This window comes from Notamacropus eugenii, chromosome 6, assembly GCF_028372415.1.
Source record: "Notamacropus eugenii isolate mMacEug1 chromosome 6, mMacEug1.pri_v2, whole genome shotgun sequence".
Classification (NCBI taxonomy): Eukaryota; Metazoa; Chordata; class Mammalia; order Diprotodontia; family Macropodidae; genus Notamacropus; species Notamacropus eugenii.
Genome location: NC_092877.1, coordinates 237,602,166 through 237,746,344, shown reverse-complemented (window position 1 = coordinate 237,746,344; position 144,179 = coordinate 237,602,166). Strand labels below are relative to the sequence as shown.

Below are 144,179 nucleotides of genomic sequence, written 5' to 3'. Positions count from 1 at the left end.
CTTGGTAAAAATAACCCCTTTATAAAAATCAAATGACTAATTCATATGACCAGAAATTAACAGCAAATGGGAGAAGCAGACTAGTGGGAACTCATCAGTGATCAGAAAAACCCTTCCTACCTCATCCCTGTGGGACAGCCCTAGACTCTGAGTAGACAAATAGTAGCCAAAGTCTGGGGTCTGACCTACTAGTACCAGTGGATTCTGAGAAGAATACCTCTAAAATATGTGTTTTACAAGCACATGCACACACACACACACACACACACACACACACACACACACACACAATTTAAAGAAAGCTGTGAACCAACTAAGAAAAAGCATCCCAAAGGATAAGCTGGAATGAGATCAAAAAAGAAATGAAAAATGATAAAACCTGCATATGCGTACACACACATGTACACATGTGTACACACACACAACGTGTTGCAGATTGCCTGTGCTTACAATGCACCTCTCCAGTGTCCTTTGCTTGAACCTCATTTTTAATTCTTCAGAGACTGTCTTGTTCTATGATGTACAACCATATGAATACACTGGAAGAACACTGGCATAAAAAAGATGGGCTTTCATTTCATGGAGAAGCTAGAGGTTATTAAAAGAATGTTTCAATTTCCTCAAAGCCAATTCAGCCCCCTCTTCTCTTATTTAATTTTGAGATGAACTCATCATCTATTTGTAGTATCTATACAACTTAGTGAGATGAACAACTCACAGAACTCATCCTTCAATATGTGATTATACATATATATATAATGTATAATGTATATATAATGTAATTATGTATAATTTATATATAACACATTAACATGTAAGTGTGTATATTATATTGCATATTAGCATATGTATTAATATTTTAGTATCTGTACTCTCCCTTTGCAGGATTTTGTACGAGTTATCTAGGCACTGAATGCATCACTATTAAAGCGAAAATATAGTACTGTGGAGAGGGCACTGTTTCACAAGATGTGTTCAGATCCTCTAGACTCAAACATAAGCTCCTCTGTTAAGTTTTAAAGCCCTCCAAAATCTCTCCCCAAGCTATCTTTCCAAACTCATTATATGTTACTCCCCTCTTGCATTTTGCAATTCAACCAAAATGGCATTCTCTGTTTCCTCACATAAGACATTTCATTTCCTACCTCCACACATTTGCTCTGATTGTCACCCATGCCTGGAATGCCCTCCCTTCTGACTTCTACATCATGAAATCACTCTTTTCTTTTAAGATGTACCTCAAGCACTGTCTTCTAAACTGTGATTGCACCAGTGTTTCCCTGCCTCCCCATAAGGCCCTTTAGCATCCTGGTCCATCACCAACTGTCTTGACCTTTGTGTTGCCACTGGATTTCAATGACTCTGGAGGAGGGAATGAGACTGATGACTGGGCAAATTTGTCTCATTTAAATCCAATTCCCAACACAAGTTCAGACCTTGAAGATGTCACTAGTCCCCTTCAAAACTGAAAGACAAATGCACAACTAACCAAGCACCACTTTCTTCCCACCCACAGTATGGGGAGACTTTACCCAAAAAAAGACATCGATGCCTTGGTATCTCATGGATCTATGTGAATAGCCCAGCTTCCCAGGTAGTGTCCTCCCTCCCCCCATCCAACTCTGCACACATCCTTGGGGAACATGTTGTAATCCTCAGACAAAACTTGCTCTAGTATCCGATTGACCCCATTTTCTCTGACACAGCTTTCTGGTGTAAGGACATAAGAAGTTCCAGCCAGAACTTGGTGGATTTCTGAAGCTTCATACAACCTTGCTCTGCACTGCTGAGCTGACTCATTTCTGTATGGAGCTGAGAGGGAAGCTAAGTGCCACCACATCCTTGCTGCATTAAGGCAAAGTAGCCCTCCTTGTGATATGGCACCTTGTGATATAAGCCCCTCATTTCTTTCCAACATCCAGCCTGAGCACAGAGGTGGCTGGCATTCAAGCCAGTTCTCAGACATAGGCGAAGCTTGATTCACCTGACTATATTAGGACCTTTACTCTCACATTACCTTAATTTAACTACTTTGTATTTATTTGCCTTATTTTTTTTTATTCTTCAGTATAAATATATGTCCTGGTTACCTACCTCCATCCATCCATGTACCTTCCTCCAGGCCCTTCTGAGCAGGGGCTCTTTTATTGATTGTTTTATTGATTATTATTGATATCCCCAGCACTTAGCAGAGTCCTTGACACATGCACATAGTCTACTCTTAATAAATACTTATTTATTGAGTGATGGATCCTGCCTCTGATGTTTACTACTTGTGTGGCTTGTGCAATTCATTCAAGTTTCTCCTACCTAGCTTTCCTCAACTGTAAAATGAAGGGGTAGATTAGATGGTTAAATTAAATGGCTTCTGAAGTACCATCCAGATCTTGGGTCCATGACCTCTGATCTACCCTTAGACCCTCCTCATTAGTCTCTATGACTTTAGTTTCCCCCTGCTCCAATCTATTCTGCAAGCAGCTGCAAATTATCATAAAAAAATCAGTCCTATTCTTTGAACCCTTAATCCTCCACATATCCTCAAAACATTTTAAAGCTCTTAATCATAATTCTCAAGAACACTGATTAATTTATTAACTTTCCTTCTTTCCCTATACTCAGTCTCTTTCCAGCCACATAAATTTGTCACTCCTTCCCCATCTTACTTTCAATTTCCCAGAAATTCTTTTCTCATTGCAAATGCTTACCTCTGTCTTCAAGAACAATTTTAAGATCCATTTTTGTCACAAAGCCTTCCTAGATTTGTCATAATTACGGCACTTTTTTTCTCGATCACTGTGATTACTCAAAAGTTTTATTTGCATCTCTTAGTAGGTTGAATACATTTATTTGTTTCTGCAACATACATATTGTGCTATACATACATAATGTGTTATACCTGATCCTTGATGCCTAGGCTATGAAAGCAAGTTATAAATAAAACCAATCAACCAAACAGATTGATTATTGAGCATATACAAAGAGCTGGCAAGAAACAAACAGTCCCTCTCTTCAATGACCTTACAATCTAGTTAGGGAGATAAGATACATACACGTTAAAAAAAAAAGTTAAGCAACAATATAGAATTGTAGGAATTATAACTGCCTCAGGACGTTTACAGAAATTCATGAAAAGTTCACTTGTGTTTTGGGGCAGTGAGAAAAGTTCCATAGAAGCTAGAACTTGAATGACAAGAAGAATCCAGATACGTGGAGGGGGAAACGCATGATATTCCAGATGTGTGTTCGTCCTTTGTTGCCGAAGAAGACCATGCCATCAAAGAAATAATGACATGATTTGAACTTGACTTTGTTTTGAGTGAGGGAGGGCTGTGCAGGTCACCAGCCTCACTTCTCCTCCAGAGCCATCTGAATCCAGTGACCTGATATTCATCAGGATGACTGGAGATGACCCAGGATGAGGGAATTGGGGTTAAGTGACTTGCCCAAGGTCACACAGCTAGTGAGTGTCAAGTGTCTGAGGTGAGATTTGAATTCAGGTCTTCCTGACTCCTGCAATGCTGCTCTATTCACTGCACCACCTAACCGCCCCTCTTCCAGATGACATTCCAGGAGAATGACATGAACAGATGTTAGTAAGGCAAGAAAGGGCAAGGCCTATTTTAGGGAAATAAAGACTCTGGCAAAAATGGAAGACATGTTGGAATAACATACTGGTGAAAAGATTTGAAAACCCATCAGAAATACAGAGGGAAAACAAATATATTTTTGGTCATCCTATTGGACGATTAATTGTTTGGGGATAACTATGTGGTTTTGACTTAATAAGCACAATGGACATAAAAATGCAATTTCCTTACTTTTGCAAATTTAATTCATGTTCTCATTATTTAAACATTCATTTTCATCTTTGCTTACCATAATTAATACTAATAGTAAGTTGCTACTGTCACAAATCTCAATCTACTAATGAGCTAAATTAAAGTTTCCCCTTTTATTTGAAGAATTATTCATAGAAAAGAGTAAGATCCTTTGAGCTTGGGAGAAAAATTATGATTTCTCCTCTCTGAGGTTCATTCTCTAGGAGTTATAAAGATGCACAAATAAACTGATTGTCTTGATGCCATTTTTAAAAGCTGGCTTTAATTCATTATCATTGGGGAGTTGCAAAAGAAAAATCTGGAGTGTTTAAAGGTCATTTAATTAGACTAAATGGATCACAATAATTAGGTTTTTTTTAAAAAAAATACTATATATTTACCACTAGAGTTTAGACATGTTTTATTAAATAGATATTCCTGTGAGATGTTAGTTCCTTCTCTATTTAGCCTTGATGGACTTCTGTGCACATCCTGAGGATATTGGGGAATTTCCTGTCCCACTAAAGGACTGTTTCAGTTTTCCTTGTTTCAGAAATGAAACAGGGTGGATCCCACTCTAAATGGCTATTTAAAGAATACTAACTGGTGAAATGATTAACAACAGGAAGCAATGTGCATGTAATTCATATAATCTGTGCCAGAGGAGATAGTTCAGAGTGAGAGGAGACAATATAAAGTCTAGTTGTTTCTTAGCTGTTAATGATTATAAAAGTCTGAGGTTTGGTGGAGAGAAAGTATATACTTACTTTTACTTATTTCTAAGTCACTTCTACTAGCTTCATGGCAACTACATTTTCATTTCAACTTTCAGTATTTCTATCAATCAATGAATAATGGTTTATTAGTCTATTATATACCAGGATTTGGGGATATAATTATAAAATATTGTACTTGCTTTCATATAGCTTATATGCTACTAAGGGATACACTATGTTCACCAATAAGTACATGCACAATAGATACAAATAAATATAAAGTACCTGGAAAAAGAAGTAAAGATTTGGGGAACCAGGAAAGGCCTCCTAGAGGAAGAGAAACTTGATCTGAGCCTTGAATAAAATTAGGGACTGCAAAAGATGAAGGTAAGGGGAGCTTTTCAAGAACAGGGAAGAGACAGTCCATGCAATGTTGTGGAGGTGGAAAATGGAACACTGTGTACAAGGAACAGCTGGTCGGCCAGTTTAACCAGAATAGATAGTATTTAGAGAGTTGGCCTCAGAGTCAGGAAGACCTGAGTCCATGCCCCAATTCTGACACATACTGGCTTTGGAATTTGAGTCTTGAGGAAGACACAGAATTATCCCCTGGAAAAACAAACTGAAGACTAACTGTGAGAAAATTTAAATGCTCAGTGAGGTAGTTTGATTTCTTTACTTCCTAGATGCAATAGGCAGCCACTGAAGCGTCTTTAGCAGGGGTTAATTCGCTAACTTTGACAGAATGATTATCATGTTGAATCAGTCCTGGTAAAGTTCTTGGAACACTATGAAAAGACCTCATTTACGTGACTTTCCCAGACCTGTGATTTCATTCATGTAGACTTTGTCCTCATGGAGGAACTTCTCAACAAGCGCTGTTTTCAGGGGTATTAAGATATGAAATAAGTAATTTGATCAAAGTCAGTACTAATAATAGCTATCATTTACATGACACTTATTAAGTGTTAGGCACTGTGCTAAGTACTTTACAATTATTAACTCATTTGATCCTTACAACCACCATGAGAGGTGGGTACTATAACTATCTCCATTTTACAGATGGAGAAAATGAGGCAAAATAACTTGCTCAGGGTCACACTGCTAGCAAGTGTCTAAGGCAAGATCTGAACTCAGGTCTTCCTGACTCCAAGCCCAGCATCCACTATACTACTTAGCTTCCAATATGTGTCAGCGGTAGGACTTGGGCCCAGGTCTTCCTGACTCTGACACCTACTCTAATATTATTCCATGCAGAGATGTGGACCTTTAAGAAGGGAAGAATTTCAATAGTCAGTCAATAAGCATTTATTAAGCACCTGCTATGTGCCAGGGACTGTGTCAAGTATTAGAGATACAAAAAGAGCAAAAGACAGTCCCTGCCCTCTCACAATCTAATGGGAGAAGCAATAAGCAAACAAATAAGTACAACTATAATATGTACAAGAAAAAATATCAAATAATTTGAAGAGTGAAGACACTAGAATTAATAGTTATTGGGAAAGGCTTCCTGTAGAAGATAAGATTTTAGGTGGGACTGGAAGGAAACCATGGAAGTTCAATACAGGAAGGCAATGCACAGAATTGAGAGATGGAACGTCTTTTTGGGGGAATAGTAAGGAGGCCAATATAGATATAAATAGTGAGTAAGACATTCCAGAAGAGGGAATAGCAGAAGCAAAGGTAAGGGTCGGGAAACCACTGGACTTGTTCAAGGCATGAATGGTGACTAATCCAGTTCCTTGGTGCATATCGTATGTGAGGAAAAATAGCGTGATATAAAAGTGGACAGGGAAGTAGGAATGAGCTCTTGAAAGACCTTGACTGCCAGATTGATGGGTTTGGTCTTGACTCAATAAATCCAAGGGAGTCGCTAAAGATTTTTATCTTCCGTGGAGTTATATGCATTAGGCCCAAGCATCAATCTGGAAAAAACATACAAGATGGATTATACCTGGGAAATAATAGAGGGAGCATGGCTTCTTGTGGGAGATGGAAAGAAAGAATTCTGGGAGAGTTTTGGTAACTTTCTTATATGTAGGAAAATAACACTGTTGTACTCTAATGTCCTAGAGCTACAAGAGATATTTTACTTTAAAATATTTGACAATTCCAAATATTTAATTACTGGCATTCAATTTTTTACATGAATTTTACTTCTTACATAAGTAGGCTAGATTTGATTTAAAAGAAAATCATTCAAACTACAATGTAATCATTACTCAGAAAGATTCAGTTTAATCTTTCTTCCCACAAAAAAGCATTATATTTTATTTAACTTGAATAAATACACATTCTTCAGAACTCAAGAAAGATTTCACTTTAATTTTTCATGGCTTATTTGGATTTTTCAGATTAAGTTTCTGTCTACAGTAGAAAACAGAAGACTGTTTGGTTACTTTATCAAAGTTAACTGAAAGAGGCAGATTTTTGTGACATAATTGAATAGGCATCCACTGCCATTCTAATCCTTGGTTAACATAGGGGAAATTCTGTCATTCTGCAGCAAACCATCATCTCCAGAAGTAGATACGTAAGGTTTGGTGTCATTTTTTTATTTGATAACTAAACATTTTAGATATTTGTCCTCAACAAACAAGATTTTTGAATAACAAAACATGCATTTTTTTTACTTGATAAAACAATTCACACTAATCAGGAAAACATATATCAAGATAGAATTTTAGTAAGGTCAACAAGAAAAACTTAAAACGTTATGCTACCCTATTACCTTCCCTTTCCTGTTTTGCATAGCCTGGAGAAGAAAGATGAGCTTTCCTGCTTTTAATTCCCAAACAATTTCTCAATTTAGAATGGAGTAGTTTAAGGAAACATTCTTCCTGTAGAATAAACAATTATTTTTATAAGCTTGATCTTTAGTCAACAAGCATTTCTTAAGTGCCTACCTATGTGACAAATATTAAATTTGCATGCCCCAATGCATAGTGGATGCAATACCAGGCCTGGAGGTAGGAAAACTCATCTTCATGGGTTCAAATTTGGCCTTAGACACTTACTAGCTGTGTGACCCTGGACAAGACACTTAACCTTGTTTGTCTCATTTCCTCATCAGTTAAATGAGCTAGAGAAGGAAATGACAAACCACTCCAGGATCTTTGCCAAGAAAACCCCATATTGGGATCAGGGAGAACTGGACATGACAGAAACAACCTTATAAGCAAGTATTTGTTTTTCAGATATTTCATCCTTAGGTTCAAAGTGTAAAGTGGTTCATATCATGTCTCAACTATAATAAGAAAATATTGGCAAGAAAAAACTGGAGATAGTACATTGCTTGTGTATTGTGGACTCTTATAGATTGTTTTCTTAAGAAGTTATTTTCATACACTGCCTCAAATACTGTAAATGAGAAGGGATAATACTTATTCCATGAGGATAATTTTGATCCATGAAGCTAATTTTAAATTAAAGCTATCAGTTGTTGGGAGGGGGGAGTTGTTGTTTTTACAATGGGCATGTTTTAAGTATCTATTTTTTTTAATCTATCCCTTCAGTCTGAATAAATGTACCGTGAAATGTGGTACATTCTTAGGTAAAATTTCTAATGAATTTTGAAAAAACAATCTTTTTAGGAGAGGTGGAAATGGGCCACTAAAATGAAAGAGCCAAACTTTTAATTAATTATAAATAAAAGAGCAAAATTTTGGTTTTTTCTCTTATATCTCATGGTCAGTCAGCAAATTGGAAAGTATGCTTTAAGTTTTAAAATATACTTCATAAACACAATATTTTGAGGGAAAATAGGGACCACTCTATTACAGATGTCAGACTGTATTGCAGATTCTTTTTATTTTCTTTTAAAATATGCATTCTTTCCTTATGCCACTCTACAGGTAGCTGTTTGTTGGGTAATGTCTGAGGAAAATGTTCAAATATACGCATTACTCTGAGAGAGAATAAAATATACCCTATCGAAGATCTACTGCCCCATCAATATCACTCCGTAACACTTTTATTTAGCATTAATATGTTTATAATGTTAATTTCTGTTCTACACAAACTTAGATTTGAAATGACGTCTTAACTTCCTTCCCCGTAGAATCCACATAAACAAACAAGAGTAGCTTAACCCACTTTCATTTTAAAGGATTCTTTCTCCATTAAAAAATTCATATATATTTTCCCCTGGCTCTTTCCTTTTCCTTATCACATTCTACTTCACAGAATATATATTTGTTAGCATATGATGTTCCCCATAGTAAACTATAAATTCCTTAATCCAAGAGACTGTGCCATTTTTCATCTCTGGTTCTCCTGGGCCGACAACAATGCCTTACACATAGTAAATATTTAATAAATGCTTATTGAATTGAAATAAATTCAATTTGAGGAGGCCTGGGAAAGTTCTTGCCTGCCAAAACATATCCCCTGTTTAGCCCTGACATCCTGCCTTAAATTCCCACCCACTTATTTCCCTTAAGGCACTGACAGTTTTGCTAAAAGCCAAATGTTACCTAAGAGAGAATGAAGCTCATGTTATTATCCACCATTAAAATCCTAGTTAGAATTAATTTATCTGATTAACCAGGTAGGACTCCTAGGGAAATCCTAAGGAAATGAGATATAAGACAGGGAGGGCTTTTTTTGGAGAGGCATTATAAAATCTGATTCTATTCTGAGAGCTCCTCCTATGGGGACATCTGAGATGAAGAAGACAGAGGATGCAACCGCAGGTTTTGGGGGTTTCTTTTTAAGTAACTAGTATTTACATAACATTTTAAGATTTGCAAAGCACTTTAAAACTATTATTTCTTTTTATTCTTATGACAACCTGGGAGACAGGTCTATTACTAAGTCCATTTTACAGATAAGGAAACTGAGACTAAGGGAGGTTTAACAACTTTCTCAGGGTCATACAGAGTTGGTTAAGTATCTGAGACTGAATTTTAATTCAGTTGTTCTGACTCCAAGTCCCTTTCTTATTCAAAAGTTATTGATATCATTTGAAAATATTCATATTCAATTTCAAGATGTGTTAGATACTGTCTGGAGCTTTTTACAGTTCTGAGATCAACCACCAAAAAAATCAGATCTGCCTCCATGTTATAAGACTTCTATTGATTCAGAGATGCATTAAGAAAAAAAAAAAAAAAACCTCCCTGACTGAAATGAAAGGTTTTATGCAGAGTGAAAACTCAGGACTCTGGTTCTGCCTGCTGCATAATTGGAACTTTTAACACTGTCACTAGTCTGGAGAGTATCTCTATATACTCACAAGTTGTTAAAATCAGATAATTGGAGGCAATTCTTAGAATACACCTAGAGCCTATTCCAAATAATAATCTCAAAAACTAGTCCAGTGTTCCTCCTTCTGTATTTTATCACTGAAACCTTGAAAGAGTCTCATGGAGTTCTGCTGGGCTGTGGGGAGTAGGGAGACATATCAATCAATTCTCTGGCTGCTTCTACTAATAAACCTCTGACGGTTCAGAAAATCAGGGGTAGGGGTAAGAGAATATCTTACTGCAAATTTAGGAAGGTTTGGGGGATCCCAAAGGACAGTAAAAGGAAAGGCAACTGTCTCCCTTATCTGCCATTTATATCAACAGAGAAAAAGCCCAAAGGACCCTCAGTCTGAGGCATGGCCCTTGTCACAAGCCTGATTTCTGGGAGGAAAGAGGGACTTATGATACAAATTCATGTACTGAGATCTTCCATTGCCATGGGAGATAGTTGATGTTTCCATAGAGAAAACTTATTGGGCTAGCAGAACACCTACCAGACAAAACAAAAGATAGGAACAGACAGAAAGAAGGCAAAACAAGCAAGCAAGCCTTATGGAGGGGAGATACTCACAAAAGGAAATGGGCATGGGCATCAGAGAAGATGGACAAAAAGAATTCTAGGGCCTTCAAAAACAGGGAAAGGAGGAGAGACTGTTTAGGGAAGTGGAAGGGAAACTGGAAATTTGAGGCCATGTGTGGCCCTCTAGGTCCTCAAGTGTGGCCCTTTGACTGAATCAAAACTTTACAAAACAAATCCCCTTTATGAAAGGATTTCTTCTGTAAAACTTGGACTCAGTTATAAGGCCATACCCAAGGACATAGAAAGCCACATGTGGCCTTGAGGTCTCAGGTTCCCTTCCCCTGGTTTAGGGCCCGTATTGGGTTGGGGGGGTGTCTTATTCCCGCAGTTAAGTTAATTTTAAAAAACTAGGACAATTAACTCTTTTGTCTCATGTAGTTTTATTTATAATGACTTGAAATAGGGTTCTGAAGAACCAGGCTTTGATAAAGCCTATAGGGATTCAAATGGAATTACCTGATCATGCCTTAAATCCAAATCACTCTGGTTCTCACTGATTAGCCAATAATAGGTCCTCATTTGGTCATTGTTTAGATTTTGATGGTTCAAAGTAACTGTAAATAGCAAGTAAAATGGATTTAAGTGAGGTAGGCTTGTGCAAAATCCTCAGCCTCACTCTCTTCTCCAAGGTCATCTGAGTCCAGTGGCAAGACATAGGTTAAGACAAATGGAGATGACCCTAGAAACAATTGGAGACTTAAAGCTTTGTAAGCTAAGATCTTTCCCAGTTCTCAGTTTGTTTGAGGCAACACTCGTTCAGTGATTTAAGACTAGGAAAGAAATGAGCAAAAGATGACCTAAGTTTGCCTACTCAAAAAAACAAAATCAAACTGGGAGAGGAAGACCTTCAGGGTTTCTGGCCAGAACATCTAAAAAGGATAACAAAATCCTCCTTACATACAGTTGGAGAGACTGTATTCCTTAAAGGGCCTCTAGTCATTCTTGTCACAAGCTCTCTCTGTTGCAGGTCAGATGTCCCATTTCTCACCTGGCTACACACTACTTTGGGACTTGTCTGATGGACTTCTCCAATATGCACACCCTATCTCCTCTTCTGGAACCTCTTCCCTATCCCCTTTTTCAGGTTCCTTTGTGCTGTCTCCCCTATTAAACAGATAATAAACTCTTTGAAAACAGGCACTGACTTTATTTTTCCATATTTTGTATCCCTAGCACTTAGCACAATGCCTGGCACATAGTAGGTGCTTAGTAAATGTTTACTGATCCATTGAACAGCCTCTTTTTCCTCTATAGTACCCCTATTCACTCCCTTTTTCTGGAATCTTCTATGGCTGAAACCTTGTATATCCTGAAGGGTGCTCAGCCTTGCTAATTAATAGTTCCCTACCTGTGACATCAGAGGAAGAGAAACCAATTTGTTGTGCCTAATCAATTATGACTTCATCCTTCCCTATGACATTTATTCCTGACTTGTTTCATTGTAGGCCTAGAAGCCATTCTGTCCTAGTATGGGCATAATAGTGGGCTTGTTTCCAGTACCCTTTTGAGGAAAATAAGATTCCCAGTTTTGTCCCACAAGGATGGGGAGGAGAAAAGGAAGAACTACAGATGAGAGCATTAAGGTTCAGGGGCAGCTCCTCCACATGGTCATCACCGAATACCCTCCTTCTGGAGCCACCACTCACATTGTGTATTTTTTCCTTGGTGCTCCTTCCCACCCAGCCTTCTTTCTTTTTTTTTTCCAACCCTAGATAACTCCTTAAGCCTCAAATCTTCTAGATATGGAGATGTTGTTGTGGTTGTTAATTTCATTCCTGAGTAAAGAGTTACCACCACCAATGCAAAATAGCACATTCTCTGAAGTTTATAGTCTTAGAGAGTTATTTAAGACTTCAGTGTCAAATAAGGATCCCTGCAGGCTACAGACTGACTGATTTTTAAAGGGTGATATTATATATTTTTATTTATTTTGTTAAATATTTTCCAATTACACCTTAATCTGGTTTGGTTGCACTAACACTGAGGTTAAGCAACTTACCCAAGGGAAGTGGAATACTTCTTTCTCCCCATTGCTACTTTCAGGTTCTCCCTCTACCATCATCACTCAGTAACCTCTCCTTCACTGAGACTCATTCAACCTATATTTATCACCCAATCAAGATTCTGGTGACTGCTGTCTATTGACCTCTAGGGCACTATCCTTCCTTCCTCAATGAGTTTGATTCCTAGTTTGTAGTCTTTCTTTCCTATTGAAATGCTACCCTCATACTAGAGGAATTCAAAATACATACTCAAACTACCTCGAACATTCTCAAACTCCCAGTTACTCAACTTTCTGATTTCCCATTGCCTACTCTTCCATTGCAGTGAAGCTATACACAGAGGTGGCCATATCTTTGATCTTACCATCATCCTCAAGTGTTCTACAACCATGTTCACAAACTCTGAAATTCCTTTATCTGATCATAATCAGTTGTCATTCCACCTCACCTTCTGCCTTGTAACTAAACCTTGTTCTTCATCTTTACCATCACCTCCAATCCCTGCACTTCTAAATTTTTTCTCAGGCCATCACTGGTTATGCTCACTTCCTTCCTTGATCTTGATCCTTTACTGAACCAGTTTAAATTGTGCTCTTCCCTTAAGTCCCTACCCCTTTACCTTAACTAAAATTTTGCCCTGCCAAATTCCAGCTTTTGATTACACTTCTCATCCACTGCCTCCTACTTACATGCAGCTGAACAAAACTCAAATTATGAAACCATGCTGACTTTGTGAACTACAAATTTATATTATATAATCTCAATAAGGCCCCCAAAGTGGAAAGGTAATCCTTTTACCAATCCCTAATCCACTGTCTCACATATCAGACCAGTTTTTTACAACCTTTTTATTCCTCCTTAAGACTCTCTCCTCTCATCCTTTCATCTGACAACCTTGCCTAATATTTCATTTTTGAATGAGATGATCCATGAATTGTCTTATCTCCTTCTCCCATCTTCCTCATCTCGTTTCACACAGATGCCCTCTGACATTATCTTCTCCATCATTGCTGTCTCATATGAAGAGATGGCCCTTCTTCTTGCCAAGACAAACCCCTCTATATGCACAAGTGATCACATTCCATCCTATGTTTTCCAGTAGATTGTCCCCTCTTGGTCACTACTTTCTCATTTATCTTCAACCTCTCCCTGTCTACTAGCTGCTTCTCTATTACCTACAACATATACATTTCCCCACATTCTCAAAAAAACATTCATTTGATACATCCATCCCTGTTAGCTACCATCACATATTTCTCCTCCCTTTCATTGCTAAACTACGCAATTTTTAAAAGCTGGATGTGAACCTGACAGGGGAGCACTTGGTAGACTGGTTCATTAGTTGGAAGACTTAAAAGATGCTTTTGCACACTTATGGGATGGTGACAATGCAGAAACACTCCAAAGATGGGCTTTATATGCTGAAACAAGGTCCCTAATTCCACCTGTTCAGAATTTGAAAAACGGGATAGAAATGCCAGACTATGAGATAGTCTGTCATTTATGACATGGTGTGATTTGTGATTATTCTCAGTTCCTTCACCATATCAGCACAGAATTAGATATTGAGTATCTTGTATAGTCCCTAAAGTATTTACTAAAAAACTTACTGAAGCCTGCTCTTGTGACCATTGCCTGATCAAGTTTGAATGACTACTGTCCTTCTGAGTAAGTTGATACTATTCAAGAAAAGGTCGTTAATGTGCTTCATATTTTGTATGGAAGTCTAGACATTCACTTGTTCAAATCTACCTCTAGCTTGAAAAGAGAAAAGACTCCTACTCCATCTAAAAAAACAAACAAACAAACAAAAAACGTATTAGCAATTTTCCTTAACTCTCCCATGTGACTTTTAAAAAGAATATTTTGTTTTCTTAGAAACTTTAAATTGGATTTTTTTTCAACAATCTAATTTCTAGTCTCCATCTATCAAGGGTATTGAATATCAAATATGCTGATTTTTAGAGTATCACCATATCTTTTTGTTTATCCTTTCTCTCCCTCCTTCATGTCCCTTCTCAACTCAATTTTGTTTCTTAGACCTGTAAGCCTAAAGTACAAGGGACCCTGTTTACAGGATTAAGAGCTGCAAAGTAGCTTAGATATGATATAATCCAACCCCCTCATTTTAAAGATGACAGTGAGCAGCTAGGGGATACAGTGTATTTGGGCCTGGAGTCAGAAAGACATCTTTCTTTTTTTCCAAATCCCAAAATCATTTATTTAGGGATCCTCAAAATGTACATAAACACACACAATACACAACTACATATGATCTTACAATACAACAAGTATACCTTCTATGTGGCATTAGAAAGATATCCCTCATTAAGGATTGTAAAGTGGGTGCTGTCAAATTTGGGTTGATGGTCTCTGAATTTTTAGCTGAAGCTACACGGGTGAAAGATTACACAGACTGGAGATCACTGGCTGAACAGCTTCATGAAACTGCTGTAGGGCTGAGTATTTATGGAACTTTAGGAGGCTGTGACAATTTACAATTGATCCTTTAAAAGATTGCAGGTTTTCCATTTGTTGAAATAGATCAAGCTGCCCTTGCAGAATCCTGATCAGATAATGTGGGGTTCTTGTTAAATGGGAAATGGGACTAGTGATAAGAGGGGTGTGATGGATAAATGCCTAAATGGAATTCCCCCATTGGTCAAATGAAATATTTGAATATCGTAAGCACTACATCAATAGAATGAATACGGCAAGTTTTGATTATTATCATGGACCCAATTAGGGTTACCTACTCAATACAATGAGACAGAGTTCTTCATATAACATGCAGTTATTGAGATCTATTAACCTAGACACTGGGACGGCTAGGTGGTGCAGTAGATAGAGTGAAAGACCTGGAATCAGGAAGACATCTGACCTCAGACATATACTAGTTGTGTAACCCTAGGCAAGTCACTTAATCCTGTTTGTCATCTGTAAAATGAGCTAGAGAAGGAAATGGCAAATCATTCCATTATCTTTATCAAGAAGATCCCAAATGGGATCATGGAAAGTCAGGTAAAATTGAAAAACCAGTCAACGAAAACAACAACCTATACACCAAGGATAAATGTCTCGAGAAAATATTGCCATTATGAGTTCAAAGAAGCCGCAGGAAAATTCAGATTCATAGTTAATGAGAGAAACAAATTCTTCAGCACAATTACATAACTCCTAATTTATAAATAAGATCTATACATGTTTTAGTATATCAAGCATACTCATTTGGAAGGAGAGTAGTTAGTTCCACAAGTCGTAAGTCTTCCACTGAAGGTTTTAAGTTCCTTTGAATTATATGATTCTTAATGGCTTAGGCCCTATTGGTATTTGTAGAGCCCAATACTGTGGATACAGTGGGAATATTTTTGGATGATACTGCAAAAATTCTAAATTGAATATGGTATCATAGGTGAAGGAAGAAAAACTCTTGACAATTATGATTGCCCTTTTTCCATTGATTTTCTGAAAGGCACAGCGTATGGTTTTTCATTTGAATCATTTTTATTGTAAATATAGATACATGCTTTGTCCTTCGGTGATCTTTTGGAGATTCTAGTACATTAAGAATAAGGGAAGTTGAGTGAATATTATATACACTTAGAAAATAAATTCAAGAATGTTTGGAAGATACAGGTTGGCAAGTACAAATGTAAAGAATAAAAATTCCAATCAACTTTTCACCCTTAATGCTTACTGACAATTAACAGGAGACATTTAAATATTTATGTAGTCATGAATGTTGGTTTTTTTCATAAAAACAAAAAAACAGACTTGGTATTTACTCAAGAAGTGAAGTCTTCATCTGGGATACAAAATTAGCACTGAAAGAGATGATAACATTAGCGTTTTTGTACTTGTCTACAGTTTAAGATTTTTCTAGAAATCTTTAGCAATAAAAAAAAAAATAGATGGATAGAAAGCCACCTTCACTTCCTTTCCTCTTACTCTCCTCTTAACTCTGTAGTAGGCTTCTGACCTCATCACTCAACTGAAACTACTCTCTCGAAAGATATCAATGGTTCTTTTTAATTGACAAATCCAATGCCTTTTTCTCAATCTTCAGTCTTTGAAACTTTGAAAAGACGGTTGATAATCCTCTTCTTCCTCTCCTTCTCCTCTTCTCTATAGCTTTTTGTTAAATTGCTTTCTCCTGATTCTCTACCTATCTGACTGCTTCTTCTCATTTTCCTTTCTTGATTCTTCTTCCAGGTCATGTCTGGTATTTGTGGATGTCCCCAAGGCTCTGTTTTGGGCCTTGTTCCCTTCTCCTATACCATTTCCCTTGGCATGCTCATCATTTCCTATGGTTTCAATTATCATTTCTATGGAGCTAATGTCCAGATCTACTTATCTAGCCCTAATCTGTCTCCTATTCTCTAGTATCTCCAACTCAGGGGAAGGGAAGGACATCCACATTTATGTAGCATCTACTTTACAGGGGTGGGGAACCGGAATCCAAACTTCTCAGAACAAATCCCCCAGATTCAGTCAAAGGGTTGCACTAGGTGGCCACATGGGGCCTCCAGGCCCTAGGTTCCCCAGTCCTAACCTATTATGTACCAGGCACAGTGTTAAGCACTTTATAAATATTAGCTCATTTGATCCTCACAATTTTCCCCATTTTATAGTTGAGGAAACTTAGGCAAACAGAGGTTAAGTGACTTGCTCAGGGTCACACAGCTACCAAGTATGTGAGGCCATATTTGAACTCAGGGTTTCCTTCTATTAGGACTAGCACTTTATTCACTATGCCATCTGGCTGACTATTACACACCTCATACTAAATTTCCTATAGACATCTTAAACTCACCATTTGCAAAACTGAACTCACCATCTTTCCTCATGCCGCCCTTCACTCTCCCCTCTTCCTGACCACCATCCTCCCACCCTTACAACCTCTACACCTCAGTCTCTCTCACTTTCCATAAAGAAATTGTTGCCAAATCCTACCAGTTATCTTCATAACACCTCTTACATATGCTTCCTTCTTTCCTGTGACACACCGTCATTTCTATAAGTCTTTACCACCTCAAGACTGACCTGTTGGAACAGTCAGCAGATTACTGGTCTCCCTAATTTATCTCTCCCCACTTCAGTCCACCCCCACTCAGTTATTAAACTGATCTTCCTAAAATGTAGAATTACTCATCTCCTTCCCCGATTTGATAAACTCCGATGGCTCATTATTATCTCTAGTATCAAATATAAAATCCTTTGTTTGGCTTTTAAAGCTGGTTCCTTCCTACCCATGAAATCTTTTTACAGTTTATCCACCCACTCACCCAGCCATGTACTCTGTAATCCAGTGACACTAGCCTTCTGCCTATTTCTTGAACAAAACATTCAGTCACTCAGACTCAGGAGGAGAAAGTGAGGATGGTGACCTTGCATAGCCCGCCCTCGCTCAAAACAAAGTTAAATGCAAGTCATGTCAGCTCTTCTCCTTTCTGTCTCCCTCTCCCCTTCCTTCTCCTCTCCAAAGGAAGGTAAATTGGGATGCTTGAGGATGCCCAGTGAACTTGGAGTTCTACTGGCTAGATTTCTTCTTTCCTTTCCCAAAACCTTAAACCTACTGCACTTGGAAGCCCATAGATTGGACCACAATAGGTGCCTGCCCAAGCTCCACTTAAGGTCTGTTTTCTGGACCATCCTGGTTTAAGAGAGATTATCAATAGTAACTGTTGCTCTTCCCCTCCCAGCTTGATTTAGTTACTTTTGCTCATTAAAGGAGCAATCCCCTGAGTATTTAAATAGGCCTATTCATTGAATGGGTATTACCTCTTCATAAGTGAGTACCTGAATTGGCTTTAGACTACAGGGGTCAAGGTCACCCATTGCATCCTGAGCCATTTCTAGTTATCCAGATAAATATCTGGTCACTGGATCCACATGGCTCAGGAGGAGAAAGTGAGGCTGGTGACCTTGCACAGCCCTCCCTCACTCAAAATAAAGTCAAGTGCAAGTCATGTCATCATTTCTCTGATGGCATGGTCTTCTTCTTTGAGAATGAAGGACAGACACAATCACCCATATCTGAGCATTTTCATTGGTTGTCCCTCATACCTTTGCCTCCTAGCTTCCATGGATTCCTTCAGGTCTCAACCAAATTTCCACCTTCCTCAAGAAGCCTTTGTTGTAATTGTTCAGTCATTTTTTTCAGTCGTGTCCAACTTGGTGACCCATTTAGGGTTTTCGTCTCAAAGATACTCAAGCAATTTGCCGTTTCCTCCTCAAGTTTATTTTACATATCAAAAAACTGAAGCAAATGGGGTTAGGTGACTTGCCTAGCGTCATACAACTAGTAAGTGTCTGAGATGAGATTTGAACTCAGGAAGATTCATCTTCCTGACTCCAAGTCTGTCACTCTATCCACTGTGTCCCCCAGCTTCTCTGAAAGGTCTTTCCTGATCCTCTTTAATGTCAGTGACTTCCTTTTGTTAATTATCCCCAATTTATTCTGTATATAGCTTGTTTTTACATAGTTGTTAACATGTTTCTCCCCATCAGACTGGGAGAGCTCCTTGAGATCAGGGACTGTTTTGTTTTGGGGGCATTTTTGTGTTGTTGTAGTTGTTTTGCCTTTCTTTGTATCTCTATCACTTAAGATAGTGCCTGGCATAAAGTGCTAAATAAATGCTTACCGAACAGAGGAAGCTATCTGACATAATTGGAGTCTTCATGTAGAAGACTATGCAAACAAGGAGAAAGGAGTGGACTTTGAACCTCTTTTTAATCAGAATTAATCAAAGGAGGGAAAAATACAGTACACAGATACATTCGACTCAACAGGTAAATAGGAGTAAACCAGAAAAAGAGAAAAGGAAGGTAGATTGATGGATTCGTCCTAAACAAAACAAACTCTAAGCAAAAGATTAGACCCAAAAGAAAAGCTTAAATGGGAAGAAAGAAAGGGGAAAAACCTGTGAATGGACTCTAGACAAGGGAAAAAGAAGAACTAGGGAGGAGAAGCAGAATGCATTCAAACCTAGAGCAATAGTGCCAAGTATACTTACTGCTTAGTTAGTTGGTGCAGTGAATAGAGAGTTGGATCTGGAATAAGGAAAACCTGAGTACAAAGCCAGCCTTCTATACCTACTAGCTGTGTGATTTTGGGCAAGTCATTTAACCTTTATTTGCTCAGTTTCCTCAACAGTAAAATGAGAATAGTGACTTTGAAGGGTTGTGGTTATCATCAAATGAGATAATATTTTCTAAAGCACTTACCACAATGCCTGATACAGAGTAGGCACTCCAGAAGTGCTTATTGCATTCCTTCCCTCTTATCCTCTGCTTTACAAAGGGGAAGATGAGAAATCAAGAAACTCTAATGAATGCAATGAACAAATATAGTTCCAGAGGGCTCGTAATTAAACTTGGTACCCATTTCCTGATAGAGAGGTGATGCATTCAAGATACAGAAAGAAACATACATTTTTACATAACCAATGTAAGAATTTGCTTTGCTTGATGATGTGTATTTTTATAAGGGTTTTATTTTTATTTTTTGTCCTTTTTTTTTTTTTTTTTTTTTTTTTTTTGCCAATGGAGAGAGTAGAGAAGGAAATAAGTGCATATTAACTGGAAAAAAAAAACTAAATTTAAAAAGAATAGATTTATTTGAAAGAGGAGTAAACAGGTAAATCAGTCTGCTAACAGCCTGGAAATCATTCTCCTGACAACCTCTGTTCCTTCCCTGGTACTAGAAATGATTGAACCAGGGATAAATCTGACATTTCCCCTTAGGGTTCCTTTTATAAGCATCTGCCTCCTGCTAGTAACATGGATTGATATCTGTGCTTTCTTGTCTTGATTTTTGTGAAATAAAACTAATTGCATTGGAACTCCTAGTGGTTTATCCTGTATGGTTGAAATTGTTACTTTTTATTGACTAATTCTGGACACAAAGAAAGATGAATTTATTCGTTTAGCCTCCATCTCTTAAGCACCCAGTGTATACAAAGCGCTCTACTAGGCACTACAAAAGATGCAAAAAATAACGTGGCTTCTGCTCTCATGAAATTAAGGCTCTTTTTTTCTTGATGTAAGCTAGATTCTCCATATCCAAATGAGTACATTCTTTCAGGGTAAATCCCCTTGGGGAGGCAATACACTTATTTTAACAATCTCACCATTGCCCAAATAGCTTTTAACTCTTTTGGAATGAGATAAGGCATGTAAAATGCGTTCTAAATTTTAAAGCACTGTATGTGTTATTGATGATGGTCTTAGTGTTACTATTAACAGTAATAGTATGGGATTCAGAGCCAATTTACCAGGAACATAAAACCAGTGCTTTAAAGATAACATTTCAGTTTTTGGAACAAAAAAAGTTATATTTTTCAGCTTAATCACCCATCTAATTTACTAGGCTTTACTCCAGATGACTTTTGGTTATTTCTAAAAATCAAATCCATCCTCAAAATATGCTAGTACCAAGAATATTCAAAATAGCCTCAGGCTCTAAAGGCAAAGTCCCAAGAAGTTTTGAGCATTAGGCACCAACATCATATTATGAGAATATCCTCTTAAAATGATTATGCTGAAGGAAGCAATACTCATTTGAATGCACAAGTTTTGGTGTATTTGCTAATTTTTTTTTAAATCTTGTTTTTTATAGCCATACTTCATGCAAGACTTAAACCAACAGCTATAATTCAATAATTTAATGAAGTGCCTACTATGTACAGACCATTGTATTAAATGCTAGGAGCCAAGGAAAGCAGAAATATAAAAACCAGTATAAATTGGCTAATATAACAGAAAAGGAAAATGACAAATGTTGAAGGGGATGTGGGAAAATTGGAACACTAAAGCACTGTTGGTGGAGTGTGAAGTGATTTAACCATTCAGGAAGGCAATTTGAAACTATACTCAAAGGGCTATAAAATTGTGCATACCCTTTGACCCAGTAATACCACCATTAGGTCTGTATCCCAAAGATATAAAAGAATAAGAAAAGAGACCTATATGTACAAAAATATTTGTGGCAATTCTTTTTTGTCTTGGTAAAGAATTGGAAATTGAGGGGATGACCATTAATTGAACAACTGAATGACTTGTAGTATGTGATCATGATGGATGGATAGCACTATTGTGCTATAAGAAATGACAAAAAAGATGGTTTCAGAAGACTTTATATGAACTGATGCAAAGTGAAATGAGCAGATCCAGGAGAACATTGTACACAGTAATAGCAATACTATATGATGATCTGCTGTGAATGACTTAGCTATTCCTAGCAATACAATGACCTAAAATAATTCCGAAGGACTTATGATAAAATGCTATCTCCCACCACAGAAAGAACTGGTAGAGTCTGAATGCTGATCTAAGCATACATTTTGAAACTTTCTTTATGTTTTTTGAGTTCTGTTCTTGTTTTTTGGTGTATGTTTTCTTTTGTAACATGGCTAAAGTAAAAATATGTGTTGCATGTGTTCACATCTAGAGAAAGAACTATGGAGCCCAAATCCAGATTGAAGCATCCAATTTTCACTTTTTCTTGTTTTTGTTTTTTTTGTTGTTGCTGTTTTTTCTTGGTTTTCCCCTTTTGTTCTGTTTCTTCTTTCACCACATGACCAATGTGAAAATTAGTTTAACATGATTGCATATGCATAACCCATATCAAATTGCTTGTTGTCTTTGGGAAGGAGGAGGGGAGAAAGGAAGGGATAAAAATTTGGAACTCAAAGTCTTATAAAAAATGAATGTTGAAAACTATCTTTCAATGTAATTGGAAAAAATACTATTTACAAAAGAAAAGAAAGATGAAAGATTCGGAGTGTAGAATGAGATAAATATGTTTTGGGATATGGCAAATATGGAGATATGCTTTGCTTGACTATACATGTTTGTAATAGATTTTGTCTTTCTTTGGTTCTCACTTGGGGAGGGACAACTAAGGTGGGAATGTGAGGAGGATTTTTACAGATAGAAAGAATAAGAAAACATAATTTTTAAAAATGAAATGTGTTTTGCATGACTACACATGTATAATCTATATCAAAATGCCTGCCTTCTCAAGAAGAGATGAGAGGAAGGAGGAAGGGAGAGAATTTGGAACTCAATTTTTGTTTAAAAAGTGAAAGGTAAAAACTGTTTTTACATGAATTTGGAATATGTACAAACATATATATATATACATATATAAAATAAGTTCCTGCACAAAATCATTACATATCAGAGAATATAAAGCATATGAAAAATATGTTTTGATAAGAACTGAGAAGGGAAAGATGGTTATTGACAGGGAAAATCCAGGAAGGTTTTATGGGAGAGGTGACATTTAACCTAGGCCTTTAAGGATAGCTATAACAGAGGTTGAGGAATGTATATCTAGAGTGTGAAAAAGATCTAGATGTAGTATGAGAAAAGCTCTAGAAAGAGCAAGGCATGGAACAGGAAGAGCGGATGAAAAGTAATCCAGTCTACCAAGAACATAGAACATATAGAGAGAAGTATAAAAGGAAGCTAGAAAGGTAGGCTTGTGCCCCATGCTGTCATGAAGAGCAGTGAATGATTGACTGTGAATGTTATTCTTTGGGCAAGATGAAGTGATTGAAGGACATTGAGCAAAAGAGTGATATTATCAGATCTGTGCAGGAAGAAAATTGATCTGTTAGCAGTGTGAAAGAAAAATTAGTCGTAAGAGTAAAAGTTTCTGTGGGGTTGGTTTGGATCTGTCGCTGTGACTGTTATGGGTTTTGTTTGTTTTGCCATATCTGGAATCTAAAATTATGCTAGAAATGTCAGCCTCATGCTGCATTAATCTATCATTCCTCTGCAATCTGTGGCATCTAACTACTTGTGACATCAGAAGAGAGAAACCATTCAAACACTCCTATAAGAGACCCTATTCCTCCCTGTAAAACCATTATCTCTCCCTGTTTAAAAAAAAAAAAATGTAAAGTCACATGATTGGTCATAGGCATCTCTTCAGTGAACCAGGAGGAGTGATGAGACTCTGGTGTAACCTGAGAATGCCAAGTCCTGAGAGAGTTCTCTCACAGGAGTAGCACCCCTCATCTTCCTCTTGTTATAGTCTAAAGAACATTCCTTCTGAATTCTGCCCACTCAGGGTCCAGTGACTCTCACCTACTCAGGCTACTAAGACCTAGCTATAGTTTTGTTTCTCTTGTGACTGAAATCCAGATGTATCCATTGTCCTGAACATCTCTTCCTTAGCCTCTGCAAAATAGCTGTATAAAGTCCTAACAGCCTCAAACCTTCCCCTGTGTGAATTAAAATTTTGCCAAGTCATATTTCATTCACTATTATTATTGCTGGCTTATCCACCTCTATTCAAAACCTTCCATATCTCAAATGTAGCTGCAATGAACCAGGATAGGATTGAAAAAGGCAAATGCTAGAGACTATTATCATAATTCAGGTAGGCTGGGGAGGGGGGAGGAAGGGTCACATTTGTTCTAGGGCAGCAGCAGTGGAAATGGAATAATCATAACTGAATTTCTATAGCACTTCAAGGTTCACAGCCCAGCAAGATAGGCAGTGCAAATATTATTAGTTCCACTTGACGCATGAAGTTAAGTGACTTGTTCATGACTACACAACTTGTATTCAGAAGCAAGATGTGAAACTAGATCTTCTAATTACAAGTTTATGGCTCTGCCTACCCGTCTATGCAAGGCTGCTTCTTGAAGAGGGATAAATAAGAATTAGCTATGAGAACTGCAGGAAGGATGACCTTTACACTTCAAGATTCAGAACTGAAGGACAGCTAATTCTAACATTCAGACACTATACACAATTTCTAACATAGGGATTTCCCCCTTCTTCCAATCAATCTCTACTAGTTTTCCTTCATCTTTGGCACTTTTCTTCTTAATGCAATTCTCATAATTACATCTCCCCAGATTTGAAAAATGGAGAATTGGGCACACTATCACTCTGGAATCACTTTCTAAGGCAGTGGATATTAAAGTAAGGGATATCTCTAAGAAAGAGAGAGTCTTTTCTATTCCACTCTTTCTTTCTTAGAGATAGACCTTCAGAAGCAGGAGCTCTCTGTAATGTTAATGTAAAGTTATTGGTGGGTGAGGGGAAGAGTTAAAGATCTTCCCTGCCCATTAATAGGCTTCAGTACCTTTTGCTAATTTCTACTGAGGCACTGGGTAAGAAGGTCATGTCCAAAATGTATAAATACCCTGAGGAAAGGCTTTACTTTGGGGCTTACTCATATGGAAGTGTTTGTTTGACCAAACAAGACTGGATGGCCGCTAAGGAGTGCTCCCCCTCTTTGAACACCCAGATGGTGGTGCTTCTCTCTCTCTGGTAACTATGTATGTATGTAATGGTCAGACAGTTGGATCTGTCTGTTGACCTGTGGTATATGTATTGCATATGGTCAGACAGTTGGAAGCCCTGTCTGTTGATCTTTACTTCTCTGTTTGCATTTTCTCTGAAGTTCAGGGTGCTGACTTTTTCCCCTGAACTAAGTGAATGATATGTGTTTTGATTAAAGTGGTTGTTGACCCCTCACAAGTTGCTTTCCCTTTTAGAAAAGCAGATCTAAGAACCTGTACAGCAGGCCCTCCTGTGTGTGTGTTGGGTTCCCTGCTGTTACACTCTCCCAGGTCCCTGTAGTGTCAAGCACAGCATCCTTTCTCTGTATCTGCTCTCCTGTCTCTACTAGGTATGGTGCAGAAAATGGAGCAGGAAGACTATGAAAACTTTTATACTAGAGGAAGAAGGGTAGCTGAGTGATGAAGCAGCCAATGAGGCAACCAATACGGAAGATAGCACAACCAACTTGGCAAGCTGAGATCCCTTGGAACCAAGAAGGAACATATATGTATATATTCATATATACATATATATGTGCATATATATACACACATGCACAAATATGCACATATATTATAAAATACTTACTTTACAATGACTAAAGAATAAATATTTTATATCATATAATAAGATTATATAGTAAAATTATAATATGTAATAATCATATATCATATTCAATATATAATACCATATGTAAGGCAGTTATCTCAATGGATAGCGTGTTGGTCCCAAAGTCAGGAAGACCTATTTTCAAATTTGGCCTCAGATGCTCACTAGCTATGAGTCCCTGGGCAAGTCACTTAACTTCTAATCCACTGGAGAAGGAAATGGCCAACCACCCTAGTGTCTTTGCCAAGAACACCCCATATGGGGTTCCAAAGAGTCAGACGTGACTGAATGACTGAATGACAATGGTAGTGCTGTGGATAGAGTAATCGTATATTATATGTAATAGATAATACCATACAAAATGGCAGGTGGCTCAGTGGATAGAAGATTGGGCTTAGAGTCAGGAAAGCCTGAGGTCAAATCCTTCCTCAGATACTTGTTGGGTGTATGACCTTGAGCAAGTCATTTAACTGCTGCCTGCCTCAGTTTCCTCATGTGTAAAATAGGAAATAACAATAGCACCTACCTCTCAGGGTTGGTTTGATGATGAAATGAATATAATAATTTTAAAGCACTTAGCACAGTGTCTGGAGGTATTATAATAATATATAATTTTTAACATCATGTTATATGATATTTTATACATATATACATATACATACATATAGATATAGCTTCAGTCTTCCAGAGGGTATTTTCCAAATTTTTCCAAGTGAAGCCACATAGGTAGTTGGAGCCATCTTTAAGGTCCCTAATTTTGAGCTTCATCCATCTTTTTAATATTTAAAAGCTTTTCCCCCTGTTTTGAAATCATAGAAATTTAGTTTCCTCAGGTTACTGGGAAGTAGAGATGAATTTATACTCACTGGCGCATAAGTGTGGAGATATGTTTTCCCATCCCTTTGCTAATTATTTCAATACTAGTTAAAAGTTTCACCATCGAAATGTGCCAGATCCTAAGGGAGCAGGAATGGGGAACTCGACAACAAAAGCACATTGATTTTGAACTGCATTAAATTCAGTAGTTTATGTGAGTCCAGAGTTGTCTGGAACACAGACTAAACACTTTGAAAAAACTAGAGGCCTCCTACATAATTCCTTGGTAACTTTTTCCTTAATCTGTGGCAGTCATGGCTGAGTATTTTCCTAAGTCGAGTAGAAAACATACCCTTCAGGATTCCTTTAAAGATATAATCTCCTTAAATTTCCTAATAAATAGTTATTTATTAGGCACCTACTATGAGCCAGGTATTGTGATACGAAGATAAAAAGATAACAGTCCCTGAAATCAGGTAGTTTACATTCTTTTGAGGAGAAAACATACATATGTACATATACATATATGTATGTGTGTCTGTATGTATAAATAAGTCATATACAAAGCAGATACAAGGTCATCTTGGAGAAGGCATTGGCTGCTAAGGAAACTGGGGGAGACCTCTTGCAAAAGGTGATATTTTATTTGAATTTTTAAGGAAACCAGAGATTCTAACAGGCAGAGGTAAGGTTAAAGAGCATTCCATAGATGAGAGATGACCAGAACAAAGAAAAGAAATGGAATACCTTCTGGGAAGAATTGAAGTTGGCCTTATCTTAGAATGGAATCATGTAAATAGCCTGGAAAGATTGGGACAATGTTACAAAGAGCTGTAAAAATGGAGGAATTTATATTTGATCCTAGAGGTAACAGGCAGCCCTTAGAGTTTATTAAATTGGCAGGGGGAGGGAGGGTGTCATGTAAAATCTGCACTTTAGGAAAATTACATTTAGCTATGGGTAAGTGTATTGTAGTACAAAAAGGTTGAGGCAGGAAGACCAATTAGGAGGTTCTTGTCTATTGTCTAAGCAATAGGTGATGAGGGCTTGAATCAAGGTGGTGGCTGTCTAGATAGAAAAAAGGAAGTATATGTGAGATGTGTAGAGATAGAGATGACTACATCCAACTGCTGGAAATTGATTGGATGTGTAGAAAGAGTGAGAATGAAGAGCTGAGAATATCATGAAGCTTGTAAACCTGGCTGACTGGAAGGATGGTACCTTTGACAGTAATAGGAAATTTCAGAAAAGGAATGGGTTTGGTGAAAAGTTGAAGAGTTCTGTTTTGTACATGTCAAGTTTGAAATTTCACTGGAACATTCATATATATGTTTGCATGTATATGCACACATGTATATAAATGTATACACATACATATATGTATTGTACATATGTATACATACTAAGGGAGTTGGTGATACAGGAATGCAGTTCAGGAGAGAAAGGAAGACTAGGTAACTAGATCTGGGCTTCTAATATAACTTTCCCAAATGGATTACTACTGGAATTATAAACACTAATTCCTTATTAGAGTTGAGGGAGTAAAAACAAAAGCTTAAGAGACTTGGCTGAAATTACAAAATCTAGAAATAAAATTAAGATCCCTTTTTATTTAAGTGCTTCTTTAACATATCAGACTTCATCCTTTACAACTAATTATGATGTTCTTCCACCATTTTGACTATCCTTCTCAAATATTAGCTTTTCAAAGTGATACATTTGGAATATGCTTTAACATTTCACATTCACTTTGATATGTGAGACTCTCATTAGTGCTAAAGTGGCATCTGGCAAATGCAAAGATGTTAAATAAAAAAGAAAAGATTTACATGAAAAATTGAGGGTCAAGAGAATTTAATACATGTGTTGTTCCTTAAAGAGTTCATCAAATCTGATAAGTGATGGAAAATTAGAATCCTAAAAATGATTTTATTTCTCTTAAACTGTTAATGAAATGACAATATCTTTGTAACAAAGGAGTTATCCCAAGAATGATCTCCACACTCAAAATAAAACATCAAAGTTGTTGGAAACTATCTAAAAAGAGCTGAAAAACAAGGGTTTTCTAAAGAGGATAATTAGTGGAACAGATTACTACTTTCTATTGAAAATCAATTCATAATTTGTTTAGTGATCCATCAGTTCATCCATCTACTACCCTAGACTGGTAATACACCTTTCCAATTCTCTATCTCTGTCTCTGTGTATCTCTGTGTCTCTCTCAGTGTCTATGTGTGTGTCTCCCCTCTCTCTCTCTCTCTCTCTCTCTCTCTCGATCTCTCTCTCTCTCTCTCTCTTCCTTTTACATTTTCCTTCACTGTCATTCAGATACAAATCAAAAGAAACTTTCTTGTTAAAAGTCTAAATTCAACTGTCATTCTATATCCTATCTGTGGAGTTACATTCCTATATTCACCTTGTACCTATCTGGTTCCTTAATAACCAATTCTTCATCTCCAAAAAGCATTTTCAGGAATTATGCATAACATTTCTGAGAATTAGTTTCCTGGAATTCCAACTGGGCCATTTTGCCAGTTTCTAAAGAATAATTCAGACCAACCATATACACAACAGTGTGCCTGGCTTTTAAGGGAGCTGATATTTATGAGCATTGTCTGATTCTCAGAAACCGCAGCCATACCAATCTCTGTAGAGTGAGCACAAAGAAGTTCTGAAATGATTTGCAGTAGCAATTGAAAATGTTAGGAAAACTTCTGAAAATTATGAGAAAGTAGTGAAATGGGGAAAAATTGACAGGGACTTTTGCCTAGGTTTCCAGTACTTAATAAATGTCAAGTGGAGTCAGCACAAAGTGATTATACAGAAAATAGGCTGAGGAAACCTGCAGACTCTAAAAATCTGAAATTCACAGTCTCCCTTGGTCTTAAGTCCCTATGTGAATTCAACTCCACTCTGAAAAGCTGGATGCTCTTCCTCCAGAGCTCAGCCACCACTTTCCCTCCAGAGTTTCTCCTTTCCATTTCGATTTCTCAGCCACAAGCTAATCAGTCTTAATTTCTCCCAGCTGTGATTTCTGCTCCCAGGGGTTGTTCCCTGCTGTTGCATGCATTGTGTGGGGACTAAGTACAGAATCATAAAATTTGCTAAACCACGATAAATGCAGGGGAGCTCTGTAGATTCTAATTCATTTTAGAATATTTTAAGCTCTGTAGATCTAAGATTAACCCAACTTTTTTAAAGCTTCCTAATTTAAAGCAGAGTTGATGATAAAATGAGATAATATTTGTAAAGCACTTAGTACAGTGCCTGGCACAAAGCAGGTGCTAAAGAAGTTATTATTTTCTTAAAAGTTGTACAAAGGGTGCTCTGAAGGACAACTACGGGTTCACAAAGATCTGAAATGCAGACATATAGCATCAATGTTTATAGTAGAAAAATAGCTACCAGTCACCTCTCCCCAAGTCATCTTCTATTTATTTTGTATGTACCCATACATGTACAATACCTAACTCTGCTAAGTTGTAAACTCCTTAAGACCAGTGACAATTTTATTTTCATTTTTGTATTACCAATCTTGTCTAGTGCCTGACACCTTACTGGCAGAATTCATAATGAATGATTGAATAGAAATAATTAATTTATTTACTGTAGTATTTGCTCATGTCTCACCAAGAACTGTGTGATTCTTTCCACTGAGTTTGATTTGTTTGGTTTCTCTTCTTTTTTTCTTTCATCTCCTTTTCTTTCATTTCTTCTTCCTCCTCCCCTCTTTTCTACAGCAATTGGGAACAGGCTGAGGAGGTGACAGGAACAATCTCTTATTTAACTGAAGTAATATAAGAATCAAACATTTTAGAACAGTAGATATAGGTCATTTAAAAAGTAAAAATTCATAAATTTGGCCATTCTGAAGGAAAGGCTCTCATTTTCTTACTATTTAATCACAGGGAAATAAAGAGAGAAATTTTGAGATTCTAGGAAACGCTGATTCAAATCTGTTTCTATTCTAGACAGTTCTAAATGCAAATTCATGGAAGAACAGTCTCTGTCAAAGTTTCCCATAGGCTAAAATATAATACTTTGCTATTATCTACTTTAGTATTGATGCAAACTCAACTTGCCAACCATAGCAGCATTAAGAGTCTTACAATTTCTTGGTTATTAATAATAAATCCTTCATTAACACCATGAATAGAAAGATAGAGAGAAAATAACAAATGTTCTTTGTAAAGAAATTAACTATAACTGAAGGTAATTAAAGAAATCAATATGAAGCTTTTTATTAAAACCACTGAGATTCAATTAATGAACTACAATTCATGGTTATTAGCTTCACTAATAAACTCTGCAACTGAACAAAAAGCTGATATAATGAAGACAAAGTAGCAGAGCTTGGGAACAGGTTGCTTTGGGCAGAAAAGGAGCAAGTTCAACATGTCTAAAAAAAGGAAGTTTGCACAATGGAAGTTCAATAAAATCTTGGAAATAATTGGGTTTTTTTTTTTCTCTTAACTCACATTTTCCTAAGAGCAGTAGAAAAGGATTGTTGTATCATAGACTCTTAGAGCTGAAAGAGACTCTAAAGGTCATCATCCTCTGTTTTACAATTGAGGAAGCTGACAACTGGAAACATAAAGTGACTTCCCAATGATCATACAACTAGTTTGCAGCAAAGCCTAGACTAGAACTCAGCTCTCTTAATATGGTCCAGCCAGCACTCTTGCAATCACATCAAGTGAGATAATTTTTGTAAATCACTTAGCACAGTGTCTAACACATTGTAGGTGTTTAATGGTTTTTTCTCCTTTCCTCTACACCATATACATTATGCTTACAAGAAAATGACAAATGCCAAAGAAAGAGTACTGGAAGGGGTTGAGGCACTAGAAGACTAAAATAATATATTTTGACCTGATAGAAAAGGACTCTAGAACTTGGATCATGCCTCAGAGCTATGGTCCTAATAGTTGGCATGTATATAACAACTTAATGTTTGCAAAGTGTTTCACACATATCACCTTATTTGATCTTTCAAACAACTCTGTGAATTAAGTGGTATTATTATTCCCATTCTACCAATGAGGTAGATGAGACACAGTGAGTTTGATTTGGCCAGGGACACACAGAACTACTAAGTGTCTTGGGTAGGATTCAAACTCTCAACTTTCTGACTGTCTAAGTCTAGTAATCTGTCTGCTATTCCAACTATCTGCCTTTAACTACAGTGATCAAGAAAATTGATGTATACCAAAAATCGGTAAGACTAATGATTTATGAAGCTAGCCCACTTGCAAACTAAGCAGATAACCAATGGGAAACCTTTCAAAGTTCCTTGTTCTTTCCAGTGGTGCTTGGGTTCCTGATCTTTAACTCTAATGCGTTCCATCTGCTCATTATATCCTGTATAAAGCTTGTCTGCTCATGCAAATATATTGTTTCTCCAATTAGACTGTGAGCTCCTTGAGAGTATGGGTTATTATTTTACTCTCTTCGTACCCAGAGTGTTTAGCACAGTGCCTGACACTTTGTAGGTCCTTAATAAATATGTATTGACTAATTGACTAACACTATGGGATTAGGATGGAAAATGAGATAAAGGACAGATCATTTTCTATTTCCAGTATTGCACTAAAAAATGTCGGGGAACTTCCCAAGTAGGCACAAATCACTTCCCACCACTGAGGGCCAGTAAAAAAATGTCTTTCTTATACCTTTAAAAATAGGTGATATAAGCTGTACCATGATTGTCCCGGTCCTGAGTTCATTATGTTCTTGGAACAGAAACCCTGTGCCTCTGATTTTGGATCTTCTAGATGAGTTGGAATAAGGTCCACAAAATAGGACCTAAATGGAAAATGCACCTAGATCTAGATTTATAGAAATTAATATCATGTTTCAGATCTAATAGAAGCAATGTAAGGACCTAATTAGGTGATTTGATTTTACCACCTGCTATGCCCAAGTTTTATGAAAATAATCCTTCAGGACCTACACCAACAGGTGCACATTAATAAAGTAGCCTGATCTACTCTGCTGATTCTTTGTCATGTATGCAGCTGGTAAGGCCAGTATTGTCATGACTGAAAACACTAAGGCTTTGCTAAGTGGTCTGTCCAACAGAGTTGACCTATAATTCTTAAAGTTTATGTATGATCTTTATATAAGATAGGATATAGAAAGTAGATGCATTTGACTGATGTGCTAGGATCCCCAAAATGTAAAGCATCTATGCAGTTTTTTCGTGGTTTTCTCGATTTTACCATTTTCCTTCATCCTTTCTTTCCTGGTCTACCTTTCAAAACTAAATTTAAAATGTAAAAATGTAAGAGTTTTCGATAAGCACTGTCACAGGAGAGACAAAACAATTTACAAGAAAATGCCTGATGAGCCCTAACCCACATTATCTATTGGTAACATTTCCATACTACTGCTATCAGTGATTCCTTTTCTCAGTTTGAGGGCTATACCTCAAACATTATTCCCTTCTCAGTACTTACACAGCTGTGATCTTAATTCAGGCCAGTTCAACCACCATATTTCTCACATTGTCCTCTTCTCACTATTCACATAACCACAATCTTAATTCAAGTTCTTATCACTTCCTATTTAAGATGATTGGAAGCCTCCTAACTGGTCTCCCTGTCCTGATAATTCTATATCCATTTATCTTTGACAGAATTGCCAAAATCACTTTCCTTAAGCAGAGGTCTGAACATGTCATTCTCCTATTTAATAACTCTACTGGCTCCCTACTGACTCTAGGATTAAAATGCAAACTCCTTTATTTGACATTTAAAGTCATTTCCAACCTGATCCCAATGTACATATCTGACCCCATTATACATTTCACTCCCTGCTGTGTTCTATAGTCTAATCAAATTGTCTTTTCTTTTCCTTATGTATTCATAAAATTTGTATTTTGAACTAGACATTCCCCATTCACGTATTACCTCCTCATGTCTATTTCACAGAATCCCTTACTTTCTTCAAATCCTAGTTCAAATGCTGCCTTCTACATGAAGGGATTTTTTGTTTGTTTTTGTTTTCTGATCCACTCTCATTTATTCTGCATATTCATATATGTATATGTATATATGTACATATATGTATATATATGTATATATGTTATCTCTCTCCTCACAGTGAGTCCTTGAAAGCAGAGGCCATTTCATTATTTTTTCCTTCTAGGTGCTGAATAATATCTCTTTGCTTGATTAACTGACCATTTCATCACTGTGTCTTTTTTTAAAAACTATAATCTTTCCCTTTTTTAAACTATATTATTTGGATAGCTAAGTTGACTGTACATTGAAACCACTCACTTCTGGTTGAGAGGGTGGGGGAAGCAGAATGACCCAGTTCCTAAACAGTTATTCCAGAGAAAAATAAAGCAAAATAATTAGGAAACAAAGAGGGAAACTACAGAACCTTCATGAAGCATAGGTCCACAAAAGAGGACACTTAGAAGCCTGAAGGGACTAAAGAGGGGGAACCCAAGCAGAGAAGCTGGAATGAGGCAAGGGCAGTCCTTGAAAGTCCTCCCATGTTTCAGAGTATATCTGCTAGGGATCCCTATAGCAGGCAAGTCAGGCACTAAGAGCACTGAACTTGTTGGAAATCAGAATTAGTCAGAAGTTTATACAACATGGAATCTGCAGGAAACTGTGGTTAGGAATAGACTGAGCACCTAGAAGCCAAGAACTCAAGCAGTGCCATGGGGGGAGATAGTTATCAGACAGTGGCATTTAAACTCAGGGAAAATTTTCTGTATGGAAAATAGTTGGTTATAGTCAGGAATCCGTTTTTAAAAATATTTTTGTTGGCACTCTACTGAAAGAAATTCACAGAATCAGTGGTGATCCAGTCTAACTTATACCCCTCAAAAGACAGCCCTCCACAACATGCCCTATAAGCAGCCACCTAGCTTCCACTTCAACCTCTCCAATAAGAGGGAATCCAGCACTTTCTTAAGCAGCTCATTCCACTTTTGGTTTAGCAATACCTGTTTTTCCTTATACTGAGACTAAATTTATTTCCTTTACTTCTACTATTGGTCTTGGTCCTATCCTCCCAAAATCAAAAATATTTTTTTAAAATCTCTTCATATATAAAGAAAATTATCACCTCTCTTTAAGTCTTCTTTACAAATCCTTCAAAAGAGGCTCAGATTTTCTTTAATTTCTTCAATACCATTTGAAGACATTAAGATCCTGAAGATATATTAGTTTATTCCCACACCCTCACCATCCCCACGCGAACATTACAATGTCAGTATTACATTATCATACAGTCCCTTCCACTTCAACAAACAAGTTTGTCTTTCTAGGTTTCTCATTATTCCTGTGTTTGCATTTCAAAGTTTCTACTCAGCTCTCATTTTTCATAAGAAATGTTTGGGAAAAAAATGAAAGATAAAAAAATAAAAGAAATATTTGAAAATTCTCTATTCCATGATTCATTTTGACAGATCATGCAACCAAAAAGATGGAAGACAAATCCCCCCAAATAAAGAAATCATCTACCAAGAGGTAAAGTCATCACATCTGTCTCCACAGGCAAAGACGCAAGTGCAATGAAATAACTAACGAATTAACAGCAGAGAAGGCTAATCTCTATTCCCCAACACTCACAGTACCATCTTCCCCACCAACTTCCGAGCTTTGAGCTTGTGATTTGGGAATCATCACACAATTTTACGTGCTGCCAATGCAGGAAACTCTGCACCTGTACTTACCCTCTCATTCTATGGAAACAAGCAACAGAATTCAACTCCTCTCACCCCTTCTCAGAAGGCAGTGGTATAGGAAATCATTTGAGTCATCAGTGCTTAGCCAGAGAAGTAAAAATAAAAGAAATTCAGTGGGGGAAGGGGACAAGGAAGAGAGAGGATATCTATCAATTCTGAAGAAAAAGTTAATGGTATCTAGTCAGTCCTACCCCCTCTGAAGTCACTTAGGGCAGGGACTGACAATACAACATTAACTCTTCAGCTTGGGAGAAGCCTGAGAGAGCTTTAAGGTCCAGCCCTCAGGGAATCTACCATCAAAGGGAAAAGAGTTAGAAAATGGGTGATAGGGGAATATAAAGAAAAAAGACTGAAAAAAGATCTCAGGAGAAATAAAATCTCAGTTAAAATCCCTTGAGCACAATCAGATAAATGAACAGGGAAGGTAGAAAAAGATGAGGTCCAATGAGGATACACATCTCTGAATAAATATTTTAAGACAAAAGGCAAACAAATCAACATGCAATGAAGAGGAACCTGTGGATTCCCAAGAGAGAATACTAGCACAGTAGAAGGTTCCCACAATGGTTTAAGAGAGAAAAAGAGTTGTGAAAGCAAAATTTACAGCACAGCAGAAATAACCGGCAGAACAGGAAAACTCAAATCCACAGAGGTTAAGTCTCTCCAGAGAAACAAAAGCGAAAACTAATGATTACGAATACAATTGCACAGAAGTGAAGAACAATCTGGAAGAATTGAAGCAAAAAGCAATTTCATTAAAAACAACATATGATCTCTATAGAAGCAAAATAGATTGATTTCAAAGACTGGATGCAAAGAGACAGCTTCAGGATCATGGGTTTCCCAGAAGAATATGACAAATCAAGAAACCTGAAATACCATCTGCCTAGAACTTCCAAACAAAGAAAACATTACACCAATCCCAAGAATATATCTACTGCTTCCAGGAAAAAAAAAATTTAAAAAGCTGGTCAAATTCAATAATTCAAAATGACAGACAACAAAATTTTTCAAGTGACCAGGAGAATGGTCCATCTTTTTTGAGTTTTACTGGGTAAGTTATTCTTAATTATAAACCTTGTCTTTTGCCTTTTGGAATACTGTATTCCAAGATTTGCTCTGGATTTTAATAAGAGCTGACACATTGTGTGTGATCCTTATCTGCATTGGTACTTAAATTGTCTCTTTCTGGATGCTTGAAGTATTTTTATATGTCATATAAATTCTGCATTTTGGGTATGATATTCCCATGACTTTTGCTTTCAGGGCTCAGTTTGAAAAGGTGATTGGTGGATTCTTTCTATCTTTATTTCACTTTCTGGTTCTAATAGATATAGATCATTTTCATTTAGAATTTCTTGAAATACAGTTTCCAGGAATTTTTTTAATCATGGTTTTCAGAGAGTCCAATGTCTTTTAAATTATCTCTCTCAAACAGATTAGGGTTTTTTAATATCAAATGTATTCCTTTCTTATAAAATATTTTGATTTTGTTCTAATATTTCTTGTTATCTCACGAAGTTAACTGGTTTCTGTTTGGTCAATTTTAGCTTTAGAGTAATGTTTTACTACTTTATTTCAGTAAAATTTATTACTTTTTCTTCTAAGCTATTTGCTTTCAAGTGTTTCCTCTAGAGATTTTATTTTGGTTTTTAGTTCTTATTTCATTTCTTTTAGGAATTCATGTAGTTATTGTGGAAAATATGTTTTGTTATCTTTTTTTCTTTTACATCGCTGCTTGTGGCTGTCATAAAACTATGTTTGCAATGATATTTTACACTGATGGTCTTTTCTTTTAGTTATTCAACATAACAACTTGGGTCCTTTGTGCTAAGGCTAGATTCTCCTTCATATCATGCTCCTGGGTGGGGTAATTCACCGTGCTTGGTTTCATCCTAAGTCACCTGGGTTTCTACATTTACAGTTTCATGAGTTTAGTGCCCCTCTACCTTTGTGATTTGGTTCACTGGATCATCAGAGATCTCTTTGATATCTGAAGGTCTCCTTAGTTCTCCCTCCCAGATTTATGTCAGCTGCAAATTTGATAAGCACTCCATCTGTGCCTTTATTCAAGTCATTGATGAAAATGTTAAATGACACAAAGCCTGACCCAGATTCCTGGTGCATTCCACTCAAGATCTGCTTCCAATATGACACTGATCAATTAACGACTGCTCTTTTGATCCTGGGCCATCTCCAAAGTGAGGCTGGTGACCTTGCACAGCCCTCCCACACTCAAAACAAAGTCAAGTGCAAGTCATGTCATCATTTCTCTAACATAATGGTCCTCTTCAAAATCTAAGGATGAGCACAACAGCCTGCTCTTTTATTCTGGTCATTTAGCCAGTTCTGAATCAATTGCATTCTCATCTAGTAAAAATCTCTCCATCTTTTGCACACAGTAAAAAAAAAAAAAACAATCATTAGAGATTTTTATTATATGTTTTGATAAAAATCTAAATAAATTCTATCCACAGTATTTTAATGCTCTACCAGTTTAGTAATCCTTCTGTAAAAGGAAATAAAAGTTGGTCTGATGCAACTTCTTGTTGATGAAGCCACGTAAGCTCTCTGTGAACAAAACATTGTTTCCTGGATATTGACTAAATTTCTAAATGCTCACTGATCAGTTCTCTGTCTTTTACCTCTTCACCTTCAACTATTCCTATAGCTCAGGCAGTCTAGTACTTGACTACCACCTTATCGTGGAGGTAAAGCACACTTAAATGAAGTTAGATTCTTCACGTTTGCCTATGACTAAAAAAATGGAAATGTTTTTCATTAATTTTGCTCCCAGGCAATGTTAAGTGGATTAAATGCTTTATTTCCAGGGGCTTCTATATTTTATTTTCTACTTTATGGACCAGTAAGTCCCATGATAATAGAATAATTTTGATAACAAAGGTACCTGTTATTATCATCAGTTGGAGTGTTGGGGACCACACATTCAAAGTAATAATTACTTTCATTCTGGAATGTTAAATTTTTATCTCCCTGCAAACTAATGTTCTCTTGGGTCCAGAAAATCACTCCCATAATTTTATCTGTTAAATTTAATTTGGTTAAACTTGGTAATATAAATCATACTAAAGAAGAGAATTAAAGAAATAACCTGAGAGAGTGAGATTAGACCCATTGTAGGGGAAGCATGGTATTGGTCTACGCTGCATTTTGATTTTAAAAATTGGCAAGACTATTTCAAGATCATAGTGGAAGAAGGATTAAAATAGAGACATTGAAGAGTCTCAGAGGACAGTCTTCAAAAAATAGGAATCTGAAGCTCAAGGAGGTTAAGTGATTTCCCAAAGGCACAAATCTAATAAATGTAGGAGCTGATATAGTGGAAATACTCAGATTCAGAAAATCAAGTCTCTAATCCTAGGACTAACTAATGATTTACCACTGGTAAATTATTTACCTTTATTGATCCTCAATTTTCTCATTTAGTAAAATGAGAACTTTAGATTAAATTATTTTTAAGGTTATCTTCCAAATCAAAGAAATTCATATATCTACAAGAATATTTTTCATAAATGGTTCCCATAATCAGTATCTACTTCATTTGTTACTGTTGCAGTCATTTCAGTCATGTCTAACTCTTTGTGACCCCAGTTGGGGTTTTCTTGGCAAAGATACTGGAGAAGCTTCCCATTTCCTTCTCCAGCTCATTTTGCAGAAGAGGAACTAAGGCAAAAAGGGTTCAGTGACTTGCCTAGGGTCACACAGTAAGTGTCTGAGGCTGGATTTGAACTCAGGAAGGTAAGTCTTCCTGACTCCAGGCCCAGCGCTGTGCCACTATCTGCTGCCTTTGAAGATGATGGTGATGGTGATGGTGATGATGATGATGATGATGATGATGATGATGATGATGATGATAAACTGCTGTCACTTAAATAGTACTTTAAAGTTTACAGTGTTTTAAAGGTCATCTCATTTGGTATTTACGACCACCCTGGGAGGCAGGTACTATTCCTATCTTCATTTTAGAGATGAGAAAACTGACATACAAAGCAGTTAAGTGACTTGCTAGAGTCACTACTTTGAGACAGGATTGGAACTCAGGTTTCTCTGACTCCAAGTCGAACACTCAATTTGCTCGGCCACCTAGCTACCTCCTATTAAGGCAAAAACAAAAACAAAAACAAAATTCTAAAATAGAAACAAAACATTCTAAATTTTAAAAATTGCATTATAAAACATATCTAAATAAAGCTTACTCTTCTTTAATTCATTTCAGTTCTTTGCCTGCAGGCCTGACAGTAGCTTTTGAAGGGAAGAGAACAGCCAACATGTCAGGCACTGGGCTAAGTGCGGAGAATACAAAGAAAGGGGGAAAAATAGTCCCTGCTCTCCAGGAGCTCACAGTATAATGGGAGTGACAACATGCAAACAGCTATATAGGTGGATATAGGGATGAATTGAGGGTAGGATGAAGGAGGACTGGGAAAATCTTGCAGAAAGTGGAATTTTAGCTGAGACTTCAAGAAAGCCAAGGAAGCCACCAGGCAGAGATGAAGAAGGAGAACATTTCAGGCATGTGGGAACCCTGTGAGTCAGGACACCATGTGTTCTGTATAAGGAACAGCAAACAGAACTAGTAAGTCTAATGTGTGTTCATTCTTTGTTGCCAAAGAAGACCATGCCATCAGAGAAATGATGACATGACTTGCACTTGACTCTGTTTTGAGTGAGGGAGGGCTGTGCAAGTCACCAGCCTCACTTCTCCTCCAGAGCCATCTGAATCCAGTGACCAGATATTCATCAGGACAACTGGAGACGACTCAGGATGAGGCACTGGGATTAATTGACTTGCCCAAAGTCACACAGCTAGTGAGTGTCAAGTACACATCTCCCAACTGCAACTTCATCTTTTCCCACCATAACATCTACTTAGATCATATCCCCAAATTATAGGTACTCATCTTCTCAGTCTATTGAATAGGCCCTATTCTCATCTGACAACCCTCCAGACTTTATTCTCATCCTGCTCTATCATCCTTCTTATATCCCTTTTGGTAATTTAGGATGTTTGTCTTCAAACATCCTTTTCTACTTTCAGAACTGTCAGTTTTACAGAACTGGTGTCAGAGATAAGTAAAGGTGTGAAAATAACTCACTGACAAATAATTAGGTTTTTTAATATATGAAACTTCTGTTTAGGTGCCATTAGAATATAAAAACAAATATCTGGAAATAGGCTTTTTACTTTAATAGTTTCCCCAGAAGATAAAGAGACTACCTGGCTGAAAGACTCCACTTCTCCATAACTGTTGTGTTAATAATTCAAGCCCAGATGCACCAAGGGAGGCAGAATGAGGAGCCAGAGGCAGACCTTCCTTCTCTGGTGTAAAACACAAGTCAAACTGCTTCTGCTTAGTCTTTTGAATTGCCACTTCCTGGGATGACTTGACTCCCGATTCTTGTCTGACCTTTAAAAAAAAACTTAGCCTTTGTCTTCTAGGTTTATGAGTACTTTCTTTTATTTTGGTCTAGGTCTTTGCTACATACAGTTCCTTGATCTTTTCTCTATGAAGTTTGTTGTTTTCCTTGCTTTCTTTCACTAGGGTCATCATTACCAGTTGGACATTTTTACTAACCAATTTGACTTTTGCTTTGCAGTACTTATAATTCCTTTGTCATTGTGCTTTAGAGACTTGACTCCAAAAATAAACTCATCTTTTTGCCCTCTTGACCAAAACAGAATTGTTTGTTGGATAAAAGCATTTGTTTTGAGTCAAAAAATCTGTGTTAGAATCCTGCCCCAGTTGCTGTATGTCATTTATAAAGTTACAACTTGTTTTGGTCTTGTTCCTTGTAAGACTAATCCTTTTGAACAGAATTACAATCTAGAAAGATGCTTGGGTCTTTTCCCTGTCTATACCACTGAAGTTGGGATTGATATGACCAGATAATACGGTGATCATTTTACTCATTTTTTTTTTGTAGTTCTACCATTCTACTTTGCTCATGGATCACTGTCTTCTTTGATGCATGCATGCCATGCTGGGCTATCTTATGCCAGTGTTCCCATGTCTAATAATTGATTCCAAAGTTCTTTAGAAAGACCTGAAGAGTGGTCTTCTATTGTTTCTTCTGACCTCCATGTGAGTCCTTGTCTTGTGTGAGTTCTTCATAAAGTAGTCTTTTAGGTGAATGAACATTTGGCATTCAAACAATGTGGCCAATTCATTGGAGTTGCACTCTCTGAAGCAGATTTTGAATGCTTGGCAGTTTAGTTCAAGAAAGGACCTCAGTGTCCATCCAATACCTTATCCTACCAGGTGATCTTCAGAATCTTCCTAAGACAATACAAATGGAAGTAATTCAGTTTCCTGGCATGGTGCTGGTATACTGTCCAGGTTTCACAGGCAAACAACAATGAAGTCATCACAATGGCTCTGTAGATCTTCAATTTGGTAAGAAATCAAATACCTTTTCTCTTCCACACTTTGTTTCAGAGTCTCCCAAACACTGAGCTAACTCTGGCAATGCATGCATCAACCTCATCATCTCTGTGCACATCCCTGGAAAGTATACTGGCAAGGTAAGTGAATTTATCCACAGTATTCAGTTCTCAATACTTATCACAGTGCCTTTCATGTCACAGACACTTAAAAAATGCTACTTGACTGACTCTGTATCCTTGAGCCCCATTTTCTTTATTTGTTAAATGAGTATAATAAGATTTGGGTCACCTATCTCAAATGATTATTGGGAAGAAAGCATTTTGTAATATTTAGAGTACTATATAAATGGGAGTTATTATATAAGTATTATTTATTATTGGTAACAGATCTAATTAGGTTATATAACTAAAAGTGCATGTAGAGGGGAAGTTGTCAAGAAGACAACAAATAAATAGAAAATGGAACATTTTCTAGAAACACTTCATTTGTTGATTTTTATCACCAATGGCAGAAAAACCAACACATCTGGACCCTAAATCTTCAGTGTTACAAGGAAGTAGAAATGGCACTTAAGAAAATCAAATTGTCAAGGGAGACTCCACAAAGCTAAGTACATACTGAGAGTATCTATGCTGAAAACAATGGATTTTTAAAGCATTAAAGAATCATTTTCCAGTTCTCTTGGGGAGGGAATGATACCTAAACAATAGAAGAAAATCACAAACTATATCAAAGTTCAGCAGAGCCCTCAAAAGGAGATCAATAATTACTAACTCTTGCCCTAAAGTCAACGTATCCTGTTTTCTTGAATCTCTATATTTTCCAATTTTTTGGTTAATATAAGCAAACTACTCCACTCTTCTTTTTATAAAACTTTAATTAAAATGATCAACACAAGTTTCAAGATAAAAATATGAGCTGAGAACTAGCAGAAGCATTTCATAAATGATTTCATTCTGTAGACTATATCCTTACAAAAACATTAAGATTTTCGAAAAAAATAAAAAATAAATAAAAAAGATTTTCCAGTAATATTAGATTCTTCTGTGTTTATTATTATTTGTTGATGACTATGAAAAAAATAATTTGACTCATCAAATGCTACCTTAAAGGCTCTACTTCAATAAGAAGTTCTTCATATACATTAAAATGGTAAAAGGTCCTTGAGTAAATTCAGCTACAGAGTTAACTATTCAGAGGCCTTCTGATTATCAACATTGTAAAGCATATAATAAGTAGCTAGATGGCTCAGTGGATAGAGTGCCGGGCCTGGAGTCAGAAGACCTGAGTTAAAACTGGTCTCAGACACATACTAACTCTGTGAACCTGGGCAAGTCACTTAACCTTTCTGTGTCTTAATCCACTGGAGAAGGAAATGACAAACCACTCTAATATCTTTGCTAAGAAAACCCCATGGATGATAGGATCTACGGGTCATGAAGAGTTGACATGATTGACCAATAGAATACCAACAATAGTATATAGTAAAGAGACATATGCTCACCAAAGACATTTGCTACTCTTCTGGAAAATTTCTTGTGCTGAGTTCCAATGAAAGAGGGACTCCCTATAGATGGTGAAAGCTTTCATACAGTTCAGATTATAGATGATATTTTACAGGGAGTCTTAGATGAAATCCAATGACTTATTAACCTAACAATCTACATAGGCATAAATGTCAATGGATTAAAAATACCTGTTGTTCAGACTGTGACATGATGTTGGCAAACAAGTTCACTGAGTTAGTAAACTGAAATGGCAATGGACAATAAATTGGGCCAAAAATGAATGGGAGAAAGACTGTGATCTGGGAAACTACAATGTGGTTTTAATAATCCCAAACTATTTCCTGAAAGAGAAAAAAATCATCTTTTTAACACAAAGGATCACCTTGTAATAGTACATACTTGCAAACTTTGGAATATCAGCGTCCAAAGAATCAAAATTGTAGGTGCTCCAATTCAGAAATAATAGAAGCTTTCCTTAATGCCATTTAAATAGATATGACACTTCTTCCACTAATCACAGCACAAAGCCTATGCCTTACTTAACACAATAAATATAGTTTGCCATATTATGATTACTTATGTACTTGTCTCATCCACCTACCACCATAGACTATAAGCTCCTTAAAGACCAAGATAATGTCTTTATAGCTTCCTCAGAGTTTAGTACAGGGATATACACACAGTAGGTGCTTAAATTTGTTTATATTATATCCCACCTACTTTTGCTTGCCCTCAAAGCAGCTAGTAAAATACTTTGTTCATAATAAGTATATGTATGTATGCATATATATTCATATCCATATATATATGTATATGTACATGTGTATATATACACACATAAAATGCATCTTAAATATGTATTTATATGCACATAAGTGTATGTGTATATTATATATACATATATATATATATAGACATGAATGTGTGTACATATTTTGGTTGTTGAGTCATTTCAGCTGTATCTGACTCTACATAACCTCATGTAGCACCAATGTGATATTCACAGTGCCTGTAGCCTTATAAATATACCAGCACAGTTCTGCATCACAAAATATAACACATGGATTATCTCCACATGGAAGACAGAACCAAAACATTTATTCAAATACCATAAAGCCAAATCTCAACACCAGAAAACCAAATCCCTCATAGCAACAAAGAAATCCATCATAGTAACCAAGAAGTCTATACACATTATCAGGTCTTCCCACAAACAGGCTCCCCTAAGCAAAATGCCCTTCTCTCACTCACAGGCAGTGAGTCATTCCCAGTTCTGACTAGTCTGACCAACTTCCTCTCAGTTCTCCTCCAGCTCCACCCCTTCCTGTTCCACCTTTTCAGGAAGCTCCTTCCACCAATGTCACTTAGGCTTCCATGTGATTTACACAGGTCACATGGGCCTATTAATGGACAGTAAAGATCTTCAAATTAAGCAAAAAAAAAAATACATTAGCAATATACCCCATTTGACATTTTCTTGGCAAAGATACCAGAGTGGTTTGCCATTTCTTTTTCTAACGCCTTTTACAGATGAGAGAACTAAGGTAAACAGGGTTAAGTGACTTGTCCAGGTTCACACAGCTCATAAGTCTCTGAGACTGAACATGAACTCAGGCCTTCCTGACTCCAGTGCAGTGCTCTATCTAATATACCACCTGGGTGTGTATGTATGTGTGTGTGTGTGTGTGTGTGTGTGTGACAAAGACGGAAAATCAGAGACAGAAAGACAGAGAGACAGAGAAAAAGAGATTTTGTTTTTCATTAGAGCTGAAAGGGATCTTAGAGATCATCTAGTATAATTTCAGCATTTGACAGGTGACACTTATTGAAATAAATCAACTTCCCCAAATTCACACACCTAATAAATTGACTTAGGTCTTTTCTGACTCCAGATTCAGTACATACTCTCTGCACTATACTACAACCATCCCAAGGAAAGTAGGTTATTATGAATGAGGAGGGGAAGACTCCTGAATATTTGATGTTAATGTCAAATCCTGGACAGACTACTGAAACTGACACCATGTGAAAAACACCATAGGTATCCCTCAGAGTTCTATCTTGGGCTCTCTTCTCTTCTCTCTCTTTAATACTTCACTTGGTGATCTCATCAGGTCCCAGGGATTAATTCCCATCTCTATACTGATGATTCTGAAATTTACCTCTCCTACCCTAAACTCTCCATTGACCTCCAATCTTGTATTGCCAACTGTTTTTTCAGACGTATCAAAATGGATGTCCAGTAGACATTTTCAACTCAGCATGTTCAAAACAGAACTCATTATCTTTCCTCCTACCTGCCTCCTACCTTCTCTATTACTGTAGAGGATAACACCATCCTCACAGTCCCTCAGGCTCAAAACCTAGAAATCAACTCAGATTCCTCACTATCTTTCACCCTGCCAAGGCCTGCCAATTTCACCTTCGCAGCATTTCTCAAATACACTTCCTTCTCTCCTCTGACACTGTCACCACTCTGGTACAGGTTCTCATCACTTCACACCTGATTATTGCAATAGCCTGCTGGTGGAGCTGCCTGATTCAAGTCTCTCCCCACTCCAATCCATTCTCCATTCAAGTGACTTTCCTAAAGCATAGGTCTGACTATGTCACCTTTCCTACTCATTAAACTTCAATGGTTCCCTGTTGTCTCCAGGAGCTAATTCAAAATACTCTGTTCAGCATTCAAAGCCTTTCATAACCTTATCTCCTCCTACCTTTCTATTCTTCTTATAGCTTATTCCTCAACACACACTCTTTGATCCAAAGACACTGTCCTCCTGGCTGTTCCATGAACAAGATACTCCATCTCTTGCCTGGAACACCCCCTCCTCTACTTCAACTACTGACTTCCCAGGTTTCCTTGAAGTTCCCAGGAAGCCTTCTCCAACACCTCTTTATCCCAGCATCTTCCCTCTGTTGATTATTTCCATTTATCCTGTATATGTATTGATTTACATATGTTTGTTTGCATGTTGTCTCTCCCATTAGATTGTAAACTTGAAGGCAGGGACTGCTACATGCATCTTTTTGTATCCCCAACACTTAGTACAATGCCAGGCACATAGTAAGTGCTTAATAAATATTGATGGATTAATGAACCAATATGTTTGTACCAATGGGCAAGAGGAAAAAGAGATAGGAAATAATGGGAGGATCAAAGATAAGGAAGTTAAGATATAGTCATGAGAATGTATTCACAGTCAAAATTTTATCCATTTACTGCTCTGCCAGTGGACTCATTACCAAGAAGTTTGTAAAAGAGCTATTCGACAAGATGAAGCTTAAATTGTGCTAAAAATGTAGGAGAAAAAAACTGAACCTACAGTTATTTTATAGAGTTTATTAGAGACATAATAAATCTATTTATTACATAGAGTTTATTAAGATGAGATCATGATTAACAGTGAATAAACAAAAATGGAATAGTAAAAAGAGAATTGGATTTGAAAAACATCTTCCCATTCCTCGTTCACCTACATGTTGGACTCCCCATTATAGAAAAGTCACATACTGGGAATATCTACTTTAGAAGGTTGTTGTGAGAAAAGGCAGCTTTTTTTGTAATACAGTATAAAGTGCAAAGTAAATATGTATTATTATCTTAATAATTTGGCCAGCTTCAATGTATTTCCCTTTATTAGATTATCCACTATAATAATTACACAAAGTTAAAAAAGGTTGCATAAAATATTTAAGAAAACAATGAACCATTTCAATTAGAGTATGGATCTTTCTTTATGAAGATCCAGTAGTCAGTAGAGTGACCAAAAAAGAAAAAAAAATGAAAGAATAGAAACTTCTCAATAATACTGAAAAGGATAATCTGTATGACAAAAAAAAGCCAATATCAGTAATTTGCATTATCATCATCAAGGAAATCAGGTTTCTTTTCCAAATGAAATATTTTTCAGGTTACAAAACATACCACAGAATGTAATGTAGGGGAAAGAAAAAACCCCTAGTCAATTCAAGAGGAAAAAAAGAACATTCCCTACATAAATCAGGTTAAATTGAGACTGTGTTCATATAATAAACCCTCACCTCTTGAAAATGAAAAAAATATTGGGCAAGAATTTTATGTCTTTAAAATACTTAGACTGTCACCCAAACAAGGTTAATTTAGCCACATGAAGATAGCCTGAACTTGTTCTGCCTGGGCCAGACTCCCAGAATTGATATTTGATTGACAAGAAATGCTTGAAAAAAAAAGAAGCTCTTTTGTTATTACTTGTTGAATTTATTTATAGATATATACATATACTCACACACATATAATGTATTTATATATTGCTACATAATTTTATATATTATTCTATTATATATATTTAATGTATATAACTGAATGTTTTCATTTTAGGGTTAAGCAATAATATATGTTATATATTTGTATATAAGTATGTGTGCATATATGTATATGTATGTATGTGTACATATTAATACATATGTATATACAAATACATACATATGTGTGTGCGTACATATATATATATAGAAACAGAGAGAGACAGAGACAGAGAGTGAGAGAGAGAATCTTAAAAAACTGTGTACAAGCTAAACCTGAGAGGAAGAGATGCTAGAACTCTGGGCCTAGGATCAGGAAGACCTGAGTTCCAATCTAGCCTCAGATACTTACTAGCAGTGTAACCCTGGACAAGTCACTTAACCCTGTGTACCTCAGTTTCCTCATCTGTAAAGTGAGCTGATGAAGGATATGGCAAACTACTACAATATCTTTGCCAAGAAAACCCCAAATGGGACCACGAAGAGTCAAACAAGACTGAAATGACTCAACAACAACAAATTGCAAATTCTTACACAAGCCCCTTGGGCTGTTTCAGTTTCCGTTTTTCTTACGGAAAAGTTTGTTAGATGATGATTTCTAAGTTCAAAATAAAGTCAATTTTTAAAAATATTGAAGTGATTTAGCACATTCATCTGGACTTGTTCCTTGTAAATCAATATCTGAATAAACACAAACATTTTTATTAAGTATTTCATTATTAAGTATTTTAGTATTAAGTATTTTAGTATTTGCTTCATAAACCTATCCACAGAGACAAAATATAGTTCTTTCAGGCTATAAATTCTGGCTGTAAAGAAAAGTCATCATTTCCTTGAAATTTTGTTATTGGTTTTTTTATGGTCTGAGATTCTTTTCCAATTGATTTTTGACTCCAAATTTTTCTATTAAAGCAAAAAACTATTTTAAATGTAAGGGGTTTTATTGTTTTTTGCTTTGGTCTGGAGCCTAGAAACCCCAAGCAGATGAACAGAGTGGTGTGGAATGTGACTTGCCAGAAGTATACATAAGATTTACTAGTACCTTTGAGACAATCATTACCATCAGGTTTTTCCCTTTTCCTCTGAAATGTTTTTGATAGGAATTATATTCTGATAGGAACTTTATTATAATTCTGTTGTGTAATCTCACAGGGGATGTACATGACCTTAGTTGGAGGATGAGGAAGTAGAGGAGGAAATAGTAGCCTAGCACTTAGATAGTGCTTTAAGGTTTACAAAAGCACTTTACATTTGTGTTTTGATCCTTACAACAACCCTACGTCTCATAGGGAAATTCTCTTAGGGAAAAAGCCAATTGTACTTCTCATCCCAGGGTTTTAGGGCCTACCAGGCCAAACTTGGTACATGCTAATGTGACTTGCTCATAGTCACCCAGCTAGTAGGTATCAGAGCCGAGACGGGGGTCCTATGCCTTCTGAACATCAAAGCCAGCCTCTATCTCCTACACCATATGAATCTTTCTTGTACTTACTCTAGGGGAAAAAATAATTGACTATGACAACAACTCAGAGCTTTAAAGTACTGTACGATGTTGTCTTTGAAAATAAATCTTGGCATTTATATACTGTTTCAAAGGTTAAAGAACACAGTGTAGAGTAGTGGCTAGAAACCCTGACTCAAAGCAAGAAATTTGTTTTGTTGTGGTTGGTCGATTCCAATTCTTCATGACCCCATTTGAGGTTTTCTTGGCAAAAATAGTAAAGTGGTTTGCCATTTCCTTCTTTCTACAGTTCATTTTACAGAAATGAAAACTGAGGCAAACAGAGTTAAGTGACTTACGTAGGGTCATACAGCTAGTAAGTGTCTGAGGCTAGATTTGAACTCAGAAAGATGAGTCTTCTTGACTTCAGACCTGGCACTCTATCCATTGTGCCATCTAATTGCAAAGCAAGAAAGACCTGCCATCAAGTTCTGCTTCTGATATATATTAAAGGTAAAAATACCTGGACAAAGGACTTAACCTTTCACTGCCCTGGGTAACTCTTTATCATTATTAGTTGCAGGAAAGGTGCCAATTTGGAAATGTGCAGAATATTTTAGAATATTTCCTCACTTGGACATTCCCTATACTAAAGAAATCTCACGTTTAAGCTCTTTGATAGCCAGTGTCTGTATAGTGCTTTAAGGTTTGCAAAGACTTTTACATGTTATCTCATTATCCCTAGACAACAATGGTTACAAAGACGTTTTCTAACAACGGACCTCGGAAATGAATAGTGAAAATGTTATTAGCGACATATTACAGATGATGAAACAGAGACTTAAAAAGGTAAATGGGCTTGCCCTGGATCACCGAGTTGATAAATAACAGAGTTGTGATTTGAACTTGCGTCTTCTGAATAAGACCACTGTATTTTCCATTACATCATGCATTGAATAGAAAAAGAAAAAAAAATCTTAAATCTAACAATACATAAAGCCTGGGATATATATGTATGATATTTTTTTTATGTTAACAGGTCCTCAGGACTAGTTAAGGGGCAGAAAAAAGGTCAGTAACTTTTGGGAGGGAATTTCCTATTAACAGTCAGGTTTCTCCAAATGAGGCCAGAGCTCTATCTTCCCTAGTGAGATTGTAGACTAGGATAAAAATACAAATCCCATTAAAATTTTTTTAAACCTAAACTTTCACAAATTATTAACCTACATGCCAAGAAAAAAAAAAACATAGTATCAAGGACATGATCATGAAATATAATTAATTCTTTCTCGTAGTGAAAAAAAGCTGTTATATCATTAAAAGTATATAATACTCATAAGCATAGTCTCCATAAATGTGAATAGGATTTGTCCATGTAAGTTTTCCAGAATGACAGACAAGACCAACTTTACATGTACATGTATGTGTATATGTGTATACATATGTATGTGTATATGCATATACGTATATATGTGTGTAGCTATACAGGTGGGTATGTGTATACATATATACATGTGTGTATATATATATATATACACACACACACACATATTAGAAATGATTCTTCATGGGAAGGGAAAAATCTAGCAATCTAAGAAAAATTCAAGCTCTAAAAAATATAACACAATAAAACACAGCACATTTTACACATGAGAAACAGAAAGCATCAACTATCAACTTTTTAACGCTAAATTTTGATTGGTGAAGTCTTTTTAATTCATTTTAGTGATATAATTAACTCTGGCACTGAAATAACCCATTTTCCTGCCACAAAATAAACACAATACTCCTTCAGATGCAATTCCTATTTCAAAAACCTAAAAGAAACAGGTGACTGAATGTAGAAGGGAAAATGGAATAAGGTAGATTTTTAGCATTCTAAGTCTATTATATGTTATATAGTGTCTTTTTGGGTCACATTTGCCCTTTGAAAGTTACACATTCACTGTTCATATGAAAGAGATAAAGGTGGAGCTCAAAGGAGGATGACAGACTACAAACTACTGAATCCAAAACAAATGTGGCCTCGGGTTTCATTAACAGATTCATAGTGTTCAGATCAAAGGACATATCTAAAGAACTGTGCATCTGGCTCTGGACACGATATTTCATAAGGCACATTAACAACCTAGAATAAATCCTGAGTAAGATAACAAGAACGGTAAAGATAATCAAAACTATGTCACAAGAGGATTGGTTTATCAATCAATCAATAAGCGTTAAGCACCTACTATGTGCTAGGCATAGAAGTAAAAAGAGCTGGAGATATTTAGCTAGAAGAGAGAAGACAGGAGGAGGAGAAGGAGGGTTGTTGCTTTATTTTATGGGTTATATGGAAGAAGCATTGGTCTTATTTTTTCCTTAGGTTACAACTCAGATGACTGAAGAGAAGTTATCAAGACACATTTTGGCTAATTATCAGGAAGAATCCTTCCTAACAATGACAGTATCCAAAACCTGAACAGGCTTTCTCAGAAATTAATGAGATTTCTGTCCCTAAAGGCTATCCCATGAAGGCCGCATGAATCCTTGTGAGGAATTTGTAAAAAAGATTAATACCTCAGGTTGGGTTTGGATTAGCTGAATCATAGCCTTCTGTCAAATCATCAATGTTCTAAAATTATGGTAATGCTCCTAAATATGCTAGATCAAACGGGAGAGTACATTCAGACAAGGTAGTGATCAAGGGATGTGGATTTTCATAGATTTATTATCTCAAAAAATCTATTAAGAAAATTCATTAATCATGACTTTGTGAAATAAACTTGATTGTGATATAAAAAATTTGATATAAAAATAATAAACAAAGCAGGAGCTTACATTTGCTGTACATTTCAGTGAATCTTTTGTGGTAGACTATATAGAATATAATTTTTGAAAGTCTGTTTTCTTTATCAAGGACATTCTTAATACCTATATAAATCACTGCCATAGATATTCGATGAAGATGAGAAAGTTGTTATGAGTTAATAGTTAGTGGTATCCTCTGAAACACCTTTTTTGAAAAGTAATAGCTTCATGATTTTTTTCTAATCTGAGCATCTTTCCCTTCTTGATATATTTTGGTATCTTTTATGAATCTTAAAAAGCAATTCCTCTATGCTTTCAAAATTGTGTCACCTGTTTCCTCGGTTTTATTCTTCCTGCCTTTGCTTCTTAATTGCATTTTCACTTTGGGAAATAGCATGCTCAGAATGCAATAGGAGAATCCAAATACAGACTGCCTTTTGATGCATAGAAAACATTTTGTTATAGAAATTGTTGATGTATCTGTTCAATTTTCATCAATTTATTACCTTTCTTCCTACTTCATTGTTGTATACTTTTGGAATGATCCACAGAATATGAACAGGTAGTTTTCAAAAAAAGAAAAGCAAACTATCAGCAAATAAGTGAAATAATGTTCCAATCACTAATAGGAAGATGAATTCCAATTAAAAAGAATATGGGAGGGGTGGAGGCAAGATGGCAGAGTGAAAGCAGGGACTCACCTGAGCTCTTCCACAGACTCCAGATATCTCTACAAAGTGAATCTGAACAAATTTTAGATTGGTAGTATCTACTAGGAGACAGAGTGTGGCAGATTTCTAGTTCAGGACAGTCCAGAAGTTGGATAGGAATAGGGGAGTACAGACAGTGCAGGCTGCACCACTGAATACTTGGCCATAGTGAAGTGGGTATAAGCTAGGCACACTGAATCAGAAGTGACAGTGCAGATTCCCAAACCTCTCAGCACGGAATGGGAGTCTAGAGGAACAGAGTGAGAGAGAAGTGCAAGGCACACTGTAGCAGTAGTAGCCACTCCTGGGGCTATCAGTCCATAGACTAAATGTTTGAAAGTCACCTGTTTGAACTTCCAGGAGCCAAGATGGCAGAGTAAACTGTAAGTGCTCTCGCCCTTCCCTTGATGACCTTGAAAAACCCAGAGAATAATGCTCCAGGGAAAATCCTAGAATATTGGAGCTAGCAGAAGGCATACAGCAGACTTTCAGCTTGAGAGGCCAGGGAGATCAACAGGAAGAGCACCTCTTTCTGTGACTGAAGGGGAGCAGTGTAGGATCAGAGGCATCACAGAAAGCCCCACTTCAGCAGACCAGCAGGAGATCTAGGGGTGGAGCTGGTAAATGCCAACACCAGGATCCCATGTGGGCCTTAGCACAGCCATGGGAATTAGGCAGACACCAGCTCAGAGGCGGAGTTCACCAGCTGCTGAATCTGTCCATGCTCTAGCACAGCTCTGAGAAGAGGAAACCTGCCACAGCCAGACCACCACACACACACACACACACATATACACACATACACTTCACACAGGGAGCTTCAGTGTAATACAGGGAAACTCAGAAAGGGCTTCACCTAGCCTTGGCCTTGGCATACACCAGTCAGTTCAGCACCAAGTAAGCTGCAACATTAAATAGCTTCTGGCTGAAAGAACCAGAAACACATAGCCAGTAACCAGGCCCCATCTCCCAGCAAAAGAAATGTGGGACAGAGACCCCTGTGCCCCAGAAGCAGAGATCTTTTTTAACAGCCAGGAAAAAGGCAAAGACCATGAGCAAGAAGCAAATCAGAAAAGCAAAGACTTAGAATCTTACTTCAAGAACAGGGAAGACCAAAATACAAATTCAGAAGATGACAGCACTGACAATATACCCACATCTGAAACCTCAAAAGGGAATATGAACTGAACTCAAGTCAAATTAGAGAGGTAGAAGAAAAATTTGACCATTGATTTAAAAAATACAACTGAAAAAATGAAAAGAGAATTCACTGAAGAAAATAGTTCATTAAAAAGAAAAACTGACCAAATGGATAAGGAGGTACAAAAGCTAACTGGAGAAAATAACTCCTTAAAAAGAAAAAACTGGACAAATGGAAAAGAAGGCAGAAAACCTAACTGGAGAAAACAATTCATTATAAATGAGAATTGGGAAAGCAGAAACTAGTGACTCTAAGAGAAATCAAGAATCAGTCCAACAAAAGCAAAAGAATGAAAAAAATTGAAGAAAATGTAAAATATCTCTTTGGGAAAACAACCGACCTGGAAAATAGATCCAGGAGAGAAAAATCTAAGAATGACTGGCCTACCAGAGAGCCATGATGAAGAAAAGAGTCTGAACAATATCTTTCAAGAAATCATCAAAGAAAACTACCCTGAGGTCCTAGATACAGAGGGTAGAATAATCCTCAAAAGAATCCACTGATCCCCTCCTGAAAGAGATCTCAAACTGAAAATGCCAAAGAATATTTTTACCAAGTTCCAGAACTGTCAGTTCAAGGAGAAAATACTGAAGGAAGACAGAAAGAAGCAATTTAAATATCAAGGAACGACAGTCAGGATCAATCACCCAGCAAAACTGAGCATAATCTTTCAAGCAAGGAGATGGACATTCAGTGAAATGTGAGATTTGCAGACCTGCCTGATGACAAGGCCAGAGTTCAACAGAAAATATGATCTACAAATACAAGACTCAGGAGAGGCATTAAAAGGTAAACAGGAAAAAAAGAAAAACAACTTGTTATTCAATGTGGGAAAACTGTTTACATCACTATATGAGAGGATGATACTTGTTAATCCTGAGAATTGCATATTTATTATGACATTTAAAAGGGATATACATAGATAGAGGGAGTGGGTAAAAATTAACTGAGATAATAAAAAATTTCATTAAAGAGTGCGAAGAGATTTTAATGGTAGAAGAGGAAAGGAGGAGGCAGAAAAGGGCAAATTATATCACATGAAGAGGCACAAAAACATTATAGCAGAGGGAAAGAAGGGAGGGAAATGAGCATTGTTTGAGCTTTACTCTCTTCAGATTTGCTTCAAGGAGGGAATAACATCTCAGGTAAGCATAGAAATCTAACTTGCCCTACTGGTAGTAGGAGGGTAAAGGGGAAAGAAAAGGGAGGGGGACTGAAAGAAGGGAGAAAAGATTGAAGGAAGTGGTGGTCAAAAGTAAAACTCTTTTGAGAAGGGGAAGGCAGAAGGGAGAAATAAAAGCATAAATGGGGGGGAATAGAATGGAAAGATACAGAGAGTAATCATAATTATGAATGTGAGTGGGATGAACTCTCCCATAAAACAGAAATGGAGAGAAGAATGGATTAAAAACCATAATCCTACAATATGTTGGTTACAGGAAACACATTTGAAACAGGAGGATACACACAGTGTAAATTTAGAAGGCTGGAGTAGAATATGTTATGCTTCAGCTAATGTAAAAAAAGTAGGGGTTGCAATCCTAATGTCAGAAAAAGCAAAAGCAAAAATAGATCTAAGAAAGAGTGTGTGTGTGTTATCTATTGCCAAAGAAGATCATGCTATCAGAGAAATAATGATATGACTTGTACTTGACTTCCTTTTGAGTAAGGGAGGGCTATGCAGGTCACCATCCTCACTTCTCCTCCAGAGCCATCTGAAACCAGTGACCAGATATTCATCAGGATGAGTGGAGATGACCCATGATGAGGCAATTGGGGTTAAGTTCACACAGCTAGTGAGTATCAAGTGTCTGAAGTGAGATTTGAATTCAGGTCCTCCTGATTCCTGCACTGATGCTCTATCCACTGCACCACATAGCTGACCCTCCAATAAAGAGAGAAAAAGAAGGAAAGTATACCCTGATAAAAAAAAAAAAAAGACACCAAAGACAATGAAATAATATCATTACTAACATATATGCAACAAGTAGTATGGTATCCCAATTCTTAGAGAAGAAGTTAAGGGAGTTACTGGAAAAAATAGGTAGCAACCTAGCCCTACCAAATCTCAGATTTTATTATAAAGAAGTAATCATCAAAACCACTTAGTACTGGCTAAGAAATAAAGGTGTAGACCAGTGAAATAGCTTAGGTACTCAAGACACAGCAGGCAATGAATATATCAAACTACTGTTTGATAAACCCAAGGACCTCAGCTTCTGGGATAAGAACTCACTGTTTGACAAAAAATTGCTGGGAAAACTGGATAATAGTGTGACAGAAACTGGGCATAGACCAAAGCCTGACACCTTACACAAGAATAAAGTCCAAATGAATTCATGATCTGGGTATAAAGACTGATACTATAAACAAATTAGGGGAGTAAGGAATAGTGTATTTGTCAGATTTATGGAGAATGGAGAAATGTTTGACCAAGCAAGAGATAGAGAACATTATGAAGTGCAAAATGGATAACTTTGATTACATTAAATTGAAAAGTTTTGCACAAACAAACACAATGCAGCCAAGATTAGGAAAGAAGCAGAAAACTGGGAAAGAATTTTTGCAACTAGTGTCTGTGATAAAAGTTTCATTTCTAAAAATATAGAGAGAACTGAGTCAAATGTACAAGAATACAAGTCATTCCCCAATTGATAAATAGTCAAAGGATATGAACAGGCAGTTTTCAGAGAAAGAAATTAAAGCTATCTATAGTCATATGAAAAAATGCTCTAAATCACTATTGATTAGAGAGATACAAATCAAAACAACTCTGTGCTACCACATCACAAATATCAGATTGACTAACATGATAAAACAGGAAGATGATAAATGTTGGAAAAGATGTGGGAAAGTTGGAACACTAATTCATTGTTAGTGGAGCTGTGAGCTGATCCAACCATTCTCCTACCAATTTGGAACTATGCCCAAAAGGCTACAAAAATATGCATACCCTTTGACCCAGCAATACCGCTTCTAGGACTATATGCCAAAGAGACCATAAAAATGGGAAACGGTCCCACATGTATGAAAATATTTATAACAGCTCTCTTTGTGGTAGCCAAGAACTGGATATCAAGGGGATGCCCTTCAATTGAGGAATGGCTGAACAAGTTGTAGTGTATGAATGTAATAGACTACTATTGTACTATAAGAAATGATGAAAAAGACTTCAGAGAGGCCTGGAAGGACTTATATGAACTGTTGCTAAGTGAAAGGAGCAGAACTAGGAGAATTTTGTACACTGCAACAACCACAGTGTTTAAGGAATTTTTCTGGTAGACTTAGACCTTCACAGCAATGCAAGGATCTAAAAAATTCAAGATGAACTCTTGAGCAAAATGCCTTCCACATCCAGAGAAAGAACTATGGAATTGGATCATAGAATGAAGCAGAACATTTTCTCTTATGTTATGTTTTGTTTTCCCATGGTCTCTCCCATTCATTTTAATTCTTCTGTGCAACATGACTAAGGTGAGAATGTATTTAATAAGAAAGTATGTGAGGAACCTATACAAGATTGTATGCCATCTCCAGGAGGGAGGGGGGATAGAAGTGGGGAAAAGGGAAGGAGGGGGTGAAATCTAAGATATATGGAAGTGAAAACTGAAAACAAATAAATTAATTAATAAAAATAAGTAAATAAACAAGATCAGAAGTTCCTCCAAAAAAAAAAAAAGAAAAGAAAAGAAATAGACAGCCAAAGTATATTAGTGGGGGACTTCAACCTCCTCCTCTCTTAACTTAATAAACCTAACCTTAAAATAAGCAAGAAAGAAGCTAAGGAAGTGAATAGAATTCTGGAAAAGGTAGATATAATAGACCTCTGGAGAAAATTCAATGGGGATAGAAAGGAATATATCTTTTTCTCAGTGGTACATGGCACGTACACAAAAATTGACCATGTACTAGGGCATAAAAACCTCACAATCTAGTTCAGAAAGGCAGATGTAGTCAATGCATCCTTTTCAGATCCTGATGCAATTAAAATTATATGTAATAAAGGGCCATGGAAAGTAGACCAAAATTAATTGGAAACTAAATAATCTAATCCTAAAGAAAGTCAAACAACAAATCACAGAAACAATAAGTAACTTTGTTCAAGAGAATAACAATAATGACACAACCTACCAGAACTTATGAGATGCAGTGAAAGCAGCTCGTGGGGGAAGTTTTACATCTCTGTTGTTGGTGGAGCTGTGAGTTGATCCAATGATTCTGGAGAGTAATTTGGAACTATGCCCAAAGGGCTATAAAAACATGCATATCCTTTGAGCCAGTAATATTGCTTCTAGGGCTATATCCCAAGGAGATGATAAAAATGGGAAAAGAACCCACAAGTACAAAAATATTTACAACAGCTCTTTTTGTGGTAGCCAAGAAATGGAAATCGAGGGGATGCCCATTAATTGGGGAATGTCTGAACAATGGTATATGAATGCAATGGGATACTATTGTGCTATAAGAATTGATGAACAGGTCAACTTCAGAAAAATCTAGAAAGATTTATATGAACTGATGCTGAGTGAAATGAGCAGAACTAGGAGAATATTATACACAGTAAAAGCCACAGTGTTCACCGACTGCTTCTGATAGGCTAAGCCCTTCATAGCAACGCAAGGACCTAAAACAGTCCCAAAGGACTCTTGAAGCAAAATGCCCTCCACATCCAGAAAAAAGAACTATGGAATCAAATGCAGAATGAAACTATTTTCTCTTGTGTTATGTTTTGGTTTGGTTTTTCTCAAGGTTTCTCCCATTTGTTTTAATTCTTCTACACAGCATGACTAATATGAAAAGGTGTTTAATAAGAATGCACTTGTAGAACCCATATAAGATTGCATGCTGTCTTGGGGAGAGACCAGGGAGGGAAATGGAGAAAATTCAAAATTTATGGAAGTGATTGCTGAAAACTAAAAACAAAGAAATTAATTTTAAAAAAAAATCTGAGATTTCACCTCAGTCCCTTTGGATCTGTAAAGATTACAAAGGATAAAAAATGTTGGAGGAATTGTGGAAAGACAGGGTAGTGCACTTTTTGTACAGAAAAACAATGGAAATTATACTAGAAAAGTCACAAAGCCCTTTGTTTCAGAAATAACACTATTAGACATATACCCCAAAGACAGAGTAAATGCACCAGATAGATAGAAATAGCTATTCCCTAATTGAAAAATGGTCAAAAGCTAAGAATGGGGGGTTATTGAGGAAGGATATCCAAACTATCTACAGCCATGTGAAAAACTACTCAAATCACTAATAATTAAGGAAATACAAATTAAAGCAACTTGGTTTCCACTTCATGTTCATCAGATTGGCAAAGTTAATTTAAAAAAATGAAAATGAAAATTATTAAAGAGGTGTACTAATCCACTGCTCTGGTCCAGTCATTCTGAAAAAATTGTAACAATCGCCTGTGATGGCAAAGTAAGATCTTTTACTGTTTTTGTTTTAGTATAATCAAGTGTCTTTGACTGAATCTTGCCTTTATCCATCAAGAATCTTTGCTAGGAGTAAAGCACAGAAACAAGAGTTTCTTTAACTAGAAACAATATATGTATTTGTATTGTTAATTATTTTAATATGGTTAAAGAGCTTCCCCACCCATGAATGGGCCTGCCCATTAAGGCGAGTTTGATTAGGGAAGATGTGTAAGAAGGTCCACACCTTTTGTTAATGAGGCACTGGTTCTCAAAGGTTGGGATGCTCTCTGGCTCTAAAAAAGATATAAATACTCTGAAGGTGAGGTTTTACTTTAGGGCTTACTGACTGGAAATGTTTTGTTTGGCCATATGAGATTCTGGAAAGCCACTAAGGAGCTAAAGAAATTATGATATATAAATATAACGAAATATTGAGCAATAAGAAATGATGAATGGATTATTTCAGAGAAACCTAGGAAAATATGAATGATCTGATAAACAGAGAAGGGAGCAAGATCAGGAGAACAATTTAAACAACAACATTATGAAGAAAAACAGCTTTGAGAGACTTGAGAAAACTAATCCATACAATGGCCAACCACTATGAGAGCACAGAGGATGAAGCATATCACCCATATCCTGAAAAATTTTTGAACGTGGTCAATATGGCACTTGTTTTGCAAGACTATGAATATCTGTTATGAAGGCTTGTATTTCCCACGCACCACCACCACTCTAAGTGGGCTGGGGAGGCAAGAGAGAGAAAAAAGCAAATGCTTGTTAATTGAAAAAAATGAGTAACAACGAAATTTACAAACAGCGTGTGTGTGTGTGTGTGTGTGTGCATGTGCGCACACATATGAAAACAAAAGACTGGAAAGAAAGCATTTATTGACTAAGGAAGGGGCTGAACAAACCCATATGGCAAAATTGCAAAGTAAAGGGATATTGTTGTGCCATAAGAAATAATAAAAATCAAGAATTCACAAAAATTTAAGAAAATTTATATCAACTGATCAAACTGACAAAAACTGACAAAGACTGATGAAAATGAAAAGACTTAGGTCAAAATCAACAGAAAAGGAGCAGTTTGCACAATGACTTCAACAATACAATGGAAAACCACACTGAAATCTTCAGAATTCTGATCATTTCAATGGCCAACTGCTACCTCCAAGGTCTCATCATGAAGCATGGTTCCTGCCTGTCATCAGACCGATGATGAACTCCAGATGTTGAAGGACTCATGTTTTTCATTTCACTTTGCTGTACTTCTTTGTAACATGGGAAGTTCTAATGAATTAAGAAGGTTTCTTTTGGAAAGTGGATGCCTAATTAAAAAGAATGTCAATGCATTTCTTAAAAACCACTTTTTTTAAAAGTTAGCTACTGATTTCATGTTCTATTTTTATTGAAAAAATAATTATGCTTTCACCTATAGTAACATTACATATAGTGAAAAACACTGAAAAATATATCTGAGACAAGAAGAATGTTTCGCATGTCAGTTCTGAGGAAATCACATCAGGGAATGCAAAGTTATGGAACACAGTTCATTATTGATAACAAGTAATAAAGTTAATAAAGGACATAGCCAAGTAAATCCAATTACTTCATTCTTCAGTTATTACCTGCATGCTACATTGGTCAGTGATGTCAAGAGCTCATAATGCCTGTTACTACTGCTGTATGTGTTGGGCAATGGTTTGAGGCTGTAGAATTCATGTTTTTTCTATAATGATAGATGATTAGCACTGTGGAAGTAATTGAACTCTTGATTCTAGAGAATCCCTTGTATTTTCTCTTGTATCAGCAAGATGCCAAGGCAAATTGTTTCATTTAACGAAGTTATACTGTAATGAAAAGAAAAAAAAACACCTCCCATTCCTGCACAATTAGCTTCCTAATAATTTTAGGGGTTCTCAAGATTAAATGAAAGAATTCATGTAATAGACCATGTAAATGGGCATCAGAGAAATAAAGCAGTGTAAATGATGGAGAAGGGACTGGGAATTAAAGGAAGTTAACAATTTCTCTCACATGGAATAAGAGACAGGTGTTAGGCTGTTAGAAGAATTATTGTTGTAACTGGAGCAGCTGAGCATGGTGAATGCACAGATGTTCCTGAGCAATATTTCTGTATTAACAGAGAAAATTTGTTTCTCCGTTTGCTTTCTGTAAACTATATTACATCACATCTATCTCATAAAGCAAATGGGTGAGTTGGGATAATGTTGTAATTAATGCATAAAAATATGATGAAAATATAACAATACAAATAACTTACCAGGACAGTTCTGCCTGAGCCTGAAAATCTCTGTGGGTAAACCAGTAGCTCTAATATTGTCAGTAATTAGCCTGCACTTAGAAATTGCTTCTTAACTTTTTCCAAATAAGAGATGCATATTAGAAGTAGGAGGTGGCAGAGCCCTGAAGAACGCTGGGGTGAAAGTCAGGAAGATCTAGGTGTGAATCTTGCCTCTGACACTTATGAATCTTATGATCTGGAGAAAGTCATTTAACTGCTCTTGACTACAGTTTCCTCATCTATAAAATGGGTATAATGATACCTTTTATACTTACCTCATATGGTAGTTGTGAGGTTCAAATATGATAATATATATATAAAGCTCTTTAAGTCTTTAAAAAACTATATAAATGTCAGTTAATTTTAGTATATGTTAAATCAGGATCTTCTCCATCTGAAGTAGGAATAAAGAATGATTAGTCAAGGTGGCCTTAAAGAAACAGATAGGAACATTTTCCCTGACCTTTCCTGTCTAGGAAGTTCATTGGCTAAATCAAAGTGAATCCTCACAAATTAACTGCTTTTGAAAGCAATGTTTCTTGCTGAAATACATTAGATTTTTAGGGATAATTTTCAGTGCCTTTTATCTTAACACAAATCATTTTATCCGTCCCCCCAATTATAGACTAAACCCTTCACTGAGACAAAAATGAACAAATCATTGATGCAGTAATCATATTTAACAATGAATATAATATTCCATTCAAGTAGTCACTTACCTCTCTGCTATGAGAAGGGAGGTATTATATCATTATCTGTTCTCTTGGATCTTAATTGGCTTTTCAGGTAGTCCAAGTTCAACTTATTTTAGTGATGATTTAATTTTTATTGTTGTGAACATGGCGCATGTTGTTCTCATGATTGTTCTTATTTATCTTTGCATCAGTTTCTTCCATGTTACAAATCTTCCCATGTTTCTCTGAATCCCTCATATTTGTTCTAGAAACAAACCGTAAACCATAACATATTAATTATAGGGGACATAAAATTCCCAGAACTCATGAGAACTCTCTCTCTGCCAATGGCAGAGTAATGAAACATTTTTTTTTTTTTTACTAACAGTCTATACAAGGAAAAAAAGAAACCACCTACTTAATGTAGTCATTCACATCAGTTTCAACTCCTACAGAAGTCTTAACACTCACAGCTGATCCTAAGTAAAATTGGGAAGATAAAACTTGTCTTTCATATGTCCAACAGCCTTTTCATCTGTTTATGAAACCCCATCCCCTCATCCCTCATATTTTTGTGTTTATGTCCTATCCTCTAGTTTAGTGTCTGATACATCATAGCCTTATAATAATAATAACTTATAATAAGGGCTTGCTGTTGAACTGTATGAGGGAATAGAAAACAGAAAAAAGTGGTTGGACAGTACAGTCTGTGTCACGGTCCTATCACCAGGGACATTCAAGTTCATAGGGCAGGGTGTCCCTGGTACAACAGTGAAGAAAACATGCAAGACTTTTGCAGGAACATATACAACCCACAGGAACACAAAACAGAGACCCTTAAGAGAAACCACCCTTAAGGGAAACCAGGTAGCCCAACTCTCCAGAGCTGCATGCTCTGCCACAAAGAAGGTTCATGTTCTTTTCTTGCTTTTCCCTTTCTTCCACAGACAGAGTTTAACTATTTGTTTCACCAACCAGCCAAGAGACCAGTTTTTATCCACAGTCTATACGTCAAGTGCAAGTCATGTTATCATTTCTCTGATGGCATGGTCTTCTTCGGCAACAAAAGACAAACACAATCGAGTGTACAAGAAGCCTGAGAAAGATAAAGTTGTCTATGCCTCCTTATGACTATTGACAACAGCTGTGGCCTTCCTTTCCTACCTCCTATGATAAACTGTTTTTCCTTCCTAAATTGTGGTAACAGTTAAGAGAGAAATAGCATGGGATAAGGCTAGAAAGAACCTGAAACTCTCATAATCAGATATAAATGATACATATAAGTTTAAGGTGTCAGTTCCTCCTGAGGGGTTTTTTAAAACATATATCAAATTTTTAAGTATGATCTTAAATCTATGACAGCTAAAATTTTTCTACTGGAACCCATCTGAAAATGTAATGGAAATTAATGGGGAAATGTAATTCAATTTACAAATATTCAACTTTCTGTCCTTTGGAAACCACTGAATCCATTAAATTAGCTCAAACCAATAAATCATCTTGAATATTTTCAAGAAGGTTGGATATGATTTCTTCTCTAAATATAAAAAAATAAGTAGCAACTAAAAAAATAAAAACTGTCAGCTAAAAAATGAAATACCAGTGGTGAAATTTCAGACACCTGTAGAGAGCCAAGGAAGTAATCTGGGGAAATCAAAGGCTGAAAACGTTGATGATCCACCATATCTCCCTGCAAGTCTGGTTCTGTTAATAATACTCCAGTAAGTACTAAGGTTTGGAAGAACTCAACCTAGAGAACTCCATATTTCTCCTGAATTTATTGTAGAGCCATGAAAAAGTGATATAACTCAATTCACCCCAATACAGAAATGAGGCAACTTGTGTGATTTGCTTTTGACAAAAATAGACTAGTTATCTTTTGCAAGTTAACTAAGTGAAGATGAATCACCCTTCACTAATAGTCTTCTCTGGAACAAAAGCTGAGACACTAGATGGCACTAGATCAAAGGAATGGCAGAAAAAAATGGGATTTCCAAGCCACAATCTGGGATAATTTTGTCAATAAAGCCATTTGTTGGGACAAAATTTTAAATGACCCTTCAAAGATAAAGAGGAAGCCCAAGCAAAGTACCTCCTTCCTATGGGAGTCCCTGACTGGAGAGAACTAAAAATAAAACACACTTAAGAAATTCTTGCTTGGGAAATACCTAATACAAAATACTCATGATCATTTTAACAACAGACTTTAACTTTTTTTTTTTTAAATAGGATCTATGATTTCATTGGTGTTTAGAACTCAAAATAAATGGATTAATATTAGCAAATCAGACATGCACATGCTGTGTAATAAAGTCCTAGAAAGTTCTCAGGAAAACAAAAAGGTTAAATGACAATCAGTTCATATCACAAGTTAGACCAGAATGGAGCTGGCTGACTCTTCCTAACAGAACAACTCTTTTCACTATGCCTCTGAAATGACTTTATTCTACTTTTAAAATATATTACAATTAAAAAAATGTAAGCAAGTTAGAATATTAGCTTTTCTCCCCTCTTTTCTGCATTTTATTCAGGTGGTATATATTTCTAGGATTCCTAGTATTCTTACATAATAGGTATTAAGTTGAACTAAGAGACTTTATGGACTAAAAGATAGTTCTAGTTCTCAAAGACTATGTGGGCAAGGATCACACATGTCCACCTAAGCTGGAAAAAAAAATCAGGCATAGAGACAGACTGCATCACTCATCCAAAGACAAGCCTAGTGAACTATGGAGAGGCTTATCTCAAGAAAGTGCATCCATAGGAATATTCTTTTCAGCTGTAATAATTCACAAAAATGGAACATAGCCCAGCACAGGCACAGGGCAAAGTGCAGCCCAGCACAGGCACTGAGCATGCTGCGGCAAGGACAGGACTGGAGCGGGTTTCAAAGTGCCATGCCACCGGCAGCAGCTGTGGGTCCCAGATTCCTCAACTCATGAACACCAAAGACAGTTACAAAGATCAGTGAGAAAGCTCTTTCACTTGGGTGAGAAGGGAACACAGTGGTCTAGCCCCAGCTCCAGGCAGCTGCAGCTTCCATTGTTGGAGCCCTGGCCTAAAGTCCCTAGGGGAATTGAGTAACTGATATGGACCTTAGCCGTGAGTGGCCCCTCTGAGGTGAGGAGGAGTGCTGGCTGGCGTGGTGGAGCTGGTGGAGGCACTGGAGAGGGAATCCTGCTCACAGACCAGAGCGCAGGACAGGAGAGGAATAAACTCCTCTCCCTTGATTGTGCCACCTTGGAGGAACTGAGAATTTATAGGTCCCCAGAGTATACCCTCCCCTTGACAAAGAACTCAAAAGCTGAGTAACTGGCTAGGAAAATGCCCAAAAAAAGGGAAAAGAGTAAGACAATAGAAGGTTACTTTCTTAGTGAGCAGGTATTTTCTCATATCCTTTCAGATGAGGAGGAACAATTCAGGTCTTCAGAGGAAGACCTAAAACTTAAGTCTTCTGCATCCAAAACCTCCAAAGTAAATATGCAATGGTGTCAGGCCATGGAAGAGCTCAAAAAGGATTTTGAAAATCAAATAAGAGAGGTGGAGGAAAAACTGGGAGGAGAAATGAGAGAGATGCAAGAAAAGCATGAAAAGTGCATCAACAGTTTGCTAAAGGAGACCCAAAAAAATGCTGAAGAAATTAACACCTTTAAAAATAGATTAACTCAAATGGCAAAAGAGGCCCAAAAACCCAATGAGAAGAAGAATGCTTTAAAAAGCAGAATTAGCCAAATGGAAAAGGAGGTTCAAAAGCTCACTGAAGAAAATAATTCGTTAAACATTAGAGTGGAGATGATGAAAACTAATGGCTTTATGAGAAACCACGAAATCACAAAACAAAACCAAAACAATGAAAAAATGGAAGATAATGTGAAATATCTCATTGGAAAAACAAATGACCTGGAAAATAGATCCAGGAGAAACAATTTAAAAATTATGGGACTACTTGAAAGCCATGATCAAAAAAACAGCCTAGACATCATCTTTCATGAAATTATCAAGGAAAACTGCCCTGATATTCTAGAACCAGGGGGCAAAATAAATATTGAAAGAATCCACCCATCACCTCCTGAAAGAGATTCAAAAAGAAAAATTCCAGGAATATTGTAGCCAAATTCCAGAGTTCCCAGGTTAAGGACAAAATATTGCAAGCAGCTAGAAAGAAACAATTCAGGTATTGTGGAAATACAATAAGGATAACACAGGATCTGGCAGCTTCTACATTAAGAGATCAAAGGGCTTGGGATATGACATTCTAAAAGTCAAAGGAACTAGGACTAAAACCAAGAATCACCTACCCAGCAAAACTGAGTATAATACTTTAAGGGAAAAAACAATGGTCACTCAATAAAATAGAGGACTTTCAAGCATTCTTCATGGAAAGACCAGAACTGAATAGAAAATTTGACTTTCAAACACAAGAATCAAGAGAAGCATGAAAAGGTAAATAGGAAAGAGAAATCGTAAGGGACTTATTAAAGTTGAACTGTTTACATTCCTACATGGAAAGATAATATTTGTAACTCTTGAAACTTTTCTCAGTATTTGAGTAGTTGGAGGGATTATAGACATGTGTGTTCATTCTTCATTGCCAAAGAAGACCATGCTGTCAGAGAAACAATGACATGACTTGTACTTGACTTTGTTTTGTGAGGGAGAGCTGTGCAGGTTACCAGCCTCGCTTCTTCAGAGCCATCTGAATCCAGGGACCAGATATTAATGAGGATGACTGGAGATGACCCAGGATGAGGAAATTGGGGGTTAAGTGACTTGCCCAAGCTCACATAGCTAGTGAGTGTCAAGTGTCTGAAGTGAGATTTGAACTCAGATCCTCCTGATTCCTGCACTGGTGCTCTATCCACTGCACCACCTAGCTGCCCTCAATTATACACATATGTATAGACAGATGGCACAGGATGAGTTGAATAGGAAGGGATGATATCTAAATAAATAAAATTAAGGGGCAATAGAGGACTATATTGGGAGGAGAAAGGGAGAAATGGAATAGGGCAAATTATCTCTCATAATAAAGGCAAGAAAACGCTTTTTCAATGGAGAGGGAAAGGGCAAGGTGAGAGGGAAAAGTGAAGCTTACTCTCATCACATTTGGCTTAAGGAGGGAATAACATGCACAGTTAATGTAGTATGAAAATTTATCTAACACTACAGGAAAGTAAGGAAGAAAGGGGTGGGATGATAGATGGCAGGGCAAATGGGGGGGGGGGATAATTAGAAGTAAACACTTTTGGGGAGGGATAAGGTCAAAAGAGAAAATAGAATAAATGGGAGGCAGGATAGGATGGAGGGAAATATAGGTAGTCTTCTACAACATGACTATTATGGAAGTCTTTCACAAAACTACACATGTATAGCCTATATTAAATTGCTTGCCTTCTCAGTGGGGATGGGTGGGGAGGGAGGGAGGAAAGGGGAGAAGTTGGAACTCAAAGTTTTAGGAACAAATGTTGAGAATTGTTTTGGCATGCAACTGGGAGATGAGAAATGCAGGTAGCGGGGTATAGGAATCTATCTTGCCCTACAGGAAGGGAGAGAAGATGGGGGCAGAGGAAGGGAGGGGTGAAGAAGGGAGGGTAGATTGGAGGAAGGGGTAATCAGAATGCCCAGTGTTCTGGTTGGGGGAGGGAGGAGATGGGGAGAAAATTTGAAACTCAAAATCTTGTGGAAATGAATGTTGAAAACAAAAATAAATAAATCAATTGGGAAGATTCCAAAATAAAAAAAAAAAAAAAAGAACTCACGAAAACAAACTACTAACATTCTTAACCTGTCTTGTGCCAAGGATTCCTTTGCTAATCTTGTAAACCACCTGTCAAATAAAGTTTTTAAACGCACAAAAAGAAATGCATGGAATTGCAAAGGAAGTCAATTATATTGTAATATAATCAATTAATACAGTACTACACTTTAAGCTTCTGTTAAAATAATAGAGAGGGATTGTAGTTTAGATTAGCAAAGCCCTACAAGGTTACCTTTATGTATCACTGAAATAGTAAAGCAGTTAATATCAATGGAAGTTAGTTTTGTATAACACAAAAGGATTTGTTTGCAACTCTAAACAATAAAAAGGGGTAGGGGAGCAGCTTGGCAGTCCCTAAGAAGGTCTGCAGCTGTAAAAATGAATAGTAAGTCATCGTGTTCTCTTCTGCCCCTAGAAGGAGATGAATTTTCTTGAAGTTTAGAGGACTCCTCTTCCCAGTGGTGAATTATATGTTCTGCTTTGTTTTCTAGGCCTCTGAATTCTTTAACAATAAACACCACAGGTGTATAGCAGCTATAGCACTAGATACATTACAATCAATATGTCTTTGCAATGATTCTGCAAGGTGAAACTCAGTACAGAAAAAAAAAAAAAAACAGAACGTAGAAAACAATTCTCCTTTGTCTCTGTAGCATCCAGCTCACAGTAAAGCTTGGGTAGTGCATAAATCTTTCCCAAACATATTTTAACAGAAATCATAATTCTGACCTTTTTTTCCTATTTTGAAAATGCTCTAGGAGAGGCCACACAGCTAACTCAGCTCCATAATTCATTTCACACTTGATTAGAATCTAAGAGTTTAGCATTCATTATGTAAACTCAATGAACCTACAAACTCATAGAACCTACAACTACTTGAATTCTAAGATAAAGAAAAGGAAAAGCACAGTAATAAAAAAAAACATTCAAATAGGCAGTACAGAATATACTGTTTTTTATCTCTGACAAAAAAAATCACTTTTTCAAAATACTTATCTCTCTCAGGTTTAGTTATGATTTATGCATATAAGGTACAAAGTTGTGTGAAAGTTACGTTTACATTATCGAAGTGAAGTCAAGGTTGAATGCAATTTCCCAAATGATGCTAAAGGTGGAGGGGGATGTATTGGTTTTACCAGAAACAAAAATTAAAGCAAAAAGATTTGGGACTTTTTTCACTCCTGTAACTATTTTGGATAACTATCTCAATTCTCCACTTTAAAAATATAGGCCTACCTTAACTATCTCAATACCTCCTTTTCTGGTTTCCTGATAATCCCTTGGCAGTGATGTACACGTTTGTAAACCCACCAGTTTACCTGCTCAATGAATTTAAAAACAAAGAACGAAAGCTTTAGATTAAGCATCTAAATACAGTAAGTAGACAATTAAAAGCAGCTCAGATTTCTCTAGATTTGAGAGGGATTTGCATAATTATTTTGACTGAGGAAGAAATTGACAGAAAAAAAGAATTAATTTACCAATCAATGGAAGGTTGAAGGTATTCAAATGTATAATCCACCATGTAAAAATTTAATTGACTTTTAGACTTCAGCATATAAAATACCAGTCCAATCAAAAAGATTTTACAGCTTTCTCACTGAAAAGTTGAGGTTTCTTGGTGTCTTGATGTCTCTAGAGATGAAATAAAAGCAAAGGAATCTAGCCTGTTCTTTCAGCAGGGGCAGATAGATGCTCACAGTATGTATAGATCCTGGGAGGTGAATGTCAAGAAATCTGCTTGTTCAGTTAATGTCCCTTTTCAGCTGATGGCACTATCTTTTTCCTTATCACTCAAGATTAGCTAGGTGGCAGAATGGATAGTGCACTGGGCTTGGAATCAGGAAAACTCATCTTCATGAGTTCAAATACTGCCTCAGACACTTAATAACTGTGTGATCCTGGTCAAGTCATTAAACCCTGTTTACTTCAGTTCATCCTCTGTAAAATGAGTTGGAGAAGGAAATGGCAAACCACTCCAGTATCTTTGCCAAGAAAACCCCCAAATGGGGTGTTGGACACTACTGAACAACAAACTAACTCAAAGTCCCCAAATTGTCTTTGTTATCTTATTGTCTCCCCATTTCCAAACTATTAGATCTTCATAACTTCTCTTAAATCCTTTTCAATTATAATTCCACCTACCTACTTCAACATATCACTGTCTCTCCCTATGAATATCATGAGTCTTCTAATGAGGGTTGCTAGTTTCAGTGTCTCCCATCTCCAATTCATCCTAAACACAGCTGTCTAAATATTTTTCCTAATATATTAGCCCTGAATATAACCTTCCCTTTCTCAAAAAAATGTAGCTCATTCTTACTTCTGGGATAAACTATCAATTCCTTACTCTGGCCTTTTACTCCCTCCAGAATTTAACTTTAACCCATTTTTTCATACTTATTTCACATGCTTTAGCTCCTAACCAAACTGGACTAATAGTTTTTCTTTCATCCTGCCCTCATCATCTCTGTGAATTCACAGAGGCTGTCCCATGTACTTGGAACACATTCCTTTCTCATTTCTGCTGGTCGAGACCATTATCATCCTTTAAGATTCATCTCAGGATCTATTTCCTCCATGAAGCCTCCTCCAACTACAAATGAGGTCTCCCTCCTTAAACATTCTACACAATTTTGGATTCCCTCCTTTGCCCCTAATATTATATCATGTATAATATTTACTTTTGCATATGTTGAACCTTCACTATCAGATTGCAGTCTTCTTAAACATAAGGACTATGTTTTTTTTTTTTTCTTCTTGGTATCCTGGCACAGTGTCTTGCACATGGGAGGCACTTAACTGTCATTGCATTGATCAGATTAGCAGCATATGCTACTAATAGAGAGAAAGAGTGAGAGAGAGCTTAAGTTATAGAAAAATAGAAAAAGCATTGCTTTGGGGATAATAAAACTTAGAGCCTAGAGTTGCCAGTAACTACCTAAGTGGTTAGTGGTTTTGGACAAGTCAGTTCATCTCTTGGCTTCAGTTTCCTCATCTCTAAACTGAAGGAATTAGATCAGATGATTATTAAGTTCCCTTACAGGTATAGAATTCTTTGAATCTATAATATAACTTCAAAAGAGAAATTTCATATTTTTGCTTTTAAAAAAAACCACTTTTACAGTTCAGTCAGAAAACATTTGGTTTATATATAATTCACATTTGTATGTTTTTTAGATATGCACTGGCAACAAGAATATTGAATTTCCTTCAGTATTCACCCACCACATTCTTTGGGCAATATATCCATAGAACAACTGTTCTGATCTCTGTTTTCATTATTCTGCCTTAACTGCAAGACTCAAAAGCCTTTCAACACATAGAAAGTGTCTTTGTTCCAAGGGAATAGTCTCTGGAATAGAGAGGGTTTGAATTTTCTCGCTGGTAACAACTGTTACACTAGTGCTATACATGACAAAGTAAAGAAGAATTGTTGGCATATTTTTGAATCATTTTACTATGTCTACATGATGCCAAAGCAAAGCAGCTGTTGGGTATCATATAAACACACTCACACAGTTCCATCAGCTAAACTCAACTTTCTCCTCCTCCAGAACTAGCAAAATAACTTACAGTGTGGAAAGATAGGCTAGGTATTAGTCAGTTAAAAATGCTATAGAAAGTCAATATATAAGGATAATTCAGGAAGGAGATAACATAATACTAAGACTGAATATGCATTGTCCAACTGAAAAAGAAAAATTGTTACACTCCCTTTTACTTGATGTTTTGAAAATTCAGTTTTTGGAATGCCATATATGAAGACAGTGTGGTTCAGGGGAACAAGCACTGGACTTGGGGTCAAAAATTTGGATTCAAATACAGGTTCTACCACTTACTACTTGTAAGACGGTGAACAAGTTATAGGAACATAGATTTAGAGCTAGAAGATACCTTCCAGTTTATCTATTCCAATGCCCACATATTATATTTGAGAAAAATGAGGCCAGAGAATGACTTAAGTATACACAGGTGGCACATTTATCATTTTAAGCCTGGTCCTTTGACTCCAAAACTAGTACTTGGGTTCTATCCAACTTGGTTTAAAATTGGATTGATAATAATACTTGCACTTAATTATCTGGCATGTTGTGAGGAAGTACTTTGTGTTGAAGAAAAAAAACATTAATACTATGGTCTGTGTTTTTAGGCTTGCCAGGGATAAAAAATTATCTAATTTAATATTAATCAATATCCAAGCTATTTCTAGCTTGGAAATATGTCCTAACTGGCATAGTCATCCCCCTTCCCACCCCTTATCCTCCTCCAGTATGACTCACTGCCGCCAAGAAAATTGGCAGATAACATCTATAGGAATCTTGAACAAGATTACATTATGTAAAAACACAGTTTAAGTTAACATTCCAGAATTATTGAGTAAATTACCAAGTTGCTTAGACCACTTCCCTTTCTCCAAGAGTAAACAAAAGGGTCTCCTCTTCTTCATCAATATTTAAATCTATTCTCTATAGAGAAGGGGGAGTCTAATCACTTCATGTGGGATGTCTATAGCAGAACAAAACAAGTATAAAATTTGGTTAACTTTTACTTAATTCATTTCCCTAAGAAAAACCTTTTTTGTCCTAGACTTCTCACTGAATTTTACAAAGGGTTTTTCCAAGGATTTTGTAAAGAGTTTTTTAAAACAGAGAAATAGAATTTTGAAAAAATGTTTTTCATATTTCCAGAGAACCTAAAAAGGTTTGTAATATTTTTCACATATATAAATTTTGAGATGCTCTTCAAAGTTAGCAGTTGATAATATTGTATCTCTTTGGTAGTGGTGTGTCAAGGAGTGTATCATTGAACAAAGACTCCACTTATAAAATATCAAAAGTTAAATTATTGTTTGTGGATTGACCAAAACACCTTGTGATTGAATCTCTCCTGATCCTTTATGCCAGCCATACACTTTCTCCAGTTCCTATTCACTTCCTTCTTTATTGAGATAAAGAGTGCTGTCTGTCATGAGTTCCCTCATATGCCCTTTTCCCTACTTCAAAAACATCTCTATACGCTCACTCACCAGCTACTCCTTCCCTGTGCCTACTCCCTCCCTCTCTCTCTCTCTCTCTCTCTCTCCTAGTCTTTCCATCTCTCCCTGCTCTTTACCCATCTATATCTCATTCCACTTAGGTGCTTTGAAAAGCAATCTTTTAATACCTCAATGAAATCAGATCCATACATTTTCCCCATTGTCACAACCCTACTGGCTCTGCTTATGAGTTTGGGGGGAGGGGGAGCCAGAGAATAGTTTTGCACAATGCCAGAGACGCCATTTTGTCAAAAGGAATTCCCATGAGGTACGTGAGAAGCAGCAAAGACAGTGGAGGCAGGAACCAGGTAAAACAAATAGGCTTATTCAGTACATTAGTGACAACCTGACCCAAAACAGCATAGACATATCAAGGAAGGCCACCTGATGTGTTGTCCTCCTGTAAAAAGGGGCACCAGAGGTTTGGCCATGTAGAAGGATTTACATAGCGACCAAGCAGTCCCCTATTTCTCTGACCCTTAGTCAAAAGTTTGAGACACGAACATGACGAATGCAAATCAACTTCACTGATGCAGAGGTGGAGAGTACCACTGGCTGATACCTTTATCAGCTTGAGAGCTAGAGTCCTGATATACTAATCTGACAACCTTATGAGACAGGGGAAGAATCCCAAAAGTGAAGGGGCCGATGCTTTAAGACCACCTCACAGAGCTCAGGACCAAAGTAAATGGGCTAAACGTTACTATAACCTATTATTAGTGATAAGGAAAGACAATGTTAAAGATGAACTATAAAATTCATGTTCTGAACAAGTAAAAAAGCAGAAAATAAACCCTGACTTCTAGTCATCGAAGGATCATTTAATTACATTCCTTTAGTTGTTTAAAAAAAAGTATAGTTTTTAGCATATTTCTTCATTCACAGGGTGAAAGGATAAATGACCTAATGTTTCTGTGGCATATGTAATTAATTCTGTAACATGAATAGATCAAAAAGAAGAGTTATAAACACCTCAAAAATAAAAGCCCCGCCAACACACACATCAAAAAAAAAAAAATCCAAAAAAACAGGTACTTGTAAAATTGAAAGCTTCTGAAAACCCACAGAATAGTCTCTGTGACATTCAAAAGAAATTAAATACAAAAGGAAATTGCTGCTTAATGTGCTGTGGCTAAGAGCTGAACATGCCAGGAAGATTCTATTGCAATTTGCAGTTTTTTGAAATTTATAGGTATACAATTTTGCACATCAAAAACCTCTACCAATTATGACAGTAATGCTCTTATACTCTTCTCTTAATAGCAGCAGTTAGCAGGAAAACTCATAAACTAGATAAGTCTTAGGAATTGAAAATTAGAAGTATATGTTCACATTAGATAATGACTGCCAGACTTTAGCAAGAGAAAATCTCACCTTTAGAAGGCCCAGCTGTAGGATATCCATCTCCATGGAGAAAGGCAAACCTATTCCCCTCATGGTCAAGTGTTCACAATCCTTATCCCAAACCTAGAGGCTTATTTTCTCCCTGGAACAAGTCTTCCATTATAATGAGATGTAGGCCTAAGTACAGAGTTATCAGCTAAAAGATTAGCTAAAGGAGTAAAGAACTGAGATTGTGATTTCTGCCACTGGCACTCTCAATACACAACCCCTGAAGGATAACCTAAGTAGATAAAGACTTGGGGTTATTTTAGCAAAAGAGAGCAGTTAATTTAGTGAAAGGGCCAAATTAATAAATGAGTTAGCTTATTTTTCTTTTTACCGGATTAATTGTACCTATTCCTGTAGTGCCCCACACATTCTATAAACTAAGAAGCCAAGCACTGAGCAAAACCACATGGTGGATAAAGTTTGTTTTCAGAACTCCCTGTTTTTACAGTGTTCCCAACCTACCTCTTCAGGTACACAATGTCCTCATAACTTCTGAGCTTCCTACCCCTAGCCACTATCGAAACATATTTTCAAGGAAAGATCTTTACAAACTCATTTCACAATATATATCTGAAATGAGAGGACCTAAATTCAAATGCCAGCACTTCTACTTACTATCTTTGAGACCTTAAACAAGTTACAACCTCTTTGGGACTCAATTTCCTGATAACTAAAGTAAAGAGATCTCTTTAAATTTCTAAAATGACTTCTAAGGTCTCTTTCAACTATAAATGTATAATCCTATGACTAATGAGTGAAATCAGGTTAAGTGAAGACCCCTCAGGCATGATTCTCCAAAACTCCCACCCTTCTTGCCAAAGCTAAAATAAGTATCCACCTTAGGAAAATAAAATGCTCTGGGATGGAGGAGAACCACCAGAGTTCAGGATCATAGTACTTGGGGTACCACCCCTCCTTCACTTCCCCTTCACCACCCCCTTATGCCATATCAGAACTTTTCCCTTAAATTCCATATTTGGCAACAAAAACCCTCATTGTTGAGCAATGATCCTTTCCATGTTCTTTGTGTTCTTTGTCTCTGGGGTAGATTCCCGCACTTAATCTGTATGCCTGGATTCCCAGCCAAAGGAAAAAGAGGCAAGTGGACTTCCTCATTAGGGACTATATAATGTTGTACTCAGCTCCACTCAGGTGCACTCCCTCACTGACACCGCCCATGGTCTCACAGGAAGTGCCCCTTCTCATGAGATAGTAAAAAATTTCTTTTTGCCTTCTCCCTTGAGAAGCCTCTGACTTTAATTTGAGTAAGGGTCGCTGTGCCCCTCACATTAACAAACAAACAAACAAAAAACCTGAAAGATATAGCTCTTTCATGATATTTATTTGGCCACTTAAAAAACCAATCAACATAGCATGCTAACAAAATTCATTCTCAGCCTATCTTTTGAATGGTTTTGCAATGTTGCAATAAAAATTTAAAACCTAACAAATATAATGATTTCCACATAACAAAAAGAAAATATAAGTTTTTAAATTATCTTGAGGTTTTCTTTCAACCATTTTCTCAACACCTCTTTATAAGTACTGACTATATTCACTGAATCCTGATTTAGTATGTATGTATTTTAAAGGTCCTGTCAGCCTTAACTGTCTGTTAAAGAAGATGTTAAAAGTCTGCATTGTAATTGCATAACACTTTTCACATGCCAAAAACATTTTCATTTTTCTTCTGTTTCTAAGAATGTTAAATTCTTCTTAAATTATGAGAGTTTTAAAGTAGTCTTTCTGAAAAGGAAGATGAAACAAGTCATTTTCTTCTTCTGAAGAATTTACATGATTCCATTTTCATTTCCATGTAATTTTGTAATTCTCAAAAAAATGGATTCTAATTTCCTAGAAGTTATGCTCAAAACAGGGGTCTAAACAACTCAATGTATTAATATATTGTGTATGATTATTACAGCAAAAATGGCCACATGGATAGCAATGGTCTTAAAGTCAATAGTTTATCTTTTGAAGCTTTTCCAACATATTTCCTGTCAGTCAAATCCACAAATTTGAAGTATCCATCCCAAATATTCACACAGACTGTCTGTGCCCAACCTGTGGCAGAGAATTCATTCGAATTGATCTGGTCAGCCACAGTCGGACTCACAGAAACTTTACTTTATCATGGTGATGTCATTTTGGTCCTCTTTCAAAAGGAAGGACAACAACCAACCAACCATGTGAAAATAACCTTATTGATCTTTCAGCATTATGAGATGTACTTTTAGGAAGTTATTTTTAGTACTGGTTGATAGAATTAGACTAATCCACTAAGTGGTAACCCAATCTCCTCCCTCCATGACCAAGGCCACACAGTTTGCACACAACTGCCTGAGGGTACCTTTCTCTAGAGAGAGAACAAAGTTTTTTAGGTCATTTGGGGTCTGAACTCATGGCCCTGGTCTCATTAGGAAAGTGTGCTAACTAAATGAACTAACCGACCATGAGGGAGCAGCTAACTTACCTTCTTCCTATAGAATGACTAACTAGGAAAAAAAATGACAAGCAAAAAAAAAAAAATGATGGAAAGTACAATGATTTTTCAATGCTCAAGTAAGTGATAAAGAGTTCAATTCAATCCTGAAAGTTCTTAATAGAACAGACTCATTTTGTCATGCTTCTAAGATCAAAAAATTAAGAAATATGTAAAATTTGAGCAGATTTAAAGGCAATGGTCAGAGGGAATATTATTCCTTTCACCCTGAACCACACACCCCACTCAAAATAGCCTTTTCTTCTTTGTAAATTACCCTCCCCAACAATTTATTGCTAAGTATTTTAATTCTTTTGATTTTGCCATAAAAATTATTTTAGTTCAATTTAATTTTCTCTTCAAATCAACTAGTTTACTCTAATATGATGAACTCATCATACTTCTGTTCTATATACATTAAGATTTTCTTCAAAATGATTTCATTTAATGCACCCCATTGACTATATTCCCTTCAAGCACATAAAATTCAAGTTAATAACAGTAAGTAAGGTTCCTGTATTTTCATAATGCTGCAGATAAAGATTTTGAATGCCTTTGGATAGTACAACCTCTAAATGTCATTAACCAGTTAGACTATGGTTGTTCAGGTTTGCAAAACCAATATTATCATGCATTAAGTATAATTAAATAGTTAGTTTTTTATTATCTGAAATATGTGTTGTTGTTTTTAAACAAACCGCACACATACCAAAATATTTTTGAAATATCTTGATTAGTCCTTCAGAATGGTTGAATTAGCATTATATTTTCAGATATAAAATATAAAAAATATAAAATTATATATAACATATATTAAAAAGATAAAATATAAAAAGTCTCAGATATAAAATCAATCCTTTTCTTCTTTAAAATAGAGAAACAAAATCAACAAAAAACACGCTTGTTCAATATTATCACAAGATATAGTAATTTAAGGGAATTAGGAGATTATACCACCTCTACCGGCTATATTATGGTACAAATTGCTCTTATAACTCTGATTTACCAGTTTGTTTTTTTGGTAGTTTTTTGGGGGGCGGGGGGGGGGGGGGGCGTCAATCAAGGATGGTAAAACTGAGTGAATAATGCCCAGTAAATGCATGGTTAACAGTAGATTGTCAGCTAGCAAAGGTCCCTAGGCAGCAGCCAGCAATTAGCAATTAAGAGTTCCTCAAAGGAATCTCTGACTGCTTGTATATAACTCCTGCTGTTAATTGCCAGAAAGTGACTGATTCTATCAGTTAGGCAGGAATGAAAGGCCATAAAGCTAGAATAAAAGAGCCCTGAAGACATTGCTAGGTACTTGAGGAGTCTGAGCAGGAGAAAAGCTGGGTTTGCCATCATTTGCTCCATTAATCTTATTTTACATAAAGTTAAAACTTTCTTAGTCTTTGTCATGGGGTGGATTGAGTGGGGTATTTTTTAAAATTTAATACCTAATTAATGAGATCTTTTATTTCTTATAGCTTTCCCTAAAGGAAGCTTTTGTTTTTCTTAATTAGGCAGTCAAGTCTTGATGCCTTTGCTTGGCTTTAGAAGCCATTTTATAGAAGACAGCAGGCAGACGTGTCTTCTGATTAGAGGCATGCATGTGGGGGAAATGGGGAATGGGTTAAGATTATCCAGGTAGCATAAAAAGAATCTTTGAAGTTTGTTTGAAGTTGGGAAAGAGATGAGTAGCCTTAGAAGTCCTGGTTCACTTATTTGGCTACTTCATGTTGAGTCAATACCTCTTCTTTCTTCCTCATCTCAAATTCTCCCAGTATCGTTCCCCACTATCACTTCATCCACTCCAGTCTCTGGTGAGATGGCCTTTCTGCTTCTAGAAGCCAACCCTTACATCTACCCTGAATTGCATCTCCTGCCCATCTTCATCCAGCATATTTCCCCATCATCATCCCTACTCTGTTTAATCTTTATTCTCTCCCTATTTACTGGTTCCTTCCCTGAAGCCAACAAACATGCCCAACACTCTCTGGTTTTAAAAAACAAAACAAAAAACAACCCTCATGAGTTCTGTTTGTTACCTATAAGTCTCCTCATTCAAACTCATTGAAAAAGTTCTCTATGCTCAATGCCACCACGTCCTCAGATCTGGTTTCCAACTTCATCACTCTATTGAAGGTGCCAAATGTACTAGTGTCTTCAAAGGTGCCAGTGGTCTTATTTGTCAGATTTAATGGCATTTTCTCCATCCGCATCCTCCAGATCTCTCTTCAGAATTGTTAATCATTGCTATTTTCTATCTCTACAATATCTCATGTATTATTTAGTTGTTTTTCAGTTGTGTCTAATTCTTCATGACCCCATTTGGGATTTTCTTGGCAAAAGTAAAGCAGTCTTTTTTTTTTTTTAATTTCCTTCTCCAACTCATTTTACAGATGAGGGAACTGAAGCAAATTAGGTTAAATGATTTGCCCAGAGTCACACAGCTAGTAAGTGTCTGAGGCCAGATTTGAACTCAGGCAAATTTATTTTCCTGACTCCAGGTCTGTGTCTCTATCCACTGTACCTCCCAGCTGGCTAGTCTCTTGAATGCATCTCCTAGTCTCCACTTGAATAGCCACCACCCTCACCACCTCTGACTTGGATTATTGTAATAGCCTTCTGATTGATCTCACTACCTTAAGTCTCTTTCTACTCCCTTCAGCTGGGCAGCTAGGTGGTGCAGTGGATAGACCACCAATGCAGGAGTCAGGAGGAGCTGAGTTTAAATCTCACCTCAGACACTTGACACTCACTAGTTGTGTGGCCTTGGGCAAGTCACTTAACCCCAGCTGTCTCATCCTGGGTCATCTCCAATCATCCTGATGAATATTTGGTCCCTGGATTCAGATGACTCTGGAGGAGAAGTGAGGTTGGTGACCTGCACAGCCCTCACTCAAAACAAAAACAAAGTCAAGTGCAAGTCATGCATTTCTAATGATCTTCTTTGGCAACAAAGAACAAACACACTCTATTCAGCTACCAGAGTAATTTTCCTAAAGCATAGATATGACCACGTCATCCAACCCCACGCCTCCCAACAACAAATTCCAGTATCAAATATAAAGTGCTTTGTCATTGAAAGTTCTTTATAATTTGGTCTCTGAGAGGTCTAGGAGACGAGACATGCTGCTTCTAGCATTAACATTCTTTGATTCCTATCTGGGAATTTGTAGATACTCTGATTCAAGTAGCTAGCCCCTTGAATCTCATAAAATTCTCAGACCAAATGAAAAGAGGTAGTGTAATAGACAAAGAATAGATGAATTGGGTGCAAGTAGGAGAGAAATCAGTATTGGGGCATTTAAAGTTCATGGATTTTATTTCCTGGGTCATAATCAACTGTCTAGGGTCTCGCTTCACATGCCTGAGTCCTCAGTAATTCTATCCTTCAGTCATGTCATTATTTCTCTGTCATTATTTTCTTCCTAATGATTGCTTCCTCCAGTGGTTGGTGACCAGTGGCAGGAGGAATCAGATCTTAGCCCACAGTTCTGAAAGGAGATGTGTGAATGGAGACATTGGGCAGAAGACTGGTATGAATTTGTATTACCACCTACAGTTCTAAGCGAAGAAAGAATCGTAAGGAACCATGACAAGCCAATAAATCTTATGTTGGTATCATCCTCCTAGAGAACAAATCAATGGAATCTGCTGTCCACTGTATGTTAGCTTGTTTAGCCCAATGTTTGCCAAAGGCATGACCATCCTTCCAGTCTCCTAAATTAATAACCTTGACTCTTCCCTCTCCTTCATTCACATTTAATCAGTTGCCAAATCTTTGCATGAGCCTCCTAAATTGTTCTCCTGTCCAAAGTCTCGGACTCCTCCAAAATCCATTCTACATGGTGCTACCAAAGTAATTTTCCTAAGGACTGATCTAACCACGTGATTCCCCCACTCAACCAACCCCAGTGATTTTCTATTGCCTTTAGGATAAAATATAAATTGTTTCCCTTATAAAACCTTATAGAACTTGGTCACAATCTATCTTTATACCTTGTTGAATAGTACTTCCACTCTTTAATACAGACAACCTGGCTCTGTTTTTTTTTATTATACATGGTACCCTGCTTCCTCATTCCATTTCCTTATACATGACCAACATACATTCCTGGAATACCCTCTCTCCTTATCTCTGCCTCAGAGTTCTTCTTTTCCTTTAAGATGCAGCTTTTTTTTAGATTCCAACTCTCTATGAAGATACGCTCCCTTATATTCAACTAATTTGTATAGATTTGGCTTTATTCACTATTTATACCATATGTTTATGTATGTATTTGTTATTTCCCCTATTAGAATGTAAGACTATGGCAAGTGGTTACTGTTCCATTCTTTCTATTTGTATATCATAGTGCCTGGCAAACAGTTGGGATTTAATGAATGCTTGTTTGAATTCTCCATCTCATTTATTCTGTTGTCTGACTATGGAAATTGTACCAGACTCTGTAGGAGACACAAAGTAAGTATTTCTCATGCTATGTGCCCTAAAAAAATTGTGTGCTCCAGTAAATGATACAAATACAAATTGAATAATGATGTGAAATTGAACTGACAATGCAACGCTTAAAAATTCATTTTAAGTGCCTATTACATGCCAGGCTCTGGGGTTCCAAAGACAAAAATGAAACTGACCCTGTCCTACATGGTAGGACTGCTGTCTCTTATCTGCTGGATCCAGAGGCTAAAAATCTCAGTTCATGTACAACATGGATGCCATGAATTAAACCATCAAGAAAAGGTGGAAAAAGAAACAAGGGTGACTGGCTCACTCTCACCAATTTTAAAGAGGCATGCAGTCAATCTAAAGAGGTTATTTCTACCAGAGAGACACAGAGACCTGTAGGGTAGACAATCTGGATATGCTCCAAATGCCCCTCAAGGGCACCTCCATGTTACCAAAACTAGGAATGCCCACACAAACCTGGGTTACATAAGAATCAGTATGTAGGTCAATATGGTAGGAGTAAAAGTTTCACATATTAGATTTTAAGTTCCTTGACACTTCAGGCTGTTGTTTTTCATTGAATCTCCAGCACATTTATTGGACATACAATCACATGTTCTGAATAGCATTATTAAATTCATATAGGAAAGTCATGAAAGGTAAGGTTAGAAAGGTAGGCTAGAATCAAATTATGGCAAACGTTAAGCCTATAGATAAGGGGGAACCACTTAAAGTTTTTGACCAAAAGACCAGCATAATGAAAATGGCATATGATCAAATTTACTCTATCATGCTCATCATCAGCATGGTAAGGAAAAAGGCTCTGGAGTCAATGGCCATTTTGCTTTTTTTTCTCTCTTAGGTGGCAAAGGCAACTAGCAGGGGGTATTCCCCATCCCTCTGTTCCTCTGCTTAGAGGGATTATATAAAAGGGTATGATGTGATGTGGATATAGTAAGGGAGGAAGAAATATTGTTGGTGGGTGGCCTATTTTTGCCTCATAGATGTTGATGATTTCATACCAACCTTTCATTGATTTTTTTTCTGGACTTATTTTTCATTCTGATTTTTTTTTTTTGGCCCATTTGGCCCTTCTCCAAAGACATCTGGACAGGGAAGGGGCACTTCTGCGTTAATCACAATTTCCAGCTTGACTGAATGTGACCGTTCCAGTGAAGAGCCTTCTGGGATTCTGCCCATTCAATCATAAGCTAAGGTTTAAGAGAACTGTTGTGGACCAACATTAAAAAACAAAGAGGCTGCAGGAAATTCTACCACAGCTGGAAGCTGAGACAGAGGGAATTCCTATCGCCACTGATGACTTAAAACTGTATCTAATCCACATGATGGGGAGGATTTCCAGGTGGCCTGTTAAATTACTCAGACATTTAAGCAGGAGGAAGGGGAGAAGGGGAACAATTCAGAGCCACCTTATTACTTGAGTCTTGAGGATAGAAATCTGAGAGTCAAGCAATTTCTATCTTAGGTCTTCTCCCAAATGCCTTTTGATGGCACGATGAAAATCACTCGGTATTTATTTAATCAAGCCTTTTTTTCTTACTCTATGCCTGTGTGTATGTTTTAAATATAGGCTTTCTATATCTGGGAGAACTGATGTTTTCTAAAAGCTTATATGCAGAAAAAAGAGTCATTTTCGATCTCATAAATATATGAAAAGTGGGGATGGGGAAGGAAAGTATCCATAAATCCTACTACTCCAGTGTTTGTTTGTGTTTTAACTTGGAGTCTCCAGAAGACAAATCACAAGTGATCCAACTTTCAGGTAAATGACATTGTTCCTAAATATGCCCAAATTGAAATGTGAGTACATTCACAGAGAGGGAAAATAACATAAAGGAAGTATTGTTTGGAAAGTGCCAATATTTCTCAACTTCCTGTTGATCAAGGAGGGGAGTTAGAGAAAAGAGAGAGCAGAGAGGAGGACAGGAAAGAGAGGGGAGGAGGAAAAAGAGAAGAGAAGCCAAAAGCCACACATTTGCCCAGGACTTAATTGTGTTTACTTGCATTTTACCCTTTTTTGTTTTGTATTTTAAAACGTGCCTCAAAACGGTGAGGACAATTTAGCTGACAAACATAGATGTCTAAGGATATTAATAATTAATGTCTTGGACTAATTAACTGAAAGAAATTTAGTCTGACTCATCTTACTAATTATGAACTTTTTAATGTGTATTGTTGCAAAATGGAAAGTAATATGGTCTGACAAGGCTATTGATATCCTTTTCCTAGCTATGCTTTCTCAGAGCACCTTTTATTTTTCCTATCTTCAGTCTATCTTTTAGCTTCTATGAAAACCTAAAATTTATCTTTTCTTATTTCTTAAGTCATTTTAAATTGACTTAACATCATCTATATTTCAACAGAAAAGGTAAATTCCCCTAGAAAAAGAAGGAAGTATAGGTGTGTGTAAGTGTGTTTATAATGCCTATTTTATAGATTTTTTTGCATCCATGAAACCTCACAAGAACATAATTTAAAATATCTGGAGAAGAATTGGTGTTCTTTGCGGAGAAAAAAAATCTTTTTTCAAAGAAAGTTGTCCTTTAACATAATGTTAAGCTTCACAATTTATGACCGTATTCTTCATTGTGGTGTTTTCCAATACATTTTTATTACAGGCTCTAAATTATGCTTCCACAGGAAAAAGTCTGTCTTTAAACTTTTAGGTCAGAATTGTTCAGATCTTTTCACACTGAATCAGTCAGTTTTAAAGCTGGCAAAATCCTTGGCAGCCTAGTAAATCTTTCAAAAGATGTTATCCAATTACCCTTCATGGACCACAGGATTCTACAGCGTGACTCTTTCCTTCTCTGTAAGGAATTAAGTGCTCATGAAAGGTTAGAAACCAATGGAGTTGAAAAGTAAGGCTCTGCATTTTTGTTAGTTCGCACGACATAGATATATCTGTTACCCATGTCTTGTAGGAACTCCCACAGATATTCAAACCTGAGCATGAGCCATCATGAAAACTTGTAAGCTTGTGTTGCTCCAAATAAACTAAAACTCACAATCAGCTTCAATCTGCTTCCTATTACCAATCTGCAACCCCACCCCCTACCTCCCTCAGCCCCTCCAACAGAGCATGTGGGATTTCCTAAAGTGATTTAGTCCACATGGTCAAGAGGAAGGAGCACAATGGCTTCTAGTCATCTTTATAATTAAAAAAGATAAATTTCTAGACCTGTGAAAGTTCAATAAATACGTGTTATCTTGGTAAAGAAAACAGCATTAAAGGGAACATACTTAGGTGCTTTCGATCGCTAAAAAAAGTGCTCATTTTCTATTAATAAAACATTTATAGCTCTCTGTTCCTTCTTGTTCCTTGAGGTTTGTTATATAGAGTATTAATAAAAGAGCTAGGAAACATATTAAATCAACTTAAATGAAGTCTATTTTCTATCCCCTGGTAACTAGGATGAAGAAGGAAAAAAACAATTATGTGCAAAAGATGCTTCAGGAAATAAATGTGAGATTATGTTCTGATTCTTTAGGAGAATTAAGAAAAGATCTGTTCTCCTTTGTAATGTAAAACGAAGACCTGTGACTCTGGAATAGCAGTTGTCCCTTTGACCTTAGGGGCCTCTGAATCATTCATTCTCTTATGACCTCTAACCTTTGGCCTATTATGACCCTAACTATTATTTCACTGGATTTTTACTACAGGCAAAAAAGGCTTGTTTCATACTCCACAAGCCAAAGTACTTGCAGTGGGTCAAGGCAGAATTATCAACATATGTTTCATTCGTATGCTGATATGCATAATACTAAATATCCATAAAATTGAGCACATCCTGTGCATTATATACTACATAATATATTCCATGTTCAATTTTGTGTGTGCTTAAAAATTTTTAATCTTCAATAAGGCAGAGCACAATATGAGAGAATCAAAGTTGTTATTAGTGGCTTTTGCATTTTCTACAGTCTTCTTGTAATAAGTTGCCAACACCACTTCTTGTACTGTGTATTTAAGGACTCCTCTTAACCACCCTCACCCTTACCTAGGTTGCTCCCACCTCCAGGGAAATACGATTTTTCTTGCAGGATTATGAGTAAAGGATGAATGTGTATGTGTACATTAGCAAACATATGGAGCTGGAACCAACACTGATGGTTTTTGTGTTACACTAAGAATTAAAGTGCCTCTCATCTGCAAAGTGGAATATTGAGTGAACATTATGAACAATTCAGCGTGAAGAGAAAAATAAAGACACTCTTTGAAACCAAAATTCTTCTGAATTCAATAGTCAAAATTCCCATGGTGTATGGGACAGACCAGGTAAAGTTCTCAGATAATCCAGAATCTCACTTATGCCATCTAACAAACAATATCAAACGACTTGAACAGCAAAGAACTGAGAGTAGGGTAGGCTATTCCTCTGTAGGAACAAATAAAAATGTGCATAATGCTTCATAATTAAGTAGTCTATAATATTTCTTCTCCACAAAAAAAGACTCTGGAATTGTCACATCCTAGGCCATTAATCTATCCCTGAAGGAAGCATTTTTTTGGATGTTTCACAATCAGCCTGTGTCTTCTTTCTTTTCTTGGGTCAAGATCTGAGGCTCAGTACCCATAGGTATGAACTTTATTCCTCCTCTAAATTATTTTCGCTGATTATTTAGTAATATCATTTCACATCCATGTACATTTTCTTATTTTTAGTGTTTCACTCTCACTAAGGTTCCCAATTAATTTAACTTGGAAACTTCATTATAAAATTGGCAGCTCAATGCAATTATCTCTAGGTAGGTTGATATACCTAGGCCTCCATAGGTGGGATGTGTTGTATATCCTACATTAAACAAAATGTGTCCTAATTACACCTGATTTCACTGAGATTCTTCTTTTGTGCTAAGTCTGGCTCTTTATGATCACATTTGGGGTTTTCTTGGCAAAGATATTGAAGTGGTTTGCCATTTCTTTCTCCTGCTCATGTTACAGATAAAGAAACTGAGGCAAACAGGGTTAAATGACTTGCCTAGAGTCACACAGCTAGTAAGTTTCTCAAGTCAAATTTGAACTGAGGAAAAGGAGTCTTCCTGGCTCTAGGCTCAACATTCTATCTATTTCACTGCCTGTTGTTTGAGACATTTATACCACTGGCTGTATAAAAGAGATTAGATGGATCATTTGGGAACTGCCTATTCCTTGAGGGCGATTTGGGAACCTTTGTGGTAGATTTTTTAAAATATGTTTATTTATTTTTAGTTTTCAACATTCAATTCCACAAAATTTTGAATTACAAATTTTCTCCCCATCTCTCCCCTCCCCTACCCCAAAACTCTGTGCATTATGATTACCCCATCCCCAATCTGCCCTCCCTTCTATCATACCCCTCCCTTCCTTTATTCCAATCTTCTCTCTTTTCTTGTAGGGCAAGATAAATTTCTATATCCCATTAGCTGTATTTCTTGTTTCCCAGTTACATGCAAAAACAATTCTCAACATTTGTTCCTAAAACTTTGAGTTCCACTTCTCTTCCTTTCTCCCTCCATACCCATCCCACTGAGAAGCAAGCAATTCAATACAGGCTATATAAGTGTGGTTTTGCAAATGACTTCCATAATAGTCATGTGGAATAAGACTAACTATATTTTCCTCCAACCTATCCTACCCTCCATTTATTCTATTCTCTCTTTTGACCTTGTCCCTCCCCAAAAGTGTTTACTTCTCATTATTCCCTCCTCCTCCCATTTGCCCTCCCTTCTGTAATTCTCCCACCCCACTTCTCCCCTTCTCTCCTCCTTTCCTGTAGTGTAAGACAGATTTTCATACCAAATTGCGTGTGCACGTTGTTCCCTCCCTAAGTCAAATGTGATGAGACTAAGCTTCACTTTTTCCCTCTCACTCCCCCCCTTTTCCCCTCCATTGGAAAAGCTTTTTCTTGCCTCTTTTATGAGAGATAATTTGTCCCATTTCATTTCTCCCTTTCTCCTCCCAATATATTCCTCTCTCAGCCCTTAATTTTATTTTTTTAGATATCATCCCTTCTTATTCAACTCACCTTGTGCTCTCTGCCTATATATATATATATATATATATATATACACACACACACATATATATGTGTGTGTGTGTGGTGTGTGTGTGTGCACACGCACGTATAATCCCTCCAACTACTGTGGTAGAGATTTTAAGGATTTCGAATCAGGAAAATATTAATCTTAAAAGGGACAGAAAGGATAAAAACTGGAGGAAAAAATCAAGTGTATATATGCACATGCACACACATATAAATGCATATGTGTGTGTATATATATATGTATATGCATATGAATATGTGTGTATAAATACCTCAAACCTCAACATTTTGGTTCCCTGATCTCAACAAAACCAGTCAAATATCTTTGTGAATAAAACTTCAAATGAGGTCATGCATGAAGAAACAGACATGACTGAAAAGGACAACACACAAGGAAATCTAAACATTATTTAAGTCTGGTGGATTTAAAGTCTAAATTCTTCATGATGGACAGAACACATGTATGCCCAAAGGTTTAGCAATATAAACATACTATGGCTACAGGCTTTAAATAATTGAAATAGATAATAAACTGTTGTTAGATTTTTCTTCTATTTGGCTTCTTCAGCTTTGAAAGAAATGAAAGTAACCTTGGTTTAAATAATATGTACACTATTACAATAATAAAGGCAATATTGCCTTTAAGGTAGATTTCTGTTTAAAAAACAAACAATTTCCCTGTGACCTCCATTATATGAATGTGTTAAAAACTTTTGATGAGAAAATAAGATGGCAACTAACCCTATCATATAGCATGTGACATAGTGGATGGTATAGTCCTTTATTTTTTCATTTGTAGCAATTTCTTGACAAAGAGAATAAAAGAATTAAGAACAACAAGGAATTTTAAATATCTAATCTAGCCCCCTCAGTTTATAAATGGGCAACTGAGGCACAGAGAGGGCAAGTGACTTACCCAAAGATATATGTTATTGATAAATCTGGGATATTCCCCTTAGCAGTCATGCACCTTCATAGCTACCCATTCTTACCCAGATGATAGGAGAATTAGAGCTGAGTTTTCACTAATGCAGGGCACTTGCAGCCTGCCAAAGTGGCTCATGGGTCAGATGTTGTGCAGATCTGTTTTATACTCTCTGGTTTTTACAGGCCAGCCCCAAATCTTTTGGCCAGGGCAAGCAGCCCTATATTGTGCAGGCCTGCCCTAAGGGAACTGTGCGTTTTCAGTTTAGCAGAGGGATTTGCATTTTCACTGGTCATCTGAAATCCTTTGAAGGGTCTCTCCTATGTTGTTCAGGCCTACACTAACTCCAGACTAAGAATTCCAAATACATCATTCTCTTCACACTATTTACACTATATTCTACATGCATTGCAGTTTCATGTGTGTAGCCTGTAAGCAAAGGAATAAGGATTTATATAACCCTACTATGTGCCAGGCATAAGAGATGAGGTAGACACATATGCTAAGCCCTGTAGCAAATAAAAACTCTGAGAAACAGAGTTTACAGGTAATTAATAATAAATTTATTAGTTAGGCTAGCTAATAGTCAATAAACTGATAATCAACAGCTTCTCTCTGTAACCAAAAACACCAAGAGAGACCCTGAAAAGCCTTAAATCCCTTCTGAAAGAGAACTCTCCTGACAAGTGAAAAATTGGCCCCAGTTGGTAGACATTTAATGAGGAAGTGAGCTAAAAACCTTCAGCTTGGAGGAGTAGCCAAGATGGCGGAGTAGAAAGATACACATATTCTAGCTCCGAACCCACAGCCCATAAAATACCTGTAAAGAAGAACTCCCAACAAATTCGGGAGCAGCGGAAGCCACAGAACAACAGAGTGGAGATTTCTGTTCCAGAGAGATTGGAAAAACTGACCCGAAAGGTCCATCATGCACTAGACCCAGAGCAGAGCACAGCCCTGCCTCAGCCATGCTACACCAAGAGGAGCAGATCCAAGCAGGCTTCAGGGACAGAACCTCCAGTGGCCATGCAGGTCCCTCCACCCACAGGTGCAAAGGACATTGAGAGAGTCTTTTTGGCTCACCAAGAGGGGAGTGGGGTGTCTCCATAACTCAGGCCCCATCGTGAGGCAGCACCAGAGGCAGCAGCAGACAAGGGCTCCCAAAGCAGGCAGGAGCTCAGATCCATTGTTGAAGGTCTCCACATAAACCCCCTGAGGGAACTGAGCCCCGTGTGGCAGCCCTGCCCCCACCTGAGCACCTGAACTTAATCTCACACTGAATAGCAGCCCTGCCCCGGCCCAAAGCCCCGAAGTTGGGAATCAGCATTTGAATCTCAGACCCCAAGCTCTGAGTGGGCAGATCTGGAGGCGAGGTGGGTATGGAGAGGAAACTCAGAAGTCAATTCACTGGCTGGGAAAATGGCCAGAAAAGGGGAAAAAAATAAGACCATGCAAGGCTGCTTTCTTGGTGAACGGATATCTCCTCCCATCCTTTTTGATGAGGAAGAACAATGCTTACAATCAGGGAAAGACATAAAAGTCAAGGCTTCTGTATCCCAAACATCCATAATTAATATTCAAAGGACTCAGACCATGGAAGAGCTCAAAAAGGATTTTAAAATCAAGTTAGAGAGGTGGAGGAAAAACTGGGAAGAGAAATGAGAGAGATGAAAGAAAGGCATGAAAAGCAGGTCAACACCTTGCTAAAGGAGACCCAAAAAAATGCTGAAGAAAATAACACCTTGAAAACTAGCCTAACTCAATTGAAAAAAGAGGTTCAAAAAGCCAATGAGGAGAAGAATGCTTTCAAAAGCAGAATTAGCCAAATGGAAAAGAAGGTTCAAAAGCTCACTGAAGAAAATAGTTCTTTCAAAATTAGAATGGAACAGATGGAGGCTAATGACTTTATGAGAAACCAAGAAATCACAAAACAAAACCAAAAGAATGAAAAAATGGAAGATAATGTGAAATATCTCATTGGAAAAACAACTGACCTGGAAAATAGATCCAGGAGACACAATTTAAAAATTATGGGACTGCCTGAAAGCCATGATCAAAAAAAAGAGCCTAGACATCATCTTTCATGAAAGTATCAAGGAAAACTGCCCTGAGATTCTAGAACCAGAGGGCAAAATAAATATTCAAGGAATCCACTGATCACTGCCTGAAAGAGATCCAAAAAGAGAAACGCCTAGGAACATTGTGGCCAAATTCCAGAGTTCCCTGGTCAAGAAGAAAATATTGCAAGCAGCTAGAAAGAAACAATTCAAGTATTGTGGAAATACAATCAGGATAACACAAGATCTAGCAGCTTCTACATTAAGGGATTGAAGGGCGTGGAATATGATATTCCAGAAGTTAAAGGAACTAGGACTGAAACCAAGAATCACCTACCCAGCAAAACTGAGTATAATACTTCAGGGGAAAAAAATGGTCTTTCCATGAAATCGAGGACTTTCAAGCATTCTTGATGAAAAGACCAGAGCTGAAAAGAAAATTTGACTTTCAAACACAAGAGTGAAGAAAAGCATGAAAAGGTAAACAGCAAAAAGAGAAGTCATAAGGGACTTTACTAAAGTTGAACTGTTCACATTCCTACATGGAAAGACAATATTTGTAACTCTTGAAACTATTCAGTATCTGGGTAGTTGGTGGGATTATGTACACACACACACACATGCACACACACACAGAGACAGAGTGCACAGAGTGAATGGAATAGGATGGGATCATATCTTAAAAAATGAAGTTAAGCGGTGAGAGAGAAGTATATTGGAAGGAGAAAGGGAGAAATGGAATGGGGCAAATTATCTCTCATAAAAGAGGCAGGCAAAAGACTTTTTAGTGGAGGGAAAAAGAGGAGAGGTGAGAGAAAAACATGAGGTCTACTCTCATCACATTCCACTAAAGGAAGGAATAAAATGCACACTCATTTTGGTATGAAAACCTATCTTACAATACAGAAAAGTAAGGGAGAAGGGGATAAGCACGGGGTGGGGGGGATGATGGAAGGGAAGGCAATGAGATGAGGGAGCAATTTGAAATCAGCATTCTTGGGGAGGGACAGGATCAAAAGAGAGAATAGAAATAAAGGGGGGGCAGGACAGGATGGAGGAAAATATAGTTAGTCTTACACAACAAGACTATCATGGAAGTCATTTGCAAAATTACACAGATATGGCCTATATTGAATTGCTTGCCTTTCCAAAGGGAATGGGTGGGGAGGGAGGGATGAAGACAAGTTGGAAGTCAAAGTTTTAGGAACAACTGTAGAGTACTGTTCTTGCTACTAGGAAATAAGAAATACAGCTAATGGGGTATAGAAAGTTATCTGGCCCTACAGGACAAAAGAGAAGATGGGGACAAGGGAAGGGAAGGATGTTAGAAGAGAGGGCAGATTGGTGATAGGGGCAATCAGAATGCTCGGTGTTTTGGGGTAGGGGTAGGGGACAAATGGGGAGAAAATTTGGAACCCAAAATTTTGTGAAAATGAATGTTAAAAGTTAAATAAATAAATTAAAAATAAAATTTTAGGATATGCCAAAAAATAAAAACCTTCAGCTCTTTCTGCGGAGACCCTGGCTTGATCATGAGGCTTAGCAGCCTCAAGGCATCTGGTCAGACCTCTAGCTAGTTTGCTCCTTCATGAGCTCTGTGGCCTGAAGTCTAAGGGAGGGGATCAAGGACCAAGACATGTTATGGGGGAAAGATCTAGTAGAGGCTAGCTTTGGTTTACTGAGTAGACAAAGAGTAAGGTCTCACCCAGGTAGATGTCTTAAGGCCAAGAGAAGGTATAACTTTCTGTTTCACCCTTCTAAAACTCTCCTGACTTTCAGGAGTTGGATTTTAATAGAAATAGGAGGAAAAGGATGTAGCACAAATTAATAATTAGTTATCAATATAATAATACAATGTTAATGTCTCTCAGCCCTTTATAAATATTATTTCATTTAATCTTCACAATGACTCTGTGAGATAGGTGCTGTTATTATCCCCATTTTACAAGTGAGAAAACAGAGGCAAAAAGAGGTTAAGTGACTTGCCCAGAGTCACTGAGCTAATAGGAGTCTGAGATTGGATTTGAACTCCAGTCTTCCTAACTTCAGGTACGGTGCCCTATCTACTATGACATCCAGTTGCCTCAGTAAATATAGGGTTGTGCTGGACCTTTGTTGTATTCTAATCTAAAATTCTGAGGTAGATGCTTTCACTTATATAAAACATATTATTTCCTTATTTTATTCTATGTTTTGAAATTCGGTTTATAAAGTTCCTTGAAATGCTTAACTGCTTTAAAATTATCTCAGGGATGTAATTTAGTTTCTATATAAATTATTATGATAGTTTCTCCCCCTCTCTAGATTTCTCTTTTCCCTGCTCCCAAAGGGACAGAGTACAGGTTTTTCATAGTGTAAAGAACATGACACCTCTGTGAAGACCAAAATTTATTTAAACCTTTGAGAGAATAATATGAACAGGATATTGAGGTCCTCTTGAGGAACTGGTATCAATGTGTTTTAATTTAACAATACCAACCCAGAAATGACAGAGGAGACATGGTTTAGAATAGCAGTCTCCAAAGTGAAGGCCTGCATCAATTCCAGATTGTGAATGATCAAGGATTCAGAAATTAGAGAGCTTCAATCCTCCTTCTTTCCAATGGGTATTTGCGGAGTTTTTCTCCAATACTCCACTGTTGTACAAACTCCCAATCTTTTGAGCCTGGCTTTGGCCTTTCAGGGGCAGTTATAACCTAACTGTGAGCTCAATACCCACAGTAACTGTGCAAGTGCCATTGAGAAAACCCCCTTCTTTCCCCACCCCTAGATACACACAGAGGTTCCCTATCACCTACCCCTAGATCACCTCATGGTAACAGTATGTGCCTTTGGAGAGCAGGCTATCCAAAATAACCAGCAAGAGCCTGTTACCCCTCCATTTTTGTCTTAGATGAGACAATGAGTTTCATAGGATAAGCAGGCACAGATGGGTGGTGATATTCATCACAGATCTCATTACATTACCTTTCCCCAAAATCCACTCCTTCCAGACCTCCCTATTACTGTCAGGACAGAGAAAGTACAGTGAAAATCTAGAGGGAAGTACTTTTGTTTGTCCTTCATTCTAAAAGAAGTCTAATGACATCAGGAGGATAATGTCTTGACTTGCAAGTGAATTGGATTTCGGTGAGGCAGGGCTGTGCAAAGTCGTCAGCTTCACTCTCTCCTCCAGAGTCATTCAGAGTCCAGTGGCAAGATATAGGTCAGGATGACTGGCAATGGCCCGTCAGAGTATCCAGGAGAAAGAAGGTGATGTGCTTGACATCGTTAAAGGTTGAAGAGAGGTCAAGAAGGATGAATCTCACTTGAAAAATGGCCATTAGATTTTTCAATTGCGAGAATATTAGCAACTTTAGAGAAAGAAAGCCCTTTCAGTTGAATGATAAGGTTAGAAGCCAAATTGTATAGTGGGTTAAGAAAAATAGAGAAAAAGAGTGGAGACACCCTGTCATAGATGATTTTCTCAAGGAGTTTAGTCTGAAAAAAGAGGAGAGATGTGGGATGATGGTTAGCAGAGATATGAAGATAAATGAGAGAAGAGATGTTTAGGAGGCAATCTATTAAAGAAGATGGGATGGAAATCGGATCATTTGCACATGTAGAGGGGTTTGTCTTTGAAAGAAGAAAGGCTGCCTCGTTATATGAGACAAGGTTGAAGGAGACAGAGATAAAAGTCATCTGGGTGACGTGACATGAAAATCCTCGGCTGAGAAGATAAGGAGAGGGGGAGTCATGGAAGGTTTAAGGAGGAAGGAAATGGTTTGGAAGAGCCACTGAGGTAAGTCAGATAGTAAGTTAATGAGAGAATTGTCTTAAAACAATAAAGGTCCAGTTAAGATTACATAACATCAATTTATAGCAAAGCCAGTAAGCATGGTTTCGTCATTTTTCTCCAGCTTTGTTCAGTAGCACTTGTGTCAGAGTGAAGGCAGCAGATGGTAAAGGTGATTTAAGGCTGAGTAAGGGACTCAAGAGAAGAGGGCAATGTAGAATGAAACCAACGGGTCAAAATGGGAAAAGAAGGAGGATGTAGTGAGCACAGGGGTGAAGGCTTGGGAAAGAAATGAGGGGTCAAAGTCATGATGCTGATGAAGAACCGAGTTTGGGGTTGCAAAGCAGATAAGTGGACTGATGCTAGATTATAATGAGATGAGGAAATTTCAGAGCTTGTGAACAGGAAGGTGGTATATTTGTGGGTTACAGCAAGGTGAAAGGTTATGAATTTCCCTGTGTGAGGAGGAAGTGAAGTGGAAGAGCATGTCATTTGAAATGAGTGAGTTGAGAAAATGTGAGGTTCAAGTGCTTGAAGGAGATCAGTTCGTATGTTGAGACCTCCCAGTATGAGGGCAAGAGCTGAGGAGGAGAGAGATTGTGAGCCAGACACTGAACTCATTGAGGAAAGAAGGGATGTGTCCTAGAGTCAGTAGACAACAGCTATCAGGATTTGGATTGGCCAGCAAATATGGATTGAATGAACCTCAAAGGAAAAGAGATTGGTATGTGATGAGGTTACAGGGGGAAACTGTGGAATTGGCAAATATGATCAAGGACCTTTTCAACTAGCACACTACTGAACTGGGGGAATGAGAGAAAAAGAAACCAATGCTAAAAAGAGATGCCAGAGAGCCTGTGTTATCAGGAGCGAGCCAGGACTCCGTAAAAGACCTAGAGATGAAGAGTGAAAAAAGAAAGTATTTAAGGTGAAAGTAGGTTTTTTTTACCTACAGAAGACATTTCAGAGAGCACAATGGGAGGGCTGAAAAGCTCTTAGAGTGGGTGAGTTGAGGGGAATGGGAATAAAGAATAAAAGACTGGGCAGTAGAAGACAGAAAGATATTTGAACAATGATAAGCTGGAAAGTTCAAAATCACTGGAATTGGTAGGGTATGACCAGAGAGAGTTTATTAATCATTGAGGAAGACTCCAGGATCAAATATTTCCTTTTTTAACTTTGATTTTTACAGAAATTTTATAATTATATATAATTATTGTGACTCTAATGGATACAGTAGCTCAATGGATAGAGCACTGCCCCTGGAGTCAGAAAGACCTGAATTCAAATCCAGCCTCAGACACCTACTACTAGCTGTGTGACCCTGAGCAAGTCACTTAATCTCTGCTTACCTTAATCCATTGGAGGAAGAAATGACAAACCACTCCAGTATGTTCACCAAGAAAACCCCCTAGATAGCACTGGCATAATATGATCTACAGGGTAAAGAAAAGTCAGACATGAATAAACAACATAAGAATAATTATAGATTCATGCTCAAATATTTTAGTGATGGGATGCATTAAAAAAATTGAAAATACTAGCATGCATAATGGATTGAGAGCCTAGCTTAGTCAGAAAGAAATGAAGTTCTGGGGGCGGAGCAAAGATGGCAGAGTAGAAAGACGCACATACACATAGCTCCGAACCCACAACCCACAGATCTGCTACAGGGGAGCAACTCACGGTGAATTCTGCACCCAGAGGCCACGGAATATTGGAGCGAGGGAGATTTCTGTTCCAGAGAGACCTGCAAACCTCTCGCAGGGGGTCCTTCGCGCTGCGGACTGGGTGCCGGGACTGGGAGCAGAGCGCAGCCCTGCAGCGGCCGCGGCATCGAGAGGAAAAGATCCGAGCGGGCTTCGGGGACGGGATCTCCAGCGGCCATGTGGGTCCCTCCACCCACAGAGGGACCTGCAAACCTCTCGCAAAAGGTCCGTCGCACTGCAGACACGGAGCCCAGCCCAGCCCAGACCTGCTGCAGCCACAGCACCAAGAGAAACAGACCCGAGCAGGCTTCAGGGATGGGATCTCCAGCGGCTGCACAAGTCCCTCCACCCACAGGTGACGGGGGTCGGTGAGAGAGTCTCTTTGGCGGGTCGAGAGGGGAGTGGGGTGCCCCCATGATTCGGGCCGCCCTGGGAGGTAGAAGCTGAGAGGCGGCTGCAGACAGGGGCTCCCCAAGCAGGCAGGAGCCTGGATCCATTGTGGAAGGTCTGTGCATAAACCCCCTGAGGGAACTGAGCCTGAGAGGTGGCCCTGCCCCTACCTGACCACCTGAACTTAATTCTCACACTGAATAGCAGCCCTGCCCCCGCCAAAAGCCCTGAGGCTGGAAGCAGCATTTGAATCTCAGTCCCCAAATGCTGGCTGGGAGGACCAGGAGGCGAGGTGGGTTTGAGGAGAATATTCAGAGGTCAAGTCACTGGCTGGGGAAAATGGCCAGAAAAGGGAAAAGAAATAAGACTATTGAAGGCTACTTTCTTGGAGAACAGGCATTTCCTCCCTTCCTTTCTGATGAGGAAGAACAGTGCTTACCATCAGGCAAAGACACAGAAATCAAGGCTTCTGTGTCCCAGCCCACCCAATGGGCTCAGGCCATGGAAGAGCTCAAAAAGAATTTTGAAAATCAAGTTAGAGAGGTGGAGGAAAAACTGGGAAGAGAAATGAGAGAGATGAAAGAAAAGCATGAAAAGCAGATCAGCTCCCTGCTAAAGGAGAACCAAAAAAATGTTGAAGAAATTAACACCTTGAAAACTAGCCTAACTCAATTGGCAAAAGAGGTTCAAAAAGCCAATGAGGAGAAGAATGCTTTCAGAAGCAGAATTAGCCAAATGGAAGAGGAGATTCAAAAGCTCACTGAAGAAAATAGTTCTTTCAAAACTAGAATGGCACAGATGGACGCTAAGGACTTTGTGAGAAAGCAAACTATCACAGAACATAGCGAGAAGATTGGAAAAATGGAAGATAATGTGAAATATCTCATTGGAAAAACAACTGACCTGGAAAATAGATTCAGGAGAGACAATGTAAAAATTTTGGGACTACCTGAAAACCATGATCAAAAGAAGAGCCTAGACATCATCTTCCATGAAATTATCAAGGAAAACTGCCCTGAGATTCTAGAACCAGAGGGCAAAATAAATATTCAAGGAATCCGCAGAACACCGCATGAAAGAGATCCAAAAAGAGAAACTCCTAGGAACATTGTGGCCAAATTCCAGAATTCCCAGGTGAAAGAGAAAATATTGCAAGCAGCTAGAAAGAAACAATTCAAGTATTGTGGAAATACAATCAGGATAACACAAGATCTTGCAGCCTTTACATTAAGGGATCGAAGGGCATGGAATAGGATATTCCAGAAGTCAAAGGAACTAGGACTAAAACCAAGAATCACCTACCCAGCAAAACTGAGTATAATACTTCAGGAGAAAAAATGGTCTTTCAACGAAATAGAGGATTTTCAAATTTTCTTGATGAAAAGACCAGAGCTGAAAAGAAAATTTGACTTTTAAACACAAGAATGAAGAGAACCATGAAAAGGTGAACAGCAAAGAGAAGTCATAAGGGACTTACTAAAGTTGAACTGTTTACATTCCTACATGGAAAGACAATATTTGTAACTCTTGAAACATTTCAGTATCTGGGTACTGGGTGGGATTACACACACACACATGCACACACGCACACATACATAGAGACAGAGTGCACAGAGTGAATTGAAGAGGATGGGATCATATCTTAAAAAAAAAAATGAAATCAAGCAGTGAGAGAGAAATATATTGGGAGGAGAAAGGGAGAAATGGAATGGGGCAAATTATCTCTCATAAAAGAGGCAAGCAAAAGACTCATTAGTGGAGGGATAAAGAGGGGAGGTGAGAGAAAAACATGAGGTCTACTCTCATCACATTCCACTAAAGGAAAGAATAAAATGCACACTCATTTTGATAGGAAAACCTATCTCACAATACAGGAGAGTGGGGGACAAGGGCACAAGCAGGGTGGGGTGGAGGATAGAGGGGAGGGCATGGGGAGGAGAATGCAATCCAAGGTCAACACTCATGGGGAGGGAAAGGATCATAAGAGAATAGAAGTAATGGGGGACAGGATAGGATGGAGGGAAATATAGTTAGTCCTACACAACACAACTATTATGGAAATCATTTGCAAAACTACACAGATTTGGCCTATATTGAACTGCTTGCTTTCCAAAGGGAAGGGGTGGAGAGGGAGGGAGCTAAAGAAGTTGGAACTCAAAGTGTTAGGATCAACTGTAATGTTCTTACCACTAGGAAATAAGAAATACAGGTTAAGGGGTAAAGAAAGCTATCTGGCCCTACAGGACAAAAGAGAAGACGGAGACAAGGGCAGAGAGGGATGATAGAAGAGAGAGCAGATTGATCACAGGGGCAATTAGAATGCTGGGGTCTGGGGGGGAGGGGATAAAAGGGGAGAAAATTTGTAACCCAAAATGTTGTGAAAATAAATGTTAAAAGTTAAATAAAATAAATAAATAAATAAAAAAGAAATGAAGTTCTGCTTTTGACACATATTGGCTGTGTAACCCCAGGCAACAGTTAAAAGCAAACACGGAACAAATGATTGGTTTAAGATTGGAAAAGGAGTATGACGGGGCTGTATATTATTACCTTATTTAATTTATATGCAGAGTACATAATGTGAAATGCCAAACCAAGTGAATAAAAAGCCAGAATTAAGGTTGTTACTGGAAAAAATATCAACAATCTTAGATAAGCAGATGATGCCACACTGATGGCAGAAAATGAAGAGGAATTAAGAAGCCTCTTGATGAGGGTGAAAGAGGAGAGTGTAAAAACTGGCTTGAAGCTTAGCATAAAAAAAAAAAATAACAACTACGTTCTTGGCAATTGGTCCCACCACTTCCTGGCAAATAGAGGGAGAAGAAATGGAAGCAGTTGCAAATTTTATATTCTTGGGCTCAAAAATCACTGTAGACAGGGACTGCAATCATGAAATTAAAAGATGCTTGCTACTTGGAAGGAAAGCTATGGCAAATCTGGACAGCATAATGAAAAGCAGAGACATCACCTTATGAACAAAGATCCATAAAATCAAAGCTATGGTTTTTCCAGTAGCAATGTATAGCTGTGAGAGTTGGACTATAAGGAAGGCTGAGTGCTGCAGAATCAATGCTTTCAAATTGTGGTGCTGGAGCAGACTTCTGACAGTCTCTTGGACAGCAAGGAGATCAAATCAGTCAATAATTAAAGAAATTAATTCAGGCTATTCAACAGAAAGTCAAAATACTGAAGCTGAAGCTTAATTGGCCACGTAATGAGGAGACAGGACTCAGCTAAAAATAAAACCCTGATACTGGGACACACTGAAGGCCAAAGGAAAAGGGAAAGAGGATGGAAAGGATATATAGTGTCATGAAAACAGCCAAAGTGAATTTGGACAGACATCAAAACATAGTGGAGTGTAGAAGGCCTGGCATGCTGTGGTCCATGAGATCAGAAAGAGTCAAACATGACTAACCAAACAACCACAAAAACCCCAGACAGGTTACTTAAAATATCAGTGCTCTAGGAAACTCTACGACTATAAGTTAAAAATTGATCTGAATTGGTAGAGGTAGCCCCATTCCCCAATAGCTTCCTAGACCGATAAAATCACAGGTCCAAAATCCTAGTAAAAGACCTCAAATTTTCTCCCCAAAATGATCAAGATTAATGCATTTTCTGATATTTCCAACAAGGATACACTCCTGATCATTCATTTTGTGAGTATTGATACTCTAAAAATGTTAATAGTTAACATTTGTACACTGCTTTAAGGTTTGCACAGTGCTTTATGCATGTGATCTCATTTGATCCTCACAACCACCCTGGGAGTAGACAACAAACAAAGACTGAGGGACATTAAATGACTTGCCCATAGTCAAAGCTAAAAAGTACTTGGTTGGATTCCAACTCAGGTCTTCCTGATTCTGAGTCCAACATTTTCTTTCAGTGCCTCACCTAGCTGACAAACTTTAGGAAGCAGTCTTCCCATGGCACCACAGGAGTTAAAATGAACCATTTAGGAAATGTTAAGGAAAATGCCCTTGCTGTTGTCTTGCATTGTGATTCAGTGTTATATGACTCAAGCCTTTCTACTGACAGTCTCTTATTTAACCTTGGATGTGGTTCATAGACCACTGGGTCAACCTACTTTTAACAGAGTCAGCTTTTCAATCTATTTCAGAAATATAAGATCCATTTTCCATATAATTCACTTGGGTTATTGGGTTATTGCCCTTCATGCCTTCAAATATATTTGTATGCCTATTTCTATTATCTAAGTCTTTGATCTTGAAGGATAAAGTTTGGGTCCCTATCACATAGAATTAATACAACAAGTGAATCAGTAAAGACTCAATTTTTTTCTATAGAAACTGGCAAATCCAGATCCATTTGAACTACTGGAAACCTAATCACAGAATAAGGAATTAGGAAAGGTGTCTTTCATAGGTCTCATCTACTACTGTCTAATAATTTTTAAGATTGAATAGTAAAGTTAATAAAAATTTTTTTATATATGCTAGGTCCTGTGCAAAGAACTAGGGATACAAATAAATTAAAAAATGCAAAAACCATCCGTGCTCTCAATGAGATTACATTCTAATTAAGAAAGCAATGTAAGTTACTAGGTATATACAATACCTAGATACTCTAGTACCAGAAATAGACCATGTAGAAAGAAGACGATCTCAGAAGAAAAGATAGTAGCAATTAAGGGAATATGGAAAAGTTTCCTATAGAAGGTGGGATTTTAGCGGAATACTGAAGGAAGCATGTAAAGTTCTTTGCACCACAGAAATTTCATGCATTATTACTATTATGGGAGAAAAATATTCCCATTTTATTCAGTGGAGTTCAAATAAAAATGAACTTAGGAGAAGATACTATTCTGCTGGGTTTTATTATTCTATGTACTATGCAGTGTTACCTTCATCCATTAGGTCAATTGGACCTCCCAATTCAAATCCAAGGCTTTAAGTCTCTCATTCCTTAGCATATGATAAGAATTTTATACTTGTTGAGTCCCAATGACATTTTAAAATCAGTGGAGAATTCCATGAGTTGAAAGAGATGTCTAATGTGTTTTCTAGGGGAATTATCTAGTTTGATGTCATTCATGTGTATCAAATAATTAGTAAGTTATTTTGGTTTGATTTTGTTTTTAATTTGAAAGCAATATTTAGTTCTATTTAGAAAAAGGATAATATATAGTTAGAACTATATTTAGAAGTAATTGGGGATATAGTAGATAGAGGGCTAGGTCTGGAGTCAGAAAGACCTGAATTCAATTTGACCTCATGTACTTATTAGCTGCAGGACCCTGGGTAAGTCACTTAACTTCCTTCTGTTTGCCTCAGTTTTCTCAGTTGTAAAATTAAGATAATAATAGTACCCACCTTGCAGGGTTGTTGTAAGGATCAAATGAAATAGTGTTTGAAAAAGCACTTAGCACAATGCCTGGCACATACACAATGCAATATAAATGCTTATTCCATCCCCACCCCAACACTCTCCATCCTAGACTTAAACTACATACCTGAAAAATACAATCTATCAATTGTTCTTGACATCATTGTGTTGACATGTTTTAAACAGATGTTTTCAATGTGGTCATCAAATACTCTAGCATCATCACTACATTTGGATCTTTTATATATTTTTAGTATTTGAATAAGCTGTGCATTCAGATTTGAGTCAAAAGTTTTGTAATAATCAATAAAGGCAGTATATATTTTATGGTACTTTTGTTCAGTTTGTTCAATAATGAACAAATTGATAACATGTTCCTGGGATTTGGGGGCAAACACTTTCTACCTGGACAATAAATTATTTCTTCTATTCATACTTTAATGATATAGGCTATAAATTATTTAATATATTGATTGAATGAATGAATGAAAAGTATTTATTAAGTCCTTACTATATGACAAGCACTGTGCTAAACAGTAAAAATGCAAATAAAAAAAGGAGACAGTTCCAGAACTTACATTCCAATGGAAGAAACCACACATTTTTAAGAACACTTGAGGGACTGGTGACAGTTCAGATTGCAAAGCTCAATGGTACTTAGGGTGGAGTGGCAGGGTAAGGCTCTGGGGATCTGGAGGGTACAGTGGCAAGGTAGAAGTAAGATCCAGTAATCAAGAGGATGCAATGGCAAGGCAGATGGTAAATCCCAGTGCCTTTTATAACCTTTATTTTCTGTGTGTCAGCTCTGTCTGTAAAACTATTGATGACAACTTATTCAGGTGACATCCACTAGAGCTCATTGTAATTCAATATAGTTCATTATATGACATGCTGATCTATGGATCTTTTTATTTTATTTTGTTGTGAGATAATCTTATTTCACTTTTTTTTTGGTTACATGAGTTTTATTCAACTGTTTTGGCTTCAGATCTTCCCATCTGTTTCTCTTATAATCCTAAAGTTTGGCAAATTCATCAGCAAAGTTTTTCAAGCTATGCTTTAGAGTTTTAGCAGAGGTATAGATGTTGGTTTCATTCACAAGAAAGTCTGCTTTGTCTCATGCTCTGGCAATTTTCCACTCCTAAGTAGAAATATTTGGCAAAGCTCTCCAAAGTGCTTTCCACATTTGTGATAGCATTCTCCAGTTGTCTAGTTTTAGACCTTGGCCTTAAAATATCATCTCATGGGTGCTGCCAGGGATAGAACCTTCAATGGTCTGACAAAAATTCAATATCCCTGTGTAGGTACGGAAACTCACATACTGGCTCCAAAGGACCATACAACCCCACACTCCCACCCTGCCCTGCCACAATTGGTGCAAATGTGACTGTACATTTTATAAGCATGTAATTGGCCTATATTTGGAGTGATTATTGGTGCTTTTAGCTTTTGGGGGTAGACATACGCTATATCATTTTTCAGTTTTTCTGAAAGATAAGAATTTTAACTTCCTCTCTTTTATAACTGTTCCCTAGTTTACTGTATTAATGGTATGCAAGCTTTCTCTTTCTTATTTAATCTAAACTGAATTTTCACTGCATCGGATTTCTTGTGACCATATAGATAACCCCAAATTTTGCAGATCCTTCTTCTTTCAGGCTTCTTTCTTCTAGTTTCTCTGCTTCTGAGTCCTCTATATTAATTTTTTTTTATTGTAGAATTGTTTATTTTGTTCCTTGAGCTGCTTTGGTTCCTTGTTATCTTTATTTTGAAATTTTTCATTGAACTGCTAATGAATATAATTTAGAATTTCTAGTACACTTATTTTCTGGACTCCATTCCATGTTTCATTTTTGTTGTCTTTAATTGGGTGACATGGCATTTGTTTTCTGTTGTCACTTGTCCTTCATTTTCAAAGAGGACCATAGCATCAGAAAGGTGATGCCATGACTTGAAAGTAAATTGGATTTCAGGGAGGGAGGGTTGTGAAAAATCACCAACCTCACTTTCTCCTCCAGAGCCATCTAGTTCCAGTAGCAAGCTATAAATCTGAAAGACTGGAGATGGCCCTGTTTGTAGTAGGAGACTTTGAACCTTTTAAGCTAAGGTCTTTCCCAGTTCTCAGTTTGATTGAGGCGATGCCCAATGCCCATTCAGTGATTAATAATGTACATAACATACTTGATAGATATTGATATAATCTTTAGTTTCTTTCCACAGATTTTTAATAACTCTTCAGATGTCATTTCTAACACAGTGGTATTTGAGACTTGTTAATACGGTGCTATGGCTATTCAGCATAATTGTGCAATGGAGAATGCACATCCCTTTTGTTGGTATATTTCTTGGATGATAGACTTTATGCAGTTACTCGTACATCATATCTTGTTTGTGATGTTGTAGCCTGTTCACACTTCCCCATGTATTTCCCTTTCATGTCAGTTCTTCAGAGACTTCAGTGGTATACTCTAGATACATGCAACATCACTTGAAGGCTATTTGTGATTAAAAAAGAATAGGTCTTTGCATCTGAAGAAGTAGATTATTAAAGTAATTTTGCATTTTCTCAAAGGCAATTGAACCAATCTTCCTCTTCCTATTCAATTCTGAATTCAATTCACTGTCTATTTGTACTGTCTGCCTCAAATATATGTGTATACATATATTGCAGCATAGTTGTCCATCTGACTGCATATTACAGTCACCCATGCATTCTCACTCATCCCTTACATGTCCAATGCTCAGTCTTGTTGGTTCTGCCTCTCCCAATACCCCCTTTTTTCTGCTCACATAGCCATCACCATATTTTAGTCTCTCCCCACTCGAATCTATCCTTCCTCCTGTGATGATGATCAAAATAGGATCTTTTGCTATTTTTGTTTTAGTATAATCAAGCGCCTGATGAAATCTTGCCTTTATCAATCAAGAGTCTTTACTAGGAGTAAAGTACAGAAACAAGAGTTTCTTTAAGTAGAAATAGTATAATATATGTATATATATATATTTGTATTGTTAATGTGATTAAAGATCTTCCCTACCCATTAATGGGCCTGCCCATTAAGGGGAGTTTGATTTGGGAAGATCTGTAGGAATACCCACAGCTTTTGTTAAGGAGGTACTGGTTCCCAAGGGTTGGGATACCCTCTGGTTCTAAAAAAGGCATAAATACTCTGAGGCTGAGATTTTATTTTGGGGATTAGTTTTTGGTAGGAAGGTCTGAATGCCAGATGAGGACTCTGGGAAGCCACTAAGGAGCCCCCCAGGTTTGAGAACCCAGATGTCATGCTTTCCTCTCTGGTAACTATGGTCAGACAGTTGGGGTCCAATAGTCTGTTGAATTCAGATAGAGGAAGCCATGTCTGTTGATCTTTTGATTTCTCTGTATTTTCTTTGAAATTCAGGGTGCTGACTCCCTGAACTAACTGAATGATATATATACTTGGCTAAAGGAATGATACATGTGCTTGATTAAAGTGATTGCTAACCCCTTGAAAGTTGTTTTCCTTTTATGAATGCACATTTCTCTGTATCTCTCCTCCCTTTCTGCATCAATCTGACTTCCAGCCCTACAATTCAAGTGAAAGTGCTCTCTCCAAAATTATCAATGATACATTAATTGTCAAATATGACAGGTATTTTCTAAATCTTCATTCTTATTGTTCCTATCATTTGAGTTTGTTAACCAACCCCTCCTTCTCCATACTATCTCTTCTATGGATCTTTGTAACACTCATCTTTCCTGGTTTTCTTCATACTTAACCAGTCCTCAATCTCTCTTGCTGGCTCATTATTTACATCTTACTTGGATGTTTCCCAAGGCTCTGTCCTGATGACTCTTCTCTTTTCTCCCTATGTTTTCTCACTTGGTGACATCATCAGGCTGCCCTGAGTTTAATTATCCTCTCCATCCAGATGACTCACAAATCTGCATATCCATTTTGAGTCCTACATCACAAATTGCAAACATTTCAAGCTGGATGTACTCAAATCCAACATGGCTAAAACAGAACTCATTATTCTATGCTTTCTTAGACTTCTTTTTCTGTTAAAGGTACCACCATTCTTTTAGATTACCTAGCTTGTAACCGTGTTGCTATCCTCCACTCATTAATCTTCCTTATCCACATATCCAATCAGTTGACAATTCTTGCTGTTTCTACCTCTGCTATAACAGTCTCTCCCATCAGAACACTTCTCTCTACTCACACCAATTTAGTTCAGTTTCTCATCACCTCTCTCTTGGATTATTACAATATCCTTCTAATCAGTCTACCTGCCTCAAGTCTCTGCCCACTTTAACCCATTCTCCATACAGCTAACAAAGTATTTTTCTTTAAGGGTAGCTCTGACCATGTCACTCCCTTAAATTCCTCTGTGTAGATTTTAATTTTTTTAATATTCTGGTTACACACCAAAAAATTCAGAAACAGACTACAAAAAAGAGTTTCTCTTTTTCTATATTTTATATCACTTGCTTTTTTAAAAGTATATAATAAATTCTTCACATTACTTTAAAAAAAACAGTTCTTGTCTATGCTTTCTTCTGAACTTTCTCCTCTTTCCTGTTTTTTTTTAATGTTATAATGGCTCTCTTTCTGTCTATCAGTCTCTCTCTCTCTTTGAAAGCATCACAATTTAATAACCTCACTCTACCCCATTCCTTCCCCCAATTATCCAAGAAGAAAAACAACTCCTTGTAACAAATAAGCTGTCAAATAGACTCCACACAGTGATTGTGTCCAATACACACAAATACACACGTATGAGGCTTCTGAGTAATCTATCCTTCACTTTCTTTTGTTTTCCAAAATAATCTTAAATATCTTTCTCTTTACTCTACTTAATGAATCAAAGGATACGTTAACTTAGTTTGGCAGATCATTTCAGGCTCTTCAAAGAACGTATCTGTTTACTAGACAGAAATAGCCTCTGGTAGGAATTGTTCAAAGAAATTTGACTAGTGGAAAAGTCTCACTTATCTTAGCCTAACCTCCCCCCTACCTTACCCCCCACCAAAAAAACCCAACAACTCTTAAATGGACATAGTAATACGGTGATACTAACCACACACTTGCTAGCATTGGCCATAATATGGCCAAAGCAAGTTTCATTGATAGGAAGAAAGAATCAAATGCCATACACTCCTTCAAGGGAATTATAATCCTCTTGCCCAAGTCCTACAAGGTTGTATAATGGGAACTCCCTATTGTGATTTAGAACCCCCTTGTTCTACCACAGTAGATCACTTTTCCTTTCTTTTCTGATGACCTCAGCTATACTGCTTATTTTCCCCAGTTGGAATGATTTCTCATAATGCTCCTTGCAGGCTCCTTGGTGGCTACTATAGGACTCACTGCTCTTTTGTGTGCTGCAGGTTGAATATAAGTTCACCTAATGGTCTAGTTGAGCTTTATAGCTTCTCTCAGAAAAGCTCAAGCTTCTAGCAATAAAACACCAAACCATGGAATCCCCTTCCTGTAGTTTCACTAAGAGAAAATCCTTAATGTTACCTTTGGAGAATGACACAGACTTTCTCACTGGAGTGTTCCTTTGAATTCCTGTCTCTTCAATACCACTGCATGAAAAGCAGACCCCAGATTCTGTGGTTAAGTAGATTAAACACACATTCTAATGTCTTTTCCTACTTTGATATGAAGTTTAGCTGATCTTCACCACAGAAATATATTATACTTCTCCTGGGATAGAAATCCAAAATTTTTCCCCAACTTGCTTAAGCATGCATAATGCTAAGATATCCTAATCATTCAAGATCATCCGGAATCAGTATCTGACACATGCATACCCTCTAGAAGCTACCACTTTCCTAAACTAGTTTAAGGGATGTGATAACACCAAAATTCCCATAACAAAGATTAATTTTTTCCCAAAAAGCCACAAAGGGATCCCTAAGACCTGATTGTCCTTTGCCTCATTTGGCACAACTTTCTGGTCACTTAAGGGCATATGAAGCCTCAACCACATGGATTTGGGGCCCCATGATTTGGTAGATGCCTAAAGATCACAGACACACACACACACACACACACACACACACACACACACACACATCTCACCGTGCTGACCAGCTGTGTTTCCATATGGAGATAAGGGAGGCTGCATCTATAGGAGCTAAGTGTCACTATACCTTTGATGAATATTCTTACTGGGTTAGAGCAAAGTAAACCTCTTTTGTTAACTGTTCAACACTCATGATGTGTTATTTCATCCCAACAATGAATCTGAACTAAGAAGGTGCTGGTATTAGGATCACCTCTAACAGGGGAAATGGAGAAGTCAATGTTACCACAAACTGTATTTACATTTTAACTATGGTCAAAGGGTTAAACTGACTAAAGGCTAGTGTGAGTAAAATAGGGAAGTCTTGGTAAGAAATGGTTTAAGTCAAAGAATGTAAAGTCTTACATTTAGTGAGGCTAGAAAGGTAGCTTATGGTCAGGTGAAGGGCTGTCAATGCTAAATGGTAGACTTTTTATTTTGTGCTAAAGGCCAAAAGGAATCTACAAAGTTTGAGTAGGGTATTGACATGAATCAGAGGTATGCTTAATGAAATCATTTTGCCAGCTGTGTGGAAGCTAGACTAGAGTGGGAAGAAACTTGAAGTAGAGAGGTCATTTCAGTGATCTAAGTAAGATGGGGTCCTGAACTAAGGTGGTAGCTATGTGTAAAATGAGATAAGTTCTGATTCAAAATGTGTTGTGAATGTAGAAATGGCAAGATCTGGCAATTAAATGATTATGTGGAATATGTTATCAGGAGAGGGAAGAATTTCATCCAGTATTGTGGACAGGGGATGTTGGCAGGGGGGCATTTTGAGGTAAGATGTAGGGATGTCTATGTCCTCTGATCTGGATTGGGATCCTGCTTCCTGCTGTCATGTAAAAAAACAAGTCATGGGATAAGAATTGTTTCTTGATACAAGTTTGAAAGTTTTGATCTCAAAATACATAACAATCTTTTTATTTAATGGTAACTAAAATTTTTAATTTTTTTTTTAATTTTATTTGCAGAGTTGATACAGATTTATGGAAAAAAGAATAATACATACTCCAAACAGCAAACCAAAGCTTCTGAATAAAACATGAGAGTGACAGTTTTCATCTTGAATTGCTTTTGGGAGAAAAAAATGTTTTTTCCCTCAATCTCTTGGTGAATTTTGCAACTGTAGGTAAAACAAGCACTAAGTCTGTCCTTTTTAAAAAGTATTTAAAATGCAGAGAAAATACAAAGGGACTGAAGCTTTCTAGTATTTCATGGCTTGCTTCTTCATATTTCAAACACTTTTGCCTTTCTCCAACCATGCAAAGAAAATTATCCTTTTGTTTATGGTCCTCCAGAGGCGAATTTTGTGGTTTAAAAAATGTTGAGTATTTTGGGGACATTCTCTCATTTGTTGAAATTGTATAAAGAAGTTTTTGCAAAATTAGTTTAGTATCAGTCGATCAGTAAGCACTGTAAGCACTTGGTATGAATTAAGCATCATGCTAGGCACAGGGACTCTAAATGCAAATATGAAACAGTGGCTGCCTTCAATGAGCTTAACTTTGTGCTAATATGTACTAAAGTTTTTGCCCCAGTGTTCTCCCATCTTTCTTGAGTCCTTGCTCACAGTCTGTTCAACAAATAAGAATATATATTACAATATAAATACAATATTTACAATATAAGTAAATTACATTTACAAAGTTTGAAAGAAAACAAGCACATGACAGCATTAATAGTGGTAATGCTGGTTTATACTCCTTGTATATCTTTTATTGGTTTTGAAATGTAGGCCACATAGAACATGAACTCTACATGAAAATTCCTTTTTTCCCTTAAATCACATAAGAGTAAAAGGTTCAGAATGACATTGTCATTACTATTACAAAGAGGAAATTTCATTCTGTGAAAGTGAAAATAGATTAGATGTCCTGTGAAAAAGAAATTTAGAGAGTTGTTGCCTTTTAAACTGGGCCACATTGCATTTGGCTGTCATAACTGAATGTTACAGGGGATATATTCTTATGTATACATATAAAATGAGGAAACGAAATAAAGCCTATAATCAAGTAGTAAAAATTCAAGACAAGTTTACTGAGAAAATCCAAGCTGTGAAAGATTGCTCTTTTTGACCCACTCTCTACTTTCAAAGACTTCTAATTTAGATGTTCATGACTTTGAAGTAAAAGGAACAATCTGACTTTTCACCAAAACAATTGGCTCAAGGTTGCAAAGATAGTCTCATTTAAATCAATAATTTATGCATCATAAAAGATGTCAAAAACTCTCCAAAATTCATCTATCATTACAAATAGATTGGCTGCTTTAAACTTTTTCAATAGTATACTTCTTTCAAGGTTGATTAAGTAGTTTTTAACAAAATGTAGAGTGATATTTTATCATTCCTTCCCAATGAAATAATAATATAATGGCTCCCTGATGGCCAACCTTTGCCATATGATAACTCTTGCCTGTATCCTCTAGGAATATCCTTCACAGTGGGTCTACTTAGTGTGTTGAGGCACTTCCTCTAGATCTCTTGACATTTATTTAAAATTCTAATACATGGGGGCGGAGCCAAGATGGTGGAGTAGAAAGACGCACATACACATAGCTCCGAACCCACAACCCATAGAACGGCTACAGGGAAGTAACTCACGGCGAATTCTGCACCCAGAGGCCACGGAATATTGGAGCGAGGGAGATTTCTGTTCCGGAGAGACCTGCAAACCTCTCGCGGGGGGTCCTTCGCGCTGCGGACTGGGCGCTGGGACTGGGAGCTGAGTGCAGCCCTGCAGCATCCATGGCACCAAGAGGAAAAGATCCGAGCGGGCTTCAGGGATGGGATCTCCAGCGGCTGCACAAGTCCCTCCACCCACAGGCAACGGGGCTCCGTGAGAGAGTCTCTTTGGCGGGTCGAGAGGGGAGTGGGGTGCCCCCATAATTCAGGCGGTAGAAGCTGAGAGGCAGCTGCAGACAGGGGCTCCCCAAGCAGGCAGGAGCCTGGATCCATTGTGGAAGGTCTGTGCATAAACCCCCTGAGGGAACTGAGCCTGAGAGGTGGCCCTGCCCCTACCTGACCACCTGAACTTAATTCTCACACTGAATAGCAGCCCTGCCCCTGACAAAAGCCCTAAGGCTGGAAGCAGCATTTGAATCTCAGTCCCCAAACGCTGGCTGGGAGGATCAAGAGGCGAGGTGGGTGTGAGGAGAATATTCAGAGGTCAAGTCACTGGCTGGGAAAATGCCCAGAAAAGGGAAAAGAAATAAGACTATAGAAGGTTACTTTCTTGGAGAACAGGCATTTCCTCCCTTCCTTTCTGATGAGGAAGAACAATGCTTACCATCAGGCAAAGACACAGAAATCAAGGCTTCTGTGTCCCAGCCCACCCAATGGGCTCAGGCTATGGAAGAGCTCAAAAAGAATTTTCAAAATCAAGTTAGAGAGGTAGAGGAAAAGTTGGGAAGAGAAATGAGAGACATGAAGTCAAAGCATGAACAGCAGATCAGCTCCCTGCTAAAGGAGAACCAAAAAAATGTTGAAGAAATTAACACCTTGAAAACTAGCCTAACTCAATTGGCAAAAGAGGTTCAAAAAGCCAATGAGGAGAAGAATGCTTTCAAAAGCAGAATTAGCCAAATGGAAAAGGAGATTCAAAAGTTCACTGAAGAAAATAGTTCTTTCAAAATTAGAATGGCACAGATGGAGGCTAATGACTTTATGCAAAACCAAGAAATCACAGAACAAAGACAGAAGAATGGAAAAATGGAAGATAATGTGAAATATCTCATTGGAAAAACAACTGACCTGGAAAATAGATTCAGGAGAGACAATGTAAAAATTTTGGGACTACCTGAAAGAAGAGCCTAGACATCATCTTTCATGAAATTATCAAGGAAAACTGCCCTGAGATTCTAGAACCAGAGGGCAAAATAAATATTCAAGGAATCCGCAGAACACCGCATGAAAGAGATCCAAAAAGAGAAACTCCTAGGAACATTGTGGCCAAATTCCAGAGTTCCCAGGTGAAGGAGAAAATATTGCAGGCAGCTAGAAAGAAACAATTCAAGTATTGTGGAAATACAATCAGGATAACACAAGATCTAGCAGCCTCTACACTAAGGGATCAAAGGGCATGGAACAGGATATTCTAGAAGTCAAAGGAACTAGGACTAAAACCAAGAATCACCTATCCAGCAAAACTGAGTATAATACTTCAGGGGAAAAATTGGTCTTTCAATGAAATAGAGGATTTTCAAGTATTCTTGATGAAAAGACCAGAGCTGAAAAAAAAATGTGACTTTCAAACACAAGAATGAAGAGAACCATGAAAAGGTAAACAGCAAAGAGAAGTCATAAGGGACTTACTAAAGTTGAACTGTTTACATTCCTACATGGAAAGACAATATTTGTAACTCTTGAAACATTTCAGTATCTGGGTACTGGGTGGGATTACACACACACACATGCACACACGCACACATACATAGAGACAGAGTGCACAGAGTGAATTGAAGAGGATGGGATCATATCTTAAAAAAAAAATGAAATCAAGCAGTGAGAGAGAAATATATTGGGAGGACAAAGGGAGAAATTGAATGGGGCAAATTATCTCTCATCAAAGAGGCAAGCAAAAGACTCATTAGTGGAGGGATAAAGAGGGGAGGTGAGAGAAAAACATGAAGTCTACTCTCATCACATTCCACTAAAGGAAAGAATAAAATGCACACTCATTTTGGTAGGAAAACCTATCTCACAATACAGAAAAGTGGGGGATAAGGGAACAAGCAGGGTGGGAGGGATGATAGAAGGGAGGGCATGGGGAGGAGAGTGCAATTCGAGGTCAACACTCATGGGGAGGGATAGGATCAAAAGAGAATAGAAGTAATGGGGGACAGGATAGGATGGAGGGAAATATAGTTAGTCCTACACAACACAACTATTATGGAAGTCATTTGCAAAACTACACAGATTTGGCCTATATTGAATTGCTTGCCTTCCAAAGGGAAGGGGTGGAGAGGGAGGTAAAGAAGTTGGAACTCAAAGTGTTAGGATCAACTGTCGAGTAATGTTCTTGCCACTAGGAAATAAGAAATACAGGTAAAGGGGTATAGAAAGCTATCTGGCCCTACAGGACAAAGAGAAGACGGAGACAAGGGCAGAGAGGGATGATAGAAGAGAGAGCAGATTGGTCATAGGGGCAATTAGAATGCTTGGTGTTTGGGGGGGGAGGGGATAAAAGGGGAGAAAATTTGTAACCCAAAATGTTGTGCAAATAAATGTTAAAAGTTAAATAAATAAATTTAATTAAAAAAAAATTCTAATACGTGCCATGTCCTAGGCATATAAGTAAGAAATTTAGACAGTCCCTGCCCTCAAGGTACTTATATTCTACTAGAAGAATATTATATATTTGTAGACAAGAAAATTCAAGATAAATACAAAATAAATATAAATAGATGTTTTTAGGAAGGCACTAATGATTGTGAGAATTAGGAAAAGCCTCTTAAAGGAAATACTGCTGGGTCTGAGCTTCCAAGAGAGTAAAAATTTTTAAAGAGGTAGAATTGACAAGGGAGGACATTCCAGATTTGGGAAATAATAGCTCACACAAAATTCACAGAGCTATGAGATGGAACGCCATGGACAAGAAACAACCAGGAGATCACTCTAAAACATAGATAGGGTGTGAAGAGAAGCAATGTACAAACCACATGGAAACATTGGTTTGGGCATTGCTTCCCCTCTTAGGCGCCCTGATGGCCTTGAGTTTGTAACTGTGGCAAGCACTGACTTCTCTGCACACTTGGTTTAGTCTAACTGCACTTCCCATCGTTGTTTTCTTTAGTGCTATTTCTATTGCCTTTTGTATTATATCAAGGATGGGGCTCTGGAGGAGAAATGAGGCTGGTGACCTGCACAGCCCTCCCTCACTCAAAGCAAAGTCAAGTGCAAGTCATGTCATCATTTCTCTGATGGCATGGTCTTCTTCTGCAACAAAGGATGAACACATGTGAGTAGATGCAGGTGGCCGAATGCTAGCTGGGTAACTCACCTCCTCCTCTCCTGTCTCCCTCCCTGTCCCCTTCCTTCTCCTCTCCAAAGGAAGGTAAACTTGGATGGCCAAAAGATGCCCAGTTGATTTGCATTTTACTGGCTCCTTTCCTATTTCCCTGTCCTCTCCTGCCCTCTCCTCTCCTCTCCTCTCCCTTCCCTTTCCCTCCCCTCCCCTCTCCTCTCCTTTCTCCTGTCCTCTCCCAAAACCTTAAACCTACTGCACTCTGAAACTGGGATTCCACTGGGGCCCTACCTGAGGGCTCCTCTGGACTCTCCTAGATTGAGAGTGATTATCAATAGTAACTGTTTCTGTTTCCCACCTAGCCCGATGTCTTTCTTTTTCTTGACCTCATTAAAGGGGTCATGCTCGGGCTACTTCTTAAACAGACCTAGTCAATGAATGGCTGTTGCCTCACCCTAAGTGAGTGCCTGCAAAGACCTTGGCCTGAAGGGCCTAAGGCCTCCCAATGCATCCTGAGTCATCTGCAGTCATCCTGAGGAATATCAGGTCTCTGGATCCAGATGACTCTGGAGGAGAAGTGAGGCTAGTGACCTGCACAGCCCTCCCTCACTCAAAAGAAAGTCAAGTTCAAGTCATATCATTTCTCTGATGGCATGGTCTTCTTCAGCAATGAAAGACAAACACAAAACAACGATGATGATGACAATAGTCTCCTCTTTCATTAGTCGATAGATCTTTTCCAAAAGTGGCATGAAGAACTCTATTCAAGTATCAACAAACCAGGGGTTTTCATCTTCCTGCCTTGTTACTAGCTGGAAGTTCTGGTTCAGGCAACAGAGGGTCGTGTATTGTGTTGTGTTTACTAAACTCATGGGTTTCTTGCTTTCTGAAATGCAGCTCAATTCCCTCAACAATGTGAAAGAACTGGGACCCTTGATGGATGAGGAGATAACTGAGAACAAGTATAGAGATACTATATGTCTACTAAGTTTGCTACTGAGTGCCCGAAGTCACTGCTCCAGTACCTGTTTCCTCCTGGTCATCACACCTTACTGATTATAACCAGTCAATAATCCTGTTTCTAGCACAGGGCCACTGCTACTCCATTGAATGACCTGCAACGATAGTGTCAAAGGGTTCAGCGGAATGTCCCGGTTCAGCGGAAAGGATGAAAGACTAAGTTCATTAGATTTGGCTTTTCAGAGATCTTTGGTAACTCTGAAGACAGCAGTTTTAGTTGAGTAAGGCTGGAAGCTAGATTGCAGAGGATTTAGAAAAGATTAAAAGGTGAGGAAAAGTAGAAATTATAGAAGTGGAGGCATAAGTTTAAAAAGTGTAACTTATTTTGGGGTGAAGGAAGTGAAAGGAGCTCTTACTTTTTTTCCCTCACTAGAAAGAAATCTGGATTTCTCTACCATGCCTTAGAAACCTCTCATACCCATATGCAATGTAAGTTTCCCTTAATAAGGAGAAGCTTATTAGCTATTACTCATCAGTAGGTGGTAGAGGCTAGGTCATACAATTAACAATGTCAACCTAGAGTTAGACATTTACTAGTTGTGTGACCCTGGGCGAATCACTTGACCTTGTTTGCCTCAGTTTCCTCATCTGCAAAATGAGCTGGAGAAGGAAACGGCAAACCATTCCATTATGTTTGCCAAGAAAACTCCAAATCGGGTCATGAAGAATCAGATATGACTAAAAAAACTAAACAAAAACAAGATAGTAGCAGAGAGTAACAGACAGCCTTGAAGAGGATAAATATCTAAAGTTTAGCAGATGGTAAACAGAGAGATGATCAGTGACCACAAGACCAATAGATATACCAGGCGGATGTGATACCATGACCAGTGCACAAAAGTGATGCCCAACAAAGATAACACTATGTCCAACAGAGAGAATAATAAAATGATACAACTATATTGGCAACTCAACATCAGAGGTGTGGATTGTCCCAGATTTGCATGTGCCTTGGCCATACATATCTTTTTCTTGTGGCCATCATACATGTTCCTTGGTGACACATGTTCTCTACATGTTTCTGTTTATTTTTGTTTGTCCTTTGTTTTTATATGTTTGCAGTCTTTACTGGTGGCATATGGGGAATAGTATCTTATGAGTACACAGGGAGATCCTCTGTTTGTTGCTTACTTTGCTATCGTGTGATTTGTTGTAGTAAACATATTGGGGTCTTCTGAGCTACAGATTTGAGTAGAACCTGACCATAAGTTACCTTGATTCTAGAATAACTCACTAGGGGCTGATGTGTGAAGGGACCCCTGGATTCCATATGTAATTTTCTTAATAACCAAGAAACTCCATGGGTAAGCTATGAAAAACTCAGATCTGCCAGAATCCTTTGCTGGTTCTGTCTTGGATAATTTTACATACCTGAAAAGGCATTAATTAGAACAACCTCTTAGTCTCGTATCTTGTTGCATAAACATTATAACTGAAAGAATTCTAAAAAGATATAGGACAAGATTATAGGTCACAAGATATCCTTTGGCTACAACATTCTTATAAAACACTTTTTCTCTTTGTTTCCATCTAAAGCCACAGAGGGAGTTCAGCAAAAATGGGAATACTCTAGTCAGAGCTGTATAAAATCTACAATGAAGAAATTTATAGGCATATACAATAAAAATTACTGCAGTGAATTCCCTGCTAAACTCATGTGAACACTGCCATCTAATGCTTTGCTGATAATCTGCAAGCAAGAGCTCTTAGAAATCATTTTGGAAAAACATGAAACTATGAGAAATAGTATTGAACTATTCTCTGATAAATAAAAATAAAGGTGTCAGTGTCCTGTACATCAGACAATTCTTTCATAGTTGAACTCACACCTGACATTATCATTTAATTCAGAAGTGGAAATGTTTTCCCAATACTAAAATCTGTCATCCTTGTCATTTTCCATATTTTTAAGACACAGGTTTTCTATGCAATTAATATCTTACATTTAGACTCCAATAAAAATTTACAAAAAATGTTTCTAGCTGAGGATCACTCAGTGGCATGCATAAAATGAATATGCAAAAAAGGCGTAAATTCCCAAACCCCAAGTATCAGGATTAGTTCATAATGATTTAAGTGCCCAGTATTATGCTGGGAAGGCTTTATCCTTTATACAATCATTTATATTGATTACTATTTAAAACTATGCAACCTTAAATAAGTAGGTTAGACTATGTTAACTTAAGGAAACATACCACAAAGAAATATGGTTTAGTAGGAAGAGCACTAAATTTGGAATCAAGAATGTGGGTTCAGATCTTGCCTATGATATTTAACTATCTGTGTGATTTGGGGTAAGTCACTTACCATACTTGTAGCCCTGTGTTTCCTCTGCTACAAAATGAAGAGATTTAACTGGCTGGCTTCAGAGATTCCTGTTTTCTCTAGCTCTATAACACTGTAATCCAGGACAAATAAGATTTATTTTTCTTAATTTTTTAAAAAATATCTTTTTCAATCAACAAAAATCTACATTTTCCCCCCTTACCTCTCTCTTAAAGAAAGGAAAACTAAATCACAATTATAAACATTCAAGGGAAACAAATTTCCATACCGGTTATATCTGGGAGGCAGGGGAGGGAGAGTCTCATTTTGCATTTTGAGACTTCCACCTCTCTATCATGATGTAGGTAGCACATTTCATTATTAGTCCTATGGAATCAAAACTGGTCATCATACATTTTTCAGTCATTAGTCTTTAAAATATTACTGTCATTGCATAAATTGTTTCCATTCTACTCACTTCATTTGGCATCAGTTGATACAAGTCTTCTCAGGTTTCTCTGAGACCATCCTTAATCATTCGTACAATACAATAGTATTCTAGACCATTTGAACACAACTTGTTCAACCATTCACCAAATGACTAGTTTCTAATTCTCTGCCACCACAATAAGAGGTATAAATATCTTAAATATCTTTTGTATATCCAGGTTAACTCCTCCCTTAATTTCATCTTCCTTTTATTCTTTTTTCTCCCTTCTTCCATTTCCCTACTGTTTCTCCATTTAAAGAAATGTACCCAACTGTGTGTGTCCTTCCTTCCTTTTACTAGTTCATTTGGTTAATTTACCTTACCTCCTCCTTCTTGTAGATCTCTACTTGAACACCCCAATTGTAATAACTTTTCCTTAACTTCCTTTCCCTTTTCCCCTCAGAATATTCCTCTTCCCCTTGCTTTCTGTCCTTTTAAAATCATCAAAACATAAAAAATCACTGCTAGGTCTTCTATTTATTTAAACATCCTTTATGAGTCATAATGATAAAAGAATTCAGAGGAGTTCCATTTATCATCTCCTTATATTAGAATGTGAATAGTTTATTCCTACTTAGATGTTTATGATTTTTTCATTCATGGTATTCTTTTTATGGTTCCTCTGACTCCTGTATTTGTATTTCAGGGTTTCTATGCAGCTCTGTTCTTTTCATCAGGAATGCTTGGAAATGCTCATTTTCATTAAGGACCCATTTTCCCCCTATAGGATTACACTCAGTTGATTGGATAAATTATTCTTAGTTATAATCCTATATCCTCTACCTTCTAAAATAACACATTCCAAACTGCTACTTATTTATAGTGGTGAGTATTAAACTGTTTGTGATCCTGAATATGGCTTCTCAGTATTTGAATTATTTTCCTTCTGACTGATTATAGCATTTTTCTCTTTGACATGCAAGTTACAGATCTGGGTTATAATGTTCCTGTGAGTCTTCATTTTGAGATTTCCTTCAGGACATAGAAGGTAAAGTCTTTCTATTTCTATTATGTCCTCTGGTTCTGAGATATCTGTGCAGTTTTCTTTTAAGATTTCTTGAAATAGTATATTGAGGCTCTTTTCATTTTTTAGGTTATGGTTTTTAGCTACTGCAATGATATTTAAAAATTATATCTCTGTCCTTGATCTATTTTTCAGATCAATTGTTTTTACTATGAAATACCGTATATTTTCTTCTATTTTTTCAGTTCTTTGACTTTGTTTTAATATTTCATATTGTCTCCTGAATCCATTACCTTCTATTTGATCCATTCTAATTTTCAGAGTATTTACGTTACTTGGGCAAGATTTGGGGCCTCTCATGACAAACTTATTAATTTCCTTTCCAATTCTTTCTTCTATAGCTCTTTTTTTTTCATTTTTCCTTTAGTATACTCATTTCATTTTAACTCCTTTATTTCTCCAAGAAATTCTAGTTAAATTTGTGCCCACATTGTGTTTTTCTTTCATGATTTGCTTGTAGATGTTTTGGCATCATTTTCTCCTGGGTTTGTGTCTTGAGCATCTCTGTCAACACATTGTGAGCTTTCTTTTGTTTGCTCATTCTTAAAGCCTATTTCCTGACTTTTGGAATCATTCTAGGACCCCATAACTGGTTATCCTGGAATGTAATCCATAGGTATAACTCTCCTCCTCAATCCACACTGTATCTCTGACCCAGAACTTGGCAGTGAATGACAGAGCTGCTCATTCCCACCTGTCCATACGCAAGCTTTGGCCCCTCTGGGCTGGATCTGAGACTTCTTGCCTTGGCACACATTTTTTTCATTGCTTAGAATGCTTTGCAAGTTGCACTCCTGACCAGCTCTCATTTGCAGTGTCTGTAGACCTTTACCTCTCTATGCTGACAGGGTAGAAAAGTGATCCACTTTTTCTTTTTTTTCTTTTCAGAAACTGAATTCAGTCTGTTATGTTTTCTAGATCTGTTTGGAGGCATTAGAGAAGCTCACTGTATTTCTTGGCTCTACCACTTCTCGATGGTTTACATATTAAGTATCTAGTTAAGAAATACTAATGGCATTTGAAGCTTGCCTTGTGATATTATCTTGGTAATGGTTATCTGAATTTTCAAATGCATCTGAGCTATGAGAAATTAGTGACCCTCTATTCTTCTAGTTTCATTGCTAGTAAAAGACCTGATGACTCTCTTGCAGCAACAACTTCAGCTCTAGAGAAACTGCAGATCCCATCCTCAAAAAGATGAACAGTAAGTAGTAGGGAAAGATGAAGCACAACACCTGAGAAACTGGTTAAAAAAAAAAAACTGAACCCAGCAGTAAACTTCTACAATTGACATCAATCCTTTTCACTAGTGAAAACAGTTATAGATGTCTATGTGGTTATCCATTTGGACTGAGTCTGTATGTTTAGAGGCAAAATGGTTTCCCAAACTTATCTATACCTGATAGACAGCTAAGTATAAGTATTAGACTTTGAACCAAGAAAACAGATGCAGATCTTGCTTCTCATAAATACTAGTAGTGTCATCTTAGGCAAGTCATTAAGCTTCTCTCAGTCTCAGTTTCCTCATCTGTAAAATGGGGATAATAGTGCCTGTAGTTTTAACTTTGCAGGATTGTCATAAGGCATACATGGATTAATGCATACTTTAAATTGGTTTGTAAAATGTTAGATATTTTTGTTATTATTATAGTCGAAACAGTAAATGTAATCTATCTGCATAGATAAACAATGAGTGTAAACTTGCTGCAATTATGTCTTCATATATTTTGATCAAATGTGAAGTATTATTGAAAGGACTCTTATATTCTTCAACCTCAGTGCATGGGTAGACCTAATAATCATTCATTCATTTCATTCATCCAAATGATATTTTAGTTTGTACAATTTGTAAGATACTTTGTCAGTTTTGCATAGTTACATAATAGTATACATCTATAAAAGACTCTGAGATCCTTTTCAAATACCTGTGATTTACTGTTACATCTAGAAGAAAATTTGGGAGTTAGCCTGACCTTTAAGGTTTTACACAATCTGTATCTAATCTATCTTTTCAACTGAGCTGTATTCTCCAATTACTGCACTGTTTTTCTAGCTTCCTCTGTTCTTGTGCTTTTTACCCACTCTGCCTAGAATGAGCTTTCTCTTCAACCCTTGTTGAATCTTTATTTTCCTTTTAGGCTCACCATACATTGATAAAGCCTTTTCTGATCCCCTCCCCCAAAACAGAAAATGTGGGCTCTGCAAGTACAGAGATGATTTTTATTTTTGTCTTTGAATTTCCTTTATTTAATATAGTGGTGCTTGCCTTCTACATAATGGGCACTTTCTGAGTTCATATTAATTTTTTTTTTCCTGGAGGGATTATTTTTATACTGAAGAGGGCTTGATTACAAACAAAAGATATATTGTAAGAGTTCTTCTTACAACCTGGGCTGCTTTGCTGCATCATCTTGAATTTCAGAAACAGGTAATCATAGGAGTGTGAAAACTTTTGGTTTTAGACACTACTTTTAAATCCTTAAAGCTCAAGTGTGACTGTCTACTCTAAACCTTCCCCCTCTTCCTGTCTAGTATCATTTCTTTCATCTGTTCTTTCTAGAAGCTTGCATACCCCCATGGTAATAAGGGCAAAGAGAGAGGGAAGAAGAGCTCCCATTCCATCCTTTTTTATCTCCCTGCTTAGCATATCAAAGATGGGAGACCAATCTTAACATATCTCTGTGAGACTCTGTCCCTTTGTTTACTTCTGGGTCCTCAACCACTGTTGCTGAATGGTGAAGACAGAATCTGGAAGATCCTATACCTAACTAGAAAGAGCGTTTGGCCTAACCTAAACATACCAAGTGCAGAAGATAGACTTTCCAGGGATCACTGATCCTCTACCGCTACTATAGCACCCAGTGACCTCTGTCTGATGACTCGAGCTTTGTCTCTCTGTTAACTGAAATCTTTTGCCCCGAACCTCTGTTTTCTGACCCCTCCCATTTCCTAGCCTCAAATTAGGTCATATATTAGTTTAAATGTTCCTTTAGCGTTCACTTTAGTGTTCACAAAAGAAGCGATCACTTCTTTTGTTAGATCCAAAATGCCTACAACAGACTGGAACACCTATATAAAATAAAGGTAAAGGGCATGTTGAAAGAGACTTTTACTTGACCATGTATACAGAGCTTCCTACTCATTAAAATTTTTTTATGTTTCTGGGTTTGTTTATTTTTTAAAGCTCCACAGTTATTTATACATAAGAATCTGGGCTTAGAGGCCAATTGCCAGCTTTAACAATATCTAACTTCTTTTCTTTTGAAAAGCAGTTTAAGGAGCTGTTGCTAAATAAAAGATATGAACTACTATCCAAAAAGCATATACATTTCTAAGATAATACAAGAATGTCACTATTCAGAAAAGATGCCTTCCAATACTGAATAAACTCAACTAATGGCATAATGTGACCTGTTTTTCTACATTCAGTAGTGCCCAGGAACTTGGAGAGGACATACAATAGAAAAGGAGCAGCTAGGTGATTTAGCAGATAAAGTGCCAAGCTTACAGTTAGGAAGATTCAACTTCATGAGTTCAAGTCTGGCCTTGGACACTTATCAGCTGTGTGACCCTGGACACATCACTTAACCCTGTTTCCTTCAGTTTTCTCATCTGTAAATTGATCTGGAGAAGGAAACGGCAAACCACTATAGTATATTTTGCCAAGAAAACCCCAAATGGGGTCACGAAGAGTCAGACATGACTGAAAAATGACTAAAAAAAAGATACAATCAAAAACCCTAAAGATGGTACCATTTCTCTTCTGCGCACATGACCTCCAGTCTCTAAATGAGCACAATTATAACATATCATCAGTTGATGTAATTGTTGATTGCTTAATAAATTCCCATCCAAACTTACATTAATAAGCATGGGCACAGCTAATGGTAGAATTTCTGGGGTGGTGAAACTAGTATGCCTGATTTTTTTTTCTATGCAGCTGATTCCAATAATTAAATTCTCATTCAAAACAAAATAAGCAATTCACTAACTGAGGCATAACAGATGAATCATACTGTATAATGACAAAAATTTAATACCTTGCCTCTCATCAAAACTCAGCAATCAGCATGGCAATTAGGCTGCCTGTGTATAAATCAAGTAAATTTGTCTCTAAAATTGTACTGACCAGTTATAAATTTAAAAAAAAACAAACTATTAGTCAGCAATAACACAATAAAAGTTTTTGTTTGCTTGTTTTAACAAACTGACTTTTGACCCCTATTTCTTTCTGTTTCAGTTCTAGAATCAAGATAATTTCTGTTGTTTATAGGAGGGATTCAGGGATGGCAATAACACTCTTCAGATTGATAGGTTTAATTATTTTAAAAGAACGTTATATCTCTAGATACCAGAATATATTGTATAGAAATTTCACTTGGCTCCCACTGCTGATATCAACCAAAGATGTTCAGAAACAAAGCACGGATTAAAGTGACATGTTATAGTATAAATAGGCATGATATTCACAGTTTATTTTATTATGAAAGACTTGTTAAGAATTAGGTGCTTAGTGGTTTTGTTTTGGAATATTGTATTTACTGACATATTTTAGTGCCTCCAACTTTTTATTTTCTCAATCTCTTCTAAATCTTCTGCAATTTGAATTCCAACCTCATCATTCAAGTGAAATGGTCCTCACCAAAGTTATCAATGATCTTTTAAATTGCCAAATATGTTGAGTTTTTCTCGACCCTTGTCTTTCCTGACTTTTCTGTAGCACCTCTTGGATTTCTCAACACTACTCTCCTCTGCTTCTCCTATAAGTACAATTACTCATTGTCTCCTTTGCTGGTTTTTCATCTGGCAATGCCCACTAACTATGACAATATTCTATTCTGGTTGCTCTTCTCTTATAAATTCTGGAGGTCATTATCCTAATTCCAATTCACACTGACAATTTTGATCCCCAGAAGGAGCTAGCTACATCTCCCCTTCAAGATTCTAGAGATATCCATGAGGGAGTGCAAATGTCTCTAATGTTACAAGCTTGACACCTCATTCCAATGTTTTCTCCCTACTGTTACTCACCAATGATTAGGATTCTACTGTCATGTAACCAATTAACACCAATTAGCCTTTACAGCAATAAAGGATTGTAGCTCCAATGCGATATTCACAGTGCCTACGGCAGCCATGAAAATCCCGGCAGAATTCTGAATCACAAAATACGATAGACTCCTCCACGTGTAAGATAGAACTAAAACATTTATTCCAACACCAGAAAGCCAAATCCATCATAGTAACCAAGAAATTCATAGTAACAATGAAGAGGACAACACCATCCCCAAGCCTTCCCTCTGTTGGGCATCCCACAAACCAGCTCCCTTAAACAAACCACAAAGAAGCTCTCTCACTCACACTAGTCAGCTGCCTTTCCCAGCTCTGACTGCTCTCTAACTTCCTCCCAGCTCTATTCTAGCTCTGACACTTCCTGTTCCACCCCTTCCCTGTTCCATGTGACCTGACTCATGTGACACAGGCTTCCATGTGACTTAGCAGGTCACATGGGCCTATTAATGGATGGAAAAGATCTTCCCATTAAGAAGCAAAATTACATTAACAACAAGCAAAAATATATTACCAATAAAGGAGGTGTAAGCATTTCCCCTCAACATCCCAGTGCACATGCTCTTCTACACCATTCAGTCCTTAAAGCAATTACTACAATGCATTAACCCCCAACCAAGTTCAACTCCAAGTATGGCATAGCCAATGGAGGTAGCTGTCCCTTACTTATAGTCCACAAATTATGGCATGGACTCCTGTTGCTGTAAAATGTATAGAAAGGTTTAAGTGTGGTAAGGGTGTATGGTAGGTCAGATGATATTCCATCTGAAAGATGAACTGGCCATGCAGAAGGTAATGGTTAGTGGCCCTCCATTGTAGGTGGTGACTCTTTACTCACTCAAATGGTTTGAGCAACCATGAGTGCCTTTATGAAGTGTGGAAGGGCCTGACTCATCACATTCTGGAAGTAAGCAGTGTGCTGAAGAACTGGCTTGGGAAAATGTTGGGATTGGAAGCTCAATTCCGTGTGGAGGGTCTCGGGCGGGTAAAAGTGGGACTTCTAAATCTTAGAGTCTTACGAGGCCTTCCATGAACAGCAGGGATTTGAGAAGGTCAGACTGAGCTAGCTCGGCTAGCTCGGGTATTTCCGCCTGTCCCCGGGAGATACGTGATGGGTGGAGTCTCCCTGCCCTCGAGATTGTCCCAGATTGGAGCACACCTAGTTACCTAACAGCACGGTATTGAGATGCAAACTGTGCGGCTGAAGGTTAAGTAGGATTGAGGAAGCCTGAAAGCTCTCTTAGCACATAAGGAGCCAAAAGGACAGTAGGCTCCGCTTTCTTCTTTCCTCTTTCCCCTCCCCCTCTCTCCCCGCTTGTACTTCTATTTCCAAGCCCTTAAGATCCTAGCCTCCTTAGGAAATCTCCCCCTCTTCCTCCTAAGGAAGATCCCCCTGCACTTGTAACTAGACCCTGAAATAAAGCTCAACCCTTGTTTGACTCTGGAACGTCCTTTCTCTCATATGTGCATCCGGTTTTGGCCAACCGAAGACCTCGGAGGTGAGGTAAGAAAGACTCGGGTAGCCCACACAGGCCTCTAGGCCTGGCAGGAAAAAGGCTCTGGGTTCTCTCTAGCAGAAGGAGATCAGTATCTATCTGGAGGAAAGTAGAAGGGTTTCCAATTGTACCCATTTTTATTGTGAGCTCTGGATAGTATCTGGACCGGAGGAAGCAAAGGCACAATAACTGATCCTATGGGGAGTTAATGAGGTCATTAGTAGTTGAGAGGGAGAGAGAGAGAGAGAAAGAGAGAGAGAAAGAGAAGGGGGTCCAAGACTGGGTCTTAATGTACATCTACAGTTAGAGTGTAAAAGATAGATGATGATCCAGTAAAGAAAACAGAAAAGGAGTTATCAGACAAGTAGGAAGAAAACCAAGAGAGCACGGTATCATAAAAATGAAGCTCTAGGAGGAGAGAATGGTAAGTAAAATCAACATACAAATGCAATCATTTACTCTGTATCAGGCACAATGCTAGATACTAGGCATACAAAGACCAAAATGATATAATACCTGTTCTCAAGGAATTGACAGTGTAATAAAGGGAACCATTGCACTCATATATAGATAGATATAGGCATGTATGCCTAGGCAACATACATACATGTAAGTATATTCAAAATGAATCTAAAATAATTTGGAAGGAACTACCAGTAGCTAGGGGTTCACTTTACAGAGTTCAAGAAAGATGAGGTTTGAGTTTGAATTTTCCAATTAATAGATCATTAGTAAATAACAGTTTCACTTAAGTGAGATGAGAAGACAGATGGCAAGGGGTTGAGAAGTAAATGAGAGAGAAAAAAAAGCAGAGATAACACATATGAACAATTTTTTTCTAGGAGTTTGACTGTGAAAAGGAGGTGAGATATATGAGGAGATGGCATAATTATGTGATTTTTTTTTTAAGAATAGTGGAAAGCTTTGGGGACTTTAAGACAACAGGGAATGAGCCAATATATAAGGTAAGACTGAGATTAAAGAGAAAGAGATTACGGGAAAAACATACTAGAGAAGATATGAGAGGATAGGCTGAAAAGTACTTGTAAAGAAATTGACCTTGTTGAGGAGGATGAGGGCCACCACTTCAACAAAGACTAAAATATAGGAGAAAATGGGGGATGGTGTCACAAAGGGTATTGAGATTCAGAGTAAGGGAAGAAAGGGTGCTCATAGGAATGGTCCCTATTTTGTTAATATGATTTAAAGTATTATCCCAAGAAGGTGGGGGGGAAATGGTGAGAGAAGTATGAAGAGAGAAGTTTTGTAGGGAGGGTGATAATCAAGTTGTTAATGTTGTTGTTCAGTCATACCTGACTCTTTGTGACTCCCATAGACCACAGCACACCAGACCTTTCTATGCTCCAATATCTCTCAAAGTCTGTCCAAGTTCAGGTTAGTTGATTCCATAACACGATCTATCCATCTTATCCTCTGTCATCCCTTTTTCCTTTTGTCTTCAATCTTTCCATCATTTAGAGAATCAGTTAGGGAAGAATAAAATGCTGAAATAAGGGAACCCTTGAAATTAGATGAAATAAACTGGCAGTGAACCAAGGAAGGTCCTTTAGGGGTTTTTCTTCAGCCCTAATCTGTAGAAAGTGAGTAGCAAAGTAGAAAACAGATGGTAAGAGTAATCTAGAGTTAGGGTTAGACATGAACAATGATAGTTCAAAGGAACAAAGGATCCAAGAGTGGAAGACAGGGTAACAGTTGAATTTAACTAGAGGGTCAAGATTGGGAAGTACAGAAAATGAAGTATAAGCAGGAATGATGGTCTGGGACAGGGGTGGCCAACCTGAGGTTTCAAAGTCACATGTGACCCTCGAGGTCCTCAAGTGCAGCCCTTTGACTGCATCCAGGCAGAGACTTGAGGTCACATGTGGCCTCAAAGCTGCAGGTTTACCACCCCTGAACTCTGGGAGAATATTGAGGTGAGAAGACAAGCTTTGACAAGTCTTAACAAGTTAGAAGGGCTTCATTTAAAAGCTGTGCAACTCTGTGTATGTGTGTGTGTGTGTGTGTGTGTGTGTGTGTGTGTGTATGTGGGTGTGTATGCACATGTAAGTGTTTGTATTTTATGGGTGTAATGTATCTAGGTTTGAAGAGACATCACCAAGCTGACTATTGGGGGGCTGAATTCATTTTTTCAGCCATAGTACACTAACCATCCACTATGGCACAAAGGAATTGAGATAGGCACTAGCAAAAATACAACACAAAGACAAAAACTGACATCAAGAGAATCACAGAGAGCTTTATGGTTTCCAAACTTCTTTTCCATGACTGTAAGGGAATTGAGCAAGAACTTAAGTGGAAGGATTGCTGGTTTTGGTGACTGAAGACTGAAGATCAAATCCTGGTTCTCCCACTTACTAGCTATATGAGATTGGGCAAGTCACTTGAACTCTCTAAAGCTTATGTGGTTCCTTATGTGTAAACTGAGGAAGTTTCATTAAATGACCCTAAGTAGGATGTGTTGCAGTCAGCTCAAACTAGTTTTGAAGTCTTTGTTAAAAGTCCTTATTATTTTGGTGTGATCATTTACACTTCAGAAATCTAAGGGTTTCATTTATTTTTGTTGGTCGTCTAGAATTAAGATGGTGATGGAGAAAATGTTAATAATGTAAATTAAGCTTCAAAGTATATCCAGAGCATTTGGGGGAGAAAGCTTTATTGTTATACATTTAGGATCACTCAGCTGCTTCCCAGCTTTAACTCTATGAGACTACAATGACATAATGGTCACCCCCTTCTCCATATATAAAAGACCAGCTTCTCCCAAGTTAGGAAAATCAATCTCTCTCCTCTCCACCTCCTCTCTCCCCTCTTCTTTCCCCCTCTCCCACCCCTTTGTGTCCCCCTTCCCCCTTCTCTCTCTGTCTCTCTCTCACATATCTATACACATATGTAATGCAAGAGGCACATGGCGAATTTTCTCTTATGATAAATTGCTTCAGTAATCTTAAATTCCTAGTTTCTGTTAGCAAATGTAAGTTTAGCACTCTGCTGCACAAACGCTAAGCAAACTAGAAATAAGTAACTAAGTTCACACAATACTAAGTAAGTTAAACAAGCAAATGAGAAAGGAGGGGGAGGGGAAAGTCTAGGGTAACTTCATTCCCAGGGTAAAGTACAAGAAAGTCATTGCAGCAATGGATTTGGGTGTTTTGACCTAGTGACATATTATATACATGCCAGGATATGTAAACCACACATAGCCCTTGGGTTAACCCTAGGGAGTCATATGAGACCCACCTGGCTGAAAAAGAAAGCTGAAGAAGCAAGGTAGATGTCTCACTGGTGGCTAAAATAAGAAGTCAAAGAAATGATTGTCCTAAGGGTCTGGAAGACAGAAGAGGGGAGCAGAAAACAGACTAAATGGAGAGGATCTGAGATCTACTTAAATTTAAGTGAATTTAATGAGAAAAGCAATCTTTTTTTTTTTTTTTAGCTAAAACTTTGAACAGTTTGAAACATTAGAAGGGTGAGATTAGAAACAGTTAAGGAGAAAACTATCTATGTAGGACCAAATACCAGTTTTATTAAAAAAAAAAAGTGTGCTAAGAGGATTTAGATACGGAAAGAAATTTAGAGTTCAAAGTCAGGCTCAGACACTTGTTAGCTGTGTGACCCTGGGCAAGTCATTTAACTTATTTGCTCAGTTTCTTCATCTATAAAATGGGGATAAGAATAGTAGCTGTGCCTCAGGGTTGTTGTGAGGACTAAATGAGATAAAAATTGTAAATTGCTTGACACATATGAAAGCTATAGAAATGTTAGCTACTATTATTATTTCCCCAAACTCCTCAGTTAGAAAAGTGGAAGTTGAGACTCAGAGAGATTGTCATTCGGTGTCAAATTTTTCATCATTGCTACAAATTATTACTTCAACAAAATTATTGGTGTTAGTATTTGAACACAAGTCCTCTGATGCCATATCCAGCTCTCTTTCCAGAATGCTGACTCTGGAGTCAGGAGATCAAAGTTTCAAACTTGCAGTCAACAGCTACAACCTGTGTGACTTTGGGCAAGTCATTAAACTTCCCTGGAGCTCAGTCTACTCATTTGTAAAATGAAGATTAGGCTACATAATTCCTAAATGCCTTCTGGCTTTAGCTTTAAGATCTTGGCTCTGATATTTAGCAGTTGTACAATCTTTTGCAAACTGATGGCTGGATCCCTGCACCGAGGTCCTCATCTCTAAAATGGGGATGATAATTTGCACTGCCTATCTCATGGTTTTATTGTGAGCAAAGCCTTGTTGCATTGCAAAAACTGAGGTGCCATGCAAATGAGTTAATGTCTTATTTTATTAGAGCTCAAAAGTGTTTCCAAAGTTCTGGCATCTAATAAACTGTAGATTTTGGTTTTAATAACAAAGAGAATTCTTGACAAGTCCTAGCTGTGTGTCTGTGAACAAGTTGCTCAGTGTCTCAGAAACTTTCCTCTCCTAAAAAATGTTACTAATATTTTCACTAACTCCTCCTGTTCATGGCTATAAAAAGGAAGACACTTTGTAAAGTTTCATGTACTTTATAAATGTGAGGCTGTCATTGGAAATAGAATTAGAGAATACTAGACTTATGATGTACTTCAGAGACCATTTAGTCTTCTTCTTACCTTGAACAAGAATCCCTTCTATGGTGTTTCCAAGAAGTGTCCAGACTTCTTCCAGGTGAGTGTGGTAGAAGCCCCTCCATTTCACACTTAGATAGGGCCTAACATGGTTAGGAAGTATTTCCTAAAAGCAAGCCTAAATCTACTTACCTGCAATCAAGTAGAACAAATTTAAGCCACTTTCCACATAATAAAAATATCTAATACTATTTATTTTTAATAGTAATTTATTTTTTCTAATTACATGTAAGGATAAATTTTAATATTTACCTTTAAATTTTTTGAGTTTCAAATTTTCTTCCTCCCTAAGATGGTAAACAATATGATATAGGTAATATGTAAAATCATGTAAAATATATTTCCATATTGGTCACATTGTGAAAGGAGAAACAAACCAAAAGAAAACAACGTACAAAAAAGTGAAAATAGTATGCTTCAATTCATTGAGACACCATCAGTTCTTTCTCTACATTTTTTCTCATAAATCCTTTAGATTGTGTTGGATCATTTGTTACTGCTGAGAATAGCTAAGTCATTTACACTTGATCAAGGTACGATGTTGCTTTTACTATATACCCCTTTCTTCTCCTGGTTTTACTCCCTTCACTTTGCATGAGTTCATACATGTCTTTTCTGTTTTTTTTCTGAAATTTACCTGCTCATCATTTCTTATTGCATGGTAGTATCCTATTACATTCATATACCACAGCCTGTTCAGCCATTTCCCAATGGATGGGTATGCCTTCAATTTTCTTTATCACCCCAAAAAGATCTGCTATAAATATTTCTGTACACCTAGGTCCTTTTCTCTTCTTTGTTTTAATCTCTTTGGGATACAGACCTAGAAGTGGTGTTACTAGATCAAAGGGTATGCATATTTTGATTGCCTTTTGGGCATAGTTCCAAACTATTCTGGCTGGGTCAGTTCACAACTTCATCAACAATGCATGAGTGTCCCAATTTTCCCACATCCTCTCCAACATATATCATTTTCCTTTTTTTTTTTTTGTCATATTCGTGAATCTGATGAGTGTGAGGCAATACCTCAGAGTTGTTTTCATTTGCATTTTCTAATCAATAATGATTTGGTGCATTTTTTCATATGTCTATAGATGATAGCTAGTATTTATATGCCACTTTTTCAAGATCTGCAAATCACTTTACACATATTAACTTATTTTATCTTCACAGCAACCCTCAGGGGTAGGTGTTATTATTATTATTTCAATTTTATAGTTGAGGAAACTGAGACAGACAGAAGCTGATTTGTCCAGTGTCACACAACTGCAAGTATCTCCATGCCCTTCTAAAATGTGGCACTAACTTTTTACTTTGGGATACTGCTACTAGGTTTATACCCCCAAAAACCAAAGAAAAAGGAAAAGGATTCATATTTATACAAATCTGTATAGCAGCTTTTTTTGTAGTGACAAAGAATTGGAAACTGAGGGGATGCCTATTAATTAGAGAATATCTGTACAAGTTATGGTATGCAAATGTGATGGAATACTATTGTGCTATAAGAAATGATGATGGTTTCAGAAAAACCTGAGAATATACATGCACAGATGCAAAGTGAAGTGATCAGAATCAAGAAAACAACTTTATAAAGTAACAACAATAGGGTAAAAATAATCTATTTTGAAAGACTTGATAAGTTGATCAACCACAGACCCAAAGGTCTCATGATGAAACATGCTATCTCCAGATAGAGAACTTATGGACCTGTAGACTGAAGCATGTATATTTCTCTCTCTCTCTCTTCCCCCCCCCCCCACCTTCCCTGTCTTTTCTGGGGGCAGAGATACATAGCTAATGTTGAAAATTCTTTGTATGACTGTTGTTTAGTCATTTCAGTTGTGTCCAACTCTTCAGGACCCACCTTGGAGTTTCCTTGACAAAGATACTAGAGTAAACTATTTCCTTTTCCAGCACATTTTACAGATGATAAAACTGGGGCAAACAGGGTTAAGTGACATGTCCATGGTCACATAGCTAGTAAGTATCTAAGGCTAGATTTGAACTCAGGCAGGGGTGGGCAACCTGCAGCCTTGAGGCCACATGTGGCCCTCTAGGTAGCCCTTTGACTGAAGCCCAACTTTCCTGTAAAGTTTTGATTCAGTCAAAGCGATTAGTTCTATGAAGCTTGGATGCAGTCAAAGAGCTGCACTTGAGGACCTACAGGGCCACATATGGCCTCCAGGCCACAGGTTCTCCACCCCTAATCAGGTCCTCCAGACTCCAGACCCAGTGCTCTATCCACTGTGCCAATACGTATGTGTAATGGGTTTTATTTTTCTTACCTTCTAGAGAGGGAAGGGAAGGGGAAAATGTGAAACTAGAAATAGAATTTTAAAAATAATAAAATAAAATAAAAAATGGTACCCAGGACTGAACACAATATACTACAGATGTGGACTGATTGACCAGAAAACAATAATACTATCATTGTGTATCCTGAAGACAATATTTCTTAATGTAACCTTAGGATTGCATTAGCTCCCTTGGCAGCCAGAACCTTATCAGAGAGCAGATCATTTTCCCGTGAAAAACCAGGAGTAAGTAGCCAAGGCTCCCTAACCCTGTACTTAGTCAGTTTTGTTTTTAATAGCCCAAGGATAGAATTTTACTTTTAGGTCTATAAAATTCAACCCAATTTCTAGCCTGTCAAGATTTATAAATGAGCTGTGGAGGTGGTGGGTATTTCATCTCTCTTGATCTTAGATGATTAAATGTATCTGAGACACACTGGACCAGGTTATGAATTTGTGATCTTCTAAATGCTGAAGCCCACCACGTTGAGTCCATAAAAAGATTATGCAGATAGGTGAGGGACTTGCCCTGAGTACATCCTTGAGTACCATCTAAGAGAAAATCACCCCTGCAGTTGAAGGGCTATAACTGGCAGTCTGTGTCCTATAAATAAAAAAGTGACTCATCCATTAGCTATGGGCTACCCAGAACTGTACTAGGAGGGGAAATATTTTGTAGTAATTAATTTTGAGGCCACTCTCCCCAGGGAGCAAGATGGTAATGGAGAGTGTGCTCCAGACATTGGACATTGTTTTACTCAAGTTCTTTGTATACCATTTCAGTCAATATCCTTTTGTAAAAACTAATTAATGTTAAGGAATGTCAAGTGGTATTAAAGAGAGATTAATTGGAGCAGGATATGGAGAGAAACACACCAGATGAGAGCTTATGAACAACATTTTAGATACACCCTAGTTCTTCAGGTTATTCTTAGAAGGCTTTGGGCAAAAACTCACCAGTCATAGTCTGGGGACTCAATGTACTAATTATCCTAGTAGATTTAGAGAGAGTGTGAATAGAGCCTGTGCTCTGGCCTATTACATGGGGAAGCTCCTGATGATTCTTTTAGGGGAGCAAACTTTCTGTTTTATATGGAGAAACATTCATAAAATGGAAATGTCACTAAGGATTGGCTTCCTTTCTGTTTTACATTTATCACTAAGAATGAAAAATGAAAAATTCTAGGAAAAAAAATTAGGAATTTAAATACATGCAATACTTTTTTGGTTACTTTCAGAACTCCTAAGACATTTTTTTTATATTTTGGGAATAGGAAAAATTCAGTGTGAATATAAGTTAGCTTAGTCATAAAATAATTGTGTTGTTACATTTAGACACTTGAAGGCCAGGGGAAAATGGGACATTTTAGAATAAAAAATTTCTTATTTTTTTTTTTGTCAATTTTGAAGTCAAAATTTTCCTCACATTTTCTAAGTTTTCTTCTCAATCTTTGTATCTGTAGTCAGAACATGGTACATGGCCATAATAATCTGATCAATTCGCTAGATTTCTGAAACAATTATGAGGAAATACCCAATAATCATCTTGTTCAGTTTAATGGAAATATCTTTATCACACTTAGGATACTAGGTGGAGATTCTTAAGAAGAATCACTTGGGTCTCAGTATATGTCTGCATTTTGGTAAATCTGATAAGCACTTTTGCAATTTTGTTTGTATGGAACCTAACCTAAAATAAGTGGGACATATGTTTCAACAATTTAACTAGAGAACATTTGGCTAATAATGTTATTTTTGTTCTACAGGTTATGGAAAATAAATAAGTTCAATTATAGTCATCTGAACCATAAAACAATTTTATGACACAGGTGGTCTCATTCAAAATCTCTCGTTCTTAATCCAGTTAGAGTTTATAATTCTCAAAGAACGCAACTTCAAATATATTCATAGAAATTCTCTGTTATGAGAATAAGACATTTCATTTATTTGGTCAAATGTTAAAAATGAGTAAGTGGTCCTGTTAAATTCAAGGGTATTAAGGAGAAAATTAACTGTTTCAGGACATTAGAGTATTCTCAACAAATGAATGATGCACTACAGGTTATCCTCGTGACCTTAGATATTTAAACACATTTAAATTATATTAGTAAATATTCACTGCTCAAGCCCATTAAACCAAAAAATAAATCCATTACCAAAAACAAAAAAAAAATTTAAAGATCTAAAATGTAACAGGGAGCCATTTTTCAAAAGGAAAAATGATTACATCTTAACCGTTTGGTTGGATTAAGAAGACGCTTTCAGAAGTCAGTCCACCCTACTACTTACTACTGACACTGTATTTAAATAATGCCAGAGTACATGAAACTGTTACCTCTGTAAGTGCATTATGTTTCAAAATCCTTTCAGGACTAAAATAATTCCAACCTTGAAACATAAACTCAGATTACTCTAATCTTTTGAGTTCAGAAGAAGCAGAATGGCTACACACCACTGCTCCAAACCTATTCACATTCCTTTGGCATTTAATGAAATTATTTCCCTTTAACCATCAGACAACAAGGTAAATTAGTTTGTCAATCACTCTTCTCTCCAACAAAACAATTTTTAGCATACAGATGCATTATTAGGATGTCAATAGGAATCATCTTGACCTCTACTTGAAACTATCATACTACTTATTCCAGAGTAGATTCCCTACCACTGAGATTTTGCAGATTTACTTTGTCACACAGGATTCAATCTGCCCTAAGCAATGAAAAGAGACATTTTTATGAGCTTGTCCAAAGAATGAAAGCAGAACAAGGCAAGAAGAAGAAATTGAGAGTACTAGTGTGATGGTAATCAAATTAGGATCTTTTGTTAGTTTTGTTATGCTCTGGATAATGTGATTAAAGAGCTTTCCCACCCATTCATGGGCCTGCCCATTGTGGGAAGCTTGATTAGGAGAGTTGCTTTGTAGGAGGGTACCAAGTACATTTTGTTTTTTTCTATTGAGGCACTGGGTCAGAGAGTTGTGCCTTTTGGTTCTAAAATGTGTATAAATACTCTGAGGTAAGGTTTTACTTTGGGACTTATTTTTTCTAAAAAGGTTTGAGTTTCAGATGAGAATTCCAGGAAGTCATTTTAAGGAGTTCACCCCCCACCCCCGCCTTTGAAAACCCAGATGTCAGGGTTTCATTCTCTGGTAACTATAGTCAGACAGTTGGAGTCCAACTCTCTGTTGAATTCAGGCAGAGGAAGCCAAGTCTGTTGATCTTTTGATTTCTCTGTATTTTCTTTAAAGTTCAGAGTGCTGACTCCCCTGAATTAGGTGAATGATATATGTGCTTGATTTAAATGATTATTAACCCCTCAAAGGATGCCTTTCATTTTATGAATGCAAATCTAATATCCTGTGATAGCAAGCTCCCCCTGTATATGTTAGGGTGCTTACTGTTATAAATAGTTAACAGAAAATTAGTAAGAATGAGAAGTAATGAAGGGGATATAAGGCTGTATGGACCTTCTTCATACATATGAAGTAGGACATCCTTCAGTAGAATTTTAATAACAGTTCTAGTTTTGATAAACATTTCACTAGACAATATCAGAAGACCTTCTAGCCATACAGAGTAGAAGACAGCAATGCTTCTGTATTGATTCACACAAGGACCCAGTTAGAGATAAGAAAATAGAACATTTGCTTAATAAGTTGGAGGGATTCACGTCCATATCAGGAAAGGAGGATAGTGCTTGATAACTCAAAAATATATCTTCTGGGGAAGCTAGTTTCAGATTGTGCCAAATTGGAGTTTTCTAACCATGTGTTTGAAATACATCAAGGAGAGGGATCTTTCAAGCTGTACTTATAAAGAAATCTTATTCCTCATCATTGTTTGTCAAAACTTTGTAGACTCAATAAAGTATTTAGATAGGTCTAGGTTTCCTTCCTCTGTGTTTCTCTTGACTAAAAATGACAATGGAAAAGGTCAGGAATGAGTTGGCAGGATGAAACTTATTGATTGTTTAATGGATTGAGAAAGAATAGGGGAGACTTGGTAAGTTGCCCAAATCCCTGCTTATAAAATGCTTAAAAATATTTATTAATTACAATAATCCTCCAAAAATAAGGTTTGAAGTTCCAGATTGGGAGGTGAGGGGGATGGAGATATAGAATCATGATCTGCTTTGAAACAAATAATATGTAGGGTAGTATGTTCTTATCTTTGAGGAAGATGAGATTTTGCCTTCAGGAGTAAATAAGGGAAAATTAGTAAGTTTCTTTGATAAACACACCAATCTTTATAATGTAGGTACTAGGGAAATGAAAGCTACAAGATGGTGACTGTCAAGCTCTGAGGAGGAATTTTCACATAATTAAAAAGAGGAACAATTGATGAAAAGCAGTAAATCAACGACCTCAATCAAGAAAATAATGCTTTAAGACAAGCTAATGCAAAAACAAAAACAGCTAAATAATTGGAAAATATTAATTATCTAGGGTAGGCTGAGCTAATACAACAAAAATGGCAATACTGCAAATATCAATTTACTTATTCAGTGCCAAACAAAGGGTTACTTTATGGAGCTAGAAAAAATGATGAAATTCATCTGGATGAACAAAGGTCAAAATTCTAAAGGGAAATAATGAAAATAGGCAGGAAGCAGTGACCTAGCAGTACCAACATCTCAAACTATCCTACAAAGCAATAATCATCAAAATAATTTGGTACTAGTTAAGAAATAGAAAGGTTGATTGGTAGTATAGACATGGTACAGAAATGAACATAGTAACCTAGTGTTCTATAAAGCAAACTGGCACTATAAATTATTAGCTATGTAACTGAAGTGTGCTAAAGGGCAGGGGGATTAAAGTTAGATTTGTGCCACAAACTTGTTCCCAGTAGTTGCTGCAGGAAGCTATTTGGAATCAATTGAATATTTAAATAAATCCAGGTGTGGTCTTTGATTCATCCATCTTTGAAAAGCCACAACTGAGAGAGGCCTAAGAAACAAGAAAGGAACAACCAATGTAGGCTAGACTTACCAATGAAGGTAGACTTCAACATGGGCTCTGAAAAATAAAAGTTAGATTTACACAAATGTTAAAAAAAAAAATGTGGAAGAACCTATTTACTATTTTGAGTTTATTTTGGTGCAGATTTTTTTTTCCAAGTATAGATTAGACTGCATGATTGCTAAAGCCCCTTCAACTCTGAAATTCTGTGTTTTTGATTTTGTGATTCTGAAGACATTCCAAGTACAGAAATAAGCCTGGAGAACTTTGAATGAGAGTCTGAACGTGATTCCGTGGATAATGGGGAGTCACTGTAGGCTCTTGAACAGAGATGTGGAATGCTTAATGTGACTATTTTGTGATATGCATTGTAACTTAGAGGAGGAAATTCCAAATGTGGGAAGTTCAGTTAAAAGGGCACTGAATTAGCTAGCTTTATACTTCTAGTGATAGGATACATAAAGGCCAGGACATACACTCAAATACAAATGAAGCATGCATGTATAAATGTACTGACAACATTTATTTACTTAAGAAATTGTATTGACGGATTTGGCCATTAAAGCTCCAACATAAGTAATATTTGGAAACAGGATATGAGCAAATTCTATGGTTAAGTCAGAATTAATAATCCATAACCTGAATGTTTTAGTTGAAGATCAGACAGCACTGGGAAATACTTCCTGATGACAATTGTTTTGTGCTGCAGCCTGTTTATATCTCCTTTACATCTTATCATTGCCTAAGAGATTGCCTGTCATTTTTATTTTTCTGAGATCATGATATTTTATGAGTTGTATTCAACTCATATTGGTGTTGCAAAGATGGGCTTTTCTGGTAGCAATAGCTTGTGATCATTAAAAGTGTAGCACAGTTTTCCAAATGAAACCCTGCCCAGTCTTCTCTTCTGACTTAGTTTTGGGCCCAGTCTACTATCCATGGATAATGCCTGTCCAGGATGGACTGAATGAAAGGAATACTGGATTGTTGTTGTGGATTTGAAATCAGAAATTAAAGGACTTTAATTCAAATCCTGGCTCTGCTCTTTTCTACCTGTTTGACTATGAACAAGCCATTCAACAGTTTTGGGTGCCAGTCCTTCATTTGTAAAGCGATGGTGTTGGACTAGATGAACTCTAAAGACTCTTCCAATTTGAAATCAATAATCTTTTAAAATGGCAAGTATCACAATGAACTGCTTACCTAAGTAATGAATCATGATGTAGGCCAGTAGTCTCCAAAGTTGGAACTGGAACATCCTGATAGGCTGTGACTCCAAAGGGTATGTGATCAACCAGTAGGAGGGTAGGAAGATAGATAACATCCTTCCCTTCCCATAAGGGCTAACTGTGGATATTATCTCCAGTTCAACTACACCTACTCTCACCCAACTCTCAACAATTTACCCTCTACTCCACTGTGCCAGCTGAGCTTCTTTTGAGCTCAGCACAGTCCCACCAAGGCAGTTATAACCTAATCAGCTATGCAAGTGTCATTGGGAAAATCCCTACTCTAATCTCTGTACAATATACTCATCCTCAAACTGCCAGGTCACATCTTCATTTTGGGACATCCACATAAGGATAAGTAAATCCTGATAAATTGTGACCACCTCACAAATCTCATTATATTATCTTCCCCAAAAAAACTTGATCCTTCTTTTGTTGAGGGCACCACCATCAATTTGAGCCATGAAATCTCTCATATCTTTCCACTTCTTACTACTCACACAACCATCACCGTAACTGAGGTTCTTGTCATTTCTTCCTCAGACTATTATGGTAGCCTCTTGATTGACATACTATACTGCCTCACTATACTGTCTCAAGTCCCTCCTGTTCCAATCTATTCTCCACACATCTATTAAAATGCTTTTCCTCAAGCACAGTTCTAGTCATGTCACTCTCCTCAATGAATTTCAGTGAGCCCCAATTTGGCTCTAGGATCAATTTCTATTTCATATTTAGCTCATCCTTTCAAAATGTCTATTTTTATGTGTTTTTATAATGTACAGCAGTACATTATATAATTTATAAATAAGCATAAATTTATAAATAAGTAAATATATGTATTATATGCTCAAAAATTTTTCACTGATGGACTACATGATAAAAAAAGTTTAGAGACTTCTGATCTAGGTAATGTGTATTTTTAATCTACCTTTGCTTTTCGAAAAGTAAATGTTTGGATCTATTTCTTTCAAATAGCTATAAATTTCATTAAGGATGCTTTTTTTTTTAATTCCACAGTTCAATGTAATTTATATTGTATAATCAGGAAACAGAAACATTTGGAAAATCTTGCTAATAATATGATATGCTTCTTCTGTTTGGACTTTCCAAAGACATCCTCTCTGAACCTAGTGAACTATTGTTTTCTGTTTTATGCCTCGCTAGATATTGATGCTTAGCCAGACTATTGATAAAGTTATATCGCTAATCATATCTGTCAATAAATAAATAAGCATTTTTAAACACCTATTATGTGTAAATGCTGGAAATTTAGAGACAAAATCTTGATTGATTTTTAACATATGCTTGGGAGACACCTTTTTGAGATGTATAAAAATAACAAAATTAAGTATTAAATTAAAATTTACATCTTTATATGCCTAGGTCAACTTCCTGAGATTCTCCTACAATGATATATATTTATAGAAGGACTTCCTCACACTAATGCAATCACAGGTGTATTAATTTGTGTGTTTTATACATATACATACACATACACATAAACCTAAAAGCATGAAACTATAACCAGAGGCAGACATTTATACAAATATACGTTTAATAACAAGTAACTAGAGTAATGACTAGTGATCATAGTTCCAAGGGATGTCTAAGAAGGTTTCATGGAGAAGTTAATTTCTGAGCAATGGGGAAAAGAAATGGAGGATGTAGATTATCCAAAGGGAATTTGTTTTTGAATGGAGGAATGGTAATTCTGAAAGCCTTAAGGCAGGAACAACAACCTTGTGCTACTAGGATGGCTGAAGTGATGAACTACAATATAAGCAGAAATAGAAGCAGTTAGAGAACAAATTATGAGTAAATCATTTTGGTTTTTTGTTCAACATGAGAGCCAACTGATCATCTAAGCATAGCTGGTATTATCCTGCATATGAAAAGAATAAAAAAATTCCCTTAAATGCCCATAAAGGGTTGCTATATGAAAAAATACATGCAAAAAAATCTGATTAATCTTTGTGAAGTTACATTCCAATGAGAACTCATGAATCAGAGTGATCCTAGATCATGCAGGATTAGGCAGGGAGAGAATCAATGATGTATGAGCCAACTCTTGCCCCTACCATATAAATATAGTGTGAGATAATAAAATGATGGAGCCCTAGCTGGTAAGAAACCCTACCTAGAACAGTTAATTCCCACTCTAAAAACACTATAAATACTCAATTGGTCCAAAGAATTTCTGAGTGCAATTTCCCTTATAAAATGAGGACATTCCCAGAACCTATTTGTAAGAAATTATTGTCTCTAAGTTTCAAGGGTATCTGGGCAACCTACAGTCTATACATAATTCATGTCTTCACAGCAATATGAAATATCTACTCATTACTTGTTTGCTTTATCAACAAAAATAGCATCAGGTATTTTTAGCTAAAGAATAAAATAGATGTTAGCTATCCAGCTAAAACTGCTCCCTAATATACTCTTGAGTATTTTCTTTAATTGTGTTTGGTAATGGATCACTGAGGCAGCTAGGTGGCACAGTGGATAAAGAACCAGGTCTGGAATCAGGAAGACTCCTCTTCCCAAGTTCAAATGTGGCTTCAGATAGTTACTTGCTGTGTGACCCTGGCCAAGACACTTAACCCTATTTGCCTCACTTTACTCATCTGTAAAATGAACCACTCCAGTATCTTTCCCAAGAAAATCCCCAAAAGAGGTCACAAAGAGTCAAACATGACTGAAAATGACCAAACAAATGTGTTAGATAATATAGTAAGTTCTAGGAATACAAAGACAAAAATGAAACAATCCCTGCCCTCAAAGACTTTACTTTCGACTGAAGACAGCATGTACAAAAATAAGGGTAGCAATGTTTAGAATCTATGATCCTTATAGCCTGTGTAGAGTAGGGGTGGCTGTATGGAGCACTACATTGATAAACAATCGTACCAAACTTCTTGCTTTATTTATTACCCCATCTTTCATCCAGGGTTCTAAGGCAATCAAGGAATATGCTTTGATATTTCATTAATTATCAAAATTATAACCTCTCTAATCAATGACCTCTGAGAACCTGCCTTGCTTTATTAAATATCACACATCAAACATTCCGAAGAAACTTCTTTTTCCATAAGCTTTTGGCTCATTTCTCTCCATATATAAAATTCCCTAATCACCTAGACTTGAATAAATATTAAAGCTTTGGTTACAAAATTTATTAGCGGCATAAGAAATAATAAAACAAAGACAAAAATAATTGCATACAAGGTATCAGTTGGGAGAGATCACAGGAAAAGGCATTTCTAAATATTACTGATACTACTAAATTGAATTCTGGAAACCTAACCCCATCATTCAGCTCTTTAAGGATAACAGTCAAAGTCTCCCAAGAATATTCAGCAAAAACTTGGTATAATGTTTTTTGGCTGTTTGGGTTTTTTAACAAGATAAGAGTTAAACTCAGTCTCTCAGGGAAGAAGTTCTGCTCTTCCTTCCTATACTTTAGTCTGTAACTTTGCTTATTTCTCAGGATTTAATTCACTCTAAAAGATGCAGTAACAGTATTGTTATTTTTGGTGGGAGAGGCTATTGAAGCTGGTGTTGTATATACATATAAAGTGAATGAGGACAAAGGCAGGCCATTGGTGGTTGAGAGTGGGAGAGTTAATTAGGGTTTCATTTAAAATGTGGCAAATGAGCAAAATCTTGAAGGAAACTAATCTAAAAGTCAAATGTTAGGAGGGTATGCATTTTAGGCATAGGTGACAGCTACTGAAAAGGCAGAAACATAGGAGATGGTTTGCTGCACATGACGAATGGCAAGAAGGTCAGTTTGACCTTCGTGGACCTTTGCCTTCATTTAAAGTACATGGAAGGAAGCAATATTAAGAAAGGTAGAATGAGGAAAGATGAGGAAGGACTTTAAACCAAACATAGGAGTTTATATTTTCTTCTAGAAGTAATAAGGAGTGATCAGAATTTGAGTGTTCACAGCATTCCAGAAATGTGGGCCAAGGAAAGAGGGAAAAGAAGAGAGGTGATAAGTTAAGTGTAAAAACCTTCATGCAGTTTTTCTTGGGATTACAAGTAATACATAGAAGGCATCTCAGGATACTCATTCTGTGAACCACTGTCCTATAACTTCAGCATTTTTAGAAGGCACATTTGGGAAAATTAACTAGAACAGGCCCTTGGCATGAGATTGATGGTAATAATCTCTATGAGTCTTATACACCCTCATAATACCATCCAATCAAACAATCCATTGTGAGAGGTGGAAATCATCTGATCAGTTGTTATAGGAAACTTCTTAGGAACTGGGAGGGGTCAACATGGAATGACCCATTTCATTGTTGCATCAGGCTAAAGACTTGTAGGCTGCATGCAATATTATCACTGCCAGGCCTAGAGGCCTGTGGGCTACCCGAGTCTTCCCTTACCTCTATCGGAGGTCTTCGGTTGGCCAAACTGGATGCTCTTATGAGAGAAAGGACGTTCCAGAGTCGAACAAGGGTTGAGCTTTATTTCAGGGTCTAGTTACAAGTGCAGGGGAATTCTTCCTTAGGAGGGAGCAAAGAATCTCCCAAGGAGGCAAAGATCTTACAATAAGAGATTGGAAGTAGAAGTATAAGTGGGGAGAGAGGGGGAGGGGAGAGAAAAAAGAGGAAAAGCGGAGCCTTGTGTCCTGTCCGCTCCGCGCCCCTCCGCCCAAGAGAGCTTTCAGGCTTTCCTGATCCTACTTAAGTTCTCCAGTCGCATAGTTTGCATCTGAATACTGTGCCTGTTAGGTGTGCCCAGATCCGGGACAATCTTGAGGGCAGGGAGAGCTCTCTCCCATCATGTCTCTCATGGGAAGAGGCGGAAATACACGAGATAGCTCGGTTCACCTCGATTCCCAGTCGTTTCCTGGGGGGTCTCGTGAGAACTCTAAGATTTAGAAGTTCCCACCTTTACCCGCCCGAGACTGTCCACATGGAATTGAGCTTCCAACCCCAGCAATCACGATTTCTACCATCATTGTTCACGCTGTAGTAGTTTGATGTTAGCCATTTGAGTTTGCTAGTTGTGATGTTGTGATTGGTTAAATTCTATTAAATTATATGATCAGATGGGCAGTTAAGGAAGTTAAATAAGAGCTAAGGTTCACAGAAAATGGTAGAGAGATCCTCAAAGTGAAGAATCTGTGAAGCACCTAAGGAATAGTTCATAGCAAATTCAGTTGCCCACTTTATAGAAGCCAGTGAAGGTATCAGTGCTGGTCAAGGCAAAACAAAGCTGTTGTTGGGAGGCAGAGATCTGATATAATTCACCTGCCAATAGCCAGAGGGGGTAAGGAACCCTGGGTATGGGGCCATGCCATGCTTTCAAAGAAAGTTTTTTGAGTTGACAGGACTCATAAATTGGAAGAGGAGGCTGTGAGTCTGTAGAAGAGTAATTTTGGGTCACAGTATGGCCAGAATCACTTTCCGGGTGACCATATTGTTAACTGGCCCAGCACAGTATTTGAATAAGGACAGTAATGGTTCAGATAGTGACAACATGAGTGAGTGCTTCAATGATTCTAGTAATGGAGTTAGATCTTGATGATGATGATGCTGATAATAGTATATATGTATACGGTTCATGGTGGTCCAGAAATCAGCATCTCACACTGGTTTACAATTGTTAGAAGACCAAGTACCCAACCATGTGATAAAGCCCTTGCCAATAGTCCAGAAGTGAGCAAATGCCAAGTAATTACAGTACACAAAGGAAGTATAGCCAGACACAGAGATGGTATCATTGGAATAGGTATGAAAGGTCCACATGTACACAGCCATGATATAACATGTCCCTGTCAACGAAAAAAAGAGCATAAAATAGCCTTGGAAAAAGCTCAAAGAAAACAGAGCAATTCATTGTGCTAAGACTGGGTCTTGGCAACAAGAACCTGGCTTGACCTGATCACAGGTATATCATTTCTACTTCAGGATGAAAGACCGATGACTGTGTCCAGCCAAGAGAGAGTCAGCCAGAGAGAATCCACTGCATGATGGAAATGTTGGGACACAAAAGTGAAATAACAGCCCTGAATGAATCTTGCAGACCCCATCAAAACCAAGTAATATGGATGGAACATTCCAAATGAGAACATTTAAAGACTAATAGGAGGGAGGGGCAAGTGGAGATAGGGAGTTATAAACTAGAAAAGCTGAGGGGACGCTTCTTAATGAGGCCTGGCATGATCTGTTAGAGGCTGACGTATCATATTCACTGTAAGTCTGACACCTTACTCTTAGGCTTAAGGAAGTGTAGAGTTGCTCTCTGAACAGCCTCAAGAATCTAACAAGGCTCTGGGCACCACTCAGAAATGATATAAAGTAAGCACTTACTGGGGCAGCTAGGTGGCACAGTGCCTGGCCTGGAGTCAGGAAAATTCATCTTCCTAAGTGCAGAAACTTACTAGCTGTGTGATCCTGGACAAGTCACATCGCTTTTTTCCTCACTTTAGATGAAGAAGCCATTCCAATATCTCTGCCAAGAAAACCCCAAATGGGATCACAGAAAGTCTGACATGACTGAAAACTGACAGAATAACAAGAAGTATTTTAATGACTACTTATCTATAACAAGCAAATCACATACATGTGTATATAGAGAATATAGATTTTTATATGCATACATGTACAATGTGTATTCTAATGGATCTCTATTATAATTTCATTAATGTTAGTATTCCTTTGAGTAAGGCAGTTCACCACCTATTTGCTGACTACCCAGCTTTTGTGATGCTTGGCCTTGACCTCCCTTAAGTCCAACACATGGA

General features: G+C 37.3%; 2 long non-coding RNA genes across 3 annotated transcripts; one reads left to right on the top strand and one right to left on the bottom strand.

Moving 5' to 3' along the window:
* Positions 1 to 34,872: 34,872 nt before the first annotated feature.
* Positions 34,873 to 111,667, top strand: LOC140512776 (uncharacterized). The gene is made up of 3 exons (XR_011969909.1): positions 34,873 to 35,855; positions 41,260 to 41,345; positions 107,936 to 111,667. It is a non-coding gene; the product is annotated as an uncharacterized lncRNA (long non-coding RNA).
* Positions 54,357 to 117,246, bottom strand: LOC140512777 (uncharacterized). Of its 2 annotated transcripts, XR_011969911.1 has the most exons (4): positions 117,026 to 117,242; positions 116,255 to 116,345; positions 61,593 to 61,812; positions 54,357 to 61,267 (listed from the first exon to the last, which is right to left on the bottom strand). It is a non-coding gene; the product is annotated as an uncharacterized lncRNA (long non-coding RNA). The 2 variants fall into 2 exon arrangements; XR_011969910.1 differs by having other exon boundaries at positions 54,357 to 61,812; positions 117,026 to 117,246.
* Between the last annotated feature and the right edge of the window lie 26,933 nt (positions 117,247 to 144,179).